General features: G+C 49.4%; 2 long non-coding RNA genes across 6 annotated transcripts; one reads left to right on the forward strand and one right to left on the reverse strand.

The window, feature by feature from the left end:
• Positions 1–77693: 77693 nt before the first annotated feature.
• Positions 77694–104418, forward strand: LOC134428972 (uncharacterized). Of its 5 annotated transcripts, none has more exons than XR_010030513.1 (8): positions 77694–79521; positions 80210–80361; positions 80843–80942; positions 81418–83482; positions 84171–84322; positions 84804–84903; positions 96816–97022; positions 102055–104418. It is a non-coding gene; the product is annotated as an uncharacterized LOC134428972 (long non-coding RNA). The 5 variants fall into 5 exon arrangements; XR_010030515.1 differs by lacking the exons at positions 96816–97022; positions 102055–104418 and adding exons at positions 85379–85547; positions 85756–96782; XR_010030512.1 differs by lacking the exons at positions 96816–97022; positions 102055–104418 and adding an exon at positions 85040–96782.
• A 5840-nt stretch (positions 104419–110258) lies between these two features.
• LOC134428885 (uncharacterized) lies at positions 110259–112017 on the reverse strand. The gene is made up of 4 exons (XR_010030494.1): positions 111504–112017; positions 111108–111151; positions 110986–111026; positions 110259–110904 (listed from the first exon to the last, which is right to left on the reverse strand). It is a non-coding gene; the product is annotated as an uncharacterized LOC134428885 (long non-coding RNA).
• Between the last annotated feature and the right edge of the window lie 31741 nt (positions 112018–143758).

Genomic DNA, 143758 nt, shown 5'->3' on the forward strand with positions numbered 1-143758 from the left:
CTGTAAATCATTCCAGTCCGGATTCTGAGTCTTTATTATCATTTTAACCACCCTTGCCACCCTTTCAGGATCCTCCCGATAACTCCCCGCTGATTGCTTCCATATTACCAAATCCCTGGGGGAGAAAGGCACCTTTATAAGTATCCTTTCTCCCTAAGTTCCCACACCTTCCCTTAACGGCGCAATTAACTGTGGCCCCTTCTGCCCCTTCCTTCCCTTGTGAGTCCGCCCTGCTAACGGAGTTCTTTTAACACTCTCATTCTTTTCACCATCACCACCATCACTATCACTCTCACTAGATCCCATTTTTATAGCTATATCCGCAGGGGGAGCAGGGGGCACATTAGGAGCAATCGGAACCCTTGGAGGTGCTATACAATAAAACAAATCTTCCTCGATTGAAGGATACAAATTACGCTCCTTTCTTTCTTTACATCCCACACACTCCCTTTCATCATTCACTTCTAAAACCAAAATACCACACTCCTTTTGCCATTCCTCTTTCCGATATAAAACGAAAAACCAAATCCAAATATGGTATTTCATCCCATTTCTCATTTTTCCTTAAAAATTGCATCAAAGATTCCATTATCCCCAATTCCAGTGTACCATTCACCGGTCATCCCGCTTCCCCAATCTCATATTCAGGCCACCAATGATTACAATAATCTATCATTTTACTTTTATCCAATTCTTGATTATACCCTTCACTTTTCCACCGTTTCAATATACAACCTAATGGTGTATTTCCAGGTATTTTACCATTGGCTTGCACTAAGGTTTTAAAAGTTTTAAAAGACATCATATTACAACCTTTAATTCCACCCTTAATCCCAATAAACCAATATACCTTAAACCAATATACCTTCTCGCCATCCTTCCCTAAAACAAACAGGAGGCGAGTTCCGGTCCTGCGTCCTTAGACGTCTTATGGCCGGAGCCTAGGCTTTTTTACCAACCACCAAATCCAAATCCAATTATCACCTTTTTCCAATATAAAGAACCTTCGGGCTTACCTTGTCAGTTGTCCAACAGGCGCGGGGGGGTCAGGCACAACCGGTGTCTCCCCGAGAAGTGCTCGGTGCCGGCTTGGAGTGGATCGGGACGCGAACCGCCCCATAACGTTTCGAGTCCTGCCGCAGTCGCCAGAAAACTGTTGCCCAATTGATAGATGACACAAAACTCGGATAAGTTTTGTGGGTGCTTTATTAAGGGCCCGGGGAACTGGGGGACTCACGTCCCAAAGTCCGAGCCCCCAAATTCACATATGGGTGCTTCCCTCTTATACATGCGATTCACAACAAAGTCTCCAAGAAACAGTTCCCCGTTCCCCTTGCCTAGTCACAGACCCCTTGTGATACATTCCTTGGTTCACAAACAAGATCATTAATCCTCTGCTTATCTTATTCTAAGAGCATCGTATGCTGCCTCCAGACAGGTTAGCATTCTTACTGTCCTGCACTAGTCTAATTATTTATTAAATCCCTAAGACTACCTGCTAGGTTACACACAAAACCCAACACACTTTCAACGGCTACAAAACTACTTTTTAACAAACCAGTTAACACACAACTCACTATAATTAAATATTTTGCTAAATTTCATTTCTTTTCCAACAGAAGGGTTTGGGGGGACCTTGGCATCTATGCTGGGCACAGAAGGTGATTTCCTTTGCTCTGAGACTGTCTGCTGTGGAACGTGAATTCAATATCCAGCAGAGGAATGACTTTTGCATTTGATGGAACTGTGCCTTCCCTTGGCTTTGCTGGCTGACAAAAAATGAATATCCCTCTGTGTCTCAGGCAGCTCCTTCTCTAAGGAAAGCAGGTGGGAGTTGGAGCCAAGGAGCTGAAAGCTGCAGGTGCAGCCTGGGCAGGAGGGAGCTCAGATTTGCACAAGGCTGCTCTGAGGGCCAGGGCTTGGATGGGGGAAATGATGGGGTGGGGGCAGGGACAGAGTCTGATTTATTGTCAGCCATGAAGGGTCTTGATTTTCATGTCTATTCAAACTGCATGAGGAGGTTCTTGGATTCAATGTCAGTTGGCGATAGCACATATCAATTTATTAACAGGAAACTAAACTAAACTTGACCTAAATAAATATTTTCCGGCTGTCTTTTTAAATATCTTGTATTCAGTTTGAATACACTACTGAGAGCTACTTAACTACAAAACCTTTTGTAACTTAAAACAAATAATTCCTGGAGGCTTGGCTTTTTAAGGTGTTCTGAATGTTAATGAGCCCTGGGACACTGAATTCCTGCACTGAAGAGCTGAAGGCTGAACAAGCCTCTGGAGCAGTAAAATCCAGCAGCAGCCTCCAAGGTGCTGAGGATGTCAGCAGCCCCCACTGAGGCCATCCCTGCCCAGAGACCGTGGGGGAATGGGCAGACAAGGAGAGCATCCCTGGGGCTGGGGCAGCACAACTCAGAAGCACCAGCGGCTCCAGCTGGGAAATGGAGTGTGGAATGTGGCTGGGAAAGCCCTGCCTGGGCTGGGCCAAGCAGGACACACAAGCCCTGCTCCCATCCCCCAAACAACTCTCTCAAGGAGACATTTAAAAGGAATTACAATTGTTTGTGTCCTCTGAGTTGGATGCACTGGAGAAATACCAACAAGAGATTCTCAGGAGCTCAAAACAATAAAGCAGCCTTTACTGGCAAACTGGAAAATTAAGAAAATTTTTGCCAAATGTTTAATATGACAAACAATCAACAGAAACACTTCTCAAGGCATTGCCTTGGCCCATCCAGTTCCACAAATTGTAATCCTGTTCTATTTTATGTTAATTAAAATTTACAAGAGAATGAAATTAGAAGAAGACACAGAAAGAGAGAAAGACCAAAACGATACAGAGAAGCACACACACAGCTACCAACTCCTGGATTCCAATGGTGTTAAAATAAATAGAAATTCTAAGAGGAGGTAGGGTCAAGATGTGTGCTTGCCTTGTGGTCAGCCTTCAATACCCCTTGGTCTTCCTGGGCCCTGCCCCCAGGTGGGCCTTGGGGTCATTTGGTCACTCAGGAGCTGGGCTGGGGGCTCCAGAGGTGGCTGTGGAGCATTGCCTGTGCTGTGCCAGGGACTGGCAGACACTGCTGGGCTGGGATAGAGGCTCTGGGGGGATTGGGGTCACAGGGCAGGGCAGGGCTGGACCTGGCCCTTCCTCCCCCCACCACAACATGTTTCAATCCAACAATCTTCTCCGGCCTGTCACAACAGGCAATGCTGGAGGTGAAATGCCATTCTGGCCATGGGCACCTGGCCTAGAAGGGCAGCTCTTTTCCATAGGAAGGAAAGCACAGAGCCCCAGTGTTTGGAAGGCAGGTGAGAGACTCACTGGGCCAAGGCCAACTAGACTTGTCAGTTAATGGCAGATTTTGTCTGGGACCAGTCTTTGGATATAGGGAATTTTGGAGGTGGAAACCCAATCTCAGCCATGGGCACCTCAAGAAGCAGGACAGTTCTTTCCCATTGGAAGGAAAGCACAGAGCCTTGACAAGTGTTTTGGGGCCAGATGGGAGGTGACCCTTGTGAGACCATTGCCAGCCAGACTTGTCCTGGCAATATTCCTATGGGAACAATCCCTGGATATAAGGAAATTTGGAGGTGAAACTCCAATTCTGGCCAAGCATGCCTGGAGGAGAAGAACAGATCTTTTCCATAGGAAGAAAAGCATGGAGCTCCGTTGTTTCAATAGCAGATGAGACCCTAAATATGTCAAGGTCAGTTGGACCAGTCAGGTGGCTCCTTGGAGGCCAAACCAGACAGATCTGTTCTTTGTTCCCTTGGTTTTATGGTGCCGCATAGTGTCACAACTATGTTGATTACAGGAAGATCTGCAGTTGGATCCAATGGACCCTTGGTTCAATGGAGTCCCACAATGTCACAATGGCCCCTAGGTTCCAGGAAGTCCTGTAGTGTCACAATAGTCCCACTGATTCCATGAGGCCTTGCAGTGTCACAATGGTCTCCATGGTTCCACAGTCCCACAATGTAATATGACTCCTCTATTCCATGAGTCCTGCAATTTCACAATGGACCTTTGGATCCTGGGCATTTGCAGTGTCACAATGATCTCCTTTGGCTCCACAGTGTCACAATGGACCATTGATGACAGGAGGCCCCTCTGTATCACAATGGACCTTTGGTTCCATGCAGCCCTGCAGTGTCACAATGGTCTCCTTTGGCTCTTCAGTGTCACAATGGAGCACTGATGACACGAGGCCCTGCAATGTCATGATGGACCTATGGTGCATGCAGCCCTGCAGTGTCACAAAGGCCTCTTGGTTTCACCAGGCCCCACAGTATCACCATGGTCCTCTTGGTTCTGTGGTGACCCCCAGGGTCACAATGGCTTCACTGGTTCCATGAGACCTCACAGTCTCACAATGCTTTGCTTATTCCTTGGGGCCTCATAGTGTCACAAAGGTCTCCATGATCCCATGAGTCCACTCAGTGTCACAATGGCCCCTTGGTTCCATGGTGCCCCACAGTGTCACAATGGCCCCTTCGGTCCATGAGGCTGTGAAGTGCTTATTGGTCTCTCCATGATTCCACGAGGCCTTGCAATGTCACAATGGACATCTGGCTCCATGGGGTCTCACAGTGTCACAATGGCCCCTTGGTTCCATGATACCCCAAAGTGTCACAATGGTCTTCACAGTTCCATGAGGCCCCGCAGCGTCACAATGGACCCTTGGTTTGATGAGGCCCCACAGTGTCACAATCGTCCCTTGGTCTCACAGGACCCCACAGTGTCACAATGGTCCCTTGGTCTTACAGGGCCCCACAGTGTCACAATGGTCCCTTGGTGTCACAGGGCCCCACAGTGTCACAATGGTCCCTTGGTTCCATGGGCCCTGTGCTGCTACATTCCCCCCTACCCTTCTCAGGCCGCCCTGCCAGCTGAGAAATGCTCCCTGGGCCTCGGCCTTGGCCAACAGCCCCTGGGCTCAGCTCCTCTGCAGCTCATCACAAACACTGTCTGCTCCAGGCACTGCTGCTGCCCAACCAGCTCCTGGTTCCTGTAGGAGCAGCCCTGGGACCTGTTTGTGTTCCCTGAGCAGCACAACATCTCACACTGCCAAAGAAAGCTGTTGATGCCAAGTGTGGCCAGGATGAACCATTGCTGGGACTGAAGTCCCTCTCTTGGGGCCCTGCAAACAGCACTCCAAAAGGAGCCCTTGGAGCTCTCCTGGGCCAGCGACTCCCTCTGAGTGGGGCCTCTCCCAGCCGGGAACTCTCCCGTTTGCTGCACTCGGGGATCCCGAACAACGTTGGAGCCTGGGTCAATGCCCCCACTCCTCCAGGCTCAACCCTTCACCCACTGGGGAGATGCCAAAGGATCCACAGTGAGCATTTCCTGCCCTCAGGGGAATTTCTTACAGGTGCCTTCCACTGATTCTCTGTGTCTGTGTGCACACAGGAGTGCCTATGCTGAGGAAATGTGGCAGAAATGCTGCACTCTGAGGGGCTTGAGTGCCTTGGATAGCTGAGTCAGTCAGGCCTGTAAGTGAGGTTAAGTCATGAGGTCTAAGCTAATTAAATGCTGCTAAGAGTTGTTTTTCTAAATTGTTAAGTTTAATTTAAGTTATTAGCTAAGTTAAATATTTTTGTGTTATTCCTCTTTTAAATTGCTAAGTCAAAGGTTTTAAGTAAGGTTAAATACTGTTAAGCTCTGTTCTTTTGCTAAGTTGTGAAGTTGAAAGTGTCAGTAAAGGTAAAGGTGTAGGTTATGTCCTGTTAAGTTTGAGCTCTGTTAAGCTTTTAGGCTGTATTCCTTTCATCCTTGCTCTCACTGTCCTTGTGTCATACACTGAGAGGGAGAGTTCTCTGATGATTTCTGTATTGATTGCCTGGATTTTGTTTGGTTTTGTAGTTGCTTTATTTCCTTAGTGTGTCTGAAGTATCCAGTCAGGAGCAGAGTGGCTCTTGCTGAGGAACTCTGTGGTGCTGTCACTTAATATTCAATCTGTTTTTTGCTGATCCCTTGCTGGGGATTTTTTAAGTGCTCTCAGGCCCTCACTTGAGAGAAGGAGCCAGAGTGAAGGAGCCCTGGCCCAGGCTCTGGCCCTGGGGGACACGGGCACGCTGCTGGGGGGTCCCTGTCCCCCTGTCCCACCCCCAGGGCCCCGTCCCCGTGTCAGGCTCTGGGGTCAATCTCGTGGAACATCCTCTGGGGGAGGCTGCAGGGCCGGGGGGACCCGGGGGGACAGGGGACCCCGCTGTGCACGAGCAGGGTTGGACTGCTCTGGGGGGAACTGTGAGGGGGGCCAGGGCAGAGTGACCTCCCCAGGGACCTCACACAGCCCCTGTGATGTCATTCTGCCATTGTGATGTCACACAGCTCCTGTGATGTCACACAGTCCCTGTGAGGTCACACTGCCTCCTATGATGTCACAGATCCAACTCTGGGATGTAACCCTGGAATGTCATGCAGCTGAATGTGATGTCACAAAACCATCCTGTGATGTCACTGTCTGTTCTGTGATGTCACAGCCTGCACTATGATGTTACACAGACAATTGGTGATGTCACAACCCACTCTCTGAAGTCACAGAGCCACCCTCTATGATGGCAGGATCTGCTCAATGGCCACACACTCTACCCTATGATGCCACAGACAGCTCTGTGATGTCACAACCCCTCTCAGTGATGCCACAAAACCTTCTCTGTGATGTCACACTGAAACTCTATAATATCACAGCACACACTTTGATCTCAGAGCCCGCTCTATGATGTCATACAGCCATACCATGATGTCACAACCTGCCCTGTGTTGTCACAGAATCCCCTCTATGATGCCGTAGCTGCTCAATGACCTCACATAACAAACTCTGTGATGTCACTCCCCCCTCAGTGTTGTCACACAGCCCACTCTGTGCTGTCACACAGCCCCTTGCTGACATCCCAGCTGCTCTGTGCCTCCATGACACAGCCCCAGAGGTGCTGCTGTGACACAGCCCCCTCGGGGACATGCCACAGCCCCTGCCAGTGCTGAGCCCCTGTGAGCTCTGTCTGTGCCCTGCTGGTGTCCCTGAGGGGCCCTGGCAGCGTCCCAGCCCTGCTGGGCTGTGCACAGGAGCTGCTCCTGGCAAGAGCTGTCTCTCTGCAGCGCTGCCCTTGCCAGGAGCTGCCTCTGGGCCAGGAGCCCGGCCCAGCTCAGCAGCACAGACACAGCACAGGGACTTAATGACCCTCTGGGGCTTTGGTGCTCTTTGCATCAGACCCAGTCCCTCAGAGTGGGCTAAAAGAACTTCTCAAGAGCTCAAAGTGAGATTGAAACACTGAAGTTTCTTGTACTTTAAATAGATCCCTGTGAGGGACAGGACTGAGAAAGTGTCCCCGGGTTCCAGGGAGAGCAGAACACTGGAGGCAGTGATGACAGCTGGGGACAAGCAAGGCAAAGATATCTCTGTGCTGAACACACCTGGATGTGTTTCAGGTATTCAAAGGGCCAAGGCCTGAGCCCCAGCCCCTGGCCAGGCAGATCCTGTCCCGCCCTCCTTGCTCAAGGCTCTTCCCGGGATGGGCACTGGCATGTGGGGCTGTGCTGATGCCAGGGGCAGGAGCATGGGGCGGCCCCTGCCAGGCTGCTGAGCAGGGATGAGGAGTCAATGAGGCCCCAGCCCTGCAAGGGTCACTTGTCCCCTCCTGGCCCCAGGCCCCGCAGCCATGGCCAAAGTGCTGCCCAAGTTGGCTCTGGCAGGGCTGTCTTGCAGCTGCTGCCCATCCCTGTGCCCTGTGCAGCCCAGGCTGTCCCACGGTGTCCCTGCCCTGCGCCTCTGTCCCTGCAGGCTGTCGGCATCCCCCGGCTGCCCCACCTGGCTGGGCCCTTCCTTTGCTGGCAGCTCTGCCTCCTGCCTGCCTCTGCCTGCCCACACAGAGCCTTGGGCTGCTCCAGGCTCCTGCTGGGGACTTGCTGCACCACAGCCCTGCCCTGCCAGGGAAATTCCTTTCTGCTGCTGCCCAGGCTGGGCCTCCCCAGCTGCCCTTGTGCCATTATTTCCTTCTCATGGTTATATCCCCTATGAAGAAAAGCTTCAGCCTCTCAGAAACCACCCTCCAGTGCCTCCCAAGCTACTCCTGTTCTGTCCTCAGTCTCCACATCAGAGCCCAGAGCCATCAGCCTTGCCCTGCTGGTTTTGTGATGAGGCCTCCAAACCCTATCCTGGGAGATTTTTAGGTCCTCTCCAAGGTCTGTGAAAATAGAAAAATAGTGGTCAAAGTTATTTTCTGCTAAATCTTGCAATGACAGAACAAAGGGCAATACCTCTAAACAGAATGAGGGTGGATTTACATTTGTTAGAAGGAGGAAATATTTTACAGTTCTGAGAGTGTCACAAAATTGTAGCTTTTTTTCCAGAGAATTGGACGCCACATCCCAGGAAGTGCCCAAGAGCAGGAGCTTTGTGCAACCTGACCCAGTGAAACCCCATCCCCTCCCCAAGGATGGAATTCCTGTAGTGTGTGTTCTCTGCTGTGCTGGGTGCCCTCACAAGGCTTCTGGCCAGAATGTCTGCTGAGGACAGCCAGGCTGCTGCAGGGGCAGTGGCCTCACAGCCATCACCATGGCAGCCCTGTCCCCTGGGCCTGGCTCTGCCCTTTCCTCTGACCCTGCCTTGGCTCTGCTGCCATGAAGAGTTTTGTCATTATTATCTTGTCCCCAAGGTGCTGAGGCCAATGGCTTCCCAGTCAGGCTCCTGGAGCAGAAGTGGCTTTTCAGAGCCCGGCCAGGAATGAGCCCTGAGGCAAAAGCTCTGCAGTGGTGGCCAGCAGGCCGGGCTGCCAAGGGAGGCTCTGGCCATGGCCTGCAAGCAGCTGCTGCTGCCAAGGTGCCTTTGGTGCCTCAGGCTCTCCCTGGCACAGCTCCCAGCATGGCACTCTGCCCTTGTGCCCGAGCCCTTCCCTGTGCTGGGGCTGGCCTGGGGCTTTTCCTGCAGCGGGACCCGCCCTGCTGATGGCACAGGAAAGGCAGTTCCTGCTGGAGCAGGAGGCTCTGCCTGCAATGGGCTCCAACAACTCCAGCAAGGCCCTGTTTGCAAAGCCCCCAGTGGGAAATGAAGGAGGGGGATCACACTGCTTTAGGGGTGAATAATGCTTAAACCAACCTGACTCCTCCATCCCAAAGTTCAACATCCTCAGAGGGAGCTGAAGCTGTGGCAGAGCTGGAAAAATCCCCAGAGAAAGGAACAACCAAGTGACACCACTGAGAGCTTCTGCAGCGCTGCTGAGCTGGCCCAGCCTGGGCACATCTGACTGACAGGGCAGCACTTCAGACTAGAAAAGCCCCGTCCCAAATTTTAATGGCAGCATCTCCTGACATTTCCCTTCTTGGGAGGTGTGAGTTTCCTTTCTGCAGTGGGAACACCCCTCACGGTCACTGCTCCAGGGTAAGACAAAGGGATTTGCCCATGGTCATTGGTCTGGGGCAGTGACACCAATCTCTCCTTCAAAACAGGTTCTTTTTCTTTATTAAAATTGCTTTGAAATCCCTTCTGAGTGCTTAATATAATGTAATGTAAAGTAAAGTAATGTAAAGTAAAGAATTGTAATATAATGTAATGTAATGTAATGTAATATAATATAATATAATATAATATAATATAATATAATATAATATAATATAATATAATATAATATGTTACAGCTCTTACACCTTAGACTAAATATTTCTGATTGGGATAATTTTGTCTAATTGTTACCATAATCAACAATAGAAATTTATATAAATATATATGCTTTTTCATCCTTAATCTTGTAGGACTAATGCCATAAAGGTTTATTTCCACCTTGATAATTGTTGCATAAAAACTTGAAAAGTCTGAGGCTGGGATTGGAACCAGCTGCTCCAAGGCTCCTCTCACAGAAGGAGTTTAGAAAGCATGAGGTCCATGGGGATTTTTTGGGGTCTATGGGGGCTATTGGGGCTCCGTTCTGCACCTTGTGACCCAACAGGAACTTCTGTAATAAACTTGGCCTGAAGCTCCCACTGTGCCCATGACAGGAACCCCTGTGAGTGTCTGGGACATCCCGGCTCTTTGGCAGCCTGGGGACTCCTGGGATGTCACCGTGGAGCCCCCGTGAGTGCCTGTGACAGATCGGTGCCTTTGCAGCCCAAGGTCCCCTGGGATGTCACCATGGAATGGCTGTGACTGCCTCTGACCACAGGGCTCTTTACCATCCCAGAAAGCCCTGGGAGGTCTCCATGGAGCCCCTGTCTCTGCCTGTGACAATCCAGCCCTGGAACAGCCTGGAGACTCTTGGAAAGTCCCCATGGAACCTCTCTGAGGGCCTTTGACAAATCTGACCCTTAGCAGGCAACGATCACCAGAACCCTGTTGCTATGGTCAGTTTCCATGGCAACCATCACCACCTACCCTGTTGCTATGGTCGGTTTCCATGGCAACCATCACCACCTACCCTGTTGCTATGGTCGGTTTCCATGGCAACCATCACCCGCCCCTGTTGCTATGGTCAGTCCCTTGGCAGCTCCATGGAGACCCCTTTCCAGGGGTGGTTGCCATGGACACCAGCTCAGGCCTGCAGCCACAGCCCGTTGCCATGGCAACCATTGGCAGTCCCATCCCCGGGCTCATGGGATCCCAGAACCACAGAATTGGCTGAGCTGGGAGGGACCCATCAGGATCCCCCAGTCCAACTCCTGGCCCTGCACAGGACACCCCAGCAATGCCAGCCTGGGCCTGGCAGTGCTGTCCAAACGCTGCTGGAGCTCAGAGAGCCCTAGAGCTGGGACCCTTCTCTGGGGAGCCTGTGCAGGGCCCCAGCAGCCTCTGGGCAAAAACCTTTTCCTGACATCCAACCTGAGCCTGCCCCGACTCAGCTGCAGCCGTTTCCTCCACTCCTGTCCCTGGGCACCAGAGGGAAGAGGTTCCCACAGCCCCAGCCAGGGTCCCGCTCCCAAGGCTGTTGCCATGGCCACCAGGGCTGGCACCAGCTGGGATGCTCGGTTTCCATGGGCCGGGGTTCAGGAATGGGATTCCCCAATTTCCTGCCCCCACTAAAACCGCGCAGCCCTCGCTGCCCTCCCACCTCTTGTGGAAAGCACAAAAGGCAAAGATTCCAGTCTGGGATAAGAACAATTTATTGGGAACAGCAACGAGATAAGGAACAAACAACAACAGAAATAATACTGGTAACAGAAGGGATAAAATAAAGGGAAAACTACAACACAACTGCCTGGCTCTTCCCGGCCACATATTCACTCCTGCCTGGAAAGGACACCCTCCTCGTCAGGGGAGAGAGAGAGAGAGAGAGAGAGTCCCTTTCCTGCCCCTGGCAATGTCCGGAGGTGGGAGAGAATGTAATGACACAGCCATGCCGAGACCCTCATGTGGTTCAGAGCCACATCATGTCCATTGGCAGGGGCAGGAAAAGGTACAAATGTTTTCCTGGCATGGATCGCGGGGAACATGGATCACCAGGGGTCTGCTTAACGTGGGTCCTCCATGGGGATTGAAGCTGGAGCAGTGCACGAAGCTCCTCCTGCAGTTGGGGCATTGGCAGGGCCTCCTTTGGTGTCTGGTCAAGTGAGAGCTCCAGGCAAAGCTCTTCCCACACTGGGGACACTCATAGGGCCTTTCCCCAGTGTGGATGCGCCAGCGCCTGATGAGGTGGGAGCTGCGCTTGAAGCCCTTCCTGCAGTCGGGGCAGAGGAAGGGCCTCTCCTCTGAGTGAATCTGCTGGTGGTGGAGGAGATTGGAGCTGGTGTGAAACGTCATCCCACACACAGGACACTCGTGGGGCCTCTCCCCAGTGTGGATGCGCAGGTGGGTGACGAGGGCAGAGCTGCAGCTGAAGCTCTTCCCACATTCCCCACCCTCAAAGGGCCATTTCCCCTTGTGGATCATCTGGTGGCTGTCCAGGCTGCTGCTCTGCCTGAAGGTCTTCCTACACTCCAGGCACTTGTGGGGCTTCTCCCCAGCATGAAGCTGCTCCTGTGCCATCAGCTCCAAGCTCTGGCTGAAGCTCTGTCCACCTTCCTGGCTCAAGTTGGGTCTTTCCTCCTCACCCTGGGCACCCTGGGCTGGGTTTGACCCTCCTCCTGCAGGATCTCTTGGGATTTTCCTCCCCATTAAAAATCTGCACCATGGAGTCACTCGAAACGGCCTCTTCCATGAGGTTCTGCCAAGGAGATTTTCCTCCCTGGTCTCCATCCTCAGCTTTTTGTCTGGGGGAGGAAGGACAAGGACATGATGGGATTTGCCTCCATTCCAGAGGGAAGGGGAATGAGATCCCCCTAGTGCATCCCTGTCAGGATGGCACTGACACTGGGGTTTTCCTGCAGCCAGGGGCCATGCTGGCTGGGAGATGGAACAGGAGAGAGGGGGAAAGGGGCACTGACTTCCTCCTCACCTGCCTGGGTATCCCAGGGCTCCTTCCTCTTCCTCGCAGCCTCCTTCTCCATCTGGCAAAGGTTTTGGAATGGGAAATCCTGTTCTGGGAAAAAAACAAAGGGTACACACGTTGAATTTTTTACTGGTTTGAAGGCAAACCAGGGGAAGAGTCTAAGTCAGAATTACAATTTATTAAGAAAATTAAGATCAAGGCAATGATACAGAAATACTGCCTTAAACTGACAGAGTCAGGGTATAACCTGACACCCTGTTGGTCAGGGTGGTGCCAGCAGTCCCATTAAATGGTGGCTGCAGTCCTGTTGGAGTGATGAACGTGATTCTGTCCAAGCAGTGATTCAGTAGAAGGGTCTGGTCTTCCTTTGGATGTCCAGCGGTGGTTATGGAGTTCTTGTCCTCTGGGAATCCAGTAGGCAAGGTGCTCCTGGTCTTGCCAGCCTCAGTTTATATCCAGGTAGGAATGCTTGGGTCCTCCCCCTGAGCGGAGCATCCCACAATGGGATGATGGAATTTTATCAGTCCTGCAGTGACACTCAATGGCCCATTCACAGAAGATATCTCCCCTGGAGGGCATTATCAGGGGTGAGTCATGGAAGAGATAAAGAACACTGCCCCACCTGTTTATAGCAGTTTATGGAGATGGTGATTGAAAACATTCTTTTGGTTACATCTTGCATTGCAACCTGAAACAGTGGGGTAATCCCTGCTCCCCTTACCCAAACTGGCTCAGGTGTAAAACCCCCACCCTGGGAAGGTCACACACACAGGGGACAATGTCACACTTGGCCCTGCTCCAGGGGAGGTCTCTGTCCCTGTCACTCCCTTGCTGTGCCCCCTTTTCTCTTTCTTTCCATCTCTCTCTCTACCTCACATTTATTGTTCAATGAAATCCATACTGAATTTGGTCTCGTTAGCACCTTAACTGGGGCAGAGGCATCTCTCTAACAATTTTCTTAACTGGATTGCAAAATTATTTTGGCACAGTGAGCTCAGGGCACTGTTGTCTTACCCCAAGTGCCTTTGACAACAGCATGGTTCCCTTCTCTGAGGAGGTTGTGGTTCTCCCTGGAGGAACTCTCGGAAACTTGGATGCAGCTTCCTCTGAGTGACTTATGGGAGAACTGATGAGGAAAACAGCTGTTGTGGATGGCAAGTGTAAAGAAAATATTTTGTTGTCTTTCCTTGAAAAGTTTGTTAAAATCACTGGAGGAAAGGGAGCAAATATTACCAGCAACACTGACAAGGTTCATTGACTCCAAGGTGAGGAACACTAGCCTGCTAAAAGTATCAGAAGAAGCCCAGCTTAAGTAGCTGAATTCCAGAATAACTCTGGAATTCCCAGGCTTGGGTTCTTTGCCAAATGTGAGAACCATTATTCTCTTCATCCCTGTCACCTTTGTGACAGCTACACAGAGCTTTCCCTTCCTTTTAATAATATCTGTATGGGGACAAATTTGCAATTTTCTTTTATCAGAAACTGCCAGCAGCTGAGCTGGAGCAGGGGCTGATGAAATGTGGAATTGCTACAGAATTGCTTCTATTGTCAGTTTATTCATGTTTGGGATTTGTTTGCAGTTTCATCACATATGACTTGTGGGAAAATTAAATATTCATCAAAGTGATTTATGCAGAGTTAAGTTTGATTTCTGCCAAGTTTATTTTGTCCAGTGCCCAGGGGATGCTCAGGGGGTCTCTGTGCCTCTTGCCCTGGGGAATGCTTCAGAGGGGCTTGGGAGGGTTGTCCCTGTCCCTGTCACTGCAGGCCATTCCCCACGGGGTGTCTCTGCCCCTCTTTCCCCAGGCCATTCCCCAGGGATGTCCCTGTCCCTGTCACCACAGGCCATTCCCCAGGGGGTGTCCCTGTCCCTGTCACCCCAGGCCATTCCCCGGGTGTTTGTCCCTGTCCCTGTCACCCCAGGCCATTCCTCAGGGGGTCTCCATCATTCTCACCCCAGGGAATGCCTGGGGGATCTCCCTCCCTCTCACCCCTGTGCCAGGGGGTGCTCAGGGCAGTCTCTGTCCCTCTCAGCCCAGGGGATGCTCAGGGGCTCTCTCTCCCCTCACCCTGGGGGATGCTCGGGGGGTCTCCATCCGTCTGGCCTCAGGCAATGCCTGTGCAGGGCTGGGGACCAGGGGCTCTGTGTCCCTCTCACCGCTGAGGGTGCTCGGGGCTGGGGGGGCTCTCTGACCTTCTCACACCTGGGGAGGCCGGGGGGGTCTCTGTCCCTCTCAGCCCTGCTGTGATCCCACCCAAACATCATCGGGGTCAGAGGGACAGAGACACCCCCAAACCCCCAGAAGGGCTGAACCTGGGTTTTGGTTTGGGGCTGAGGATTAAGGAAGGGGTTGGAATTTGGGCTGGGATTGTATTTGGGGCTGAGATTTGGATTCGAGCTGGGACTGGGGTAAAGACTAGACATGGGATTGGCTTTAGAGCTGGGGGTGGGATTGGGTCTGGAGCTAGACAAGTCGGGGACTGGGATGAGAATAAATACAGAACTGTGAGCTAGCCACATGTGGGAAGAGGTTCACCAGCAGCTCTGATTTGACCAGAAACCAACGGAGGCACAGGTAAGGGAAGCTGGAAATGCCCCAACTGCAGGAGAAGCTTCGTACACTGCTCCAGCTTCATCCCCCATGAGAAAACCATGTTGGGAAGAGCCTGGGTGATCCATGTTCCCTGCGATCCATGCTGGGAAGACTCCTGTCCCTATTCCTTCCCCTGTCAATGACATGGTGTGGAACTGAAGAACATGAGGGTCTGGCCATGGCCCTGTCATTACATTCACTCCCACCTCAGGTCATTGCCAGGGCAGGAAAGGGACTCTCTCCCTGAGGAGAAGGGTGTCCTTTCCAGGTGGGGGAAATTGTGACCAGGCAGTTGCGTTGTAGTTTTACCTGTAAACAGTTTTAATTATCCCTCCTGTTATCAATATTGTTTCTTTTCCATTTGTTCCTTATCTCGTTGCTGTTCCCAATAAATTGTTCTTATCCCAGACTGGAATCTTTGCCTTTTGTGCTTTCCATGGGAGGCGGGAGGGCAGCGAGGGCAGCGTGGTTTTAGCAGGAGCAGGAATTTGAGGAATCCCATTCCTGAACCCCAGCCCGTGGAAACTGAGCACCCCAGCTGGTGCCAGCCCTGGTGGCCATGGCAACAGCCTTGGGAGCGGGACCCTGGCTGGGGCTGTGGGAACCTCTTCCCTCTGGTGCCCAGGGACAGGAGTGGAGGGAACGGCTGCAGCTGAGTCGGGGCAGGCTCAGGTTGGATGTCAGGAAAAGGTTTTTGCCCAGAGGCTGCTGGGGCCCTGCCCAGGCTCCCCAGGGAAGGGTCCCAGCTCCAGGGCTCTCTGAGCTCCAGCAGCGTTTGGACAGCACTGCCAGGCCCAGGCTGGCATTGTTGGGGTGTCCTGTGCAGGGCCAGCAGTTGGACTGGGGGATCCTGATGGGTCCCTCCCAGCTCAGCCAATTCTGTGGTTCTGGGATCCCATGAGCCTGGGGATGGGGCTGCCAATGGTTGCCATGGCAACGGGCTATGGCTGCAGGCCTGAGCTGGTGTCCATGGCAACCACGCCTGGCAAGGGGTCTCCATGGAGCTGCCGAGGGACTGAGCATAGCAACAGGGATCTGGTGATGGTTGCCATGGTGTTGCATGGCTTTGCAAGGGTTCCTCAGGGTGAGAGAGATAGAAGAGAATCTTGGCTTCATGATCAGAAGGCTGGATTTATTAATTTAGGGTATATAATACATTATGACTATACTAATAAGAATAGAGAGAAAAGTTCAGAGGCTGCTAAGCTAAGAATAGAATAGGAAATGAATAACAAAGTTCTGTGTCGAGCCAGAAAGCAAGGACAACTCTCCCATGAGTGGTCAGCAAATCCAAACACTCACAGAAGACCAATCACAGCTGCACCTGCTGCATTCCACAGCAGCAGAGAACAATTGTTTACATTCTTCTTCTGGGGCATCAGCTTCCCAGAAGGGGAAAAAATCCTAAAGAAAGGATTTTTATGAAAAGATGTCGGTGACACCATGGAAACTGACCATAGCAACAGGGTCCTGGTGATCATTGCCTCCTAAGGATCAGATTTGTCACAGGCCCTCCGAGGGGTTGCAGGGGGACTTTCCAAGAGTCTCCAGGCTGTTCCAGGGCTGGAATGTCACAGGCAGGGACAGGGGCTCCATGGACACCTCCCAGGGCTTTCTGGGATGGTAAAGAGCCCTGTGGTCAGAGGCAGTCACAGCCATTCCATGGTGACATCCCAGGGCACCATGGGCTGCAAAGGCACCGATCTGTCACAGGCACTCACGGGGGCTCCACAGTGACATCCCAGGAGTCCCCAGGCTGCCAAAGAGCCGGGATGTCCCAGACACTCACAGGGGTTCCTGTCATGGGCACAGTGGGAGCTTCAGGCCAAATTTATTAGAGAAGCTCCTGTTGGGTCTCGAGGTTCCGAAAGGAGCCCCAATAGCCCCCATAGATCCCCAAATGTCACCATTCAATCAGAGATGACACAGACTCCAATCATAAGTCTTAGGGCTCAAAGCCACCCTTTTTTCAATCCTCTTCTTTTATACCTTAGTTTCCTAGAGGTGGACCTCATTGGTCATTTAATCAACACATTTCACATGATTGGCTAATTAAGACAACACTCTTCATTAAACAACTTTATGGAAAAAACAACGTATTATAAATATTGTCATGGTGCAAGTTATTGATGTTTGTTTTATGCTGAGCCTTTCTGTGGGCTCTCTGGATGTGAGAAACCCTCCTGTAGCAGTTCTGTGCCAGGTAAAAGGAGATGCACTGGACTTTTTTGGTCTTCGGCTTCTTGTTTATTGTTATCTTCTCTAAAATTTTGCATGCTGTGCATACCAGGCTCAGCACGCTGGACAAACACCTCAAAATGGCTCTAAAATGTATGGTTTCAAGGTCTTTTAAAGTTGTCTCATCCAATTAACTCTTAAAACGTACATTATTTCTACTTATCCACCAATAACTCATCCCTTTACTGTCCACCTAACCACTGCACTGTGCTTTCCTTGACCAATCACCCATGCCACCAACACTGCAGAAAATGGAGTAGATGAAGAAGAAGACAGGGACTACATCCAAATTCCACCATCTTGCTTCCTATCTACATCATATTAAAAATCCCAAGACATAAATTTCTCACCCAAGGGACATGCTATACTACCCTCTAATCTATTTCAGATTTTGGTAAATTGTAATCTGTCTCAAAGTCCTGGAAGTCTTCTCCATGGGGGAAGGTTAAAGGCAGTGTTTCTGTGGGGGTCAGGACCCCTCAGAGCAGACAGAGAAATATTTCCTGTGCCCTGGATTCCCACACATTTAACCTAAAAACCTTTAACCCTTAACATGTGAAGTTACCAAAAATGTTCCAAGTAAGTAGGATTAGAAGGAGAAGAAATAGAGAGCAACAGAAAGACAGAAGATCCATCGAAAGACAAGCCCATAGGTATCAGCTACTGCGGTTCCAGCGTCGCTAACAGAGAAACCCCAGGAGAAGGCAGGATCCAGATCATGGGCTGGCCTCGTGCTCCGGCTTTTAACCCCCTGGGCTTTCATGGGTCCACCCCTGCGGTGGGATTGCCAGTTGCTTGTCCAATCAGAGCCAGGGTAGCACCAGCTGCTAGTGTGTGATTGATTGACAGCTCAGCCAATCAGAGTGGGGTTAGCACAGCGTTTGCTATGTGATTGACAGCTCTGCCAGGCCAGGGCTGGGGGACGGGCTCTGTCCCACCACAAACCTGACCCGGCCCTGGCCCCACATGGGCATTCCGAGCATCCCAAGGTGTCTCGGGACATCGATCTCATCCAGCCTCTGACAGCGACCACAGTGACACTGCGGAACCTCATGGAACCATGGGTCAGTTGTGACAATGCGGGTCGAAGGAAACTATGGTGAGACTGTGGAATACAGGAATCAGGGAATCAAGGAGATCATTGTGCAAATCATGGGCCCTATGGAAGCAAGGATCAATGATCGAACTGTGGTTTGATTGTGATTGATTTAAAATAGGAACAAGGAGCCATTGTTTCACTGTGGGGCTGAGTGGGGCCAATGGACCCTTGTGACTCTGTTGGGGCTCATGAAACCAAGAAGTCATTGTGACATTGCCAGAGCTCATGGAATCAAGGAGACCATTGTGACAGTGTTAGGACCCATTAAGTCAATGGAACATGGAACAGGTCTGCCTGGTTTGGACTCCTCTGCCTGGAGGCTGTCAGACAGGTCCTGCTGAATTTGACATGTCAAGGGCCACTTCCCATCTGACCGTGAAGCACTGGGGCTCTGTGCTTTTATTCCTATGGGAAAGAACTGTCTTTCTTGTCTAGGCGCCCATGGCCAAAATTGGGATTCTGCGTCTAAAATGCTCTATATCCAAGGGTTACTCCCAGACAAAATCTGCCCATACGAGTCAAGTCTGGCTAGACTTGGCCTCTGGTGACTGCCTCTCATCTGCCCCTGCAGCACTGGGGCTCACTTGTTTCCTTCCTATGGAGATCATTGTGATACTGCAGGGCGTTGTGGACCCAAAGGGCCATGGTGACACTGTAGGAACTTGTGCAACCAAGGGAATCATTGTGATACTGAGTACCATGGATCCAAGGGGCCACTGTGACATTGTGGGGTCTTGAGGAACCATAGCGACCACTGTGACACTTTGGGGTCTTCTGAAATGCAGGGAGCATTGTGAGTACCATGGATCCAAGGGACCATTTTGACACTGTGGGACCTCATGAAACCAAGGACATCTTTGTGGCTCTGTTGGGCCACATGGTCCCAAAAGGCCAGTGTGAACCAGCAGGGCTTTGTGGAGCCAAGAGGCCATTGCTGCATTTCAGGGCCTTGTGGAGCCAAAGGGCCGTTTTGATCCTGCAGGGCACTGTGGATCCATGGAGAGCACTGTGGCATTGCAAGGCCCCATGGAATCATGGAGACCATTGTGACCCTGCAGGGCCTCATGGAAGGAAGGGGCCATTGTGACACTATGGGAACTTGTGGAACCAAGGGAATCATTGTTGCACTACTGGGTCCCAATGGAACCAAGGCGCCATTGGACACAGTGAGGCTTCATGGAACCAATAGACCACTAGGACACTCTGGGACCTTGTGGAAACATGGACACCAATAAGATCCTTAAAGACTTGTGTTATCAAGGGGCCATTATGACACCTGAAGACATCATGGAAGCAAGAGAACCACTGCAAGGCCTCATGGAAGCAAGGAGCCATTGTGGCACTGCAGGGCCCTGTGGAACCAAGGGAACATGAAGTAAGTGTGGCTGCCTTGGCCTCCCAGGGGTCACCTGACTGACCTTGGAATGTGGAAGGCCACTCCCATCTGCCCCTGAAACCCTGGGGCTCTGGGCTCTTCTTTTTATGGAAAAGAACCGTCCATTTTGTCCAGGCATTGATGGCCAAAATTAGGATTCCACCTCCCAATGTTTGTGTATCCAAGGGTTGCTCCCAGACAGAAGTTGCCAGGACAGACAAGTCTGGCTGGAGGGGCAGTACTCACCCGTTTTCCAAACACTGGAAAGGGCTCTCTGGTTTTCTTTTTATGAAAAAAAAAAAAAAAAAACCATCCCTCTCCTCCAGGCACCAATGATTTAAATTAGAACTACGCATTCATAATTTCTAATATCCAAGGGTTGCTCCAAGCAAACCTGCCAGGACAGACAGGTCAGGCTTGCCTTGGCCTCTAGTGGTTGATGTTCATCAGCTCCTAAAACAGGGGGCTCTGTGGTTTCCTTGTTTTGGAGACCAATGTGACATTTGGCAGTCCTGTGGGAGGAAGGGGCCATTGTGACACTGCAGAGCACCATGGATCCAAGGGACCATTGTGACACTGTAGAGCCTTGTGGAACCAAGGACATCATTGTGGCTCTGTTGGGCCACATGATCCCAAGGGGCCAGTGCAAAGCATCTGTGTGGGAGTAAGCCCAGCTGTAACTCCAAGTCAGTCAGATTTTACCCTGGAAGAACTGGGCGCGAGTTTCAAGCCCTGGGAATCATTTGTTTAACTTAGAGAGAGCTTGAGAAATCCCCCATAAGCCTTTAGTGTTGTTATGCTAAGTTGTTCAAGTTCCATTCCCCTATTGGTTTCTTGTTTCCCCTATATGGTTATTCTTAGAGAGTGTTCTACCCCCAAGTGTACATGTTGTTGCTTCCCCTTTGTCTCAGGTCTTTGGATCCTGCCCCTTGTACTGCACTCGACTTCTCCATGTTTATTGTTTTTCACCCTGTTATTAAAAGTTCCTTTTAAACAACTGCATTGATCCTGCTTCTTTTCATTTTCACCACCCTCACCCTGAAGTCAGGGAACCGGTGAGGTTTGTCACCGCCACCTTCATTGTGACATTTGGTACCCGAACAGGGACCATGACATTCAGGGCTCCCTGTGTCAGTCACGTCACCTGGGGTTAGCTGATGGATAGGCCAGTGCTTCCTGGGATTTTGGATTGTTCCGGGCCCAGGGGATTCATCATTTCTTCAAGGGACCTTGCCCAGGATCAGCAGGGACAACAATGGTTTCACCTGTATAGGATTGCAGGTGGGTTTGGGGAAATGCAAGACATTTATTTCCCATTTTGCACTGTGTTTTTACAATACACACCCATGTCCCAAAATTGATTTGGGGTGTTTTGGTGGCTCTTCCCCATAAGGCAGAGAAAGAAAAGTGGGCAGCCAGATGTCCACAGTAGAAAGGTGCATAGAAGGATGCTTTAAATTAACTTTCACTGATCATGACAGAATATTTTCAAAGAACGAATTAAAATATATCATGAGGTGGATCATTAAAAATTTTACAGACACCTCTGCTGTCGAAATCCATACCACTGAATTTGGACACTAAGTGGAAGTTAAATTGTACAACCTTTTGATCAAAAGGGACCCCATTGCACCCCACATGCTCCCCATCTTCCACGCCATCCTTGAGACCCTTCACCAGCAAGCAACGTGCTGAAAACTCAATCCGTTGGTCACTCCTAACTCGGGACCTCCTGCCTTTCTCAGCCCTTCCACTATGCTCCAAGATGGCAATGGCCATGCTGTCTTGGAGCATCATGCCCTGGAGACTCAAGATGGAAGGAGTCCTAATGTGGCTCGTGATCTTAACCATCCTCCCTCCGTCTTGGCTCCTCCACTTCCTGCTACCATAACCTTCTCTTCCACTCTGAATGAAACTCCAGACTCCACCCCAAAAACTGCAGGTCATGCCCCCACTGTCAATCATCCTCTCCACCCTGGGCCATGCCTCCAGTGAAGGAAGGAGACTGGCAAATAATCTCAAAACTCCTCGTTGCCCCCATATGAAAGAAGGGGGCAGAATCCCAGCCATTGGTTTACAAGGAAATCAAGGATATGTGTAGGGCATCTAAAGACTACAGGTAGGACTTACCTTGTTTTAATGGCCTAATGAGGGCCATTTTTACAGCACATGTCTTAACTCCCTATGATTTAAAATATATTATGACCATGTTGTTGTCACCTACAGAATACACCCTGTGGGAAGGGGGATGGAAGTATTTACTTAATGAATTAATAGCAGACTATGCTGATAATGAGGCAAGGGCAGAATTGACAATCAGTCATCCAGCTGGAGAAGGACAACACAGTCTACCAAATGATCAAGCAGCAGGTATCCCCAGAGAAGTATTGGATGATATCAAAGAGATGGCTTTGAAAGCTTCAATCCAGGTATTGGATGGTAGCACCCCCAATTTGGACTACCTTGGGTGGCTGCAGCTAAAGCTTTAGGACAATCAGACCATCTTGGATGCCTGTTAAGTAAGCAAACCAGTGCTACCTCCCTTGCATTGAGTGGCCTGCTCTCAGACATAGAGACCATCAGACATGCCACCTTGCAGAACAATAATAGAGTTTTTACTCTGGGCACATGGGCATGGCTGTGTAGACTCTGAGGGCATGTGTTGCATGAACCTGTCCAGCCACAGTGAGTCAATCCACAAGAGCATCCAGGTTCTGAAGGAAGGGTTCAAGAAGCTTCAAGTGGAAAACAAAGACTGGTTCACTAAACTCTTCCAATCCAAGGGACAAAAGGGTTGGATGAGGTCTAGCTAAAACAGGACTATTAATTCTCTAAGTGGTTGTTGTTGCATTGTTAATTGTCCCCTGTTTGTTTGGATGCTTTTAGAAAGTCTTACAAAATTCTTTCAGTTCTATCTTTGTTGTAAAACAGGAAGGGGGAAGATACCCAACACAGGGTCTTCATGAACACCTTGGAGGAGAGAACTGGAGGCCAGGATGGCACAAAAACCTCTCAGAGACTAAGTGTGGGAAGGCAAATCCTTAAAAGTACCTAAAAGTATTCTTAAATCCATAAAGTACCTTAAAAACCTTGAGTATCTCAAAGTATTAATGAGCCCCACTGAGTGCCAATGCAAAGCTCTCAAGGGACTCATTAAAGCAGATAATTGGGGCCATGATGGCACAAACCTCTCAGAGACTCCAAGGCAAAAACCAAACCCAAAGTCCTTTGAAAAACCTGCAGTCCCTGGGAGCATTAAGGAGCCCCCAGGGCCATTGCTGAGCAAGGCTCCCCAGGGACTCCTTACAGCAGATCCTTGAGGCCACTGGGATGTGGGCTAGGGGATAATGCTGAGGGCAGGACAAGGGGCTGACAGTGCCCAGCCTGGCTGGGGCGGTGCCAGGAGGCCCCAGTGCCTCAGGACAAGGTGTCTCCTCCCAACCCTTGGTGGCACAGACCCTTCTGTGCCCCAGGGCACCAAGACTTGGCTTCTCTTTGTCCCCACCTGTCAGCACTGCCTCCAGTTCTCTGCTCTGCCTGGGGCCTGGGGACACTTTCCCAGGCGTGAACCTCAGTGGGACCCATTAAAAGTCCAAGAAACTTTGGAGTTGGATTCTGACTGGAGTTCTGGAGAGGTTTCTTCAGCTCCCTCTCAGGGACTGATGTTCAGGGCCAGAGCACAAAGCCCCAGAGGTTCATTAAAGTCCTTGTGCTGTGTCTGCGCTGCTGAGCTGGGCTGGGCTCCTGGCACAGAGACAGCTCCTGGTAACCAAGCAAAGCTTCAAAAGCACATTTCTCTTGATGAGCAGCTCTTCTGCCAGCCCAGCAGGGCTGGGACACTGCCTGCAGCCAGCCCGGGCACAGCACAGAGGCACAGAGAGCTTCAATCAGTCAGGGCTGGGAAGGTGCTGAGAAGTGTCTGGGGCAGAATCACTGCCAGCCCTTGGCACAGGAACCTCTGGCTGCAGGACAATGCAGCTGCAGCTCCTGGAGCGATCTCCTAAAGCTGGAACATGCCTATGCCTGCAGACTCTGTGAGTACAACTCTGAGTATATCTGGTGTGGTGTAGATGAAATGCTCATGGAGCTCTGACATGCTGAGGGGTTCGGTTAGTCACAGAATATTTCCAAGTCAAGGATTTTGATAAAAATGAGGAAATTTCCTAAGACTTTTTATTCAGTTTCCTACTATTGGAGAGTGATGGGAAGAGAGGGTTAAATATTCAAGGTAGTATGAATTATTAGTTATGAATTTTGTCAAGTGCCTAAGACATCTGAAGTATTACTTTTAGTGATCAATAGGTTCACAGCAGATCCCTAATGTGCTTTCAGCCACTCTGCCCATGGACAGGACCAGCCTCACCTTTGCTGGAGCCATCAGGCTCAGGCTGAGCTCTCCTTTCTCCAAGCTGCAAACAGAACCTGCCCCAGCCAGTGCCCTGCAAACAGGTGGGGTTCTGTCAGACCAAGGAGAGTGCACAGAGATTTGGGGTCTGTGATTGCTGGCATGGAGAGATCAGGCATAGGGAAACACCTGCAGGAGGAAAATCTCCAGGAAGCATAGAGAAGATCAGGCAATGAGAGAAAACAAAACCCAGAATTGCTGTGGCAGGGAGAGTTTAGAGATGTCCACAGGATCCCCTCCAATGCAGCCCCTCCCTCTTAAAAAGCCCCCTCCCTCCTGTGCCCCAGCCAAGCCTCTGCCCTCAGGGCCGGGGCTCCAAGGCGTGCAGCCCCTCCTGTGCAGGCAGAGCTGCAGCAGAGCTGCAGCAGAGCCGTGGGGCAGCTCTGCAGCCCCGGGCCCAGTTCTGCACTGGGCTGCAATGCTGTCAGTGCAGCCAGGGAAGGAGCTACATCTCCCTTCATCCAGTGCCATCATAAGGACACTTGGAAGTCTCCCTGAGATTTTAGTCCAAACTAGGAGCCTCAATCCAGGGTGCAAACCTGCCCTAGAGTATCTGTGAGTTATAAGATTGATGGGGAAAGGCAGTGGTGTTGTGACACTGAAAATGCAGCTGGGTGGGTGAAGTAAGCAATGTGAGTCCTTGGCTAAAAATGTGGAGCTGGGCTGTGGTGGATCCATCTGCTCTCAGCAATACCTGATGACATTTTTGAGGAAAACATGGGAAGTTTATTGAAATCCACCTGAGCAAGGTTAAAGCCCACAGAAAATCTGAACAGGTCAGCATGCCAGACCACCTCCCCTCACTCTCCTCTTGTCACTTGGCCTCACAGAACTGGCTGTTCTTCCTGATTGCAGAAAGAATGTTGAGGGTTTCTAATATCCAAGAATACCAGGAGAGACATGGGGGGAGCTCAAAAAGAAAACCTCAGAACACTTAAACACAGAAGCAAGTCTGTGTGTGTTAACAGAGGATGGTATATCGGGAAATGGCTTGGATTTTGGTTACAGGTATCTCCTGTAACTCTTCCCTGTCCTTTATGCATGAACAGATACCCATGGCCAGAGACAGTAAATGTCCAACAGCAGCTCCATCAGCCACTTCCTCCTGCTGGCATTGGCAGACACGCGGCAGCTGCAGCTCCTGCACTTCTGCCTCTTGCTGGGCATCTCCCTGGCTGCCCTCCTGGGCAACGGCCTCATCATCAGCGCCATAGCCTGCGGCCACCACCTGCACACGCCCATGTTCTTCTTCCTGCTCAACCTGGCCCTCAGCGACCTGGGCTCCATCTACACCACTGTCCCCAAAGCCATGCACAATTCCCTCTGGGACATCAGGAACATCTCCTACACAGGATGTGCTGCTCAGCTATTTCTACTCATCTTCTTCCTTGGATCAGAGTATTCCCTCCTGACCATCATGTGCTATGACCGCTATGTGTCCATCTGCAAACCCCTGCACTACGGGACCCTCCTGGGCAGCAGAGCTTGTGTCCACATGGCAGCAGCTGCCTGGGCCAGTGCCTTTCTCAATGCTCTGCTGCACACAGCCAATACATTTTCCCTGCCCCTGTGCCATGGCAATACCCTGGGCCAGTTCTTCTGTGAAATCCCCGCGATCCTCAAGCTCTCCTGTTCACACTCCAACCTCAGGGAATTTGGGCTCCTTGTGTTTTCCATCTCTTTACTATTTGGATGTTTTGTGTTCATTGTTTTCTCCTATGTGCAGATCTTCAGGGCTGTGCTGAGAATCCCCTCTGAGCAGGGACGGCACAAAGCCTTCTCCACCTGCCTTCCTCACCTGGCTGCGGTCTCCTTGTTCCTCAGCACTGTCATGCTTGCCTACCTGAAGCCCTCCTCCATGTCCTCCCCATCCCTGGATTTGGCCCTGTCAGTTCTGTACTCGGTGGTGCCCCCAGCCCTGAACCCCCTCATCTACAGCCTGAGGAACCAGGAGCTCAAGGCTGCAGTGTGGAGACTGATGACTGGATGATTTCACAAACATTAAACTGCTGGCCATTTCCTGCAAACCACTTGTAATAAAAGTAATCTTTGATATTTCTTGTTGGTTTGGTTGTGGTGGCATTTTTTGCTTCATTTTAGGTATTCATATTGTCCATAAAACCATGTCATTGTTTGTACCGATTCTCATTTTGTTTCTCTCCACCTTCCATGTGGTCACAGACTGTGTCAATGAGGGGCTGTGCTCCTGGTGACTTTAAAGGAACTAGAGGATCTCCTGGCAGAGTTTTGTGCAGAGATGCCCTTTTGTTGCTTCTCTGGAGCTGCAGCAGCAATGTCTGTGTGCAGAGCTGGGGGGCAGATCAGGGCTGGCCCAGCAGCTGTACCCAGCAGCAGCAGCAGCACTTGGTGTTGCCAGTGCTGCTGCCGTGGCCCTGCCCTGCTGCCCTGGTGGCCCTGGTGTTGCTGCAGGACCTGAGTGCTCTCGGGGCCGAGCACAGCCCTGGAGGTGGCAGTGCCGGGGCTGCAGCAGGGACAGGCCATGGGCACTGCTGGGGCAGCGCTGACGCCTCAGGCCAGGCCCTGGGGGCTCCAGGCTCCTTGCCCAGGCTCTCTCAAGAACACGCCCAGGCCAATGCTGAGCAGAGAAAATCCCCGTGAGCAGCCCCAGGCTGGCCGTGGGCAGGCTGGGGGCAAACAGCATGGCTGGGGCTCTGCAAGGGCCCTGGGGCAGATGGGAAGGAGCAGCAGAGCAGGGGCTGATCCATCCCCAGTGCGCTGCACAGCCCAGGGCAGCTTCCCAGAGTGTCCTCATGGAGCTGCCAACAACATCCCCCCTCTGCAGCCCTGGCCTCTCCCCCAGCTCACACAGGTGCCCCATCCTTGCAGGCACAGACACGGCAGCACTGGCTCAGCAGCCCCTGTTTGCATTGCACAGAGCAGGGGGAGGACCCCCATGCTGTTGGTGTGGGGACATGAACTTGAGGGAGCACAAATGCCATCAGCCCCTGGGGCCAGCAAGGGCTGGGGGACACCAGGGAAACCACTCAGCTTTGTCCTGGCCTCTGACATCAGCCAGAAAGTTTGTTCCCATCAGTTGGGAGTTTCCTGTCCCACTGCAGGTGCTGTTGCTCAGGGCCAGGGCTGCCTGGCAGCCACCCCCAAACTGCCCTGAGCATTTCCTTGGCTTCACCTTTGCTTTCTTTACTCTTCCTGCTACAAACTTCTTCCTCTTGCCCAGCCCTGTTCCCTCCCCTGCAAACAGCCCATCCCTGTTTGCTCTTTCCTCTCTGGCCCCACTCCCCATTGCAGTTCCTGACTTGGCACCATGGGAACGTCCCTTGGGCACCAGGATCATCCTACAAGTGCTGCAGGAATTGTCTGCAGGCTCCTGCAGTGCCTCCTGCTGCTCCCTTGCCAGAGGTGCTCCAGGCCAGGGGGGGCCATCTGGGCTGCTGTGTCTGGCTCTGGGGCTCCCTGTTCTGGACAATGAATAGGAGCTGCAGAGGCTCTGCAGGACTGACAGGATGGGCTTTGGGGCTGTCAGGAGAAGCTGAGGGACCTGGGCTGCTGGAGCTCCTGAAGAGGAAGCCCAGGGCTCAGCAACTGCTCCAAGGGTGGTTTCAGAGAAACACAGAATCAGCAAGGCTGGAAAAAGACCTTGGAGATCATCAAGTCCAACCTGTGCCATGACACTGCTTTGTCTGTCATGGACCTCCTCTTCTCCAAAATAAACAACCCCAGCTCCCTCAGCCACTCCTCACAGGACTTGTGCTCCAGACTCCTCTCCAGCCTTGTTGCCCTTCTCTGGACATGCTCCAACCCCTCCATTTCCTTCCTAAATTGGAGGTCCAGAACTGCAAACAGCACTCGAGGTGCTGCCCAACCAGTGCCGAGCACAGGGGAAGAATCCCTGCCCTGCTCCTGCTGGCCACACCATTCCTGATCCATAGGAGTGCCAGGGGCTGTATGAGGGAAATGGTCGGGAGCAGGTAGGGACAAAGTGTTATTGATTGTCAGTCGTGAAGGGTCTTTTTTTTCATATCTGTTCAGACTGCATTAGAAGGTGCTGAGGGTCAGTAACAATTGGATATTGCTGATACCAAATATAAAGAGGAGATGTGTACTGGACAAAACAGTTCTCTCTGCTTTTTTTTTTTCAATATAGCAGATTCACTTTGAAGGCACTTCTGAAATATGTCTGATTAACCACAGAAGAACTGAAAACTTAGATTACTCCCTGGGCCTTTTTTTGTTCAGGTGTTTTGAATAAATGTTTATGAGCTTTTCTCACTGAATTCCTTAACTGAAGAGCTCAAGAAAGAAGAGGCCTCTTGAGGATTAAAATTCATCAGTAACCTCCCCGTGGCTGAGGATCCATCCCCATCAGAGCCTCAATGAACAGAAATGGGCACAGCTTTGTGGCTGCCCCAGCTTTGGCATGGGCCCTGGGCCTGGAGCAGGAGCAGCTCTTGAGGGCCCCAAGGCCGGGGCTCTTGTGCTGCCCTGGGCAGATGGGATGGCAGCAGGGGCTGCAGAGCTCTCAGCACCTCAGCCCAAGGGGAGCAGGGCAGCCAGGCAGCCTCCTTTGGTCTTGGCTTATAAAGCCTCTTCTCTGGCCTTATTATCAAGCAGTGCAAGTTAGCCTGGGAGCTCAGTCCCCAAGGGGACAGGGTGCCCAAAGCCAGGCTAGCTCGAGGCCGATGCTGCGGGCCAACCCCCATAGCAAGCTTGGTGATTATCAGCTCTTATAGTGATTGCAGGCTCTCTTAGGATTTCAGCTCTTGCTTGCTAGGTAGGTTACCCTTGGCTGAGGCTGCAGCAGACAGCGAGAGAGGAGAAGGAGAGGCGCTGGCGGTTCCACAGAGGTGGCTTTATTGGGAGAGTCTGTGAAGGGTCCCAGCGACAGCTCTTCTTCTGTCGAATGGGCTAAAGTATGCCCCTTTTATAGGGTTGAGGAGAATCCAGATTTGACCAATGGTAAGGATTAAGTGACATAGCTTATAGGGTTACAGGGATAAGCTATGGGGCGAGGGGCCAGGGAGACAGGAACTTCTGTTACTGTCTCAGCAATTCCTGTTGTTCCACTCTCCACCGGGCTTTGCCTAGGTCCCTGTGGTTTACTACACAGCACGACTGGCCAGTTTGCCCAGCTGAGGATTTCCCAGATGGAAGCTGGACTGCAGGCAGCAGATTACTGAGAGGACAAGAGAACTGCAGCTGCAGCCCAGCCCCAGCCACGGCTCTGGGAGCGCCCACATGCACAGCAGGGCTCACACAGCAGCAGCAGCTGCAGCCCAGCCCTTGCTTTGCCTTGGCCTTCCCACCCAAAAGAGGCACAGCCCACATCTGCTGCAGCTGCAACAGAGGCACCTCTGGCATGCCCCTCCCTGCACGGGACACTTGGCCTTCAGTGTCAGTTCTCCAAACACTCTTCTCTTCTTTCCCATCAAACAAAGCCTCTTAGAACCTACAAAGCTTCCATTTCCCCACCACAAATGGCCCTGCAGGAGGAATTCTTCCCAGGAAAACAAGCACCCAAACTTGGCCAACACAGGCTCACACCTTTTCATCCCTACCAGGGATGACATTTTCATTCCCTATTTTTTAGGAAGTCTTGTTTTACCAAGCAAAGCCTTCCCTGTCCATTCACAGCTGAACTCAAGAAGCTTTTCCTTCTCAGCCATGCAACAACATTCACAAGCTCTCAGCCCAGCCTCTTTCTTCCCTGCCCAATGCAGTTATCTGAGCAGAGGGAGAAAACATCTCCTCCAGTGTCTCAAGCACCATGTCCAGATCCAGGGGTGGAAATTCCTCTTTCCCAGGAGTATTCCACAGCCAGCTGGGGGCTGTCCATGCTGCAGAACCTGCACTGCCAGCTGGAGTGCTGGGGGCTGAAGTGTCTGGGGTGGCTGCAAGAATACAAACACATTGGTCAGGCTCCACAGTGTGTCTTTGGGACGCAGAGCTCTAGTGCTGCCTTGGATCAAACATCACAGGAAGCACACAGCAACCTCAGGTCCAGAAATGTATTCAGACTTCCCAGGGGATTGGAGGAGTGAGTTCTTCCTCTTAAAAATATTTATCTGAATTGACATGTACATAGATTAAAGCATGGACTGGAAATCTGATATAGACACACACAGAGACACAGACACACACAAACACCCTATAATCACAGCCTTTTGCATCTTCCCAGCAGCTTTGGGATATGGCTACATTTGGTTTCTCATCACAAAAGACCACAGAAAATGGATTCACCCAGGAAGAGCCAAGACCTGCAAACATGCATGCTAAACTTGTACTGAGTTTATTCTAAAAACAACTTTGTGGGTGAGGCCATATTCTGCAGCCGTAGCTGTTGTGGGGTACACAGAGCTCATTTCAATGGCACGGCTTGATTTGCAGGGCAGGCAGTCTTAAACATCTGCAATATTCTATCAGAGTCCTAGTTTGGCTTCATTCAAAGAAAGAGGAGAGTGCACCTGACACTGACCACTTGTTAGGCAATATCTTCCACCTTGCCCTTGTACCCCTACAGAGAGGCTGTCTGCAAAATGCCCAGAACACCATCCAAATCTGCAGCAAGGACAGGAAAAGCAGGCAGAGAATCTTTCTGTTTTCAAGGTCCCCCTTCCTAGGCGACTTGACCCTTTCTACCTGATTCTCACTTGAGATCTACCCATGATAGAGCACTGCAGGCAAACACTTTAAAGGGTCATTAATCAGGACCTGCTTGGAAAGCAAGGATAGAAACCCTTTCCCTCCTTGATGGGTTGTGGGCTGGCAACTGCTGCTCTGAAGATGTGCAGCTGCTCCTCTCTGGAGAGGCCATGGAAGGGCTGTGATGGTCTGTGGGAACCAGAGGAATGATGAGCTCAGGTTGGCATTTAAGATTCATGGGAACAAGCAGAAGGAAGAGCTCACAGTGGAGATGAAATTTGCCTGTGCCTGGCTCCTCCAATGAAACCCCAAGAAGTCCAGATGAAGCAAACACCTTCTCCCAAGAAGCTAGGAAAACTTCGGAGTCCTGAGCACCTGCACTTAGCCTGGAAAGGCCGGGAGGCAGCTCTAAATCCTCAGGTGAGGCAGCACTGAGGTCCTGGTATGAGAGTGCTGTGTAGCAGGGTGTTGGGAATTTAGCTGACTAGAGACTGGAAAAGTACAAGGCCGTGGCTAATTCCAAGTCCTGCACCTGCGAGGTAGCGTGTCCTTGGGCCTAGCTGGGTATGATAACAAGTAGACAGAGAGAAGTGGGAAAGAGGGAATGTAAGCCCAAAAGAATGAAGAAGAGTTGATGGTATAGTTTAACCAATAGATTGCTTGGCTTACAGAATATTCATAAGCTTATTACTTGCTGTATAAATATCTGATGCTCTCTTCAATAAAGGGAACTTGCTGTTAACTCATATTGAGCCCCGAGTTTCCCTGCACCCGACAAAGGGCTCATCCCCGACAAACAGATCATTCTGCAACACTCCTGGCAGTGGGGGGGTTACAGCTTGAGGCGTGTGAACAGACTCTGTTGGTGTATAGGGTTTGATCTGTCTCTTAGGGACCCATCCGACACCTGAGGGCATGGATATGCAGGCATATCCACAACCCCAAGTGATAAGCTGGAATGGACCCTGGATCTCTCCAGAGTCTGGGTCCCTAATAAGGACAGGCGGCTTTTCTTTGAATCTATCATGTTGTTGTTTGTCGCAGACATTTCTCCACAGAAATCCTTTCTTTCGGATTTCTGTGTCTTCTGGAGGCCAGAGGCCTCAGAAGACAAGGTAAACAATTATTATCAGCTGCTGGGGAATGCAACAAGGACACCTTGATTGGCTCATTTCCTATGTTTATAATTAAGGGCCAATCACCAGTGCAAGCTAGGGGACTGAGTCCTTGGCCACAACTTTGTTATAGATTCTTTCTATCTATTCCTAGCCTAGCCTAGCTGCTCTGCAAACCTCTCTCCTTATTCTATTTAGTATAGTCATAATGTATTATATATAATATCTTAATAAATCAAGCCTTCTGATTCAAGAAACAAGATTCACCATCTCTCTCTCACCAGCTGCGACCCACTCAGGCGCGGTAATAGTTGTTGGTGGAAATGTCTCAGGACTGGTGGCTCCGGTCTGTTGAAAGAACAGTTCAGAAAGTTGATAGTAAAGAGCGCTTTACAAAGTCTGAGATGTGGGGACAGAGCTTGGACATCTCCTCGTTGGCAGGCGAGGACTTGCTTTAAAGTTTGATGAGTGCGTTCTATTACAGCCTGGCCAGTGGGGAGTGTGGAATTCCCATCCAATGTTGTACCCTCCATTCCTGCAAAAACTCACCAAACGCCTTGGAGGTATAAGCTGGGCCATTATCTGTTTTTATGGTACCTGGGATCCCCAAAACGGCAAAGGCATGCATCAGATGTTTTTTGTGCATCTGCTGCTTTTTCCCCGGTGTGGGCTGAGGCAAAGACTGCCCCCAAGAAGGTGTCCACAGATACATGGGCATATTTGAACTGCCCAAATTCTGACACCTGGGTAACATCTGTTTGCCAGACTTCACAGCTGCGGAGTCCTCTAGGGTTAACCCCGGAACCCAATGATGGTAAAGCCGCCTTCTGGCCATTTGGGCAGGTGGCCACAATCGCATTGGCTTGGTCTCACCACAGATGAAATTGGCGGACCAGTCCTGGGGCATTCTGATGAAATTGATGATGGCTTAATTTGGCCTGCTGGAAGATGTTAGATAGGCCAGCCAGCTGCAGGGATACAGCTAGGGCATCTGCCCTGTGATTTCCCTCAGCAATAAACCCAGGGAGGTCAGTGTGTGATCTTACATGCATTACGAAGAAGGGTTGCTCTCGGTGGGAAACCAGGTGTATTAAATGCGAGAGCAAGTGATAGATGACAGGATTGGAAACTTCCTTGAGCACTGCATGTTCTGCCCAGGATACTACGTCTGCTACATAGGCCGAATCGGTTACCAAATTAAAAGGTTATGGAAACTTCTCAAAGGCCCTGACGACTGCATCTAACTCAGCAACTTGTGGAGAACCCTCCACAATCTGAACATCGGCTTCCCACTGCTAAGTCTGAGGGTCTTTCCAAGTAATGACTGACTTGTGGGATCCTCCAGCTGTGTCTGTAAAAACTGTCAGGGCTTTGAGTGGGCAGTGACTTTGAACCTCTTTTGGAACCAAATTAAACTCAACATTAAACAATTTGTGGCCTAGATGGTCGACTGAAATTTGGCCTGTGTAGCTGTCTAGGGCGAACTGCAAATTCTCATTAGACCGGTATAAATTTTCCACAGTGCCCAAAGATATCCTCCCCATGGATGTCTGGATAGGGAGGTGAATGCATGCAAAATCACACCCAGTCAACACACGCAGGTGAGCCCTAGCCCTAGCCCTTGTGATCAGCTGAGCCATCAGCTCTTGTGGCTTGGTGATGTTTTTGGAGAGTTGGTGACCCAGGAACAGCTACTCTATAATTAAGAGGGGGTCCTTTTGGTCTGTGTCCCATTGGAAAATCAGCCCATACAGATGCGGTAGCTTACCCAGGATTATGAAGTTGAAGGGCAGGTCCTCACCACACTGGTGGGCGTGGCTGATGGCAGAATTTTGGGGGTCCCAATGTGGGTGGCGGCAGAGCCCCGGCACTGGGCGGGGGGGGGGGTGTGGGACCCTCCCTGGGGGAAATGGGCTGCCCAGGGCAGGCACTGCATCATCAGCCCAGAGCCACGTGGGAATCAGCCAGGACCAGCAGGCTGGGGCTGGGAGAGCGGAGAGGGCGGCACCGGAGCTGGGGGAGCCTCTGCAGCCTGCGGGGTTGGACTCCCCTTCCCAATAAGGGGAACCTTGGGAGCCCAGAACGTGGAGCCCGGATAGGGGGAACCCCGGCAGCCTGGAGATGTTGGGACCAAGGACAAGGGAGATCCTTGGCTACGCGGGGCCCGAAATGGGGACCCCGCACAGGCGGCACCCCTTGAGCCAGAGGGAGCAGGGGGTGCCTGTGCAGGATGAGGGGAGCAGGGGGGTCTCGAAGCCGTCAATGGCGGTTCAGGGTCCCGGTGCCGGGGGTCCCATGCCCCCCTGGCCCCCCAGGAGCGCCCCCAGCCCTCTCTGCGTCCCCGTGTGGGTGGCGGCAGAGCCCCGGTGGGGGCGGGGGGATGCGTTCCCCCCACGGGGGAGTTTGGGCTTTCCAGCCAGGCCCTCCGAGCTCTGCCGGGGCCTCCGAGCTCTGTGGGGACTGCGTGGGAGTGGCGGCACTGGCGGGGGGACACTGGTTCTGGGGAGCCCCGGGAGAGCCGCGGCTTCCCCGAGCGGGAGCCCCGGGAGAGGAGAGCCCCAGAAGGGCAAAGTGGGGACCCCGAGAGGGGGGACCCCTGGGATTGCCAGGACCCCGGCAATGGGGGGTGCTGGGGCTGGAGGGGCGGCATGGCCGGGAAAAAGGGGCTCGGGGGTGCCGGTGCCGGCAGTGACTGCTCCCAGTATGAGCCCAGTCCCTCCAAGTGATTCCCTATGATGATGCAATTTGCTCCCAGCACGGGCCCAAGTGCTTCCAGTTCCTCCTACTTTCATCCAGTGTGTTCCCAGTTCTCCTAGTTGCCCCTAGCACAGTCCTCGTCACTCCTGGTATGATCCTGTGAAATACAAAGTTGTGTTTTGTGTCAGGTACAAACAGGCAATGCATGTAATTGTGAAATGTGTAGACCTCGACAATGAGAGAGCTGTGAATTCTAACAATAACTGAGGAGAATAAAGCATGGAAAAAAGCCTTTGAACCTATCTTTTGTTTGCAAATGAACTCTAGTTGATTTAAGAGCATTAGAATTAAAGTGTTAAAGATGTTGCTTTTTGTTTGCATTTAATCCACAAAGAGTTCTGCAATAATAACCTTTTGAAGTATAATTTTAGAATATTACTTGTATCTTTGAAACTACAGCTTTAGAATATATATAAAAGAAATATGCTTATCTCATGCCTTATTGAAGCAGAGAAAAACAGCTTGAGAAAAGAAGATGAATATCACCTCAAGGGTTTATATATTCAACCAAAAGGAAACCGGACCACCACCATCTGGGATCCTCCTTTTGAGATACATCCTGAGAAACTAAGATTACAATAGTGTATAGAATCATGATGTAATAATGTAGAATAAAAAATTGCTGATAAGTAAAAAAATTAAAAATAGAAACTGCGGAAAAAGCTGATGAGTACCCCTATAAATACCTGTAACCCTCAATTATCGGTGTGCAGTTGGAGAGAAAACTTCCCCCACTGTACCCAGCGCTGTATTGCTCATACTTTACCATATTAAATAACAAATAATTGCCGCTTAGAATATTAGCCTAATCAAGCTTCTTATTCATAACAATCCCAATCTCTCCCAGTATGAGCCTGGTAACTTCCCCTCACTCCCTGAAGGATCCCTGTCGCTCCCAGTAAGATCCCAGTCTCTCTTACTTGCCCCCGGCGTGTTCCCAGTTCCCCCAGCACATTCCTCGTCCCTCCCAGTGTGGTCCCAGTCACCACACCTATGGTCTCAGACACTCCCAGTATATCCCAGTTGCCCTGAACATTCTGGCAGTCATTGCCAGGCACTCCCAGTTCCCTCAGTGTGTTTCAATTGCCACCAGTTTTACCCCAGTTGCTCCCAGTTCCTTTAATTATGTGCCCAGTTGGCTCCCAGCATGGGCCCAGTAGCTCCCAGTAACCCCAAGTCAGGGTCCAGTCACACCCACTCTCATCCCAGTATGATTCTAGCCACTCCAAGACACTCCCAGTCTAATGCCAGTGCCCCCAGTGTGATCCCAATGACTCCCTGTCTCTCCCAGTATTTCCCAGTCACCCCCAGCATGCTCTCAGTCTCTTCTACTTCCCCCCAGTTGCTTTCAGCACAATTCCAGTTGCTCACAGCCACTCCTAGTCAATCCCAGTATGATTCCAGCACCCTCAGTGTGATCACATTCTGACCTAGCATGGACTCAGCTGCTTCCACTGTGATCCCAGTATGATCCCAGTTGCCCCCAGCAAAGTTCCAGCTGTTCCCAGTTCCTCCCATTACGATCCCAGTTGCCCCTAGAATTGTCCCAGTCCCTCTCAGTAGTGTCCCAGTCATGCCCAGCTGCCCCCAGCATAGGTTCAGCTGCCAGAAGCAGGGTCCCAGTTGACCCCAGCATGATCCCAGTGTGGTTCCAGTCATGACCCGTATTGTCTCAGACACTCCCAGTATATCCCAGTCGCTGCAGGGAAGTTCTAGATACCTCGGAATGATCCCTGTCTTTCCCAGTTACTTGCAGTTGCCACCAGCACAATCTCAGTTCCTGGGATTTGGCAGTTGCCCAAATTATGGTCCCAGTTGCTCCCAGTATGATCCCAGATGCCCCAGCTGTAGTCTCAGTCCTCTCAGCATGGTTCCAGTACCTTCCAGCTGATCTCAATTGCTCCTGGTATGTCCACATTTTTCTCCCAGCATGGGTCCATTAGCTCCCAGTAACCCCCAGTCAGGTTCCATTCACTCCCAGTATAATCCCAGTATGAGTGTAGCCACTCCCAGTATGATCCCAGTCACTTGCAGACTAATCCCAGGTGCTCCCAGTCACTCCCAGTCTGATGCCAGTGCCCCCAGAGTGATCCCAGTTGCTCCCAGCATGGGCCCAGCTGTTCCCAGTGTGCTTCTATCACTCCCCTATGGTTACAGACACTCCCAGTATGGTCCCAGTTGAACCCAGTTGCCCCTGCTCTAGTCCCAGTCCCTCCCCATATGATCCCAGTCCCTCCCAGCATGGTCCCACTCACTCCCAGTTGCCCCCAGTGTGGTCCCAGTTGTTCCCAGTGTGGTTCCTGTCACTCCAGTATGGTTACAGACACTCCCAGTATATCCCAGTTGCCCCCCAGCATGTCTGTAGTCATTTCCAGGCACCGCCAGTAGCCCCAGTGAGGTGTTGGTTCTCCCAGTATGATTCCACAGTCATGCCCAGTATATCCCAGTTGCCTCTAGCAGGCATCCAGTCCTTCCCAGTTGCTCCAGTTTGCTTGCAGTATCATCCCAGTTTCCCACAGTTGTTCCCAGTAGCCCAAAGTGTGATCCCAGTCGCTCCCTTTCAACCCCAATATGATCCCAGTAAGCTCCAGTTTGATCCCAGTCACCTGCCAGCCCTCCCAGTGTGATCCCAGTATGATCCCAGTTGCTTCCAATCTCTCCCAGTGTGGTCCCAGCTGCCTCCAAGCATGGTTACAGGTGCTTCCTAGATCAGACCAGTCAGTCCCAGTATGATGCCATTTGCTGCCAGTGTGCTCCCAGTTGCTCCCAGTCAGGCCCAGTATGGGGGATGATGTGCCGGGTGTGTTCCCAGTCGCTCTCAGATACCCCCAGTAGTAGTCCAGTCCCTCCCAGTATGATCCCAAGATGAGCCCAGTGTGCTCCCAGTCCCTGCCAGTATGAACCAGTTGTGCTCCACATGGTTCCAGTTGCTCTCTTTCACCTTCACTTTTGTTCCAGTCACTCCCAGTATCTCCCAGTGTAGCCCAGTTCCCTCCAGCATGTTCCCAGTCACTCCCAGTCACTCCCAGTTGGGTTTTTGGGGGGATGTTTGGAGAATGAAGAAGTCCAAGGCTGAGCGGAAAAGGCCCCTCGGGGGGGACATCGGGGGGTGCCGGTGGCGGCTGCTGGCAGAGGCAGCCTGGAGGAGCAGAGCCCTGTGTCCCCCAGGAGCCCAAAGTGGGGAGCCCAGAGAGGGGGGAGCACCGCCATTGGCAGGAACCTCAAGAGCCTGGAGAGGGGCAGGGGGGACTCCTTGGAGCCGCTGCAGCCCCGAGCAGAGAATGAGGGGAGAAGGGAGCCCGGGAGCCCAAACAGCCCCGGCATCCCGGAATAGGGAGAGCAAAGAGGGGGAAGCGTTTGGGATTGCTGGGACTGCCGGCAGCCTGGGCAGGGCGGGCACCGAGGAGAAGGGGGACCCCCAATCCAAGCGTGACCCCAGCAGCTGGGACAGGGGGGAGCCCCCGAACACCAGAGGGGAGGGACCAGGGATGGGGAACTCCTGGGAGGCTTTTCCAGGGCTGAATCTTGGTGTTTGGGAGGTTTTTATCGAGCCCAGATGGCCGGTGACTTGTAGAGATGGACTCTGGCAGAGAGACCTTCAAACTCAACGTGCTCATCCCTTGTTTTCCCCAAACCAGTATTTCCCATTGCCAACCCCAGGAGGCTGTGAGAAAGAGAAAGATGCTTCAGGGCACTGAAGCAGATGTGGAGGAAGTCAGTATCTCTGGAATGCTTAAAATCACAGGGTTTTGGGAAAGCTGCAAAAGACAAGCCTCAGAGACAGTAGAACTGTGATTAGAGCTTTGCAGCAGCCATAAGATTGGTAAGCGGAAAAATTATATAAGAGGTAGAAAGTAAGGAGAAATAGAACAATGGTCTGTGCATTAACGCTTATCTAGAATAACTCCCTAACCTGCAGAAAAGTATATCTAGCAAGATATTAGAAAGTTCCAAGCTTAATAATTGAGCCCTGTGCATCGTGTTTCAAGGCTTACAAGCAGGTATTTTATCTGAAATAAGCAAGCATTGTTTTAACCGAAGGTACATTTGCTTGGATGGAACTACTGTGAATATGCTTTTGCTTTGTGTGATTGGTCAAAAATCCTTTAAAGTAAGTTTTAACATTAGGTTCTTTGTCCGCTACCTGGCATGTGAGCTGCTGGCATCTTCCCATTGTCATAACCATGTAATGAGACTGATGCTGGAAAATAAAACAGGTCAAGACACGTTCCTAGCAGTCCAGTCCTGTTTGTGATTTGTGCACAGCCCCGAGCTGGTGATGAGTTCCCCTTTCCCCACTCTGTGCTGCTCCATCTCCCAGCCCAGCACGGCCCCAGCTGCAGCACAGCCCTGGGGGGATCTCCTTGCCCTTGCCTGTGGTACAGAGGCAAATCCCATCCTGTCCTTGTCCTTCCTTCCCCAGAGCAGGAGCTGAGCATGGAGAGCAGGGAGGACAAATGCCCGCGGCAGAACCTGATGGAAGAGGCCGTTTTGAGCGACTCCACGGCGCAGGAAGCCAACGGGGAGGAAAAGCCCCGGAGATGCCACATGAGGAGGGGCTGCAAACGCAGCTGGCGGGGATCTGAGGGGGAAAGAGCCAGCCTGGGCTGGGAAGGCGGCCGGAGATGGAGCCAGAGCTCGGAGCTGGTGCTCCATGAGCAGCTCCATGATGGGGAGAAGCCCCACACGTGCGTGGAGTGTGGGAAGAGCTTCAGGTGGAGCTGTGACCTGATCAAGCACCAGAGGACCCACACTGGGGAACAGCCCTATGAGTGTTCCGAGTGTGGGAAGAGGTTTCAGACCAGCTCCTGTCTCCTCCGGCACTATGAGAGTCACACAGAGGAGAGGCCCTTCCAGTGCCTTGACTGCAGGAAGGGATTCAAGCACAACTCCACCCTCGTCAAGCACCGGCGCATCCACACTGGGGAGAGGCCCTACAAGTGTGATAAATGCAGGAAAAGGTTTCTGACCAGCTCTGATCTCCTCAAGCACTATCGGATTCACACAGAGGAAAGGCCCTTCCAATGCCCTGACTGTGGGAAGGGATTCAGGCAGAACTCCCACCTTATCACCCACAGGCGAATCCACACTGGGGAGAGGCCCTACGAGTGTCCCCAGTGTGGGAAGAGCTTCTCCAGGAGCTGTACCTTGACCCAACACCAACAGAGGCACCGGTAAGGGAAGCCCTGAGAGTGCCCCGAGTGTAGGAAGAGCTTCGTGCGCTGCTCCAGCTCCATCCCCCACTGGAGGAGGCACTTTGGGCATGGCCCTGGTCACTCATATTCCCTGTGATCCATGTTGGGAACACACCTGGATACTTCTCCTTTTGGTTCGACCTTAATGTTTCTCTCTTCTCCATCTCTTTGCACTCCAAAAGCCAAGAGGGATGGATCTGTCACTGTTGCCCGATTGATAAATGACACAAAAATCGGATAAGTTTTGTGGGTGCTTTATTAAGGGCCCGGGGAACTGGGGGACCCACGTCCCAAAGTCCAAGCCCCCAAATTCACGTATGGGTGCTTCCCTCTTATACATGCGATTCACAACAAAGTCTCCAAGAAACAGTTTCCCCGTTCCCCTTGCCTGGTCACAGACCCCTAGTGATACATTCCTTGGTTCACAAACAAGATCATTAATCCTCTGCTTATCTTATTCTAAGAGCATTGTATGCTGCCTCCAGACAGGTTAGCATTCTTACTTTCCTGCACTAGTTTAATTATTTATTAAATCCCTAAGACTACCTGCTAGGTTACACACAAACCCAACACACACTTTCAACGGCTACAAAACTACTTTTTAACAAACCAGTTCACACACAACTCACTATAATTAAATATTTTGCTAAATTTCATTTCTTTTCCAACATTTCCCCCCTTTTGAGCATCCTTCAGTCCTGCTGCAAGGATGCTCAATCAACAGTAACATCTTCATAATGAGGTGGGGAGTGTTCTTCATTCTGCCGCCCGCGGGTCATCGCCTTCAGCAACCGGAGAGATCGCCTCTTTTCCTTTTCGATCACACCTAAGAGGCATCTATATACAATCCATATAGTCACTAAAAATACTAAAAACATTAGTACATACTGTATAGCAGACGTAATCCAGCCAGACAGGTGAAGCCCCAAAGAATCAAATACTGCTCCTATCCAATTATGTTGTGCTTCCTTTTCAATTTCCTTGGTTTTTGTTTCCACTTCTGCCAGTTGAGAAATATCTTTCTCAACTTCAAGTGTAACATTTGGAATGTGTACACAGCAATGATCTATTCTCCTACTCAGGTAACCACAAACTCCATGTTCCTTTAACAGTAGCAAATCCAATGCCATTCTGTTTTGTAGGGTCATTCTTGATGTAGCTTGCAATTGCAAATTTAGATCTTTAAATCCCTTCTTAGTAGCTGCTGCCAACCTTTCTGTCTGTCCTAACAAATTGTTGAGCATTTCCCTGTTTCGATATGTCGCTACCGGAGGGAATAATGACTCTAATATCCATCCAAATTGCACTCCTGAGCCAGGTTCATGCCACTGCTCCTCTAGGGATTCTTCCCTCTTTCTGAGTCCTTTCCTTTGGATCAATCTATTCTGTTTCCAGTATGGACACAATGTGGGAACCCCTAGGGTGATTTGTGTTACTGATCCATCTAGAGGTAAATGTGTGGTCCACTGTCCGTGTCCCAACACCCAGACTAGATTTCCAGGGCTATGCACAGTAGTATATCTGCAATCTATAGGCCCATCCATGGACTCTCTGCTAACTGTGTGATCATACCCCCTACACTCGCATCCCCACTTTAATGCCATTTTCACTGGTACCAATCCAATTCGGTCTTCCGGTGTAATCACATGTAAAAACCTCAGTACAATTCCAATCCTCTTCCTGCGGTCTGAACTCTCGGGAAGGTGTAGACGTGATAAGGGCCCTATAATGTGACTGATTCTTTACTCCTGACCATTGGATGCACCATTGTAGTTCCCCAAGGTAATTATAGTGTTCCAAAACACTAGGTCCCCATAATGTCTTCCAACTATTCCAGGTGTCAAAATTCTGTGTGACATTCTGACAACTCATCTCATTTTGTTGGGATTTCGTTCTTATTCGTACTGTATTGCATGGCTCATCTATTGGGGTTGCAATTAAACACCTCCTGGTATTTTGAATCCAACCATAATGATTGGATTTCTTTTCACATTCCTCTCTAGTCATAGCCCGAATGGTCATAAACAAATCCCTCCATACATCTACTGGTTTGGGAACTGACTGGCAGGACCATGAAACATTCTTGAATGTTTCAGGCATTTTGGTTACCGGTATTATTCCCCAGGGAATTGGTTCACCTGCAGCCTGTGGTAATGGCAGGCAAGCTGTTATTTTAGTCACATTCTGCATGATCCCAAAATCTCTGATTAATCCTACCACTAAGTTTTCCGGCTTGGTATTTCGTTCTATTGTATCATTAACCTCCCGTCTACTCCTTCTACCATGTATCTGTAAGGATAACATCATTCTGTCATGCCTCTACCATGCATTTCCTATTCTAGGATTAGTGACACTCGACCACTCACAACCTTTGCCTTCCTTCTCTCACCAACTGGTCCCGTCCTCTATTCTGTCCCAGGTCAGTTCCCTATTTTGCTTCCACCATTTGACCCAAAGGCTCCTTTGATATCTTGATCTTACTAGGAAGGAACAATTTATTCTGAGAGGTGGCCCATCCCACATGTCCACTGCCATTGATACTGGATTAACCTTTATGTTTTCAGCACGATCCCCTGTCCATGGCAAAACCCTCATACTCACTCTTTTGTAATCAAAACTATCCCGTATTTTGACCATACATGTATATTCTCCCGTATCGTTTGTGGTTACCTTGGTAAGATTCAGTACCGTGTTTCCTTGTTGTTTATCCTGATCCCAACCGACTCCTATCTTGCCTCGGCTTCTTTCAGCCCCCCGTTGCCATATTGCAGTAACTTCACTGGCCTCAACTTTCTGGCTGTCAAAGATAACACAAGTTAGTTGAACATCCATCCCTTCCATGACTGTAACCTTTGTTTCTTCAACCTGTACTAGAGTAGCCCCTTGAACGGGTAATAGTCTCATGATCACTAGCAGTAATATAATTAAGAGGGCGGCTTTGCGCGGAAGATCATCCGGGTTGGAGACACTATCTGGGTTTCCCACTGGAACGGTGCCTTCTTTACCCTGGTGTAATGGATCCAAGCATCCATCCCCTGGACCTTCACCGCCGTGTAGGTCGTCATCATCACCTGGTGGGGTCCGCTCCATGATTCCCGTAGCGGATCCGTGATCCACTTCTTGACATACACCTGGTCCCCAGGCTGGATGTCGTGGACAGAATTCTCCAGCGTGAGTGGTCTATTCCACTGTAACGTATTTCTTAAAGAATTCAAGATCTTATTAAGTGACATAACATACTCTGCAATCGCCTGGTCCCCACTCACATGTACCTCCCCTTTTAATACAGTTGCATGATATGGTTTGCCATATAATATCTCATATGGACTTACGCCTACCTTTTCCCTTGGTTTAATTCGAATCCTGAGTAGGGCCAAAGGCAAAGCTTGAGGCCAGTGCATTTTAGCTTCCTGGCAAATCTTTTTGATTTGTCCTTTCAGGGTTTGATTCATCCTTTCCACCTGCCCACTAGACTGAGGTCTCCAGGGGGTATGCAAATTCCAGGTTATATCTAACATTCGTGCTAATTCCTGCACTACGCCGGCTATAAAATGCGAACCCCTATCTGATGACAATCCTAAAGGTACTCCAAATCTTGGTATTATTTCTTTTAACAAGGTTTTTACCACCTCCTTAGCCTGATTAGTTCTACATGGAAAAGCTTCTGGCCACCCTGAGAATGTACATACGTACACTAACAAGTATCTGTATCCCTGTGCCCTAGGCAATTCAGAAAAATCAACTTGCCAGTAATCTCCTGGTTGTGGCCCGACTTGCAACTTTCCCATTTGTATTTGTCTCCTAACTACTGGATTATTTTTCAAACATACTGGGCACATTGCATTAACTCTTTTTGCCATTGTTAACATCTGATTAGAGATTATCTCATTCTTCAAAAATTTTACCAATACTTCTGCCCCCCAATGACATTTATTATGTTCTGATTCCAAAATAAATTTCATTATGCGGGTAGGTACCACTATTTGTCCCATTGGTGTAACGTACCACCCAAGTTGATTCTTCTGTGCCCCTAGCAAGTTTATTAGTTTTCCATCTTCTATTGAATATTTGGGCTCCTGATTCAGGTATGGGGTAGCCGGATTTGTTCTTACCGGTACCAATGCCATTTGAGTCCATATTTCCCGTGCCACTTGCCGTGCTGTAACATCAGCAAATCGATTTCCTCTGTAAACGTCTCCTTCCGCAGTCTGATGTCCACTAACATGCATTACTGCAACTGCTTTGGGACTGTGTACCGCATCCAGTAGCTGTAGCACTTCTTCCCGGTGCTTGATGTTGGTTCCCTGTGAATTCAAAAGCCCTTTTTCCTTCCATAACGCCCCATGTACATGAACCACACCAAAGGCATATTTAGAATCTGTCCAGATATTAACCCTTTTGTCCTTGCTCAAATACAGGGCTCTGGTGAGTCCAATCACCTCTGCCTTCTTGGCCGAAGTTCCAGGTAACAAAGCCTTTGCCTCTATTACCTGATCCAATGTTACCACTGCATACCTGGCATAGCGAGTCCCATTCTCGACAAAACTGGATCCATCAGTGTATAGTTCCCATTCAGGTTCTTCCAATGGTTCATCCTTTAGGTCGGGTCTGCTGGCATATACTTGTTCAATTACCTCTACACAATCGTGCACCAGTTCCCCAGCTTCCTGGTCACTGCGTAAAAACTCTGCTGGATTAACATGATTAGTAGTCCTTATTTCAATATCATCCTGTTCTCTCAGGATGGCCTGGTATTGCAACATTCGACTGGATGATAGCCAGTGACCCCCCTTTTGCTCCAAAACGGCCATGACCATATAGGGAACAAACACTTTCATTTTTGCCCCCAAAGTCAATTTCCGGGCCTCTTGAATAAGAATTATTTTTGCCGCCACGGCTCGTAAACATGAGGGCCGCCCGGAACTTACCGAATCCAGTTGTTTAAAGAAGTATCCCACTGGCCTCTTCCAGGATCCCACCTTCTGGGTGAGGACCCCCAATGCCAGTTTTTGCCTCTCATTCACGTACAACTGGAATTCCTTGGTCACGTCAGGGAGTCCTAGGGCTGGGGCCTCCTTTAGTGCCTGCTTCAATTCCTGGAAGGCCTTCTTTTGCTGTGTCGTCCACTCCAACCGATGCTGCTTCAAGGCCTCATATAGTGGCTTGGCTAGGAGACCGAAATTCATGATCCACAGTCGACACCATCCCACCATTCCTAGAAAAGATCTCAATTCCTGATGGTTACGAGGCAAAGGAATAGCACATATTGCCTCTATTCGGTTTACTCCCAAACGTCTCTGCCCTTGTGTGATCTCACAACCGAGGTAAATAATGCTATTTTTGACCAATTGAGCTTTTTCCTTAGAAACCCGATACCCTGCTTGGCCAAGCATATTGAGTAATTTAATTGTAAATTCCACGCACATTTCCCTTTCCTTAGTAGCCAGAAAAATGTTGTCCACGTACTGCAGGACTACATACAAGGATGGGGATATTGTTACCTGGGTTATCTTCCATTCCTCCAGCTCCTTGGCCAGTTGGTTTCCAAAAATAGTAGGGAAGTTTCTAAATCCCTGTGGGAGTCTCGTCCACGTAAGCTGCTTCTTTCTCCCAAAATCAGGACTCTCCCACTCGAAGGCAAAATATTTCCTACTCTCTACTGCCAGTGGGATGCAGAAGAAGGCATCTTTAAGGTCAATCACTGAGAACCATTTAAACTCCTCTGATACAGATGTTAACAAGGTATAAGGATTAGCAACAACTGGATGTATGTCTTTCACTATTTCATTAATAGCCCTCAAGTCCTGTACCAAATGGTACTTACCATTAGGTTTCTTTACTGGAAAAATTGGAGTATTATACTCCGATTCACATTCCTGTAATATTCCTTGAACCAAAAATTGTTTAATTAACGGGGCTACTCCCCTCCTTGCCTCAAGCTTCAAGGGGTATTGCTTTACCCTCACTGGTTGGGCCCCTTCCTTTAGTTCCACCTTTACTGGCTGCGCAGCTTTAGATTTTCCGGGGACCCCTAACTCCCATACCCAGGGTACTACAGCCTGCTCAATTTCTTCTGGAATAGGAGAGGCATCCACTTCCTTGATCACAAAAATGCCTGCTATTTGTTCCTCAGGTATTTCCAATTTCACCCTTCCCCCTTCAAATATTATTTTCACATTAAGTCAGGACAACAGGTCTCTGCCAAGAAGGGGTGTGGGGCAGTTTGGCATATACAAAAATTGGTGATCTAATTCCTTCCCCCCAAACCTAAGATTTAAAGGTTGTAAAAATGGTTGTTCCTCTAGCTTCCCTGTTGCCCCCACCACCTGTACCGTTGTGTCACTCAAAGGTCCCAATCGTCTATTGAGTACAGAATAAGTAGCTCCAGTGTCTACCATAAATTCTTGATCCTTTCCATCTATTTCTAAAACTACCCTTAAATCCTTTTCTAGTCAGCTTTGATTCTGATAGTTTCCCAAAACTAGTGCTTGTGCAACTTCTGCTGGTCCTCCCGTGAATTTTCCCACAGGGGCATTCCCCATTGGACCTGTCCTTAATCCCATGTTTCCCATGCCCATACCTCCTCTAACCGGGCATTCATTTTTCCAGTGTCCCAATTGTCGGCAAAACGCACACTGGTTTGGATCCAACCTCCCCATGTTAGGTGCAAACCCAAATCCTCCCCGACCTCTTGGCAACCCCCTTTGTCCGCGATTAGCTCCTCCCCGACCTCGACCCTTAATGGGTCTTCCTCCTGCCCCTGTCTGTTGCATTAAAGCCAGAATACTAGCTTGTTGTCTTTTTGCAGTTTCTTTCTCCCTGTTGTTGTATACCTTCCACGCTACCTCCAGCCTTTTCTCTAGTGGCTCTAATAACCATTTCCTTTTTCGTGGAATCCATTATAGTATCTAATAATACCTGCAAATCATTCCAGTCCGGATCCTGAGTCTTTATTATCATTTTAACCACCTTTGCCACCCTGTCAGGAACCTCCCGATAACTCCCCGCTGATTGCTTCCATATTACCAAATCCCCAGGGGAGAAAGGCACCTTTATAAGTATCCTTTCTCCCTGTGGTCCCACAGCTTCCCTCAACGGCGCAATTAACTGTGGCCCCTTCTGCCCCTTCCTTCCCTTGCGAGTCCGCCCTGCTAACGGAGTTCTTTTAACACTCTCATTCTTTTCACCATCACCACCATCACTATCACTCTCACTAGATCCCGTTTTTATAGCTATATCCGCAGGGGGAGCAGGGGGCACATTAGGAGCAACCGGAACCCTTGGAGGTGCTATACAATAAAACAAATCTTCCTCGATTGAAGGATACAAATTACGCTCCTTTCTTTCTTTACATCCCACACACTCCCTTTCATCATTCACTTCTAAAACCAAAATACCACACTCCTTTTGCCATTCCTCTTTCCACTATAAAATGAAAAACAAATCCAAATATGGTATTTCATCCCATTTCTCATTTCTCCTTAAAAATTGCATCAAAGATTCCATTATCCCCAATTCCAGTGTACCATTCACCGGTCATCCCGCTTCCCCAATCTCATATTCAGGCCACCAATGATTACAATAATCTATCATTTTACTTTTATCCAATGCTTGATAATACCCCTCACTTTTCCACCGTTTCAATATACAACCTAATGGTGTATTTCCAGGTATTTTACCATTGGCTTGCACTAAGGTTTTAAAAGTTTTAAAAGACATCACATTACAACCTTTAATTTAACTATTAATCCCAATAAACCAATATACCTTAAACCAATATACCTTCTCGCCGTCCTTCCCTAAAACAAACAGGAGGCGAGTTCTGGTCCTGCGTCCTTAGACGTCTCATGGCCGGAGCCTAGGCTTTTTTTACCAACCACCAAATCCAAATCCAATTATCACCTTTTTCCAATATAAAGCACCTTCGGGCTTACCTTGGCAGTCGTCCAACAGGCGCGGGGTGTCGGTCACGACCGATTACTCCCCGAGAAGTGCTCGGTGCCGGCTTGGAGTGGATCGGGACGCGAACCGCCCCAGCAGCCCTTGGAGTCCTGCCGCGGTCGCCAGAAAACTGTTGCCCGATTGATAAATGACACAAAAATCGGATAAGTTTTGTGGGTGCTTTATTAAGGGCCCGGGGAACTGGGGGACTCACGTCCCAAAGTCCAAGCCCCCAAATTCACGTATGGGTGCTTCCCTCTTATACATGCGATTCACAACAAAGTCTCCAAGAAACAGTTTCCCCGTTCCCCTTGCCTGGTCACAGACCCCTAGTGATACATTCCTTGGTTCACAAACAAGATCATTAATCCTCTGCTTATCTTATTCTAAGAGCATTGTATGCTGCCTCCAGACAGGTTAGCATTCTTACTTTCCTGCACTAGTTTAATTATTTATTAAATCCCTAAGACTACCTGCTAGGTTACACACAAACCCAACACACACTTTCAACAGCTACAAAACTACTTTTTAACAAACCAGTTCACACACAACTCACTATAATTAAATATTTTGCTAAATTTCATTTCTTTTCCAACATCACTTCAAAAGCACCCAAATCCCAGTGAAAACAGCTCAATCATACCCCAAAAGGGCTCAGTCCCACCTCAAAACAACTCAATGTCATACCAAACTCACTTGATTCCTCAGCCATCTGAGTAAGATGGGGCTGGGAGGAGACTGGGAGAAGTGGGATCTCAATTAGAGCGGTGGGATGGGGATTGTGTGGGGCTGGGTGTGTGGAATGTATTTGATAGCAAATAAAACTCTCAGACTTACTGATTTCTCTCCATTCATGCTCAGTCCGTTGCAGTTCCGTTTGCAGAGTGCTACCTCCCAGAGTGTCCCCTCACAGTTGCCGCCTTTTCCCTGCCCCCTTTCCCCTCATGGTTCCCGCCCTTTTCCTGCCCCCCTTTCCCCTCATGGTTCCCATCCTTTCCCTGCCCCCTTTCCCTTCACAGTTCCCACCCTTTCCCTTCCCCCTTTCCCCTCACGGTTCCCGCCCTTTCCCTGCCCCCTTTCCCCTCATGGTTCCCACCCTTTCCCTGCCCCCTTTGCCTTAACGGTTTGGCCTTCGGGAACGGGGGAGGAGGAGGAGGAGGGAGGGAGGCAGAGGCCGAGCGGCCACAGCACAAGAGGAGAGGGAGAATCTCGTGCCTCGGGCGCTCCCCGGAGTTGCTGCAGCCCCGGGAACATCGCCCCCCGTTTTGCAGGTGCCTGGGGAGGAGGAGCGCGGCCCAAATATCCCAGGGGTTGCCTGGGGGGGTTTGGGGGGATGTTTGGAGCTGGCAGGGCTCCAAAGCCGAGACGCAGATGGCCCTCGGAGGTCACCGGGAGGTGTTTTTGGGGGTCCCGGGGCCGGCAGTATAAGCCCAGTTGGTCCTGCCGTGTGCTTCCAGTTTCCCCGCCACTCCCATTATGAGCCTGGTCACTTCCCCTCACTCCCTGCAGGATCCTGTTCGCTCCCATTGTGAGCCCAGTCCCTCCCAGTGATTCCTATGATGATGCAATTTGATCCCAGCATGGTCCCAGTTCTCCCCAATTTCATCCAGTGTGTTCCCAGTTCTCCCAGTTGGCCCTAGCAGGCCAGCTAGGGAGTCCCAGGGCACTCCCAGTATGATCCCATTCTCTCCCAGCAGGGCCCCAGTCCGTCCCACTTGCCCCCAGCGTGTTCCCAGTTCCCCCAGCACACTTCCAGTTGCTCCCAGTGTGGTCCCAGTCACCACACCTATGGTCTCAGACACTCCCAGTATATCCCAGTTGCCCTGAACGTTCTCGTAGTCATTGCCAGGCACTCCCAGCTCCCTCAGTGTGGTTCACTTGTCCCCAGTTTTACCCCAGTTGCTCCCAGTTCCTTTAATTATGTCCCCAGTTGGCTCCCAACATGGGCCTGGCAGCTCCCAGTACCCCTAGTCAGGGTCCAATCACACCCACTCTCGTCCCAGTATGAGTGTAGCCACTCCCAGTCTAATCCCAGTCACTTGCAGTCTAATCCCAGTTGCCCCCAGACACTCCCAGTATGATTCCAGTGCCCCCAGTGTAATCCCAGTTGCTCCCTGTAAGTGCCAGCATGACCCCAGTAGCCTCCAGTATGATCCCAGTGACTCTCTGTCTCTCCTAGTTTATCCCAGTTGCTTCCAGCTTGTTCCCAGTCACTTCTACTTCTTCCCTGTTGCTTTCAGTGTCATTCCAGTTACTCCCAGTCAATTCCAGCATGATTCCAGTCAGCCTCAGTGATCCCAGTTGGTCCCAGCATGGGTCCAGCTGTTCCCAGTGTGCTTCCATCACTCCCCTATGGTTACAGTCACTCCCAGTATGGTCCCAGTTGAACCCAGTTGTCCCTGCAGGGGACAGTCCCAGTCACTCCCCATATGATCCCAGTCCCTCCCAGCATGGTCTCACTCACTCCCAGTTACCCCCAGTGTGGTCCCAGTTATCCCCATCATGGTCCCAGTTGTTCCCTGTGTGGTTCCAGTCATCTCAGTATGGTTACAAGTTGAGAGTTTTTTGCAGATTGAGGAGTTCTTGCTAGACAAGGGCGATATTCAGCCGATGCACAATCCAGCCTGCTCTGGCACCAATCGTGTCCCACGCGTGCTGTTTAGGGCTGGCCCAGCAATGACTGTGGGTGCTGGGGAGATGCTCCAGGCTGGCTGGGGCAGCTGAGGCTGCGGGGCCATGTCCAGGCCGAGGCCGCCTGTGTGGCTTCCTGGGGCCCCGCGCAGGGAGCAGCCGCCATCGGCCGGCCCGGGCTGGGCAGGGCCATGGGCGCTGGTCCTGCAGCTGCCGCGCCAGGCAGGGCCAGCAGAGCAGTGCCCACAGTGCCCGCAGCGCCCGCCTGAGGCGGCCGGGCCGTTTGCTCGGGGCAGCCGCTGCTGCCTGCAGGCCTGCGCTCCCGGCTGGCCAGCTGAGGCGCCGCCAGGGCTCTGCAGCTGGCCCACGGAGCCTTTGCTGCACAGGGAGGGAAGCGAGGCACACAGGGACTCTGCTGACTGCCCCTCAACCCAGCCCTCCTGAGGGATGGGCAGTGGCAGCCCATCTGCCACAAGATCTGCCAGCTTTTGGGCCCTGCCTTCTCCTTCGGACAGCTCCTGGACATAGACTTCATCCCAGTTTTCAGCCTCCTCCTCCTCCCACAGCAAGGGAGTGGGCCTGAAGCTGAAGATGCTGTTACCTGCACAGCAGTCCTGTGGCAGGTCTGTGCTGCTGCTGTCTTCTTCCGTGGAATCATCTCAGAGTTCTCTGAGCTCTGTTTTGCTGCAGTCTTCCCAGCTGGAGAGGTCTTGGGAGCTGCTGAACTCTCCTTGGGACAGCTCTGGCTCTGCCTCACCTTGGCACTCTTGGCAAAGCTCAGTCTGGCTGTAGGATTCCCAGTCTTCATTGCTGCCAGCTGAGGTGCCCTCCTCACTCTCCTTCTCTGCCAGCACTGAGCCCTGCTCTGCCTCTTCCCGCTGCTCCCTGGGGGTTTGGGCTCCCAGTGGGCTGGGTGAAGGGCTGGGGGGCAGCAGGGGCTGTCTGGAGCAGGCACTGGGCTCCGTCCCTGCTGATGGCACCTCCTCCCTGGGGGCAGGACAATGTGCCTGCTTCTCTCGGCTGTTCACACTTCCTTCCCCTTGCTGGCTCAGCTTTGGCTCAGTCCCCTCCTTTTCCATTGGGGGCAGCTCCTGGACTGTTGCCCTTTGTTGCCCCTGGTAGGGCTGTTGCTGTGCCCCCTCTCCCCACAGCACCCTCACAGCCACCTTCCACTGGTGCAGCTCGTGGGCACTCCTTGCTCTGCATGGGGACGCTTCCTTGGCTGCCATTGCTGGCACCGACTGGGAGAATTCACAGCTTGTCACCTCTTCCCTCAGGCCAAGCTCTCGGGCCCCAACATCTCCCCACTTGTTATCTCTGCCAGGTTTCTTTTCTTCTTCCATGATGACAAAGGGTGTCTCCTCCTCCTCCTCAGTGTCTGACCATGGCCAGGCTGAGGCACCCACTGCCCCCATCAAGTGCCCGCTGAGGGCCTGGTCTTGCCCCCAGCTGGGCAGGGGGCTGGGTGACTGGAAGGAGTTGAGCTTTGTCTTGCAAAGGGAATTTTGGGGCATCAAGGGTGGCTTTGGTGTTACAAACTGAATGTAAAAATCCCCTGAGCAGTCACTGGCAGGTCAGGTCTGTGAGCACTGTGTGGTTTATGTGCAGGAACACGGGGCAGAGGCAGCAATGAAACAAGGCACAGCAACCACACCTGGATTACCTGACCTCTTACCTGCCTCAAAACTGCACAGGCTCAGCTCCAAGCACCTCATTTTGAGAGTGATGTGTAGTTTTCACAGACCTCAGCCTAAGAACTCATGGGCAAAATTCTACTTATGCCCTACACAACTTCTAATTAAAACAGCAGGTACAAATCAACATGAAATTGAATCCTTTAATGGATGCTTTTCCCTTTTCTCTTCCATTTAAAATCGCCCTAACAAGCCTGATTCAATGTGCAAGCGGAATGTATCCTCCAGTGAAAATTCAAATTTAAGTCACTGCAATTTTACATGTGAATATTTTTTCTTCTAGCCCCTATACAGCATGAAGCTGGAAGTGCCAGCTGCAGAGGACACTGACTTCCAGTGACACGCAGGAAAAAAAAAACCCAAACCCCTAACATTTAATTATCCTGTCCTTTACCAGGTGCTGAACCTCATCTCCAACACCTGGAAAATTTAGTATTTTCCTTTTTATCCCAAATCCACCTTCTTCTCCCACAGCTGTCAGGGCCCTGACTGCACTAATTGTGTGACCAGTCTCAGCTGTGGCTTCCACTCACACTCTTGGACAGAGACTTTATCTAGTCTTGGGGTTTAAATAGAACCATAGAATGGTTTGGGTTTGCAGGGACCTTAAGTTCATCCAGTTTTAACTCTCTGCCATGGTCAGGGACACCTTCCTGCTCCAAGCCCCATCCAGCCTGACCTTGGATGCTTCCAGGGATCCAGGGGCAGCCACAGCTTCTCTGGGCACCCTTTGCCAGGGCCTCACCACTCTCACAGGAAAGAATTAATTCTCAATATCCAGTCTAAATCTGCCCTTTTTTAGTTTGAAGCCATTCCCCTGTGTCCTGTCACTGCAAGCCCTTGTCCAAAGTCCCTCTCCAGCTCTCTCTTGGAGCTCCTTTAAGCACTGGAAGGAATAATAAGGTGTCCCTGGAGCCTCCTCTTCTCCGGCTGAACACTGATCTCTCCCAGCCTGTCTGCCCAGCAGAGATGTTCCAGCCCCTGAGCCTCTTTGTGGCCCTCCTCTGAACCTACCTGACCATGTCCTTCTCCTGCTGGGATGACAGAGGTGACTCGTGGGTGTCTTTGCTGCTAATTCTGTTCCTGAACTGCTGTTTGGGTTTCCTGGGCTGACGTTGTGTCCATGTCTTTGCCGGATGGTCACTGGACCATGTCCTGTTGGTGAGCTCTTTACCTGGCTGGTGTTGTGGCCACCCTCAGCTCCCAAATTCCTTTTCCTGAGGGACAACAGCAAGAGCTGGATGAGGCTGGGCAGAGCCACTAAGTCCCTGTGCACTCAGGACACCAGTAATGTTTTGTTCTACAGCATTTTCCCCCCCAGACAGTGTCTGCTGTCAGCACTATTTGCTTTAATCAAAAAATAAATACATTTCAGCGTGGCTCATGATGCTAAATGAAAACAACAGGGGGCTAATGAGCATTGTGAACAAGGCATTAACATGGCAGTCAGAGGTTTCCACAAGAAGCTGCATCCTTCTTCCAACACCATGTATACACAACTGTGTATACAGTTGGGACCTCATCTGTTGACTTTAATTCAGGGAATAAATAGATTTAGATGTCTAACTTTGGTTTATCTTTGTAGCAAATTATGCATTGTGTTACACTTACTAATAAGGAACAAAACTGCCAGCTCTGTTTGTGCAACTGTTCAGGGGTCATTCTTACTCTTCAGTGAACACATTTACCACATCTAATATTCAAAACTGTTAGCACATTTAATATTCATGATTTTGGGGTAAAAGTTAAAGTGTAACTCTCCCAGTAAGTGTTGTGGGAGGCTTGGGCCAGTGTCAATCTGTAAAAGGAGGGTGGCTGTGGCCCTGCTCTGGCAATGGCACTTCTGAACACACCCACACAGGCCGTCCGTGAGTTATGTGTGTCCCCAAGGCTGAAATAACACGTGCAGGCCAAAACTTTCCGAATCCCTTTTCCAAATTTATTTTTTACCTCTTCTCCTTGAAAATCTAAAAACCTGGAACAGTCTTGGCTACCCCGTGGGCTCGTTAGAGCGGCTACCATCGCTGCTGGTGCGGTACCGTGAGGGAGAACCCCACGGCCCAGTGGCACCAGCCCCGCCGAAACGGGCGGACGGGAAAGACCCATGAAGAGGAAGCAACGTAGGGGACAGGGAGGCACAAGGAAAGACAGGGAGGGAAGGAGGCGTTCCCGCCCGCCCCGTCTCTCCCCTCAGCCCGGCCGCCATTTCGGGAGCTCTGCGCGGGCGCGCGGCGCCCCCTGGCGGCCCCACAGCCGTCCCGTCCCGGCGGCCATGCAGTCTGTGTTCGTCACCGTGGGCACCACCAGCTTCGATGAGCTGATCGCCACGGCCCGCTCCCCGCCCGCGCTGCAGGTCAGCCGGCCGAGACACCGACACCGGCCTGCCCTCCCGGGGCTGGCGCCTGTGCGCCGCGGGCTGCCCCGCCCTCCCTGCCGCGTGACGCGGTGCCGGGGTGCCTGAGGGCGTCGGAGCGGTTCGTGGGTGCCCGGCGGAGAAGCATGAAGTGTTGCTGGAGGAAGGGGAGGGACGGCCTGTGGGACGGGGAGGGGGCAGTGATACCGGGGCCGTCGGGAGCTGGGCAGAGCCCTCACACAGCCTCTCTATCCCCGCCTCATCCCCGTCGTTCCACCTCCGTCATCCCCCCCTTCTTCTCCATCTCTCTCTCCATCCCCCCTCCCCACCATCTTCTCCGCCCCCGTTATTGTCTCCATTCCCCGGTGCCGTGCCCGCAGGCGCTGCAGAGCCGCGGGGACCAGAAGCTGGTGCTGTAGGCGGGCCGGGGCTCGCTGCCGCAGCCCAGCAGCAGCCCGGCCGTGGCGGTGGAAGCGTTCCGGTTCAAGGACTCGCTGGCTGAGGAGCTGCAGAGCGCAGACCTGGTCATCAGCCACGCAGGTACAGCCCGGCTGCTTGCTGCTTCTGGGGCTGCGGGAGCTCCATGGGATGAGGTGTCTCCATCCCGGGGTGAGCTGGCTGGGAGTGCTGAGCTCCACAGCTGGGTTGTTCAAGAGGCTCCCCTCTTTCAGCAGTGAGTAGGCGGATATTTGATCTCTCACCATGTTTTCTGTTCCTCTCGTAGGTGCTGGTAGCTGCCTGGAGACTCTAGAGAAAGGAAAACCACTAATAGTAGTAATAAATGACAAGCTGATGAACAACCATCAGCTTGAGCTGGCCAAACAGCTGCACAGAGATGGCTGTGTCCTCTACTGTAACTGCAGGTATGGAGCTGCTGGGGCTGTTCCTGCTGGGCAACAGTGTTCAGCATTCACGGCAGCACCTGGGGACTTCTCCCCCCAAAAAAAAAATTCTGGATCAAAGGGACCCCACAAAAAAATCCCGGTTCAAAAAAAGTCCCAGATGCGCCCCAAAAATTCGTAAAAAATCAAAAAAGCCCTAAATCCCCCCAAAATTAATGGGGAAAAAGTGGGACCCCAAAAATTGGGGAGGGGGCAGCAGCACCTGGGGACCCCCCTCACCTGCCCCAGGTGAGCTTTACCTGCCCCAGGTGTGTCTCACCTGCCCCAGATGAGCTTTACCTGCCCAGGTGAGCTTTACCTGCCCCAGCTGAGCTTTACCTGCCCAGGTGAGCTCACCTCTTCGACGAGCGCCGCCATCCTCTGCTTAGCCTTGCTCAGCCGCTCCCTGAGGGCTCCCTCTGGGCTCAGGCTCTCGCTGCACTCGGCCATGGCGGCCCCGTGCTCGGCCTGGGGACACTGGGGAGAGCGAGAAAAAATGGGAGAAAATTCGGGAAAACCAGTGGAAAATTTGGGAAAAAACTGGGAAAAAAAATTGGGTGAAAAATGGTGAAAAAACGGGGAAAGAATGGTGGAAAAGTGGGAAAAAATGGGATTGGGGGCATTGGGGACAGTCAGGGGGATTGAGGACATTGGGCATAGTGAGAAATAATGGGAAACATTGGGAAAAAATGGGTGGAAAAATGGAAAAAATTGGATTGCGGACATTGGGCAGAAATGGGAGAAAAAAGGGGAAAAAATGGAAGACAAAAGGGGGGAAAATGGGAGAAAAATGTGGGGAAATGGTGAAAAATTGGGAAAAAATGGGATTGGGGACATTGGGCAAAAATGGTGAAGAAAGGGAAAAAATGGTGGAAATTTGGGAAAAAATAGAATTGGGGACATTGGGGCCATTTTGGGGCAATTGAGGCCATTTTTGGGCCATTTTGGAGCCATTTGGGGACATTGAGGCTATTTTAGGACATTGGGGACCTTGGGGACATCGGGAAAAAATGGGATCGGGGTCATTGGGGACACTGACAGGATTGGGGACATTGAGGCCCCTGTTATTCCCGCATTATTCCCGCATTGTTTCTCAGTTCTTTCCCTGTTGTTCCCCCTATATTCCCCCATTACTCCCCTGTTATTCCCCCATTATTTCCCCATTTCTCATCCCCATTGTCCCCCTGTTATTCCCCCGTTATTCCCCCATTATCCCTCCATTATTCCCCTGTTATTTCCCCCATTATCCCCCCGTTATTCCCCCATATTCCCCCTATTATTTCCCCCATTATTCCCCATTTATCCCCCATTATTTCCCCCATTATTCCCTCATTATTCTCCATTATTCCCGTTATTCCCCATTATTTCCCCCATTATCCCCCCGTTATTTCCCCCATTATTCCCCTATTATTCCCCCATTATTCCCTCACTATTCCCCTGTTATTTCCCCCCTTATTCCCCCATTATCCCCCTGTTATTTCCATTATTCCCCTGTTATTTCCCTCTTTATTCTCCCCATTATTCACCTGTTATTCTGCCATTATTACCCCAATCTTTCCCTGTTTTTTCCCCTATATTACCCCATTATTTCCCTGTTATTCCTCCATTATTTCCCCCATCATTTCCCATTTCCTCTCCCCATCATTCCCCGGTTACTCCCGGTTAATCCCAGTGCCGTTCCAGTACCTGGAGTCCACTTTATTCTATTTTATTGTATTTTCTTGTATTTTACTTAATTTAATTTAATTTTATTGTATTTTACTTATATAAATATATTTATTTATCCTTTTTATTTATATAAGTATAAATATAAATGTAAATATACGGATTTTATACATAAATATAAAAATATGCCTATAAATGCACCTATAAAATAGAAATATAAGTATGCCTATAAATATAAATTTATACTTGATTAATATAGAACAGTACTTAAAAATATTTATATGAAAATCCCAATAATAAAAAACAAAAATAAATCTCAATTTCCATTTTTTTATCCATCAACTTCCCTCTTTACGCTTTGATTTCTTAACCTTTATTTACTCTTTTTATCTCTAAATTTGCTTGCTTTTTATCTGTAAACTTTGATTTCTGAGATTTATTTTTCAACTTCATTTTATGGTTTTTATCTCTAAATTTGATTTTTGGTCTAGATTTGTAAACTTTGATTTATTCCTTTTACCTCTAAACTTTGAATTATTCTTCTAACTTTAATTTATTCCTTTTATCCCTAAATTTTGATTTACAGACATTGTCGTTAATTTTAATTTATTAATTTTATCTCTAAATTTGATTTCTGATTTTTTTTCTCCAATCTTTGACTTTTACATTTTATTTTTCAACTTTGATTTTGGAATTTTATCTCTCAACTTTAATTTACAGATTTATTTTTTCCTCCAACCTTTGATTTATTCTTTTTATCTTTGATTTATTCTTTTTATCATTAACCTTTGATGTATTATTTTTATTTCTGAACTCTGACTTTTTTATTTCATATTTATCCTTTGATTTCTGGATTTGATTTCTGCTTTTTTCTCCTTCCCTTTTCTACTCAAAGTCCCAGGAATTTTTTCCCTCCCCCATAAAATTTCTGGGATTGACTTCTCTGAATATTCCCTGAAAACTCCCTGAAATTTCCATAATTTTTCAACCCTGAAATCCCTGAACTTCCCCCAAATCTCAGCCCAAAAATCATCAGAAAATTCCCCAAAACCCAACCCCAACATTCTCTGAAAATTCCCAGAAATTCCCCCAAATTTCCAGCCCCAAAATTCCCGGGATTTCCCAGAAATTCCCAACCCCAAAATTCTGTGAATTTCCCCCAAATCCTTGTCCTGGAATTCCCTGAAATTCCCATAATTTTGAACCCTTAAATTCTATCAATTTCCAGCCCTGAAATTCCCCCAAATCCCAACCCAGAAATTCCCTGAAATTCCTTGGAATTCCTCAGACTCTCAGCCCTGAAATTTTCTAAAATTTCCTGGAATTCTCAACCATGGAACTTCCTGAAATTCCCCAAAATTCCCCCAATTCCCAGCCCTGAAATTCTCCCAATGCCCAACTCCAAAATTCCCTGGAATTCCCCCAAATCCCAGCCCTAAAATTCCCTGGATTTCCCAGAAATTCCCAACTCTAAAATTATCTGAATTTCCCCCAAATCCTTGTCCTGGAATTTCCTGGAATTCCCTGAAATTCCCCCAAATCCCAGCCCTAAAATTCCCTGGATTTCCCAGAAATTCCCAACTCTAAAATTATCTGAATTTCCCCCAAATCCTTGTCCTGGAATTTCCTGGAATTTCCTGGAATTCCCTGAAATTCCCCCAAGCCCCAATCCCAAAATTCCCAGTCCTGAAATTCCCTAAAACCCTGAAATACCCATAATTTTGAACCCTGAAATTCCCCCAAATCTCAGCTCTAAAATTTCCTGAAATTTCCCCAATTCCAAGCCTGGAAATCCCTGAAAATTCCTGAAATTCCCTGGAAATCCCAGCCCTGAAATTCCTCTAATTCCCAACCCTGAAATTCCCCAAAATTCCCCCATATCCCAGTCCTGACATTCCCTGGAATTCCCCCAGATCCCAACGCAAAAATTCCCAGCCCAGAAATTCCCCCAAATCCCAGCCCTGAAATTCCCCGAAATTCCCCAAAATTCCCCCAATTCCCAACGCTGAAATTCCCTGAAATTTCCCCAAATCACAACCCCAAAATACCCTGAAAATTCCCTGGAATTCCTCTAATTTCCAACCCTGAAATCCCTGAAGAATCCCCGAAAAATCCCCCAAATCCCAACCCTGAAATTCCGCAAAATTCCTCACATTTCCCCACCCTGGAATGCCCTGGAATTTCCCCAAATCCCAGCCTTGAAATTCCCTGGAATTTCCCCAATTCCCTGCCCTGAAATCCCCAGAAATTCCTGCAAATCCCAGCCCTGGAATTTCCCAAAATTCCTGGAAAATCCCAGCCCTGAAATTCTTTGGAATTCCCTGGAATTTCCCCAAATCCCAATCCCAAATTTCCCCAAACTTCCCCCAAATTCCCCCATATCCCACCCCTGGCTCCCTAAAATTCCATGAAAATCCCTGAAATTCCCATCATTTCCAGTCCTGAAATTCCCAAAAAATTCCAGCCCTAAAATCACTCAAAATCCCCTAAATCTCACCTAGAAAATTCCCCTCAGTTCCCCAATTGTCAACTCCAAATCCCCCAAATCCCAACCCAAAAATTCCCCCAAATCCCCTCAATTTCCAGTCCCAAATCCCCCAATTCCCACTTCCAAAATTCCCTGAAATTCCCCCAAAATCCCACAAATCCCCCAAATTCCACCCCCAAAATTCCCAAATCCCGGCGCCAAAATCTCCCAAATTCCCCCCAATTCCCACCCTCAAAATTCTCTGAAATCCCCCCAAATCCCAGCCCTAAAATTCCCGCAAATTTCCCCCAAATCCTCCCGAATTTCCCCAAATTCCCCCCAAAATTCCCAAAAAATGACCCTATTTTCCCCAGTTCTTGACCGCAAAATCCTCCCAAATGTCTCCCAAAATCCCCTCACAAATTCCCTTAAAAATTCAACTAAAATCCCCCCAAATTCTCCCCTTGATTCACCTAAAAATTCCCCCCAAAATTCACAAAATGCCCCCAATTCCCGATTCCCAGATTTCCCTAAATTCCCCCCAAAATTCTGCTAAAAATTCCCCCCCAAAATCCCCTGTGCCCCATAGATCATCCCCATGCCCCATAGATCCTGAATCCCTGCACAGCCTGGGCGTGATCCACAGGTGTGACCCATAGATCTGCCCTATAGATCCCCATTTTTCCCCAAAATCCCCATTTTCTTCCCCAATTTTTTCCCCAAATCTCCATTTTGTTTGCCCGGGATTTTTCCCCAAAATCCCAATTTTTTCCCCCAGTTTTTCCTAAAATCCCCTTTCCCCTCCTCATTCTTCCCTCATTTCCCCCCATTTCTTCCCCAAACCCCCATTTTTTTCCCCCAGGCTTTTTACCCAAACCCCCCAGGGTTTTTCTCCCAAATCCCCATTTTCCCAAAATCCCATTTTTTTCCTCATTCCCTCCCATTTTGTCTCCATTTTGTCCCCATTTTTTCCCAAATCCGATGTTTTCCCCCATTTTCCCCCCATTTTTTTCCCAAATCCCCAGGATTTTTTCCTCAATCCCTATTTTGCCCAAAATCCCCGGTTTTGCCCCATTTTTGCCTCATTTTGCCCAAAATCCCCGGTTTTGCCCCATTTTTGCCCCATTGTTGCCCCCTGAACGTTTTCCCGCGTTCCCAGAATTCCCAGCGGCGCCGCGGCCCCGCCCAGCAGGGACAGCGCCCCCACCGCCACCTCGCGGCGGCGGCAGGAACTGCAGGGGGAGAATCGGGGGGAGAATCCTCGACGGCATTTTGGGAAAAATAATCGGGATTTTGTGGGGGAAAATGGGATTTGGGGAAAAATAATCGGGATTTTGGAACAAATAATGAAGATTAGGGCCTAATTGGGGAATTATTTGATTTATTAAGGATTTATTAGGGATTTATTAGGGATTAATTGGGGAATTATTGAGGATTTTTTGGGGGTTTATTGAGGAATTATTGGGGATTACTGACTAATTATTAGGGAATTATTGAGGATTTAGTGGGAATTTATTAGGAATTTATTGGGGGATTATTGGGAAAATATTGGGGATTTATTGAGGAGTATTACAGATTTGTAAGAAATTATTGGAGAATTACTGGATTTATTAAGGATTTTTTAAGGATTTATTAGGGATTTATTGGGAAATTATTGAGAATTTATTGGGAATTTATAAGGGATTTATTGGGAAAATATTGGGGATTTATAGGGGATTTATAAAAATTATTGGGGATTTATTGGGGATCATTGGGGAATTTTTGGGGATCTATTGATGAATTATTGGGGGATTTATTGGGGAATTATTTGAAAATTATTGGGAATTTATCTGGGTATTATTCGGGATTTATTGGGAATTATTGGGGAACTATTTGATTTATTAGAGATTTATTAGGGGTTTATTAGGCATTAATTGGGGAATTATTGAGGACTTTTGGGGATTTATTGGGGAATTATTGGGGATTATTGGGAATTTATAAGGAATTATTGGGGAATTATTGGGGATTTTTTTGGGAATTATTTGATTTATTAAGGATTTTTTAGGGATTTATTAGGGATTTATTGATGATTTATTGTGGAATTATTGATCAATTATTAGGGAAATATTGGGGAATTATTGGGGATTTATTAAGGAATTATTGGGGAATTATTGGGGGGTTATTGGGGAATTATTGGGGATTTATTGGGGAATTATTGGGACCCCTAAACTGGGATTTAGGAGCCCAAAACTGGGATTTAGGAGCCCCAAACTGGGATTGGGACCCCAAACTGGGATCTGGGATTTTTGGAGTTTATTTGGGGGTATGGAAAGAAAAGGGGAAAGGCGAGAACCCAGGGGGAATTTTGGGATCTCAGGGTGGATTTTCGGGATGGATTTTGAGGGTTCCAGGTTGGGGGTTCCAATTGAACCCCGGGACCCCTCCCCAATTAAACACGGGGACCCCAATTAAAAATCGGGACCCCCCAATTAAGCCCTGGGACCCCTTAATTAAGCACAGAGACGACAATTAAGCCCTGGGAACCCCCAGTTAAGTCCCGGACCCCAATTAAGCCCCGGCGCCCCTCCCCAGTTAAACCCCGGGACCCCTCCGCCCTTTCCCGGCCCGGAGTGGCCGTGGCCAATAGGTGGAGTGGGCGTGACCGGACTCTCAAGCCCCGCCCACGGGGCCGCGTGGGGAGGGGCCGGGGGCGGCGCGTGCGCGGAGTCATCGAAGGTGCCTGAAGGAGGCGGGTGGCGGAGCCGGTGAGGGGTCCCGGGAAGCCCTTGGGGGGAGTTAGGGACAGGGGGGACCCCGGGAAGGGCGAGCCGTGAGGGGAAAGGCGGCCCTGAGGGGCGGGGAGGGGGCTCGGGGAGGGGTTCTGAGGGGTTTGTGAGGGCAAACACCCCCCTGAGAGGAATCTCTAAGGGGATCTGAGGGGTTCTGAGGGGTTTGTGAGGGGAAACAGCCCCTGAAGGTCTTTAGGAGGGATCCGTGAGGGGAAAGTGCCCTTGAGGCGGATCTGAGAGGGGTTTGTGAGGGGATCCGAAGAGTTCTGAGGGGATCTAAGGGTGTTTGTGAGGGGGAAACCTCTAGTGAGGGAGTTCTGAGGGGATTTACTAGGGGAAATAGTCCTTGAGGGGCAACTGGGAGGGGTTTGTGAGGGGATAAAACCCCTAAGAGGGTTGTGAGGGGTTTGTGAGGGGAAGCGCTTCCTGAGGGGGACCTGTGAGGGGATCCGGGGGGTTCTGAGGAGATCTGAGGAGGTTTGTGAGGGGAAACTGCTCCTGAGGGGGCTCTGGGAGGGGTTTTGGGGGATTTGTGAGGGAAAACGGTCCTGAGAGGGCTCTAGGTGGTTTTTTGAGGGAGTTTGTGAGGGGAAGCGGCCCCTGAGGGAGCTTTAGGAGGGGTTCTGAGGGAGTTCATGACGGTAAACAGCCCTGAGAGGTTTTGAGGTGATCTGGGAGTGTTCTGAGGGGATCCGTGAGGGGAAACAGCCCCTAAGGAGGATCTGGAAAGGGTTTGTGAGGGGAAACAGCCCTTGAAGGGGATCTGAGAGGGGATCCGGAGAGTTCTGAGGGGTTTATGAGGGGAAACCTCCACCGAGGGCGTTCTGAGGTGGTCTGAGAGGGTTCTGAGGGGTTTGTGAGGGGAAACTGCCCCTGAGGGGACCCTGAGGGGCTTTTTGGGGTGTCCCGTAGGAGTTTTGAGGGGTTCCTGAGGAGTTTTAGGGTGTCTCTGAGGGATTTTGGGGAGTCCCTGAGGAACTTTGGGGGTCTCTATAGTTTTTTGGGGGTTTCCTGAGGAGTTTTTGGGACCTTCACTAAGGACCCCCCCCCCCAAATATCTTTGAGTGTCTGTCACTTCATGGACACCCCAAAACCATCCCCTCCTCCTATTCGTCCTCCACTTTTACCTCAATTTTTCCATTTTTCACCGATTTTACCATGAAAACGGTGGGGAGGTGACACCACCCAGAACAGGGACTGTCCCCTCACACCCTGGTGCCACCAGGTCACTGTCACCCCCCCATCCTCCATGTCCCCTGTACCCCAGGTGCCACCAGGTCATTGTCACCTGTGTCCCCTCAACCCCAGGTTGCCACCACCTCCCTGTCACTGTCACCCCTCACACTCCCCCCTGTCCTCCAGATGCCACCAGGTCACTGTCACCCCTCTCCCCCAGGTGCCACCACCCCCTGTCACCGTGACCTCTGTGTGTGCCACACCCCCTTTGTGTCACCCCCGTGTGCCCCAGCACCACCTGCTCAGGTGTGTCACCTTAAAGAGACCCAGGCCAGGTGAGTGACAGGGCTGGGTGTCACCTCTGTCACCTTCCTGTGTCCCCTCTGTGTCCCTCTGTGTCACCTTAAAGCTCCTGTGGCTTGGCCACTGTCACCTCCCTGTGTCCCTCTGTGTCCCCCAGCATGACCTGCTGCTCTGTGTCACCCTAAAGTGGTCAAAGCCGCATCGGTGTCACCTCCCTGAGGTGGCCATGCCTCCTTCAGTGTCCCTGTGTCATCCTAAATTTCCCTGTCACCTTCCTGTGGTGGTCACACCTCCTCTGTGTCCTTCTGTGTCAGCCTAAAGTGGCCAAAGTCACATCGGTGTCACCTCCCTGTGTGGCCGCACCCCCTCTGTGTCCCTTTGTGTCACCCCAAGGCTGCTGTGTCCCCTCAGTGCCACCTCCTTGTCATCCCCTGTCCCCCCAAAGCTGCTGTCCCCTGCTTGGTGCCACCTCCCTGTCCCCACCGTGTCCTCCCCCCTTGTCACCCCCTTGTTGTCACCCGTGTCCCCCCCTGCTCTGGCCACCCTCCTATGTCCCCTTTCCTGTCCCTGTAGTGTCCCTAAAGCCACCCCAATGTCACCAGAATGTCCCCCAGTGTCACCTTGATGAGCTCTGGGCTCTGACAGATGTCAAACCCCAGTGTCCCCCCAGTGTCCCCTTGTCCCCAAGCACTGACAGCTGTTCTCTCTGTCCCCAGTGTCCCCTGAGTGTGTTCCCTGTGTCCCCTCTGTCCCCCCAGCACTGACAGCTGTCCCCTCTGTCCCCACAGTGTCACCTGAGCGTGTCCCGTGTGTCCCCTCTGTGTCTGTCCCCCCAGCACTGACAGCTGTACCTCTGTCCCCAGTTTCCCCTGAGCGTCCCCCCTGTGTCCCTTCCCTGGGGAGCACCTGTGTCACCTCAGTGTCCCTCTGTCCCCCCAGCACTCACAGCTGTCTCTCTCTCTGTCCCTACTGTGTCACCTGAGCGTCCCCACTGTGTCCCTGCCCTGGGGGGGGGGCGCCTGCCCGAGCCCCGCCCAGCCCCGCCCTGAGCACTGGGACACAGGTGAGAACCTTGGGGACACTTTGGGGCACTTTGGAGTCACTTTGAGGCATTTTGGGGGCACTTTGAGGGGCTGGGGGGCACTTTGAGTCACTTTGGGTCACCTTGGAGTCACCTTGGGCACTTTGGGGTCACTTGGGTCACTTTGGGGCAGTTTGGGTCAGTTTTGGGTGACTTTTGAGAACCTTGAGTTCATTTTGGGGCACTTTGGTGTCACTTTGGGATCACTTGGGGTGACTGGATCAGTTTGGGGTTACTTTGGGGACACTTTGGGGCAGTTTGGGGTCTCTGAGGCATTTTGGGGCACTTTGGGGTCAGCTTGGGTCATTTTGGATCAGTTTGGGGTCACTTTGGGGGGCTGGGGGTCACTTTGAGTCATTTTTGGGGTCACTTTGGGCATTTGGGGAGCTGGGGGTCACTTTGGGGTCAATTTTGGGCACTTTGGGGTCATTTTGGGGTCACTCTGTGTCCCCTCAAGCTCCAGCTCAGGGAGGCAGAAACGTAGTTCTTGAAATTCCCGGCGGCCACGGGGGCCCCTCCCCAACTGAGAGCCCCCGGCCGGGGTCACCTGTGGTACAGACTGGGATGGACTGGGATATACTGGGAGGGACTGGGACAAACTGGGAGGGGACTGGGATGGACTGGGGAGGGACTGGGAGCACTGGGAGTCTCTCCCAGAGAGAACTCGGAGGGACAGGGATAAACTGGGAGAACTGGGGAGGGACAAACAGGGAACACTGGGAGGGACAAATTGGGACTGTCCCAGTATGGAACTGGGAGCACTGGAGGGACAAACTGGGACTGTCCCATTATGGAATTGGGAGCACTGGGAGGGAGAAACTGGGACAGGACAAGTATGGAACTGGGAGCACTGGGAGGGTCAAACTGGGAATGTCCCAGTATGGAACTGGGAGCACTGGGAGGGACAGAAAGCAGTATGGGACTGGGAGGGACAAACAGGGAGCATTGGGAGGGACAAACTGGGAATGTCCCAGTATGGAACTGGGAGCACTGGGATGTAAACAGGAAGTGGGAGGGCTGAGTGCCCCAGCCCAGGAACTGGGAGAACTGGGCAAACTGGGAGAACTGGGAATTCCCTGTGAGGTCACTGGGAGCACTGGGATGCCCAGTCCAGTGCTGGAACTGGGCAAACTGGGAGAACTGGGAGGGACAGACTGGGCAAACTGGGAGAACTGGGAGGGACAGACTGGGCAAACTGGAGGGACAAACTGGGAGAACTGGACCTGCTGTGACGATTCTGGGGCTTGTGGGACAGTGAGGCACTGGGCAAACTGGGTTATACTGGGAGCTCTAGGAGTGCTGAACTGGGTTATACTGGGAGCACTGGGAATGCCAATTCTATAGGATCAGTATAGGGTTACTGGTTTATACTGGGAGCATTGGGAATGCCAGTTCTGTAGGACCAGTATAGGGTTTATACTGGGAGAACTGGGAATACCAATTCTATAGGACCAGTATAGGGTTCCTGGTTTATACTGGGAGCACTGGGAATGCCAATTCTATAGGACCAGTATAGGGTTACTGGTTTATACTGGGAACGCTGGGAATGGCAGTTCTATAGGACCAGTATAGGGTTTATACTGGTTCATACTGGGAGAACTGGGAATGCCAGTTCTACAGGACCAGTATAGGGTTACTGGGTTATACTGGGGCCATGTCCCAGTATGGATATTGGGTATACTGGGGGAACTGGACCTGGCCTTTCCCCCTGCCTGCCTTACTGGCCCTTACTGGTTCTTACTGGTGTGTGCTCATCTGTATTGGTTTTCAAAGGTCCTGACTGGTTTATACTGGTTTATACTGGTTTCCAGATATCTGATTGCGTATCCGAGCATCAGCGGGCATGGCCTTGAGCCGGCCCTTACTGGTTTATGCTGGTTCTGACTGGTTTATACTGGTTCTTACGGGTTTTCACACATCCGTCTCTGTCTGAACCGAGCACTGTGAGCATGAGCACTCTGAATTATACTGGGCTATACTGGCTTATACTGGGTTATAGTGCTCTGTACTGGTTCTGACTGGTTTATACTGGTTTATTATCCTGGTTTATACTGGTTCACAGATCTCTCTGTCTGCACCAAGCACTGCAAGCATGAGCACGCTCTGGGTTATACTGGGTTAGATTGGATTGTACTGGGTTAGACTGGGCTATACTGTTCCATACTGGTCCATACTGGTTCTAACTGGTTTATACTGGTTCCAGACATCCGTCTCCGAGTCCGAGCCAAGTACTGCAAGCATGCGTGCTTTGGGTTATACTGGGATATACTGGGTTGTAATGGTCTGTACTGACCCATACTGGTCCATACTGGTTCTAACTGGTTTATACCGGTTCCAGATGTCCACCTGCGAGTCCAAGCCGAGTACTGTGAGCATGAGCGCTCTGGGTTATACTGGGATATATAGGAATATATGGGGGTTATAATAGTCCATATTGGTCCGTACTGGTCTACACTGGTTTTTACTGGTTCCAGACATCCGTATCTGAGTCCGAGCGAAGTACTGTGTGCATGAGTGCTCTGGGTTATACTGGGATATACTGGGTTTATACTGGGTTATAATGGTCTATACTGACCCATACTGGTTTCTAACTGGTCTATACTGGTTTATACCGGTTCCAGACATCCATGTCCATGCCGAGCACTGCGAGCATGAGCACTCTGGGTTATACTGGGATATACTGGGATAAGACTGGGTTATACTGATCTATAGTGATGTATACTGGTCTATACTGGTTTCTGACTGGTCTGTACTGATTTTTACCCGCCCAGACATCCTCCTGCCAATCCAAGCCAAGCACTGCGAGCACGAGTGCTCTGTTACACTGGGTTCCATGGGGTTATAGCGTTCCATAGTGACCCATACTGACTCTAATTGGTCTATACTGGTCCATACTGGTTCCAGAGCGCACCCTCTGCCGGGCCGTGGCCTTGAACCACCCTCGGGGCCTGGGCCGTGCCCTGGCCATGTTGGGCCAGGCCAGCGGGTGGTGAAATCCCGGGATTTGGGTTCCATCCTGTGCGATAGCAAATTCTCTGAGCTGTCGTACTGGGCTTGGGGCACACTGGGGCATGCTGGGCTAGTCTGGGTTTTTATACTGGTTTAGACTGGTTTAGGCTGATTTATACTGGTTTATAGACATCTGTCTCTGTGTCCGAGCCGATTACTATGAACATGAGTGTGCTCTGAGTTATACTGGGATATATGGGATTTAATGGGGTATAGTGATTTATACTGGTCTGTACTGGTTCTAACTGGTCCTTACTGGGTCCAGACATCTGTCTTTGTGTCTGAGCTGAGTACTGCGAGCACGATCGCGTTCTGGGCTATACTGGGCTATATTGGGTTATAGTGGTCTGTACTGATCCGTACTGGTTCTGACTGGTTTATACTTGTTCTCAGTGGTTTATTACACTGGTTTATACTGGTTTAAAGTGGTTTATAGACATCTCTCTCTGTGTCTGAGCCAAGCACTACAAGCACAAGTGCTCTGGGTTCTATGGGGTTCTGTGGGGTTATACTGGGTTATAGTGTTCCATAGTGACCCCTACTGGTCTGTACTGGTTCTAACTGGTCTATACTGGTTTCAGACATCCACCGTGTGTCCAAGCCAAGTACTGCGAACACGAGCGCTCTGGGTTCTATGGAGTTTTTTTGGGATTCTGTGGGGTTATAGTGTTCCATAGTGACCCATACTGGTCTGTACTGGCTCTAACTGGTCTATACTGGTTCCAGACATCTGTCTCCGTGTCTGAGCCGAGTACTGCAAGCATGAGCGCTCTGGGTTACACGGGGTTCTATGGGGTTCTTTGGAGTTCTATGGGGTTATAGTGTTCCATAGTGACCCATACTGGCTCTAACTGGTCTATACTGGTTCCAGACATCCGTCTCTGAGTTTGAGCCGAGTACTGCGAGCACAAGTGCTCTGGGTTACACTTGGTTCTGTGGGGTTATAGTGGCCCATACTGACTCTAACTGGTCTATACAGGTTTCCAGACATCCGTCTCTGAGTCTGAGCCGAGTACTGTGAGCTCAAGCGTGCCCTCCGCCAGGCTGTGGCCCAGATCCGCCCTTCGGTCCTGGGCTGTGCTTTGGACATGTTCAGCCAGGCCAGCCTCGTTTTGCAATCCCGCGAGCTGGGTTCCATCATGTGCCGTATGAAATTCTCGGAGCTGTCGTACCTGGAGGCATTCTGGCACAATTACACGAGCAGGGCACTGCTGGAGGTGCTGCAGAGCGCTTTCCTCACCGAGTGGGGGCACGAGGCCCTGGGTGGGGAGGATGTGCAGCTGTTCACCAGCGTGGAGCAGGATGAGTACGAGGCGGGCAGGAGGCTGCTGAAGGAGGTGGGGCAAGGGGGAGGGGCAGGGAGGGTGTGAGATACGGGGAGGAGGGGGGGGATGTGAGATATAGGGGGATGTGAGATATGAAGGGGAAGGGGGGTGTGAGATATGGGCGGAAGGAGGGGTGTGAGATATGGGGGTTGTGAGATACTGGGGGGGTGTGAGATATGGGGGGAATGTGAGATACGGGGCAGGGGGAGGGGGAAAAAATCGGAGGTGTAAAATTGTCAAAGTTTCGTGGTAAAGGGGGGGTAAAAATGTAAAATTGTAAAAATTTTGGGTGGTAAAGGGCGGGATAAAAATGTAAAATGGTAAAAATTTGGGTGGTAAAGGGGGGCGTGAAAATGTAAAATCGGAAAAATTTGGGGTGCTGAAGAAGGGGAGTTGTGAAAGGACAGGGGTGGGAAAGAGAGGAGATGAAAATGTAAAATTGTGAAAGTTGGGTCTGGAAGAAAGAGGGGGAGTCTTAAAATGGGGGGGTGAAAAATGGGAAATTGTAAAAATTTGGGGCGGTAAAGAAATGGGGGGGTGAAAAATGGGGAGGTAAAAATGTAAAATTGTAAAAATTGGGGGTTTAAAGAAAGGGGGTGTGAAAGAAGGCGGGGGATAAAAATGGGGGTTTGGAAAAGAGGGGTCCTGAAAATGGGGGTCTGAAAGAAAGGGGGGTCCCAAAAAAAGGTGGGGGGTCCGGAAAATAGGGAGAGACCCCTAAAAAAGGGGTGTCTTGAAAAAGGGGGTCCTAAAAGGAAGGGGTCCTAAAAAGGGGGCTTGAAAAGGAGGAGTCCCAAAAATGGGGGGAGAGACATCAAAATGGGGGTCCCAAAAATGGGGATCCTAAAAGAAAGGGGGTTCCCAAAAATAGAGGTCCTAAAAATGGGGATTTGAATAAGAGAGGTCCCAAAAATGGGGGTCTTAAAATAAAATGGGGAGTCCTAAAAGAAATAGGGGTTCCCAAAAATGGGGGTCCATAAAGAAAGAGGGATCCCAAAAATGGGGGTTCTTAAAGAAAGAGGGGTCCCAAAAAGAAGAGGGGTCTGAAAGAAAGGGGAGGCCTAAAAATGGGAGAGTGAGAAATGTAAAATTGTAAAAATTTGGGGTGTGGAAGAAAGGAGAGGCCTAAAAATGGGGGTCCTGAAAAAGGAGGCTGGAAAAAGAGGGGTCGCAAAAAAGGGGAGAGACACCTCAAAAAGGAGGATCCTAAAAGAAAGGAGGTCTCAGAAATAGGGGGGTCCCAAAGGAAAAAGGGGGTTCTGAAAATGGGGGCTTGAAAAAGAGGAGTCCCAAAACTGGGGGTCCCAAAAAGAATAGTGTCCTAAAAAGAAGAGGGGTCTGAAAGAAAGGGGGGTCCCAAAAATGGGGTTCTCGAAGAAAGGGGGTCCCAAAAGAGGGAGTTCTAAAGAGAAGGGGGGGTCCCTAAAGAAAGGGGGTGCTTAAAGAACAGGGGTCTAAAAGAAAAATGGGGATCCCAAAAATGGAGTTTTGGAAAGGGGGGTCCTAAAAATGCGAGTCTTAAGAAAAATGGGGGGTCATAAAAGAAATGGGGGTCCTGAAAAATGGGGGGAGACCCCTGAAAACCGGAGGTCCCAAAAATGGGGATCTCAAAAAAAGAGGGTCCCAAAAAAGAGGGGTCCCAAAAAATGGGGGGAAGTCCTAAAAGAAATGGGGGCCCTAAAAGAAAGGGAGATCCTAAAATAAATGGGGGTCCCAAAAGAAATGGGGGGCCTAAAAATGGGGGGGTGTAAAAAATTATAAAAATTTGTAAATTAGTAAAATTATAAAAATTTGGAGTTTGGAAGAAAGGGGGTTGTGAAAGAAAGGGGGGATTAAAAATGGGGCTTTGGAAATGGGGGTTTGAAGGAAAGGGGCGTCCCAAAAGAAGCAGAAGTCCCAAAAGTAGAGAGAGACCCCTAAAAAAGGGGTGTCTTGAAAACAGAGGGATCCTAAAGGAAAGGAGGTCCTGAAAAAAAAGCGTTTGAAAAACAGGGGTCCCAGAAATGGGGGTCCCTAAAGAAATGGGGGACCCAAAAAAGGGGGGACCTTTAAAAAAAGGGAGGGGTCCCAAAAATTGGGGCCTTAAAGAAAGGGGGTGCTAAAAAAGGGGGGAAAGCCCTGAAAAAGAGGGAAGGTCTCAAAAAAAGGGAGTTCCTGAAAAAGGGGGATCCCAAAAAAGGGGGTCCCGAAAGAAAGGGGGGTCCCAAAGATGGGAATGTCAAATAAAGGGGGATCCCTAAAAAAGGGGGGTTCTAAACAAAGGAGCTCCCCAAAAAGGGGGTAACCCTTAAAAAAGGGCAAGTCCTAAAAGAGCGGGGGTTTTAGCTCAAAAAAAAGGGGGAGACACCCCAAAAAAGGGGGTTCCAGAAAGGGGGTCCCCAAACAGGGAGGGGGTCTGAAAATGGGGGAAAATCCTTGAAAAAGGGGAGAGGTCCTAAAAAAGGGGGGTTCCCAAAAATAGATGAGACCCCCAGGAAAAGGGGGGAATTCCAAAAAAGGGAAGAGGGGACCCTAAAAATGAGGAGGGGGAATTCTGAAAATGAGGAGAGGATCCTAAAAAGAAAATTTGGGACCCCGAAAATGGGGATGGGACCCCAAAAATAGAATTTGGGATCCCAGAAATTGAAAGGGGGGAGCCCAGAATTGAGGAGGAGGAACCCTAAAAATGGGGAAAGAACCCCAAAAATTGGAAGAGGACCCCAAAAAAAGGAGGGGACCAAAAATTGGGGAAGGGACCCAAAAATAAGGAAAGAACCCCCAAAAAAGGGAGGGGATCCCAAAAAAGGAAGGGGACCCCAAAAAGCTAATTTGAGACCCCAAAGAAGGAAGGGATTCCAAGATGAGTTGAGGGGACCCCAAAAATGAGGAGAGGATCCTAAAAAGAAAATTTCGGACCCAAAAAATTAGGAGAGGGATCCCAAAAATGGGGAGAAAACTCCAGAAATTGGGAGGGGGGACCCCAAAAATGAGGAGGGGACCCCAGAAGGAGAATTTGAGATCCTAAAAATGGGGAGAATACCCTAAAATATAGGAGGGGACCCCAGAAATGGGGAAGGAACCCCAAAAAATGAATTTAGGACCGGGACCCCTCCCCTTCAGGGCCCCCCCAATTATGGCCCTTCCCCCCCATTTCTGCAGGTGACCCCTCTCTGGGGGGGGGGGGGGGGGGGGGGGGGTGAGGCTGTAAATATGTAAATGCAGCATTCAAATGAGGGGGCGGGGCTGAGGCCTGGCTGGTGTTGGGGTGGTGATGTCACTGGGAGGGTGCGGGGTCGCATCCCCAAAGTGCTGCGCATGCGCCGATGCAGGCGCGGGGTGGGCGAGCGCGTGAAACTCCGGTGTGCGTGCGGTGCGCTGGCAGCGCCTCCTGCCACGGCAGCTCAGCCCGGGCCCCTTAGCCGCAGATCGGGGTGCCGCAGGAGCCTGGGGTGCCCTGGGCAGTATGAGAGTCTGTCGGTGCTGCCCTGGGCAGTGTGAGAGTCTGTCCATGGCGTCCTGGGCAGTGTGAGAGTCTGTCCGTGCTGCCCTGGGCGGTGTTAGAGTCTGTCAGTGCTGCCTTGGGTGGTGTGAGAGTCTGTCAGTGCTGCCTTGGGCGGTTTGAGAGTCTGTCCGTGCACCCGTGGTGCCCTGGGCAGTGTGAGAATCTGTCCGTGCGCTGGCTCCGGGCACTCCTCTCTCTGCAGCGGGAGCCTGGCAGCGGCGGTGCGCCCCGAGGCGCTGCCCATCCCCACGGCCGCCTCTGTGCTGCGGATAGAGGCCGCCTTTGGCAGCGCGTGCAAATCATCCCGGAGGCGCAGCCGGTGACAGCGTCCCTGAGCGCTGAGATGGCCACAGAGATGGCCACTGGGCTGGCCACAGAACTGACCACAGAACTGACCACTGAGCTGGCCACACCACTGTCCACACCACTGACCAAAGAGCTGAGCAAAGTACTGACCACTGAGCTGTCCACACCACTGACCCCATCCCTGACCACTGAACTGTCCCCACCGTTGTCCACACCACTGACCATGGAGATGACCACAGAACTGACTGCCCTACTGACCACAGAGATGACCAGAGAACTGACCACGGAGGTGCCCACGGACTGCCCCAGCAGCGGGCACAGCCACGAGCAGTGCCAGCCACTGCGCCGGGCGCCCACCCTGCTCAAGGAGAAGCACCTGGAGGAGGATGAGGGGGAAGCAGAGGATGAAGGAGCCCCAAGGAAGGCGCCATGGCCCCGCTGTCCCTGCCGTGTTTTGGAGCCGCCCTGGGAGGCGCCCGGGGGGACGGGGTCGAGTTTGGGGGCCCCCTCGGCAGTGGTGCTGCCCTGATGGGCAGGGCTGGGGGGGGTGGGGGTCTCATGGCCCCCCCAGTGCCCCACAGAGTCCCCTGAGCCAGGCACGCCCCCCCCGTACCTGTGTGGGCACTGCCAGCAGAGCTGCAGCTCCCTTGAGAACTGCAGTGAGCACGTCATCATCCTCTCAGGTGAGCGCACCTGGGGACAGGTACAGACAAACCTGGGGACACACCTGGGGTTCCCGTGGGCATGCATGGGTCATGGGGACGCACCTCGGGGTGGTAGGGCCCTGACCCACACTGACCAGTACTGACCCACACTGACAAGTGACTGACCGGTACTGACCCACACTGATGAGTACTGACCAGTACTGACCCACATTGACCAGTACTGACCCACACTTACCCACACTGACCAGTACTGACCCACACTTACCCACACTGACCAGTACTGACCCGCACTGACCCACACTTATCCACACTGACCAGTAGAGACCCACATTGAGCAGTACTGACCAGTACTGACCCACGCAGACCAGTACTGACCAGTACTCACCATTATCGTGGGTGGGCAACACGAAGAACCAGGCAGATGTGCTGAACGACCAGCAGTCTTGGCTCTCTTAAAATTGCTCAGCCGCTGGCCGTCCGACTCTGGCGCCATGATCATGGACAGGCGCCAAGATGACCCAGGCTGTTGTGCCGAAGGACAAGCACTCCTGGCCCCCTTCAAGTTCCACAGCTGCCGGACGTCCGACTCCAGGGCCATGATCGTGGGTGGGCGACACAAAGAGCCGGGCTGTTGTGCTGAAGGACAAGCAGATCAGGCCCCTTAGAGTTCTGCAGCTGCCGGCCGTCAGACTCCGCCGCCGTGATCATGGATGGGCACCAAGAAGACCCGGGCTGTTGTGCTATTCTGCTGAAGGAAAAGCATGTCCTGCCTCCCTTCAAGTTCCACAGTCGTCGGCCTTCTGATTTTGGCGCCGTGATCATGAGTGGGCGCCAAGAAGACCCGAGCTGTTGTGCTGAACGACAAGCAGTCCTGGCCGTCTTCAAATTCTGCAGCCGCCGGCCGTCCGACTGTGGCACCAAGGTTGTGGCCGGGCGCCAAGAAGACCTGGGCTGTTTTGCTGAGGGACAAGCAGTCATGGCCCCCTTCAAGATCCGCAGCTGCCGGCCGTCCGACTCCGGCACTGTAATTGTGGGTGGGCGCTAAGAAGACCCGTGCTGTTGTGCTGAGGGACAAGCAGTCATGGCCCCCTTCAAGTTCTGTAACCGCCGGCCGTTCGACTCTGGCGCCGTGATTGTTGGCGGGTGCCAAGATGACCCAGGATGTTCTGCTGAAGGACATTCCATTGTGGCCCCGTTCAAGATCCGCAGTCACAACAGTCTCTTTTGCAGCCTTTTCCCCTTTTGTGGACAGGTACAAGGCCCAGAACTGTCCTGGCAAGTCAGAGACTATAACCATCCTCAGCAACTCGCCCATGGATGTAGAGGTCCAATTCTCCTTTGAGAATGCAGAGCAAGCAGAGACATTCCTTTTGCACCCTTGCCGCATGACCCTGAAACCAAAGGAGAAGAAGGTTGGAGAAGGGCAGGTAGAGCGGGCACCGTTGAAGTGCCCAGGGGCTGCTCCTCCTGCTCACACTCAGAGCTCCTTTGATTTCTTCAGTGGGGCCATGTCCAGGAGCTGACCATTTGGGCACACCCCACCTCCCCTGACTTCCTGGAAGACAAACTCATCTGCAGCATTGAGAAGAACCCGGAACCAGTGGTCTTCAGCCTGTGCTGCCATGAGGTGGACATGAAGCTGGACGTCAGCCCCCTGCAGCTGTCTTTTGACAAGCTGCTTCTTCACAGGCCAGTCATCCCACAAGCACTCCAAGACTGGTGACAAAGAGAAAACATTTGACTCTGGTTTCCGGGGCATAGATGGAGCTGCCCCAAGTTCCATTCAGTGGTGAGGCTGGTGTACTCATCCAGCAGCTGATGCCAAGTGCCTTCCTGTCTCTGCAGGACTGATAGCAAGACCTTGGTCGTGAAAACCAACACCCTACTGCCCATGGCCTGGCAGCTCAGTGGGCTGGATGACCTTGTTGAGCACTTCTCCTTGTCACAAGATAATGGCGTCCTTGATCCCCGCTCAGAGTTTGAAGTGACACTGCATTTCAAGGCTGAGCACATTGGCAGCATTGAGAAGATTCTCTAAGTAGAGGTGAGAGGGACTGTGCTCTGCCTGTCAGAGCAGGGCACAGTAAGCGGCCATGTGCTCCTAGGGACAGGAAGAGCTGCACCTGAGAGAGACAAGGGTGCTGTGACCCCAACTTCTGCCTCTACACAGCATTTGCCAAAACGTGCAGTGCATCCACATCCCCCCAGATAAGCGGACACTGCATCCTGAGCCTGTACCACAACTACCTTGTCCCTGTGAATGGTTGAAGGTTGTTGTTTGGTGGTACGGACTGCAGCATGATCTCTACATTCGTCCTGGACTTTGAAGCTCTTGCATAGTGCAACAAACTCTCCCCCTGGGATTTTGTTCCCCATGGTTTAGGGGCTGCATTTCAGACAGGGTGCCAGGTGATTGGAGAGGGTTGTCAATGCCACCTGCTCTGAGACACCTCACACTTCTTGTGGTTGTTCTTACACCCCTGTGCCTCTCAAGGATGCTTTAGCAGCAGCATTCCCTGCTGCAGGAGTGCCGAGTTGGGCTGCTAGGGTTTTTTACTGCAGCAGAATCCCACTGGGACAGCCCATGAGAGGAACAGGTTAGCAAAGCTTGGGAGTCCACCAATGCTTGTGAAGCCAGGGAGGTCATAGGGGAAGCAGCCAGCAGGGACAAGGACTTTCAGGCTGTCTACCAAAAGAATAATCTTAACAGTGTTTGTTTCTTGCTGCCTCAGGTTTCAGATACAGAAAACATCCTGGGGCATGTTCAGGCTAAAACCATCGAAATCTCTGCAGAGGTCTATGTTTCTCTGAGCATTGACATGCCTGAAGGTTAGTGGATGCCTCCCAAACAAAGCAGTCCAGGTGCACTGCATTACCTTGGGAGGTGAGCAACCAAAGCGCTTGATGGGATGGGATGGGACAGCATACAAGGAAGACATGGATACATAAAGCACATACTCTGCAAGCTGCGTGGAATAAAGCATTGTCAGGGCTCTGACAGCCTTAAGTCTCTCCCCTCTGAACTTTGAAGTGTGCAGTTTCATGTGCAGATTAGATTTGGGGGCTTTGAAACGACAGTGACATAAACAGGCAGTTGGCAATGCCCACAGGCTCAGCACAGCATATAAAGTAATTGGATTTGTGCTTGGGAGTGAGGAAGTGGAAAGCGAGCTCTTTAGCTACTAAGCCTGCAGATATTTTGAGTAAGAAGAGAAAGGGCAGACAAGTAGCTGGAAAACACTTTCAAGAATGGGATCTTGCTGAGAAGGGTTTTGTGCTGAGACCTCCATGTTGATTGTGACTTGGTGTATTCTGCAGCAGCTCACAAATACGGTGTTTGACCTCACTCTGTGGGTTTTCTGCAGGTGCAGATGGAAGCTTGGAATTTGGAACCATTAATGTCCTGGATAAAGTGAAGAAAGTCCTGAGTCTACAGAACAAAGGAATATACAACACTGAGTACAGGTGAGTCCAGCTGCCTGGTAGTGAGCATTTCCCAAACCTTCATTCTCCCTCTGTCAATGGCTAGAGCCTGTTTCCATGCTGGCTACCTCACGGTAAATACAAAACTTGGGCTCTCTGATCTCAATTATTTTACCAGAGAATTCAGCCACAAACCAGCAGTTCTTCACAGCTCAGCTGGAGCCCAAAGGAGAGCCCCAGAAATTTCAGCCACTGAAATGCTGAGACTCATTGCCTTTTTTTGGTGGTCACCTCTTTTCTCTTTCTGAGACTCTGTAAAGGAGTGAATGAAAAATTCCAGTCTCAAGGTTTCTTTGCAGTAATCTTGTGAATGTCTGCACTCTCTGTCAAGATCCAGGATTGCCTAAGCAGAACTGGACTCCCCCTTTTTTTCCTGGTCCTATGCAAAGTCCTGGCTGTGTTGGTGGCACCTGTACTTTTAACTGCAGAGATCTGCATTCCTTCCCTTTCTCCCCAGTTTCACGCAGAAGGGTGCAGGTCCTGTGATGCAAGACTTGGCATCCCACTTCACTGTTGAGCCTCAGTCAGGCATGCTGATTGCCTCCCAGCCTGATGAGAATGTTGAGATGCTCTTCCACCCTGCAAGTGAAATGGTCCTCAAGAACAAACCCAGCCTGTACTGCCAGGTGAGCCGCCTGGGCCAGGCTGCATTATCACATGGTGTTTTGGGAGCATAAACAAGATAGATGTCTAATGGAAGGAGAGCTTTAACTGGAGAATCCTCTCTCCTGCATAAACAAACAAAGCCTTTCAACACCATTTGCGAGGCTTCTTAAGAGGAGCTGGGAATCTGGCTGGCCTCTATTGTTTACCAACCCCTTCCTGTGGACACAGGTGGCAGATGCCAGCTCAGGTCGAGCAGGCCAGGCTTTTGCCAACATCCCAGTGAGGGTGTCGGCCGAAGCAGAGAACAGCAAGTAGAGGATTGTGCCTGCCTCACCCACTGACTTCAGAGCCGTCCGACTTTGGCGCTGTGATGGAGGGCACCAAGAAGACCCGGGCTGTTGTGCTGAGGGACAAGCAGTCCAGGCCCCCTTCAAGTTCCGCAGCCGCTGGTCATCCGACTCCGGGGCCATGATCGAGGGCGGGCGCCACGAAGACCCGGGCTGTTGGGCTGTTGTGCTGAATGACAAGCAATGCTAGACCTCTTCAAGTTCAGCAGCTGCCGGCCATCCGACTCTGGCACCGTGACCATGCATGGGCGCCAAGAAGACCCGGGCTGTTTTGCTGAGGGACAAGCAGTCCTGGCTGTCTTCAGCTTTCACAGACACCGGCCGTCCGACTCTGGCACCGTGATCGTGGGCAGGCGCCAAGAAGACCTGGGCTGTTGTGCTGAGGGACAAGCAGTCCTGGCCGTCTTCAAATTCTGCAGCCGCCGGCCGTCCGACTGTGGCACCAAGGTTGTGGCCGGGCGCCAAGAAGACCTGGGCTGTTTTGCTGAGGGACAAGCAGTCATGGCCCCCTTCAAGATCCGCAGCTGCCGGCCGTCCGACTCCGGCACTGTAATTGTGGGTGGGCGCTAAGAAGACCCGTGCTGTTGTGCTGAGGGACAAGCAGTCATGGCCCCCTTCAAGTTCTGTAACCGCCGGCCGTTCGACTCTGGCGCCGTGATTGTTGGCGGGTGCCAAGATGACCCAGGATGTTCTGCTGAAGGACATTCCATTGTGGCCCCGTTCAAGATCCGCAGTCACAACAGTCTCTTTTGCAGCCTTTTCCCCTTTTGTGGACAGGTACAAGGCCCAGAACTGTCCTGGCAAGTCAGAGACTATAACCATCCTCAGCAACTCGCCCATGGATGTAGAGGTCCAATTCTCCTTTGAGAATGCAGAGCAAGCAGAGACATTCCTTTTGCACCCTTGCCGCATGACCCTGAAACCAAAGGAGAAGAAGGTTGGAGAAGGGCAGGTAGAGCGGGCACCGTTGAAGTGCCCAGGGGCTGCTCCTCCTGCTCACACTCAGAGCTCCTTTGATTTCTTCAGTGGGGCCATGTCCAGGAGCTGACCATTTGGGCACACCCCACCTCCCCTGACTTCCTGGAAGACAAACTCATCTGCAGCATTGAGAAGAACCCGGAACCAGTGGTCTTCAGCCTGTGCTGCCATGAGGTGGACATGAAGCTGGACGTCAGCCCCCTGCAGCTCTCTTTTGACAAGCTGCTTCTTCACAGGCCAGTCATCCCACAAGCACTCCAAGACTGGTGACAAAGAGAAAACATTTGACTCTGGTTTCCGGGGCATAGATGGAGCTGCCCCAAGTTCCATTCAGTGGTGAGGCTGGTGTACTCATCCAGCAGCTGATGCCAAGTGCCTTCCTGTCTCTGCAGGACTGATAGCAAGACCTTGGTCGTGAAAACCAACACCCTACTGCCCATGGCCTGGCAGCTCAGTGGGCTGGATGACCTTGTTGAGCACTTCTCCTTGTCACAAGATAATGGCGTCCTTGATCCCCGCTCAGAGTTTGAAGTGACACTGCATTTCAAGGCTGAGCACATTGGCAGCATTGAGAAGATTCTCTAAGTAGAGGTGAGAGGGACTGTGCTCTGCCTGTCAGAGCAGGGCACAGTAAGCGGCCATGTGCTCCTAGGGACAGGAAGAGCTGCACCTGAGAGAGACAAGGGTGCTGTGACCCCAACTTCTGCCTCTACACAGCATTTGCCAAAACGTGCAGTGCATCCACATCCCCCCAGATAAGCGGACACTGCATCCTGAGCCTGTACCACAACTACCTTGTCCCTGTGAATGGTTGAAGGTTGTTGTTTGGTGGTACGGACTGCAGCATGATCTCTACATTCGTCCTGGACTTTGAAGCTCTTGCATAGTGCAACAAACTCTCCCCCTGGGATTTTGTTCCCCATGGTTTAGGGGCTGCATTTCAGACAGGGTGCCAGGTGATTGGAGAGGGTTGTCAATGCCACCTGCTCTGAGACACCTCACACTTCTTGTGGTTGTTCTTACACCCCTGTGCCTCTCAAGGATGCTTTAGCAGCAGCATTCCCTGCTGCAGGAGTGCCGAGTTGGGCTGCTAGGGTTTTTTACTGCAGCAGAATCCCACTGGGACAGCCCATGAGAGGAACAGGTTAGCAAAGCTTGGGAGTCCACCAATGCTTGTGAAGCCAGGGAGGTCATAGGGGAAGCAGCCAGCAGGGACAAGGACTTTCAGGCTGTCTACCAAAAGAATAATCTTAACAGTGTTTGTTTCTTGCTGCCTCAGGTTTCAGATACAGAAAACATCCTGGGGCATGTTCAGGCTAAAACCATCGAAATCTCTGCAGAGGTCTATGTTTCTCTGAGCATTGACATGCCTGAAGGTTAGTGGATGCCTCCCAAACAAAGCAGTCCAGGTGCACTGCATTACCTTGGGAGGTGAGCAACCAAAGCGCTTGATGGGATGGGATGGGACAGCATACAAGGAAGACATGGATACATAAAGCACATACTCTGCAAGCTGCGTGGAATAAAGCATTGTCAGGGCTCTGACAGCCTTAAGTCTCTCCCCTCTGAACTTTGAAGTGTGCAGTTTCATGTGCAGATTAGATTTGGGGGCTTTGAAACGACAGTGGCATAAACAGGCAGTTGGCAATGCCCACAGGCTCAGCACAGCATATAAAGTAATTGGATTTGTGCTTGGGAGTGAGGAAGTGGAAAGCGAGCTCTTTAGCTACTAAGCCTGCAGATATTTTGAGTAAGAAGAGAAAGGGCAGACAAGTAGCTGGAAAACACTTTCAAGAATGGGATCTTGCTGAGAAGGGTTTTGTGCTGAGACCTCCATGTTGATTGTGACTTGGTGTATTCTGCAGCAGCTCACAAATACGGTGTTTGACCTCACTCTGTGGGTTTTCTGCAGGTGCAGATGGAAGCTTGGAATTTGGAACCATTAATGTCCTGGATAAAGTGAAGAAAGTCCTGAGTCTACAGAACAAAGGAATATACAACACTGAGTACAGGTGAGTCCAGCTGCCTGGTAGTGAGCATTTCCCAAACCTTCATTCTCCCTCTGTCAATGGCTAGAGCCTGTTTCCATGCTGGCTACCTCACGGTAAATACAAAACTTGGGCTCTCTGATCTCAATTATTTTACCAGAGAATTCAGCCACAAACCAGCAGTTCTTCACAGCTCAGCTGGAGCCCAAAGGAGAGCCCCAGAAATTTCAGCCACTGAAATGCTGAGACTCATTGCCTTTTTTTGGTGGTCACCTCTTTTCTCTTTCTGAGACTCTGTAAAGGAGTGAATGAAAAATTCCAGTCTCAAGGTTTCTTTGCAGTAATCTTGTGAATGTCTGCACTCTCTGTCAAGATCCAGGATTGCCTAAGCAGAACTGGACTCCCCCTTTTTTTCCTGGTCCTATGCAAAGTCCTGGCTGTGTTGGTGGCACCTGTACTTTTAACTGCAGAGATCTGCATTCCTTCCCTTTCTCCCCAGTTTCACGCAGAAGGGTGCAGGTCCTGTGATGCAAGACTTGGCATCCCACTTCACTGTTGAGCCTCAGTCAGGCATGCTGATTGCCTCCCAGCCTGATGAGAATGTTGAGATGCTCTTCCACCCTGCAAGTGAAATGGTCCTCAAGAACAAACCCAGCCTGTACTGCCAGGTGAGCCGCCTGGGCCAGGCTGCATTATCACATGGTGTTTTGGGAGCATAAACAAGATAGATGTCTAATGGAAGGAGAGCTTTAACTGGAGAATCCTCTCTCCTGCATAAACAAACAAAGCCTTTCAACACCATTTGCGAGGCTTCTTAAGAGGAGCTGGGAATCTGGCTGGCCTCTATTGTTTACCAACCCCTTCCTGTGGACACAGGTGGCAGATGCCAGCTCAGGTCGAGCAGGCCAGGCTTTTGCCAACATCCCAGTGAGGGTGTCGGCCGAAGCAGAGAACAGCAAGTAGAGGATTGTGCCTGCCTCACCCACTGACTTCAGAGCCGTCCGACTTTGGCGCTGTGATGGAGGGCACCAAGAAGACCCGGGCTGTTGTGCTGAGGGACAAGCAGTCCAGGCCCCCTTCAAGTTCCGCAGCCGCTGGTCATCCGACTCCGGGGCCATGATCGAGGGCGGGCGCCACGAAGACCCGGGCTGTTGGGCTGTTGTGCTGAATGACAAGCAATGCTAGACCTCTTCAAGTTCAGCAGCTGCCGGCCATCCGACTCTGGCACCGTGACCATGCATGGGCGCCAAGAAGACCCGGGCTGTTTTGCTGAGGGACAAGCAGTCCTGGCTGTCTTCAGCTTTCACAGACACCGGCCGTCCGACTCTGGCACCGTGATCGTGGGCAGGCGCCAAGAAGACCTGGGCTGTTGTGCTGAGGGACAAGCAGTCCTGGCCGTCTTCAAATTCTGCAGCCGCCGGCCGTCCGACTGTGGCACCAAGGTTGTGGCCGGGCGCCAAGAAGACCTGGGCTGTTTTGCTGAGGGACAAGCAGTCATGGCCCCCTTCAAGATCCGCAGCTGCCGGCCGTCCGACTCCGGCACTGTAATTGTGGGTGGGCGCTAAGAAGACCCGTGCTGTTGTGCTGAGGGACAAGCAGTCATGGCCCCCTTCAAGTTCTGTAACCGCCGGCCGTTCGACTCTGGCGCCGTGATTGTTGGCGGGTGCCAAGATGACCCAGGATGTTCTGCTGAAGGACATTCCATTGTGGCCCCGTTCAAGATCCGCAGTCACAACAGTCTCTTTTGCAGCCTTTTCCCCTTTTGTGGACAGGTACAAGGCCCAGAACTGTCCTGGCAAGTCAGAGACTATAACCATCCTCAGCAACTCGCCCATGGATGTAGAGGTCCAATTCTCCTTTGAGAATGCAGAGCAAGCAGAGACATTCCTTTTGCACCCTTGCCGCATGACCCTGAAACCAAAGGAGAAGAAGGTTGGAGAAGGGCAGGTAGAGCGGGCACCGTTGAAGTGCCCAGGGGCTGCTCCTCCTGCTCACACTCAGAGCTCCTTTGATTTCTTCAGTGGGGCCATGTCCAGGAGCTGACCATTTGGGCACACCCCACCTCCCCTGACTTCCTGGAAGACAAACTCATCTGCAGCATTGAGAAGAACCCGGAACCAGTGGTCTTCAGCCTGTGCTGCCATGAGGTGGACATGAAGCTGGACGTCAGCCCCCTGCAGCTCTCTTTTGACAAGCTGCTTCTTCACAGGCCAGTCATCCCACAAGCACTCCAAGACTGGTGACAAAGAGAAAACATTTGACTCTGGTTTCCGGGGCATAGATGGAGCTGCCCCAAGTTCCATTCAGTGGTGAGGCTGGTGTACTCATCCAGCAGCTGATGCCAAGTGCCTTCCTGTCTCTGCAGGACTGATAGCAAGACCTTGGTCGTGAAAACCAACACCCTACTGCCCATGGCCTGGCAGCTCAGTGGGCTGGATGACCTTGTTGAGCACTTCTCCTTGTCACAAGATAATGGCGTCCTTGATCCCCGCTCAGAGTTTGAAGTGACACTGCATTTCAAGGCTGAGCACATTGGCAGCATTGAGAAGATTCTCTAAGTAGAGGTGAGAGGGACTGTGCTCTGCCTGTCAGAGCAGGGCACAGTAAGCGGCCATGTGCTCCTAGGGACAGGAAGAGCTGCACCTGAGAGAGACAAGGGTGCTGTGACCCCAACTTCTGCCTCTACACAGCATTTGCCAAAACGTGCAGTGCATCCACATCCCCCCAGATAAGCGGACACTGCATCCTGAGCCTGTACCACAACTACCTTGTCCCTGTGAATGGTTGAAGGTTGTTGTTTGGTGGTACGGACTGCAGCATGATCTCTACATTCGTCCTGGACTTTGAAGCTCTTGCATAGTGCAACAAACTCTCCCCCTGGGATTTTGTTCCCCATGGTTTAGGGGCTGCATTTCAGACAGGGTGCCAGGTGATTGGAGAGGGTTGTCAATGCCACCTGCTCTGAGACACCTCACACTTCTTGTGGTTGTTCTTACACCCCTGTGCCTCTCAAGGATGCTTTAGCAGCAGCATTCCCTGCTGCAGGAGTGCCGAGTTGGGCTGCTAGGGTTTTTTACTGCAGCAGAATCCCACTGGGACAGCCCATGAGAGGAACAGGTTAGCAAAGCTTGGGAGTCCACCAATGCTTGTGAAGCCAGGGAGGTCATAGGGGAAGCAGCCAGCAGGGACAAGGACTTTCAGGCTGTCTACCAAAAGAATAATCTTAACAGTGTTTGTTTCTTGCTGCCTCAGGTTTCAGATACAGAAAACATCCTGGGGCATGTTCAGGCTAAAACCATCGAAATCTCTGCAGAGGTCTATGTTTCTCTGAGCATTGACATGCCTGAAGGTTAGTGGATGCCTCCCAAACAAAGCAGTCCAGGTGCACTGCATTACCTTGGGAGGTGAGCAACCAAAGCGCTTGATGGGATGGGATGGGACAGCATACAAGGAAGACATGGATACATAAAGCACATACTCTGCAAGCTGCGTGGAATAAAGCATTGTCAGGGCTCTGACAGCCTTAAGTCTCTCCCCTCTGAACTTTGAAGTGTGCAGTTTCATGTGCAGATTAGATTTGGGGGCTTTGAAACGACAGTGACATAAACAGGCAGTTGGCAATGCCCACAGGCTCAGCACAGCATATAAAGTAATTGGATTTGTGCTTGGGAGTGAGGAAGTGGAAAGCGAGCTCTTTAGCTACTAAGCCTGCAGATATTTTGAGTAAGAAGAGAAAGGGCAGACAAGTAGCTGGAAAACACTTTCAAGAATGGGATCTTGCTGAGAAGGGTTTTGTGCTGAGACCTCCATGTTGATTGTGACTTGGTGTATTCTGCAGCAGCTCACAAATACGGTGTTTGACCTCACTCTGTGGGTTTTCTGCAGGTGCAGATGGAAGCTTGGAATTTGGAACCATTAATGTCCTGGATAAAGTGAAGAAAGTCCTGAGTCTACAGAACAAAGGAATATACAACACTGAGTACAGGTGAGTCCAGCTGCCTGGTAGTGAGCATTTCCCAAACCTTCATTCTCCCTCTGTCAATGGCTAGAGCCTGTTTCCATGCTGGCTACCTCACGGTAAATACAAAACTTGGGCTCTCTGATCTCAATTATTTTACCAGAGAATTCAGCCACAAACCAGCAGTTCTTCACAGCTCAGCTGGAGCCCAAAGGAGAGCCCCAGAAATTTCAGCCACTGAAATGCTGAGACTCATTGCCTTTTTTTGGTGGTCACCTCTTTTCTCTTTCTGAGACTCTGTAAAGGAGTGAATGAAAAATTCCAGTCTCAAGGTTTCTTTGCAGTAATCTTGTGAATGTCTGCACTCTCTGTCAAGATCCAGGATTGCCTAAGCAGAACTGGACTCCCCCTTTTTTTCCTGGTCCTATGCAAAGTCCTGGCTGTGTTGGTGGCACCTGTACTTTTAACTGCAGAGATCTGCATTCCTTCCCTTTCTCCCCAGTTTCACGCAGAAGGGTGCAGGTCCTGTGATGCAAGACTTGGCATCCCACTTCACTGTTGAGCCTCAGTCAGGCATGCTGATTGCCTCCCAGCCTGATGAGAATGTTGAGATGCTCTTCCACCCTGCAAGTGAAATGGTCCTCAAGAACAAACCCAGCCTGTACTGCCAGGTGAGCCGCCTGGGCCAGGCTGCATTATCACATGGTGTTTTGGGAGCATAAACAAGATAGATGTCTAATGGAAGGAGAGCTTTAACTGGAGAATCCTCTCTCCTGCATAAACAAACAAAGCCTTTCAACACCATTTGCGAGGCTTCTTAAGAGGAGCTGGGAATCTGGCTGGCCTCTATTGTTTACCAACCCCTTCCTGTGGACACAGGTGGCAGATGCCAGCTCAGGTCGAGCAGGCCAGGCTTTTGCCAACATCCCAGTGAGGGTGTCGGCCGAAGCAGAGAACAGCAAGTAGAGGATTGTGCCTGCCTCACCCACTGACTTCAGAGCCGTCCGACTTTGGCGCTGTGATGGAGGGCACCAAGAAGACCCGGGCTGTTGTGCTGAGGGACAAGCAGTCCAGGCCCCCTTCAAGTTCCGCAGCCGCTGGTCATCCGACTCCGGGGCCATGATCGAGGGCGGGCGCCACGAAGACCCGGGCTGTTGGGCTGTTGTGCTGAATGACAAGCAATGCTAGACCTCTTCAAGTTCAGCAGCTGCCGGCCATCCGACTCTGGCACCGTGACCATGCATGGGCGCCAAGAAGACCCGGGCTGTTTTGCTGAGGGACAAGCAGTCCTGGCTGTCTTCAGCTTTCACAGACACCGGCCGTCCGACTCTGGCACCGTGATCGTGGGCAGGCGCCAAGAAGACCTGGGCTGTTGTGCTGAGGGACAAGCAGTCGTGGCCCCCTTAAAGTTCCGCAGCCACTGGCCGTCCGACTCCGGCACCGTGATCACAAGTGGGTGCCAAGAAGACCTGGTCTGTTGTGCTATTGTGCTGAACGACATGCAGTCATGGCCCTTTCAAGTTCCGCAGTCGCAGCTGTCTCCTCTGCAGCATATTCCCCTTTTGTGGACAGGTACAAGGCCAAGAACTGTCCCACCGACTCAGAGACTATAACCATTCTCAACAACTCTCCCATGTGGATGTAGAGGTCCAATTCTCCTTTGAGAATGCAGGGCAAGCAGAGACATTCCTTTTGCACCCTCGCCACATGACCCTGAAACCAAAGGAGAAGAAGGTTGGAGAAGGGCAGGTAGAGTGGGCACCGTTGAAGTGCCCAGGGGCTGCTCCTCCTGCTCATACACAGTGCTCCTTTGATTTCTTCAGTGGGGCCATGTCCAGGAGCTGACCGTTTGGGCATACCCCACCTCCCCTGACTTCCTGGAAGACAAACTCATCTGCAGCATTGAGAAGAACCTGGAACCAGTGGTCTTCAGCCTGTGCTGCCATGAGGTAGACATGGCAATCTGTATGGACTCTTTATTGTTTACCAACCCCTTCCTGTGGACACAGGTGGCAGATGCCGGCTCTGGTCGAGCAGGCCAGCCTTTTGCCAGCATCCCAGTGAGGGTGTCAGCCAAAGCAGAGTACAGTGAGTAGAGGATTGTGCCTGCCTCACCCACCGACTTTGGAGACGTCCGACTTTGGCGCTGTGATGGTGGGTGCCAAGAACGCGCGAGATATTGTACTGAAGGACGAGCAGTCCAGGCCCCTTCAAGTTCTACAGCCGCCGGCCGTCCGACTTTGGTGCCGTGATCGTGGGCGGGTGCCAAGATGACCCAGAATGTTCTGCTGAAGGACATGCAGTCATGGCCCTGTCCATATCCGCAGTCACAACAGTCTCTTTTGCAGCCTTTTCCCCTTTTGTGGACAGGTACAAGGCCCAGAACTGTCCCGGCAACTCAGAGACTATACCTATCCTCAGCAACTCGCCCACGGATGTAGAGGTCCAATTCTCCTTTGAGAATGCAGGGCAAGCAGAGACATTCCTTTTGCACCCTTGCCGCATGACCCTGAAACCAAAGGAGAAGAAGGTTGGAGAAGGGCAGGTAGAGCGGGCACCGTTGAAGTGCCCAGGGGCTGCTTCTCCTGCTCACACTCAGAGCTCCTTTGATTTCTTCAGTGGGGCCATGTCCAGGAGCTGACCGTTTGTGCATACCCCACCTCCCCTGACTTCCTGGAAGACAAACTCATCTGCAGCATTGAGAAGAACCTGGAACCAGTGGTCTTCAGCCTGTGCTGCCATGAGGTAGACATGGCAATCTGTATGGACTCTTTATTGTTTACCAACCCCTTCCTGTGGACACAGGTGGCAGATGCCAGCACAGCTCAAGGAGGCCAGCCTTTTGCCGACATCCCAGTGAGGGTGTCAGCCGAAGCAAAGTACAGCAAGTAGAGGATTGTGCCTGCCTCACCCACCTACTTCGAAGCCGACTGACTTTGGCGCTGTGATGGTGGGCGCCATGAAACCCCAGGCTGTTGTTCTGAAGGACAAGCAGTCCAGGCCCCCTTCAATTTCTAGAGCCGCTGGCTGTCCGACTGTGGCGCCGTGATCGTGGGTGGGCGCTAAGAAGACCCAGGCTGTTGTGCTATTGTGGTGAAAAATAAGCTGTCCAGGCCCCCTTCAAGTTCTGCAGTTGCTGGCCGTCCGGCTCTGGCATGCTGATCATAGGCAGGCGCCAAGAAAACCCAGGCAGTTGTGCTGTTGTGCTGAACAACAAGCAGCCCTGGCCCCCTTCAAGTTCCGGAGCCACCGGCCGTCTGACTGTTGCGCCGTGATTGTGGGCGGGTGCTAAGAAAACCAGGGCTGTTGTGCTGTGGGACAAACAGTCGTGGCACCCTAAGAGTTCCGCAGCCGCGGCCTGTCCGACCGTGGTGCCGTGACTGTGGGCTGGTAACACCAAGACCCGGCCTGTTGTGCTGAGGGACAAGCAGTCCTGGCCCTCTTAAAATTCTGCAGTCTCCGGCCTTCCGACTTGGTCGCCGTGATTGCGAGTGGGTGCCTAGAAGACCTCAGCTGTTATGCTGAACGACAAGTAGTCCTGGCCCTCTTAAAATTCCACAACCGCTGGCCGTCTGACTCCGGCAGCAGGATCGTGGGCGGGCGCCAAGAAGACCTGGACTGTTTTGCTGAGGGACAAGCAGTCATGGCCCCCTTCAAGATCCGCAGCTGCCGGCCGTCCGACTCCAGCACTGTAATTGTGGGTGGGCGCTAAGAAGACCCGTGCTGTTGTGCTGAGGGACAAGCAGTCATGGCCCCCTTCAAGTTCTGTAACCGCCGGCCGTTCGACTCTGGCGCCGTGATTGTTGGCGGGTGCCAAGATGACCCAGGATGTTCTGCTGAAGGACATTCCATCGTGGCCCCGTTCAAGATCCACAGTCACAACAGTCTCTTTTGCAGCCTTTTCCCCTTTTGTGGACAGGTACAAGGCCCAGAACTGTCCTGGCAAGTCAGAGACTATAACCATCCTCAGCAACTCGCCCATGGATGTAGAGGTCCAATTCTCCTTTGAGAATGCAGAGCAAGCAGAGACATTCCTTTTGCACCCTTGCCGCATGACCCTGAAACCAAAGGAGAAGAAGGTTGGAGAAGGGCAGGTAGAGCGGGCACCGTTGAAGTGCCCAGGGGCTGCTCCTCCTGCTCACACTCAGAGCTCCTTTGATTTCTTCAGTGGGGCCATGTCCAGGAGCTGACCATTTGGGCACACCCCACCTCCCCTGACTTCCTGGAAGACAAACTCATCTGCAGCATTGAGAAGAACCTGGAACCAGTGGTCTTCAGCCTGTGCTGCCATGAGGTAGACATGGCAATCTGTCTGGCCTCTTTATTGTTTACCAACCCCTTCCTGTGGACACAGGTGGTAGATGCCATCTCAGGTTGAGGAGGCCAGGATTTTGCCGACATCCCAGTGAGGGTGTCAGCCGAAGCAAAGTACAGCAAGTAGAGGATTGTGCCTGCCTCATCCACCTACTTCGAAGCCGACTGACTTTGGCGCTGTGATGGTGGGCGCCATGAAACCCCAGGCTGTTGTTCTGAAGGACAAGCAGTCCAGGCCCCCTTCAATTTCTAGAGCCGCTGGCTGTCCGACTGTGGCGCCGTGATCGTGGGCGGGCGCTAAGAAGACCCAGGCTGTTGTGCTATTGTGGCGAAAAATAAGCTGTCCAGGCCCCCTTCAAGTTCTGCAGTTGCTGGCCGTCCGGCTCTGGCATGCTGATCATAGGCAGGCGCCAAGAAAACCCAGGCAGTTGTGCTGTTGTGCTGAACAACAAGCAGCCCTGGCCCCCTTCAAGTTCCGGAGCCACCGGCCGTCTGACTGTTGCGCCGTGATTGTGGGCGGGTGCTAAGAAAACCAGGGCTGTTGTGCTGTGGGACAAACAGTCGTGGCACCCTAAGAGTTCCGCAGCCGCGGCCTGTCCGACCGTGGTGCCGTGACTGTGGGCTGGTAACACCAAGACCCAGCCTGTTGTGCTGAGGGACAAGCAGTCCTGGCCCTCTTAAAATTCTGCAGTCTCCGGCCTTCCGACTTGGTCGCCGTGATTGCGAGTGGGTGCCTAGAAGACCTCAGCTGTTATGCTGAATGACAAGTAGTCCTGGCCCTCTTAAAATTCCACAACCGCTGGCCGTCTGACTCCGGCAGCAGGATCGTGGGCGGGCGCCAAGAAGACCTGGGCTGTTTTGCTGAGGGACAAGCAGTCATGGCCCCCTTCAAGATCCGCAGCTGCCGGCCGTCCGACTCCAGCACTGTAATTGTGGGTGGGCGCTAAGAAGACCCGTGCTGTTGTGCTGAGGGACAAGCAGTCGTAGCCCCCTTCAAGTTCTGCAACCACCGGCCATCCGACTCTGGCGCTGTGATCGTGGACGGGTGCCAAGATGACCCAGGATGTTCTGCTGAAGGACATTCCATCGTGGCCCCGTTCAAGATCCACAGTCGCAACAGTCTCTTTTGCAGCCTTTTCCCCTTTTGTGGACAGGTACAAGGCCCAGAACTCTCCCGGCAACTCAGAGACTATAACCATCCTCAACAACTCTCCCATGGATGTAGAGGTCCAATTCTCCTTTGAGAATGCAGAGCAAGCAGAGACATTCCTTTTGCTCCCTGGCCGCATGACCCTGAAACCAAAGGAGAAGAAGGTTGGAGAAGGGCAGGTAGAGTGGGCACGGTTGAAGTGCCCAGGGGCTGCTTCTCCTGCTCACACTCAGAGCTCCTTTGATTTCTTCAGTGGGGCCATGTCCAGGAGCTGACCGTTTGTGCATACCCCACCTCCCCTGACTTCCTGGAAGACAAACTCATCTGCAGCATTGAGAAGAACCTGGAACCAGTGGTCTTCAGCCTGTGCTGCCATGAGGTAGACATGGCAATCTGTCTGGCCTCTTTATTGTTTACCAACCCCTTCCTGTGGACACAGGTGGTAGATGCCATCTCAGGTTGAGGAGGCCAGGATTTTGCCAACATCCCAGTGAGGGTGTCAGCCAAATCAGAGAACAGCAAGTAGAGGATTGTGTCTGTGCATAACTCTAAACCTAGACAAGTAAACCAGCCTAGGGTTAGGGATGGTCCCAAGAAAGAAGGGTTGGAGGCAAAGAACTTCTGGCACTTCAGCGCTCCCCTTGGAATGCCTATTGCAGCTGCAGTGTGCCTGGAGTTTAGGGCTTCCTGGTGTAAAAAAACCTAAACCACAGCCCAAACTGGAGGCAGGTAAAGCAACATAGGATTCTGGATCCTCTCAAGGAAAAAGCGGTGGAGGCAGCCATGTTGAGACACTTTTGCACTCCCCTTGTGATGCCTTTTGAAGCTGCAGTGTTCCTGGAGTTTAGGGCTTCCTGGTTTAAAAAAACCCGAACCCTAGTGTCGCAGTCGAGGCGGTCACGACATTAAAGCAGTGACCACAAGCAGTCTCCGTCTCAGTCTCAGTTATCAACCGTTAGCAACCGTTGGCAACAGTTGGCAACACTTTATTAGTGAAAATGGCTCATCTTTTATACACTTTCGAGTTGCTTCCCATTCAGCTGCAGAATACTGTTATCGTTCTTCTCTCGATCTCCTTGGTTTTCAGCTTCTTCTTCTTACTTCTCTCTCCTTTAGCTAACAGGCCCACTGCTAGCCCCTTCCACAATTCCCCCTTTTTTGTTTTTTGACCTGTAAATACAGCTGCTATAGATTTTTGCAGGGCCCTTTGCAAAAACCCAAGCAGAGAGGGGACACACAAAATCACAATCACAACCATCAACAAAATTCCCATTCTTAATGCAATTGTTCCTGTCCTTCATCCATCTTTACGTATTGATATATGGTCTTATATATAGCCAGTGTCATCCGCATGTTCTGCTTCAGTTGCAGAACCATCGATCCTGTCCTTTCCCGCACGCTCTAGGTAAGGTTTGACACAGCGAGCAGGAACCCATCGAGGACCATTATCTGTCAAAACACAAGCATAACCCCTCCCCCAGGTTATCAGTTCCACATGACCAGACCATATACCAGTAATCAAATCCTTGACCCATACCTTGACATTTCTATGGAAATTTGGTTGCTTATAATTCAAAGAAGAAAAATGGCAAAAGATTGGAGATAACTGTGAGTCAGGTAGGGGACGCAAGAAGTTTAACACATAAACAACTTTATCTAATCTCACTTGAGGTGACTCCTGTTGCATTCCCCCTTTTTGTTTTGAACCTGACATTTAAGAAGTCCATGAGCTCTTTCAATAATTGCTTGGCCCTTGGGGACATGTGGAATACCTGTTGAGTGCTCAATGCCCCAGGCATGAAAGAATGCTTGCATTTTTTGTGAAGCATATGCTGGGCCGTTATCTGTTTTTACGTGATACGGAACACCTAAAATAGAAAAGGCATGATAAAAATGATGAATAGCATCTCAAGTTTTTTCTTCTGTGAATGCTGAAGCAACCATTGCATGAGAAAAAGTATCAACTGTAACATGAACATACTTAAAGCGACCAGATTCTGGCATTTTTGTAACATCAGTTTGCCATTCTTCTAACACAGAAAGACCTCTAGTGTTAGTACCATAATACTGAGTGACATGAGTAGGCCACGATTGAGGCCAGCAAAGTCGCAAGAGTATTGTGACATCTGCTCCAGTGTCAATCAAACCTGTTACTGATATAGTTCCTGGATGACATCCACTGGCGGTGAGAGTGCATGTCTTTTCTGGACGGCTCTCTGTTACTTTCTCAGTCCAGAACACTTGAGGTACTCCTGTCAAGCCAGAGCTTCCTGTGCCGTGACTTCAGTCCACTGTATTTGGAACAGAACTCACAAAAGGTATAAATTGAGCAATGCAAGTTCCTTTCTGAATAGTGACAGGAGGATCATCAGTGGATACCATGGCATGAATCTGCCCTAAATAATCAGCATCAATAAGCCCTAGATGCACATGAATACCTCTAAGTATAGTACTTGATCTCCCTATCAAAAATGCACTCAATCTCCGTCCTATCGGACCATAGGCATCAAGGGGTACCTTACATATTTCTTTTGTTAAAACGGTTACTGTGTCAGCTGTGGGTATATCAATCCCTGCGGACCCGCTTGTTGCCCCTGAGTATTGTTCACAAATGGGTAGCTTTGCAGGGCTGGGAAGGCCCGCATTTGCTGTTGTGGTTGTTGGGGTATTTGTTTCCCCACACGCCCCCTCGCGCTCCTCTTTGGGTTTCCCGGCAATAGCTGACCATTTGCATGATATTTACTCCTGCATTGCTTAGCGTAGTGCCCAGATTTAACACAATGATTGCATACGACATCGCTGCTTGCACTTGGCCTAAATGTTGTTTTCTGGACAGTACACTGTGACTTTACGTGCCCTTGTTGTCCACAATTATAACACTTCGATGGAGGTCTTAGCACTGCAGCAAGAGCTGCCATTTTATGCTCAACTGAACCAACTTTCGAGCAAGCAGTAACCATTTCAGACAAGGTGGGTTCCCCAGGTAAAGTGTCAATAATCTTTCAATCTGGGTTTGCATTTTCTTTAGCCAATTGTACGCACAATTTGTCTTGCAAAGTTTCATCATCTACCTGTTTCTCAATAGCGGCAGCAAGTTTTTCTGCAAACTGCAAAAATAGTTCTCTCGTCCCTTGTTGTATAGTGATATATTTCTGTTTTGGAGCTGCCATTTCCATTGTTTTAGTTAAAGCATTCATGCCAATTTGCTGAGCTTGTGCCAAAATCGAAGGATCCCACCTTGCCTGTAAATCTGGATTAGCAAAAGGCCCAGTGCCCAGTAGGACATCAACACCCACAGCATGACGAGGGTCGTGTTGAGGTAACTGCATATTTGTTAAAGCGGTGCGCTCAGCCACTCACCTCCAAGTTTCTTGAAATACACCATATTGTACTGGCTGGAATAGAATTGTAGCAAGATGAGTGATGTCATAAGGTGCAAGCAAATCTGCATTAATTACATGTATTAATTGCATTACCTCTGAGGAATTAATACCATACTGAGCTACTTTCAGTTGGAGGTCTTGCACAACCCTCCAGGCAAAGACGTGATGACTGTCGTTCTGTCCTGTTCCAGGAACTGCTTTGAAAACTGGAAAAGCCATAGGGTTATCACAAGCAACATTTGCATTGGCACTGTTCTCCTGAGGTACTCTTGGAGCACCTAACCTTTCTGTGATGTCCCAATTCTTTTCTTCAACTGCTTTCCTCCTAACAAATTCCCAAAACTCGAGGGTGTCGAGGAAGCACAGTTACTTGACATGGAGGCAAAGTCCATGGGGCAGTAAGGCTAGGGCTCTTAGGAGATGAAGGGGCCAGAGCTCCTTGCCCCAACTCAGGTGTTACTGCGGGTGACTCATCACTTGATTCGCTGTTGCTGTCACTGTCAGGTAAAGGAGGATACAGCCTTGCAGGTTGTTCAAGCCACTCAGAGGGGAGCCGGGGGCTGGACGGCTGGACCAGAGAGGAGGGAAGCGGTGCGGCAGATGGCTGGGTTTCTCTCTCTGCTAAAGACATTTCAGCTAACTGGCGTAGCAGTGTAGGTGTAGTATATACAGGCACCATCGCGAGCTGCTGCGCAGGTGTGAGATAAGGAGGCTTAGGGGTCTGATAAGAGGCAAGGGCAGGTTGCCCAGAAGTTTTGGCAGCTTTCCCAGAAGCCTTGGCAGCTTTCCCAGTAGCTTTGGCAGCTTTCCCAGAAGAGCCCCCTTCTACCTCAGAGGCTCTCCCGTCAGGTTCTGTTATCAGCCCCGACTCTTCATCCGCATCTTGCTCCGTTTCTCTCTCTATTTTCCATTCCTTTAAAGCCTCAAAGAGCGAGTTCCAAGTAACTGCTAGATCAACAACTGTTTTATTTCCCGCTTGAATGACTTGCCAAAGTCTGTCGCCGACCTTTTTCCATGCCTTAACACTAAATGCTGTGTCGGGATCAGTGCCAAAATTCTGTGATTTAGCCCACAGCAATATATTACGAAGTGCGTAGTCTGACATATTAATTCCTTATTTCTTAACAAAACTTTCCATGTAGACAGAACATTTTCATCCTCTTTAGATAAATTTTGTCCCATTATTACTAGTTGGTGGCTCACCTACTTCCAGGTGTGTTGATTGGAGGGAATCAGGTCCGGACCTCCCAGTGGCTTCCACCTGCCACTCTCAGCTGCACCAACGCCGCCTCCCCCACTACGTCCCAGTGGGTCACGGTTGCCAATTGCTAGGACCCCGTATGGGCCCCCACCGACTATGTTCTTATCACGTCGGCGGTCACCAAAATGTCGCAGTCGAGGCGGTCACGACATTAAAGCAGAGACCACAAGCAGTCTCCACGTCAGTCTCAGTTGTCAACCGTTAGCAACCGTTAGCAACCGTTGGCAACAGTTGGCAACACTTTATTAGTGAAAATGGCTGATCTTTTATACACTTTCCAGTTGTTTCCCATTCAGCTGCAGAATGCTGTTATCATTCTTCTCTCAATCTCCTTGGTTTTCAGCTTCTTCTTCTTACTTCTCGCTCCTTTAGCTATCGGGCCCGCTGCTAGCCCCTTCCACACCCTAGCTGTAACTGGTGGCATATAAATCAGATTAGGGTTAAGGATGGTCCCAATGAAAAAGCAGTGGAGGTAGCCATGTTGTGGCAATTTTACACTCCCACTAGCCTTTGGCAGCTGCAGCATTCCTAGAGCTCAGGGCTTCCTGGTTTAAAAAGCCATAACCCTAGCCCTAACTGGAGGCATGTAAACCAACATAGGGTTCTGGATCCTCTCAAGGAAAAAGCGGTGGAGGCAGCCACATTGAGACACTTTTGCGCTCCCCTTGTGATGCCTTTTGCAGCTGCAGTGTGCCTGGATTTAGGGCTTCCTCATTTAAAAAAACCTGAACCGCAGCCCTAAGTGGAGGCATATAAATCAGCCTATGGTTAGGGATGGTTCCTAGTAAAAAGCGGTGGAGGCAGCCATGTTGTGGCACTTTTGCACTCCCCTTGGGATGCCTTTTGCAGCTGCAGTGTGCCTGGATCTCAGGGCTTCCTGGCTTAAAAAACTCTAAGCCTAGGCGTAACCCTAACCCCAACCCTAGGGAGGTAAATCAGCCCAGTTTAACATATGGTCCCAAGGAAAAAGCTGTGAAAGCAGCCAGGTTGTGGCACTATTGCACTTCTCTTGGGATGCCTTTCACAGCTGATGTGTGCCTGGATCTCAGATCTTCCTGTTTTAAAAATCCCTAGCCCTAGGCGAAACCCTGCCCCTGAACTGAGGCAGGTAAATCAGCCTAGTGTTGGGGATGGTCCGAAGGAAAAAGCTGTGGAGGCAGCCATGTTTTGGCACTTTTGCGCTGCCCTTGGGATGCCTTTGGCAGCTGCAGTGTGCCTCAAGCTCAGGGCTTCCTGATTTAAAAAACCCTAATCCTAGGTGTAACCATAACCCTAGGCAGGTAAATCAGCCTATGGTTAGGGATGGTCCCTTGGAAAAAGCTGTGAAAGCAGACATGTTGAGGCACTTCTGCGCTCCCCTCGGGATACCTTTCACAACTGAAACGTTCCTGGAGCTCAGGGCCTTCTCGTTTAAAAAATGCTAACCCTAGGCCTAACTGGAGGCATGTAAATCAGCCTTAGGGATTGTTGTGGAGAGTTTTGTCAAAGAGTGGCTTGAGGAGAGGGGACACAGCCAAATCAATTTGGTAAAGATGTCCTAACTAGGGCAGAGGCCCTTTTGCAGGCAGGGTGTCCTTGTTCACAAAGAAGATGCTGAAGTTATGCAAGGACGGGGTGTGGAATGCAGAAGTTGCTATTCTTGCTAACCACAGGAATGTAGATAAAGGCTAAATTAGGCGGGGTTGACATGTATCTGAATAGCCAGCCCAGAGCTCAGCTTTTGCAATATGTATGAGGCTCATTATGTGCTGTATTTAGGTTGCCGAATCAATCAATAAATTAGACCTGTTGATGACCATCTGATGTCCTGGTCTCCTTGTTTTGACAAAAGGTGGCCCCGACGTTTGCCCCCGCGTCTCGCTGAAAAAGAAAACGGGGGGGGGACATGCCACGGTCGAGGGGAGTTGGAGTTGGGTCCTGATCACAGCCAGGACGGTGCCGGAATTTTGAAGCACCCTCAAGGTTCACATCGGTGACTCGAGCCATACGTGTCTGCCGGAGCCTGGAAAGCTGCAACAGCGCTGACGTATACGAATAGGTATGGATAGGCAAGCAGCATATGATCTTTTCGCCGTGTATTTAGAAAGGCGAGGAGTAAAGGGGATAGATCTAAAAAAGGAGCTACCAGGGTTGTTAGCCTATGGCTATGCTAAGGGGGTTTTCCTTAACCCAAATACGGTCCATGAGCTTGCGGAATGGAAAAAATTTGGGGATATACTGTGGGAAACGGTGTTAGAAGATGGTAAGATAGCAAAGAAAGGGCAAGCCATGGCGGGTGGTGCACAATACACTGCTTTAGCATCTCTGAGTGCAAGGCAGCAGAAAGGGTGACAGAAGCTTGTAAGAGGAATATAGGGTATGGTCGTGAGGACGATCCTCTTGTGCCTTCGGTAAACAAGGTGTTAATACCAAAGGGTTCACAACAGTGTGGTATGCAGGATCTTGTTACAGGCGCGGGGGGGGGCCATCTGCACCTCCTCTGTCGGAGGAGGAGGACGAGTTGGAGGACGGCAGAGAGAGCAAGCTAAGCCTGCCGCCCCCCCACAGAGTGCAAGCCAAGCCTGCCGCCTCCCCGCAGAGAGGGCAAGCCGAGCCTGCTGCCTCCCCCACCCAAATGGCCTGCGCAGAAGCGCCAACAGCGCAGAACTCTCGGAGAGTCAGATCCTATCCCAGGGGCATTCAGTGACTTGTGGGAGGAGATGGCTAAACAGAGGAGGGAGGCTTGGGCTACTCTGGCAAAAGAGGCAATGCAAACGGGAGATGGTGAGGCTATGGAGGCTGCTTCTGCTCTTGCCTGTCTGGTTACATACACACCACAGTATGATGCTCAGGGGAATCACACACAGGATCTGGCGGAGTACACCCCTTTAGACTGGAAGTTGTTATCTCAGTTGCGGTCCACAGTCAGTTCGGTGTAAAAAGCGAACCTGTTAGGCAGATGCTGGATTATCTCTTTAATACGCAGATTTTGTGCCCAAATGATTTGAAGGGAATAGTACAGTTAATATTTACTCAGCATCAGCAGTTGTTGTTTAATGTGCATTGGCAAGCCTTGGTTAATGAGTCGGTTGCGACCCAGCGAGCTCAGGGGGACCCACTGCATGGAGTGACGATAGATGAGCTCATGGGTTTAGGGGCATATTTGTGCACGGAGGCACAGTTGATATCAGGAGCAGATAAGCTTAGAGAAGCCATGCGGTTGGTACGTGCTGCCATAGACAGGGTTAAAGAGCCAGGAGGGCTGCCGGCGTACATGGGCATAAAAAAAGGTAGAGAGGAATCGTTTGGGAGTTTTATTGACAAAGCAGCTGTGGCCATAGACCGGGCGGGAGTCGCAGAATATATGAAGGGGGCACTATTAAAGCAGTGCACCTTACAAAATAGCAATCCGGCAACACAAAGGGTGCTAGCCACTCTGGGAGCAAATTGGACCATTGAGGAAGCGCTAGAGCGAATGGCATTACAGCCAACAGCCTCACAGGCATTTTTAGTAGATGCCTTAAAGGAATTAGGATTAGGGCTGCAAAAGCAAGCAGAGTCCACTCCAAATCAGGTGTTAGCTGCTCTTGCTCCTCTCCAAAACAGCTTAATGGCAGTCACGCAGGGAGGCTCGAGATCACATCTCAAGTGCTACCGATGCGGCAATGGGGGACACATGCGCCAAGAATGCAGAGCGACTGGCGTATGGTGCCAAAGCTGCCAGTCTAGCTCCCACAACACCACGGCTTGTCGGCGCCTATGGGGAAACGGACAGAGGAGCACGATCAGTGGCCACGTCCAGACACAAGTTGCCGCCGTGACATCAGCGCCACCTCCTGTCTGCAGCCAGCAACAGCAGGGAGCCTCGGCTTGGACATATCAGCAGCAGTAGACGTCACATTAATGACGAACCGGCCTGAAAGGATACCATCTGGAGTAAATGGTCCTCTCACGCTACAAGGACAAAAATGTGGAGCATTATTACTAGGACGCTCCTCGACATCCATGCTGGGACTATTTGTATTGCCTGGGGTCATAGATGCGGACTATACAGGAGAAATACAAACCATAGCTTACACCCCTTATCCCCCGATAAAGATAACAAAAGGTCAGCGTGTTGCGCAATTGGTACCGTTACCGCAGATGACATCGGGTATTCCATCGCTCACTGGACAGAAGTGTGATGGAAAGGGTTTTGGCTCCACCGGCATTACACTCCTGACTGTAGATCTACAGGAGAGGCCAAAACAGAGAGTTGAGATCACCCATGGACATCAGAGTATAACCCTTTATGGACTATTAGATACGGGAGCAGACATCAGCGTTATATCTCCGGAAGCATGGCCACAGCATTGGCCCTTGCTCCCATCAACAAATATGCTCACAGGAGTAGGAGGACTTACCTTGGCAAGCAGAGCACTGCCTCTGTCGGTGCGCATTGATGGGCAACAAGTGTCTGTTGTGTTTTTAGTCATTCAGTTGCCTCCTACGGTCTCTTGCCTGATAGACAGGGACATTTTAACACAGCTGGGGGTGGTGTTGACCAGTCACCACCCTTTGGGGTAATTGCCATTGCTTGGACTTTCCCCATTCCACTCACCTGGAAAACAGATACACCGGTGATGGTTAAGCAATGGCCCTTGAAAGGGGAGAATCTTATGCATGCCCATGAATTGGTGAAGGAACAATACTCGCAAGGACATTTACGACTCTCAACGAGTCCTTGGAACACGCCCATTTTTGTGCTTAAGAAGAAATCAGGAAAATACCGCCTGGTACACGATCTACGAGCTGTGAATGACCAGATGGAACCGATGGGGGCCTTGCAACCTGGTCTTCCGAATCCAGCCATGATCCCACAAGATTGGCCACTTCTAATCATCGACTTAAAGGATTGTTTTTTCACTATTGGGCTGCATCCCGATGACATGAAGAGGTTCGCCTTTACCCTACCAGCAATAAATCGTGGAGAACCAGAAAAAATATTTGAATGGACGTCATTACCGCAGGGGATGCGCAATTCCCCTGTATTGTGCCAGATTTATGTTGATGCTGCATTACAGCCATTGCGTCAGCAGTGGCCAGCTACCATAATATATCATTATATGGATGATATCTTGTTTGCGCAGAAACAACCATTTTCCCCTTTGCAGGTTGACAGCATCAGAGACACTCTTGCAGCATATTCACTTGTTTTTGCCACAGAGAAAATTCAGACCACGAAACCATGGAAGTATTTGGGATGGACTTTAATGGACCAAACAGTGGTGCTCCAAAAATTAGAACTGCACTTGGACATTAAGACTTTGCATGATGCTCAAAAGTTGCTAGGAGACTTACAGTGGCTAAAACCCATTGTGGGAATACCAAATCATTTGTTAGAAACTTTACGACCCTTGTTAAAGGGCACTGATCCCACTACCCCTGTGTGCCTCACGAAGGAACGCCATCTTGTCTTGCAGCAAATCAGTAACTGTGCAACAAGGATATGTGTCTCATCGACAAGTAGATTGCCCTATTGACCTCACCATTTGGAATAGCCCTTGTCACCTGCTTGGCACTGTCTCCCAATGAGAGAACAAAACGGGGGAGTACGGGTATTGGAATGGCTGTCACCACCACTACAACATAAAAGAACAATATTCTCAAAAATCAAACAATTGGCTGCGTTGATCAGAAAAGGCCATCTCAGAATTACTGAAGTGGATGGTCGAGAACCTGCCACCATTAGGCTACTCATGGAAAAAGAAACGCTGGACTGGTACCTGGTTAATTCAACGGACCTACAGGAAGTATTATTGACATCATCTGCAAAAGTGGAGACAAGCAAGTTAGTGCCCAGGGTCCTGCAATGGATGACAGAATGGGACTGGATCACTCGGCCACTGAGAAGAGAGCGTCCCATAGAAGGAGCCACCGTAGCCTTCACAGACGCAGGGAAAAAATCAAGATATGCTGCTGTCACCTGGCAAGAAAAAGGACAATGGAAGCATCAACTTCTTACAGCAGACCCTGCAGACAGCCTACAAACCTTAGAATTGTTAGCAGTAGTATGGGCAATGTCCAACCTGCATGAGCCTTTGAATGTGGTCACAGACTCTATGTATGTCCCTGGAGTAGCCATACGTATAGAAGGAGCAGCAATTAAGGAAGTGAATAACAAACAACTGTATGAGTTACTGGTTCAATTAAGGAAAGCTCTCCGGGATAGAAGTGCAGTGTACTCTGTAATCCATATCAGAAGTCATAAGTGGTCTGAAGGTCTAGGAGAAGGGAATGAGCGTGCAGATAAATTGGTTACTTTACCCATTGATAACTCTTGTCCTGTTGATAAGCATACATTGGCAAGAGAAGCCCATAGTAGATATCATCAAAATGTGAAAGGGCTGGCGAGGAACTTTTATCTGGGCTTATCAGAAGCTAAGGCCATTGTCAGGGCATGTCCAATACGCAGTTATCATAATGGGGGAATAGGTCTGGGCTGCGGAGTTAATCCTCGAGGTTTAGAAATGAATGAGAAATGGCAAATGGATGTCACGCATGTAGCTAGGTTTGGTAGGCTTAAGTATGTGCATGTTACTATAGATACATATAGCCATTATATATGGGCTACAGCTCAGGGAGGAGAGAAAGCGATGCATGTAACCAGGCATTTATTGAGCTGCTTTGCTGTCATGGGAGTCCCAAAAGGTATCAAAGCAGATAATGATCCAGCTTACACAAGTGCTAGGGTCCGAAATTTTTGGACCAATGGTCTGTCAAGCATGTGACAGGTATTCCGCACTCCCCCACAGGACAGGCGATAGTAGAAAGAGCAAATGGTACCCTCAAACAATATATCGACAAACACCAGGATTTAAAGGACCCACAAGCATGCCTGGCTAAGGTTTTGTATGTGATCAATCATTTATGTATTTTTGGGGAGGACGATGCCCCCCCTGCAGTTAAACATCACCTGAGATCAAGTCAGGAAACTGTTAGGGAAACAGAGGTGTGGGTGAAGTATAAGAACCCAAGCACAGGGATATGAGAAAAGCCGGCAAAAGTGCTATATTGGGGTCGGGGATATCTTTGTGTTTCTTCACCAACAGGCCTTTGTGGGTGCCTGCCAAGTGGACTAAACCTGTCTTTGATGCAGCATCTAGTGGACAATCTTATGGAGGGGGATAAGGAGCATCTGAAGAAGAAGCTGCCGCTGATCTTACGACCCTTATTGCTGCAACTGAGGGGACACTCGAAAGCGGTGGACAGAGCAGTGACATGCCGCTACCGGACGGCCAAAGAGCTGATTGACACTGTTGAAGCACTATCAACCTTCCACATAAAAGGACCAGCAAGGGAGCGTTGCCTTGAGTGTCGCAGCCCCTGTTGTGCTGCGTGGGTAGCTCTATATTGTGGGGGCTGTGGTAAAACCTTTTGGTTAGAACAGTCCGGGATCTGGGGTTTATGGTGTAATACCTGCAAGCATGACTACACCTGGGGGGAAGACTGGCAGAGGGAACTAAGGAGACAGACGGGGCTAGGTACGGCTCTGGATTTAAATCTTTACGAGTCTCCTGAGCAGAAAATCTTTGCCTACTACTGGTGGGAGGTACAGTGTATTGTGAAAAGAGTTAAAGCTCAAAGTAAGTCATACATAGCTTCTGCTAGGTGTAGACAATTGGTGCCTTTAACACAGCATTCAGTTGTAGGACCCATCAAAGGAGATCCCGATCAGGCATTGGACTCCTGCATCGAGGCCCTACAGAGATGGAGATTGCAAGAGTTAGGATCGATGAGGTTAAAGACAGATAAGAAAAGGAAAGCAAGAAAGAAAACAGAAAAATGAGGCTTATTTTTGTTATACTACTCAGTGCTGTGACGGATGGGGCAGTAGGAGTAACACACTTTAATCAGCCAAGAGATAATATATGGATAATGCTTGCTAATCAAACTAACCAATCATCACTTTGTCTTAGGGGGTTACTAACCCATTTTGAACATGCTTGGTGGGACTCCCAGTGTGGTCTCCTTGGGAATTTTGCAGTCTGATTGATAACCACACTCTATGCATGTACAATATGACAAACATTAGGTTACCCACGCAACAAGGGTACACTACAATTTAAAGTGACAGTTACCACCAATGCTTAATAATCTTATCACTTAATATTACCTTGTACTCTCCTCCAGAGGAGTTGGATCTCTTCAGAAGTGCAAACGCCAGCATGACTAACACCTCAAATGGCGGATGGTTCAGTTTCGATCCCTTAGATCCCCAGAATTTAAATCAGCATAGAGGAACATGGGCTACCCTAGATTCATCCCTGAATTTGGGTACAGTGTCTCAGCAGCTTTACAGCCAATGTAATGGCACTAGCATCACGGCACCGATGAAATTACCCACAGGGATATTTTTAATTTGTGGAGACAGAGCTTGGAATGGTATACCAGCCAGGCCACAGGATGGACCTTGCTATTTGCGAAAACTGTCATTGTTTCATCCCAATGTGTCTTTATTTATGCAATTGAGTCAAAATTCAAGCAGAAAGAGACACAGCCTGCATGACTTAGACTGCAGCCAGATAGGACATCCACATTTTGGAGTGAGTTAAAACAAGTGATAGTTTCAACTGTCTTGCCAGGAGGAGCTTCTAATAAAGCTATGAACTTAGCAAAGCAGTTGGGATGCTGGGCCAAGGATGAGTTAAGCAAGACGTCATCAATTTTAGATATGATAACCGCAGATGTGCAAAGTGTTAATCATGCTGTTTTGCAAAATAGAGCCGCTATAGATTTTTGCTTTTAGCACAAGGGCATGGATGTGAAGAGTTTGAGGGAATGTGCTGCATGAATTTGTCCAATCACTCTGTATCTATTCATGCGAAGATAAAAGAATTACAGCAGGGACTTCACAATCTTAAAGAAGAAGAGGGTTTAGGAATCAACGAATGGCTTAAAAGCTTAGGACTTTGACCATGTCTGAGAAACCTTGTGACATATGCTATAGGGATACTGGGTGTGATTTTGATGCTTTTGCATATTTTGCCTTGTATCTTTAATTGTATTCAAAATATGGTCAGCTGAATGATAGAAAAGAACCTGGCAGACTAGCCTCCTTGCCCAAGAACAAAATGGGGGAAGTGGAGAGTTTTGTCAAAGAGTGGCTTGAGGAGAGGGGACACAGCCAAATCAATTTGGTAAAGATGTCATATCTAGGGCAGAGGCCCTTTCGCAGGCAGGGTGTCCTTGTTCATAAAGAAGATGCTGAAGTTATACAAGGACGGGGTGTGGAATGCAGAAGTTGCTATTCTTGCTAACCACACGAATGTAGATAAAGGCTAAATTAGGCGGGGTTGACATGTATCTGAATAGCCAGCCCAGAGCTCAGTTTTGCAATATGTATGAGGCTCATTATGTGCTGTATTTAGGTTGCCAAATCAATCAATAAATTAGACCTGTTGATGACCATCTGATGTCCTGGTCTCCTTCTTTCGACAGATTGTCCCAAGGAGAAAGTGGTGGAAGCAGCCATATTGTGGCACTTTTGCGCTCCCGTTTGGATGCCTTTCACAGCTGCTGTGTGCCTGGAGCTCAGGGCTTCCTTGTTTAAAAATCCTAGCCCTAGGATTATCCCTAACTGGAGGCAGGTAAATCAGCCTAGGTTTAGGGATGGTCCCAAGGAAAAAGCGGTGGAGGCAGCCATGTTGTGGCACTTTTGCATTCCCCTTGGGCTGCATTTCGCAGCTGCAGTGAGCCTGGATGTCAGGGCTTCCTGGTTTAAAAAATTCTAACCCTAGCCCTAACAGGAGGCATGTAAATCAGCCTCGGGTTAGGGATGGTTCTAAGGAAAAAACTGTAGCGGTAGCCATGTTGTGGAACTTTTGCGCTCCCCTTGGGATGCCTGTTGCAGGTGCAGTGTGCCTGGAGCTCAGGGCTTCCTGGTTTAAAAAACCCTAGCCCTATGCATAACTCTGAACCTAGACAGGTAAATCAGCCTAGGGTTCGGGATGGTCCCAAGGAAACAGCAGTGAATGCAGCCATATTGTGGCACTTTAGCGCTCCCCTTTGGATGCCTTTCGCAGCTGCAGTGTTCCTAGAGCTCAGGGCTTCCTGGTTTGAAAAACCCTAAGCATAGACTTAACCCTACCCCTAAACTTAGGCAGGTAAAACTACATAGGGTTGGGTATGGTCCCTAGGAAAATGATGTGGAGGCAGCCATGTTGTGGCACGTTTGCTCTCCCCTTGAGATGCCTTTCGCAGCAGCAGTGTTCCTAGAGCTCAGGGCTTCCTGGTTTGAAAAACCCTAACTCTGGCCCTAACTGGAGGAAGGTAAATCAGCATAGGGTTTGTAATTGTCCCAAGGAAAAAGCTGTGAAAGCAGCCACGTTGTGGCACTTTTGTGCTCCCCTTGGGATGCCTTTGGCAGCTGCAGTGTGCCTGGATCTCAGGGCATCCTGGTTTAAAAAACCCTAGCTTTAGTCTTAACTGTAACCCTAACCTCGGCTGGTAAATCAGTGTAGGTTTAGGCTTGGTCCCAAGGAAAAAGCGCTGGACTCAGGCATGTTTTGGCATGTTTGCTCTCCCCTTGGGATGCCTTTTTCAGCAGCAGTGTTCCTAGCGTTTAAGGCTTCCTTGTTTAAAAAACCCTAGCAATAACACTAATGCTAGGCAGGTAAATCAGCCTAGGGTTAGTGATGGTCCCAAGGAAAAGGCTGTGAAAGCGGCCATGTTGTGGTACTTTTGCGCTCCCCTTGGGATGTGTTTCGCAGTTCAAGTTTTTAAACCAGGAGTTTAGGGCTTCCTGGTTTAAAAACCCTAACCCCATCCCAAACCGGGGGCATGTAAATCAGCCTAGGGTTTGGGATGGACTGAATGAAAAAGACCTTGAGGCAGCCATGGTGTGGCGCCCTTGCGGTCCCCTTGGGATGCCTTTCACAGCTTCTGTGTGCTTGGAGCTCAGGGGTTCCTGGTTTAAAAAACCCTAGCCTGAGGCTTAACCATAATCCTAACCCTAGGCCGATAAATCAGCCTAGGGTTAGTGATTGTCCCAAGGAGAAAGCGTTGGATGCAGCAATGTTGTGGCACATTTGCGCTCCCTTTGGGCTGCTTTTCGCAGCTGCAGTGTGCCTGGGGTTTAGGGCTTCCTGGTTTACAAACCTGTAACCCTAGCCATAACTGGAGGCAGGTAAATCAGTGTAAGCTTAGGCATGGTGCCAAGGAAAAAGTGGTGGAGGCAGCCATGTTGTGGAACTTTTGCACTCCCCTTGGGAAGGCTTTCACAGCTGCAGTGTGCTGGCAGATAAGGGCTTCCTGGTTTACAAAATCGTAACCCTAGCCCTAACTGTAACCCTAAACCCTGGCCCTAACCCTAGACCTATCCCAACCCTAACCCTAACTCTAACCCAAAAACTAACCCCAAATCCCAACCCTAACCCTAATCCTAACCCATAAAGTAACTCCTAAAACTAACTCTAACCCTAACTGGAACCTGACCTTTAAAACTAATCCTAACCCTAAAACTAACCCTTAAAACTAGCTCTTAAAAGTAACTCCTAAAACTAACTCTAATGCAAGAACTAACCCTAAAAACTAACCCTAATCCAAGATGGTGGCCCCCATGTGGTCACGTGGTTCTTTTTCAAGATGGTGGTGGTCACATGGTCGGTGCTCAGGTTGTCACGTGGTTCGGGGGCAAGATGGCGGCACCCAGGAGTCACGTGATGCAGGAGAAAGATGGCGGTATCTAGGTGGTCACGTAATGGGGGGACCAAGATGGCCGTCTCTATGATGTCATGTGATGCGGGCCAAATACAGCAGCACCCATGGCGGTCAGGTGACATTGGGGAAAATGGCGTCGCCTTAGGGCATACCTGGTACGGGGCAAGATGGCGGAGCTCGGGGGGGGTCACGTGGTATGGGGTAGAGCGTGGCCCCCAGGGGGGGGTCACGTTGGGCGTGGCAAGATGTCGGCACTTGGGGGATCATGCGATTTCCAGAAAAATGGCAGCTTTTGGGACTGTGGTTTTTTTTCTCGGTTTTTGGTGGATTTTGCACCTTTTTGTGGGTCCTTGGTGGCTGGAATGCTGTTTTGGTTCATTTCTGGCTGGCGGCATCACGGGGAGGGGCTTCTGGGGCACTGGGTAGGTGTCGGTGTTTCAATCAGGCAGCTGGCAGGACGCCTATGCCCTGGGGTCCTTCCTGGATCGTGTCACTGTGTGACGTCACCCGGGGGCACTGTGCATGCAGTGCGTCGCAGCAGACGGCAGGCAGCGCTGTACGTGCAGTACGCCGGGACTGACGCCAGGGGGTGCTATATCTGCAGAGTGCTGAGGAGGACAGCAGGGGATGCTGTAGCTCCAGTGTGCTGGGTAGGTGGTGCTATGCTGGATGGCAGGGGAGGGGTCTGGCGTGGGAGGGCAGCAGGGGAGGGGTCTGTGTGTGGGTAGGGTATGGATGGTGGATACTGATCAGGGTTGATTGGTGGCAGCTGGGGGGGGGTACTGATTAGGGGTATATCCTATATTGTATATCCTATATAGTAAAAAGAAGAAATCTATATGTCTGGTGCAGCAGTAGAAACTTTCAGGCTCCCGGGGAGTAAATGGTTTGTTTTGGGTTTTTTTTAATTTTTTTCCTTTACTCCCTGGGAGCCTGAAAGTTTCTACTGCTGCTTTTTTAAACTAAAGCTAGAAAGGAAAACAAAGTTAGAAAGAGATAGAGGGAAAAGAGAGAGAGAGAGAAAAGAGAGAGAAGGAGAGAGAGAAAAGAGAAAGAGAGAAAAGAGAGCGAAAAGAGAGAGCGAGAGAGAAAAGAGAGAGAAGTAAGGGTTGAAAAAATGGAAAGAGGGAGAGAAGGAAAAAGAGTGAAAAGAAGATGGAGACAGAGAGAGAAAGCAAGACAGAGAAAAAGCAAGACAGTGAGAAAAGAAAAGGAGGGTGGGAAAACTGAAGGACAGGAGTTAGAGGGAAAAGGAAGTGGTTAGGATTAGAGTTAAAGTGAAAACTCAGGGGTAGAGTGAAAAAGGAAAAGACTAAGAGTAAAAAAGATGAACCAAGGAAAAGGAGAACACAGACAAAAAGCAAGAAGAGAAAGGGTGAAAGTTATAAAGAAAAAGAAATAAGGTGCAAAGTATAGACATAAGAGAGAAAAATAAATACAGTCAGACAGAAATAGTGAAATAGACAAATAAAAAATTGAAGCAGATGGAATCAGAGTTACAGAAGCAGAGACAGTGTCAGAAAGAGTGAGAAACAGAAACAAAGGGTTAGAGACAGATGGAAGTTAAGTTAGAAACAGAAAAGTAAATTGAGGAGCAAAAGGAAGAGATACAGTGGAAAGAAATGACAAAACCACGCCAAAAAAAGACAGGAGCCACAGTGGGGGTAGGTAGGGCAGGGGCTATCTTTATTAAGGGTGATTCAACTTTATTAAGTGAATGTTTTTATTTATACATCAGGAAAATACATGAAAACAGTGTATACAAATGCAAGTGCAGATACAATCCATAGACACACTGGTAAAAGTCTAATTTTCATGTAGAGCAATACAGGGAAATGCAATACAGAGCAATACAGAGCAATACAGAGTAATACAACACAAAACACATATTAACACAAGATGATAACCTTTTCTATTTTCATGTTGATTTATTGTTACAGGAAACCCAAAACAACAAAAGCACACAGAAAACAACACTCATCTACCCTTAACACCCCCTTCAGATTACGCACGAACTCACCATCGCTCTCATCACAACTGCTAAATTACACCCCAGCAATCATTGGTCCTCGGGAACGTGGTTCCTGGGAGCCTCCAAAAAATCGTCCTGCCTGACGAAAACCCCGGTCCCTGGATGATCTGCACCTAAACTTTGGTGATGAACGTCGCCTCGCAGACTGACTGGGACCGAGGAAAAGAAAACCCAGCCAAGGGGGGAACCTCCCCCCGGCTGGGGATTTTTTATTCTAAATTTAAAAATGAGTTGAAAAACCTGAAAGGCAAAAATTCATACAAGGTTAGAACCCTAGAAACCTTCAGCACATACACAGTTCCTTCAGTTTACACACAAACTCACACTCACTCACACCACAACTGCTCTGCTAACCCCTAGCACACATTCACGCCGCTCCTCGGGAATGTGGTTCCCGGGAACCTCCAAAAAATCCTCCTGCCTGACGAAAACCCCGATCCCTGGAGGGTCCACGCCCAAACTTTGGCGATGAACGTCGCCTCGCAGACCGACCGGGACTGAGGGAAAAAAACCCAGCCAGGGGGGAAAAAAAACCAAACCCCTGGCTGGGGATTTTTTATTCTAAATTTAAAAATGAACTGAGAAGCCTGAAAGGCAAAAACCACATACACAAGGTTAAATCCAGTCACAATGCACTCACATGTGCAGAGACAAGTGGACACAGACAGACACAGTCATGTGCTCTCACACACGCTCACACACTCTTCCCACTTACACACTCACTGCAGCCCTTACTTGAGATGCTGAAGAATGTGCTTCGACACATCTTCTGGCTGCCGCTCCTTGACGGCAAATGGCAGATCCTGGGGAAATCGGCAGCCACGGGAACCTGTGAGACAACAGGAAGCAGTCAACAAGTGGCTATTTGACAGCTAGGACTTGTCCCCACTCTGGACCCATACATTTTCTACCCAAAATACTATAAAAGACAAATGAACAGTAAAATTTATATAACTGTTCTGCCTAACTGTGACTACGTGCCAGGGCAGGACAGCTCCGATTGTAAGTGGTACAACGTAAGTACACACAATATATGCTGACACACAATGCAAGTTTACATAGAGTGTAAATACACACAATATAAGGCGACACACTTACAGTGTAAGTATATACAATATAAGCCAACACAGATACATACAATATAGGTATATACAGTGTAAGCCAACACAGGTACATATAATACAAGCCAGGACTTCAGATAACTCTCTGGAAGATTAATTCTTGAGCCCTATACCCTTTGAGAAGATGGAACCTACAGAACTACTGCAGTCACCTGAGGGGGGAGTAAGACACTCCCTCTAGAAGTCCAAGAGAATGGCATGAAAAAAAAGACACTACCAAAGCTGGTAGTGAGAAGGAAGATGGATGAGAACACCTTGTGCAATCCTTCCTATCTCCAAGAGTAAAAATGTAAAGATGCCGGAATAAGCAATATCCGGGAAGGAATGTAAGTAAAATGCAGCCTATATGGCACAGAATAGTGCCGATAAAGCATTGAGATGTAACAAAGGCCTATGACACAGAAGACAATGGACACAGACGACATAGCACAAACACGGACAACATAACATAGACACAGATGGCATAACACAGAGACAAGTGTAAACTGCCTGGCGCTTTCAACTGATGGACCCAAGATTCCTACTGCAAGATGAGCCAGAGGCCAATGATGCCAAAGGAAAGGAAGTCCCAGGACAATAGCACAGGATGATGAAATGTAACTCCTTAAAGGAAGTTAGTACCAAAGCAGTTAAGAGGATGCTCGAGAGGCTCAGCAAGCCTAGAGAAGGAAGCAGACTGCCGGGTGACCGTGGCTATAGCTCCAGACCTGAAGGCGATCTCCCTGGGGGAAAGATCCGTGACGATGTCGAGTCGAAGAAGGCTGACAACGCAAAGTTCACGAGAATGTGGAGATGGGTCGGAACTGCCCTGCCTGGCAAAGGCTCTGGTGAGGCTGAGGAGAAACCCTCTCCCTTTACTTCCAGAGAGCCTGTCCCACTATAGACCTCTCCACTAAGCTGACATCAAATTGTCCCCCTGTGATAGTAAAGGTTTTTCCCCTTCTCCCAACCACTGGCCCCAACACTTAGCTTTTGGAAGACGAGCAGACAAAAAGCCATCCTCGGTTGGATGTGGACGTTGAGATGTTCTCCATGTGTGCTTCGGTGCTGCCGTTCCCAAGCTTTCGCTACAAGCCTTCTCAGGGGACCTAAGACAAAACAGAAAAGGTAACTATTGCCCTCAAAAACGGTAATCCCTGGGACTGCTCCACACCACTGCCCCAACTCACCTCAAATCTTGATTTGACTCCGGAAGCTGCCCAGAAGATACCTGCAAAAAGAAAAGGTACATGCTTAGCATGATGCTGCATAACACTCACCAATGAGTCAGCCTGCCTAAACACTGACTCACCTGCCCTCCTCTGTTCCTGGGCATGCCTAGGCCAGTGACAGCACCTGCAAGGACACAAAGCAGAAAAGCATGCTGAGATACTGTGAAAACACAACCTTCCTAATCTGACAAGTATGCCACACCGATATCTTCAGCTTGCACCTATCTGGCATGGGCATGCTCAGCCAGGATAGACTGGACCACCTAAAATAAAAAAAACAAGAGGAGATGCTTAGAGCTGCAGCAGAAACTGAGACCTCAGCAGTACCAATTGCTTCTGTAAACTACTCAGTGCTCACCTTGCCCACTCAGCCTTGACTGCTGCTCTCTTCCTTGACTTCATAAAAAGAGAGACAAAGAACAGTGCTGTAACATCTACCATTTATGCTTCCTCTGCAGAGACAAACAGTGACTGACCTGCTCAGGGGAATCCCCTCACCCGGGATGGGGTGCGCTGCCCTGGATTTTATCCTTCTGCATCTGAAAGAAAGTTAGGATGAAAGTCAAAGGACTGCAGGATAACTTAAGAGCTCCAGATATCTTGTGTCCGTCTACAAATCCCATCTAGAGTCCAACTACACCCCACACTAAAAATCCCAAGTCCCCGAGACTTCTATGCAATCAGGAAGAAGGTGATCAATCTCCTATTGCACCGGGCTATGCGGCAGAGCAGAGCAGCTCCGGCACAAATGTGTGCTGACCCCAGTGACACAGGACCGGACTTGACAGACAATGGGGACACAACAGGAACAGAAATCTCTTGGCAAGGAGAATGGCTGCAAGGACTGAGAGAATGCAAAAGGAGATGACAGAGGTGAAACTGATGGTGGGCTGAGGAGGCTCGGAGAAACCTGGAGGAAGAAGATGCTAACTGAATGATTTATTCAAGAACTGCAAAGATGGATACCTGAGAATCTTAGGGTCAGAATCTTCTAACTCTCCTCACATTCTTACAAGTCCTAGTCCACCATAATGGATCCTGGTGGGGCATAGCTGTCCATACAGCTGAGAACAAGACCTGAAAAGACATCTGACTGGATGCTTCCAAAGAGAGAAGAGAGTCTGATGCCTGTCTGTGCTTCTGAGTCAAAAGATGCATGGCCTGGGTGCCAGGCTGTGGAGAGCTTTGTGGACAATTGGTCAGCGGAGAAAGGTCATGTCGACATAATGCCGCTGGTTAAGCTAGAAGGGGACAAGTATAGGAGTCAGTAGTCAGTGTCCAATAACAGGCTAGGACATTGTGCCCTTGGTGCAACAACAGGATAGGGGAGAACATCTTTGGCAGAAATATGAAGAATAGTTTCAATAAAATATCCACAAGAATGCAGAAGTAGGCGCAGTTGGCTGGTAAGTAACTAACCAATAGTGAGCTCGCTTTTGCAATATGTATGAGCCTCATTAACACCGATATAAAGATGTGTGCCTATCAATAAAGTTTGAGATTTGCTGATCACTCATATTGCATGCCACATTTCTCCTGCCAATCCCAACAACATGGTGACCCCAACGACGTCATACCGGTAATGGCGACCACGGGGGATTGGTGAGGGAGTTTGGGTCGTGCTGCAGCAAGGACGGTGAAAAAGCACCGCTGAAAACAGGGGAGGTGCCGCGCCCTGGGTGACTTCAAAGGATGGCCCGGCTGATACGTGCTGCTGAGACCTTGTGGAGCTGCAACAGTGCTGACGTTTAAAATGGAAAGGCAAGCAGCATATGATTTATTCACTTGCTTTTTAAAAAAGCGACAGGTTAAGGGCATATGTTTGCAGAAAGAGCTTCATGGGTTATTAGCTTACGGGTATGCACAGGGATTCTTCCAAAATCCTTATACAGTCCATTAATTGAGTGGCGTAAGTTTGGGGATAAGCTGTGGGAGGCAGTTCTAGATGATGATAAAACTGCAAAGAAGTTAGGGAAGTTATGGCGAGTGGTGCATAATGAGTTAGTACAATATCAGGTAGAAAAGAAGGCTGCACAGCAAGCTACTGTGGCTCATGGTAAGAATAAAAGTTATGGAGATTGGTCAGACTGCCCATTACCCCCGGCCACATCTACAGTTATCTTGCCACCAACATCAGCCCCTGATTCAAGCAGCAACTCACCCCCCATAACAGCACCATCTGCACCGCCTGTGCCCTGGCCAGACCCTCCATCTCCTCCTCCTAGCAATGAGCCGATCTCTGGGTCAGAGAGTGACCTAGCGGGGGCCATTGCACAAGAGCAGAGGAAGACATGGGCAGCAGTAGCAAAAGAGATCATGGTTTCGGGGGATAGTGAGGCTATGGCAGCAGCTATAGAAGTGGCTTGCCCGGTGGTGTATACTCCTCTGGACGGGGGTGGATTACAGGCAGCAATTACTGCACTAGATTGGAAACTGTTGTCTTAGTTATGGTCCACAGTTAGTCAGTTTGGGGTGACCGGTGAGCCCACAAAGCAAATGCTTGACTATATTTGGGGGACCCAGGTGTTATTGCCAGCCAATTGTAGAAGAATTGCGAAGCTTATTTTTACTCAACATCAACAGCTTCTGTTAAATGCACATTGGCAAGCACTCTGCCAGGAGTGCGTAGCAGTGGTATGGCAACCAGGTGACCCTTTACATGGGGTAACCTTAGATGAATTATTGGGTATAGGGGCTTTTGCTCAAACAGAAGCATAAGCGTTAATCAGTCCTGATAAATGTCGAGAGGCTATGCAACTGGTGAGGCTGGCTATAGACAGGATAAAAGAATCAGGTGGGGTTCCCTCATACATGGGTATAAAGCAAGGAAGAGATGAATTGTTTGGATCTTTTATAGATAAGGCGACCGCTGCTATCAAGTGAGCAGGGGTACCTGATTATACAAAAGGGGTCTTGCTGAAGCTCTTCAAAATAGCAACCAGGCTACAAAAAATGTTAAACACCCTAGGAGCTAATTGGACTATAGAAAAAGCTTTAGAACGTATGGCAAATGTGCCCATAGGGAGTCAGGCAATGTTAGTATAAGCTAGGGAGAGCTAGGGACAGGATTGAAGGAGCAGGCAGCAGCATCGCAGAGTCAAGTATTGGCTGCTCTTGCACCCCTGCAAGCAGCGGCAACAAATAGTCCACGATCTCCATCTACTGGCCGATTTAAATGTTACCGGTGTGGAGGCATGGGACATACCCGACGAGCCTGCCAAGCAGCTACCGTCGGGTGTCACAGCTGTCGCTCAGATACCCAGAACACCGGAGCCTACCGACGCCGCTCAGGAAACGGGAGGCCCAGTGCGCCCAACAGTCGCCACGCCCAGACACAAGTAGCAGCTGTCAACACCTCAGCCCAGCCCCCCTTCAACCAGCCACCGCCGGGAGCCTCAGGCTGGATGTGGTAGCCTCAGTAGCGGTAACATTGATGACCACCCAACTGGAAAAGGTCCCGACTGGAATAAAGGGACCAATCATCATTGATGGACAACCTATGTGAGCTTTGCTTCTGGGACAATCATCAGCCACCATGATGGGATTATTTGTTTTAACTGGGGTAATAGACGCTGATTTTACTGGGGAAATTTGTGTTATAGTACATACTCCTTTTCCACCGATACAAATCGAGAAAGGACAGAGGATAGCTCAATTAGTTCCATTAGAACACATGACTAAAACATTGCCCCCTCATCAATCACAGTCTAGGGGAGAACGGGGCTTTGGCTCCCCTGGAGGACTTACTCTATTGACAATGAATTTAAATGATTGGCCAAAATGTGCTGTATTTATAGAGTATCAGGGTGACAGGCAAACCTTGGAAGGTTTATTAGATACCGGCGCAGACTCCAGCATTATCAGCCCGGATTGCTGGCCCCACAAGTGGCCGTTACAGCCAACCACAGTAGCAGTTACCGGGGTTGCAGGCCTAACACTTGCACAAAAATCACCCATGTTATCAGTAACTATCGACGGAAAAATTTTACAGTGTGTTTTCTCAGTTGTGCCTTTGCCCCCTACTGTGCAGTGCCTCATTTGTTGGGACATTTTGGCTCAAATGGGGGTAGTGCTGACAAATGAGTACCCTTTGAGCTAATGGCCATTGCGTGGACTTTCCCAATCCCACTCATTTGGACCACGGACACACCAGTGTGGGTTAAGCAATGGCCATTAAAAAGGGAAAGTCTGGAACAAGCACATGTACTAGTACAAGAACAATATGAGCAGGATCATTTACAGTTGTCAGCAAGGCCATGGAATACCCCTATTTTTGTTATTAAAAAGAAGTCGGGAAAGTATAATTTGCTACAAGATTTACAGACTGTAAATGAACAAATGGAGCCTATGGGAGCCTTACAACCAGGTTTGCCTAACCCAGCCATGTTGCCAAAGGACTGGCCACTGTTAATTGTGGATCTTAAGGACTGCTTTTTACTATTGCTCTTCACCCTCAAGACACAAGGTTTGCATTTACCTTCCGGCTTTAAATAGGGAAGAACCAGACAAGAGAGTTTAATGGTTTACTCTCCCACAGGGAATGCACAACAGCGCCCCCTTGTGTCAGCTGTATGTTGACAATGCTTTACAGCCTTTGCGACAAGCCTGGGCCAAAACAACCATTTATCATTACATGGATGATCTTTTATTTGCGCAGCCGCAACCTTCTACAGGTCAACAAAATCAAGAAATGCATAAGGCCCTGGAACTACATGGCTTGGTTGTAGCTCCTGAAAAAATTCAATTATCCACACCCTGGAAATATTTAGGATGGACACTTACTGATCAGGTTGTTACCCCCAAAAAATTGCAATTGAATATTAAAATACATACATTGTATGATGCTCAAAAGTTACTTGGCAATCTGCAATGGCTGTGCCCTACTGTAGGCATCCCAAATGAGTTGTGAGATGAACTTCGACCTTTACTAAAAGGGACTGACCCAGCACAACCTGTCCATATAACCTCTGAGCAGGTTAAGACATTTCAGCAGATATTGGACTGTGTGACACAGGGCAGTGTCCAGAGATGAGATCTTGACCTCCCCATACAGCTGACAGTTTGGTGTGGAACTAAATTTTTACTGGGTGCACTTATTCAGCAAAACAGAAAAACGGGGGAGGTGTGGGCCTTAGAATGGATATCTCCTCCACTTCAACAGCATAAAACCCTTCTTCAAAAAATTTTGGCTGACTTGCTTAAGAAGAGTCATGAACAGGCATTACAGATTACGGGAAAGGAGCCTGATCAGATACAGATACCAATGAAGAAAGATACATTGACCTGGCACTTGATAAACAGTATGGAATTACAAGAGGCGCTGCTGGGAGCTGGAAGCGTGATTGCCACTGATGATATTCCCAATATACCATTGAACTGGATAGGGCAGTGGGGTTGGATTCAATGCCCAAAAAGATCACAGAAGCCCCTGTTGGATGCTACAACAGCCTACATGGATGCAGGAAGAAAATCAAGAACTGCTGCAGTGACCTGGCAGGAAAAGGGACAATGGCACCATCAAATTCTCCAGGCTTCCGAGTCGGATACCTTACAAACGATGGAGCTATTGGCTGTTCTATGGGCCATGTGCATTTTTCGGGGCCCCTCAACGTAGTGACAGTTTCTTTGTATGTTGCAGGAGTGTGTGAGCGAATAGAGGATGCCTCTATAAAAGACGTTCAAAACAAGAGGTTACATGAGCTGTTTATTCAGTTACAAAGGGCGATTAAGCTGAGAAAACATCCCTTTTCTGTTATCCATATCAGAAGTCACAAATGGGATATTGGTCTGGGAGAGGGTAATGCATGAGCAGATAAGCTAGTCTCAATTACACAAATGATTCCAATTCCCAGGCAGACTATGGCCAGAGAGGCACATTCCATGTTTCACCAAAATGCAAAGGGCCTCCATAGAGAATTTCAGATATCTATGGAAGAGGCGTGGGCAATAGTCAAAGCCTGTCCCATATGTAGTCATCATAATGGGGGCTGCAGGTTAGGTCTGGGAGTTAACCCAAGAGGGTTGAATACAAATGAGACCTGGCAAATGGATGTCACACGTTGCTGAGTTTGGTAGGATGAAGTATGTGCATCTTACTATAGACACCTATAATCATTTTATATGGGCCGCAGCACAGACTGGTGACAAAGCCAGGCAAGTGGAGAAGCACCTCAGCAGCTACTTTGCAGTAATGGGAGTGCCACGGTGTATTAAGACAGATAACAGACCTGCCTACTGCAGCAAAAGAATAAAGCAGTTCATGCAAATGTGGGGGATAGAACATGTGACAGGCATTCCTAATTCCCCGACAGGGCAAGCAATCATAGAAAGAGCTAATGGTACCTTGAAAAGATATCTAGGTAAATACAAAGATATTAGAGAGCTGCAAGAAAGATTGTTAAGGTGTTTGTTTTAAATCACTTGTGTGTTTTTGGGGAAAGCAAAGTTCCTGCTGTAATTCGCCACTATGTACAGGAGAAAGAAAGTGTAAAGCAGGACGTATGGGTAAAATACAGAGATCCCAAAACAGGACAATGGCAAGGTCCTGCTAAGGTGTTATATTGGAGTCGCGGATATCTTTGTGTCTCTACCCCTACAGGATCCTTATGGTTACCTGCTGAATGGACCCGAGCAGCTGTGTTAGATGGAACCACCAGAACTCCATCAACTGAGCACAGAAGACTGTCAGCGAATAGAGACGAAGCTGTTGATCATCCTTTGACCAATACTTCTTAAGCTGAAAGGACAGTGTAGTTTGGCTATCGACCGAGCGGTTGATCGGTGCAAATCCTTAGATAATATACTAAGCCTGCTTCCAGCGCTTTCTACGTTTGAATTTAGAGGGCTTAGGAACCTAGCTTGTATTGATTGTCAAAATAGACAGTGTGCTGCATGGGTATTGTTTTTTTGTGGGGTTGTCAGCAAACTAAGTGGGTACATCAGACCCAATGATCTGAGTTGTGATGCAGGAGCTGTGAATTTTATTGGCAGTTGGGCTCCTGGCAAGCAGAACTTCAGGCCTTTATTGGCCTGAAGTTCTGCTTGCCAGGATTACCTGGCCACCAAGGATTGCAGTTGTATGAATCCCCAGAACAGAAAATTCTCACGTGGTTTAGGTGGGAAACCCAGCATTTAGTTAAACGTGCTTTGGGACAATCCAAGTCGCATATCTTACAGTCTAAGTGTGGTTGGGGTATTCCCCTTTCACAGTCAAGTGTAATAGGTCCAATTTCGGGAGATCAAGATCCCAACCAAGTGTGGGACAATTGTCTGAGAGACCTAAAGAGGTTAAATCTGGGCAAATCAAGGAGATAAAAAGGGGAAAGGAAAGAAGACACATTCTTAATGACTTGTGAGAAACATGTTTATCTCCCAAATGTCTGGGTGGTTCAAAGCAGCGCCTGGGAAGATCAGGGTGATGTGGCAAATTTATGCTGTTGCCTTACTAATCTTCACCCTCTTAGCAGACAGTGCAGATGCTGCCGGAGAAGTGAAAACTCATCATGCATGGGCCCCACCTCAGCCTAAGACTAACATTTGGGTCACCCTGGCAAACTTAACTAGCCAGGAGGCTATTTGCCTGTCATTATCTTCTCCCGGTAATCCATTTACAACTTGCTTGGTTGGGCTACCAGCAGATCCCTGGCCATGTCCCTCAGGTGTACCCACCTGCAACACTGACAATCCTAAGACAAGTGTAGATAATTGGGAACAATGGGTTTCTCACTTCCTCATAGCACCACAGGAACCCCAAGAATTGGAGCTGTTAGGTTCAGTGATGGCAGATGCATGCCTTAATTTTAACCGTAAAAGCCAGCTTTCAGCCAAGAACCATTCCACTATTGTAACTTCCAGCATGGCTGTGTATCGTAATGCAACAGCTTGGTGCAATTATACCACAGGGAGAGTGTCAATCTCATCAAATGGCCCTATTCAATTGCCAGCAGGTTACTTCTTAATATGTGGGCAATTGACACCAGTGCTTGGCCCGGTGTCTCATCGATGCTGCACGGGGGGCCATGTACAATTGGACGGCTGTCTCTGCTTACACCCAATACATCCATGATATTAAACATGAGCCACCGCCATCATCGACATAAGAGAATGATCCATGCATTTACTGCTGACTGTAAAGACGATGTAAAATTTTGGTCCCCAGGGGCCATAATTGCAGCATCCTTTCTGACTCAAGGGGTGGTAGCTGCAGGTGACCATGGTGCCCTAAATAAGTTGGGATGCTGGCTTGCAAAGCAAACCAATGCCACGTCTTTGGCACTTTCCAGCCTTTTGCTTGATGTTGATTCTATTTGCCATGCAACGCTTCAAAACAGAGCTGCGATTGACTTTCTTTTACTTGCACAAGGCCATGGCTGTGAAGAATTTGAGGGCATGTGTTGCATGAACCTTTCTCACCATTCACAGTCCATCCATGCCCAGCTCGCAGAATTGCGAAGGTTAACTGGAAACTTACAAGGTAGAATCAGGTTTCGGTACTGATGGATGGCTCTCATCGTTAGGCCTGGGATCATGGTTACGTTCGGTTGTTAAAGTTAGCATTATAGTGGGCATTATAGCTCTGTTAGTAGTGTTAATTTTGCCATGTTTTTGCATGTGCTTACAGAACATGGTGCAAAGAATGACATCCGCTGCATTTAATCAGACTATGCTTGTTCAACAGAAAAATGGGAGAAGTGTGAAGAGCTTTGTGGACAGTTGGTTAACTGAGACAGGTCATGTCGACATAATGCTGCTGGTTAAGCTTGAAGGGGACAAGTATAGGAGTCAGTAGTCAGTGTCCAATGACAGGCAAGGACATTGTGCCCTTGGTGCAGCAACAGGATAGGGGAGAACATCTTTGGCAGAAATATGAAGAATAGTTTCAATAAAATATCCACAAGAATGCAGAAGTAGGCGTAGTTGGCTGATAAGTAACTAACCAATAGTGAGCTCGCCTTTGCAATATGTATGAGCCTCATTAACACCGATATAAAGATGTGTGCCTATCAATAAAGTTTGAGATTTGCTGATCACTCATATTGCGTGCCACATTTCTCCTGCCGATCCCAAGACTAGGCCAAGGAATGCAGAGATCACAGATGCTAAGAATGATGCCAGGGTTTCTGATAGGCCCCTCAAAGGGCTAAGGTAAAGGACATGACATACCCAAACACACAGAATGCACGATAGATAAATGACACGATACACACCGGGACTGCTCTGCCCTGCACACCTCAGCCCTGTGACCAAAAGTGAGACTTTGCTTTTATGGGGCCTAAGGGGTTGCTTCATGGACACCCCCATCTCCGAAGGGGACTCAAAAACCCCTCCCGGTGGGTCCCTACCCTGCGCCCCAATTTCATCCCCTCTGAGGATCATAGCCCTCTACTTATCTCTCAGACATCTGGGGATGCCAGTCCGTGTCAGGTGCAAAGGAAGGCTGCCTCGACATCTGGGAAGTTCCTGCTGGCACTGTTGTTCAACAACTTCCTGTTGTTTCTTAGTCAGCTACAGTAAAGAAAACCAAATATCAATGCATGACCTCTGCAGCACACTGGCCAAAACCCAACAATTCTGCTACTCACTGTTCTCCTAAGAATGCCTGGCTCCTGGGGCCGCACGCTTTGGCTGTGCTCCGAGGCTGATGCTGTTGTCATGGGGTACAACTGGGATAAGAGGAGAGGAGATGATGTGCCATTGCTGAAACCTGAGCAGACCCTCACTCCTCCTCCCTACTCCTTGGCCGTTGCTGAAGGCCACCCTGGTGACACCTTTAAATAGAAAAGGCAGAGGCTTCATTGCCGAGTCCCGTGACCCTTCCGCAGGGCTCGGGAGAGTGGCAAATCCGGTGCCTCGGCCGGTTGGTGACTGGGACTTGGCGTACTCCAAGTGGATTGCCTAAAGCACAGAAACAGATGCTTAGAGTTGCACCAGAAAGTGAGACTTGAGCAATAACAACTGCTTCTGTACGCTACTCAATGCTCACCTTGCCCACTCACCTTGACTGCTGATATCCAGCTTTACTTCCTAAAAAGAAAAAGAACAGTGCTGTAACAGAGTCACACTTTACACTCCCCCTGCAGAAACAAACAGTGACTGACCTGCTCGGGGGAACGTCCTCACCCAGGATGGGTGGATGGATTTTGCCCTGGATTTTATTCTCTGTGTCTGAAAGAAAACGAGGGCAAAAGTCAAAGGGCTGGAGGATAACTTCACAGCTCCAAACATGTTGTGTCTATCTAGGAATATCATCTAGAGTTCGGCAACACCCCACAAACTGCAAGTCCCCGGGACTTGTCTTATTGCAGCAGGCTATGTGGCAGGGCAGAGCAGCTCCAGCATAAATATGTGCAGACACCCGTGACACAGAATGTGACAAACGGGGACAATAAACACGACACACTATGCTTGTGGTGAGGGCCTCAAGGGGAAAAGGCAGTGATTATCTGACCAAAGGGACCCCCAGGACACACCAGGTAACACGGTACACTGGACAACACGACGTGGACCGGAACTGTTCTGCACTGCCCGCCTGAAAGCTGCCATGAAAAGTAGAGCCTCTCCCTTTAGCCATCCTAAGAGGCCCCTTGGAGAAGATTGGTTTTCCCTCTGCTAATTTTTAAATCTGTCCCAAGAACTCCCAACCCACTACTCTCCCATCATCCCATCTCCGGGATGATGGGATGACTTATCTTTTGGATGATCGGTGATGGGAATCCACGTTGCACCTGAAATGAGTCTGCCTCGGAGGGCCCTGTGATGGCCTGTTAGCCTCTCGGTCAGCTACAATAAAGAAAACCAAATCCAATGTCTGAGTCCAGAGTTATATGGGCCAAATCCCAGCAAGTCATCTACTTTCCTTCTCCTGAGTGTGCCTGGCTCCTTCAGGCTCCAGCTTCATCCTGATTCCAAGGCTGTGGCTTTTATTATTAGTGGCTCCTAGGTTAGAGAAAGGCAAAGTTAAATGGCATTCTTGTGAGTGCATTAGATGACCTTGTGTGCTGTAAGAAATGGGAATGCCTCTGCTATGCTTCTGAGAATCCTTGTATCTCAAATAGACACAATTCGCTGCCTTCAAACCTCCCCCCGCCCAATAACCCCTGACTGGATACCTGCTCACCCTCCCCTCCTAGTCACAATCCTCAATTCATCTGAAGCCTCAATCTCAAGCATCATCCTTGACACTGGATAGATCCCATTTGTGACATGACAAATCTGCTGAAAGAAGTGTTATACTTGATACAAGCTGGAATTTTAGGGAGTTGCACTCCTCAAAAAAAAACCCAAAAAAACCACCAACCCCCCCCCCCCACAAAAAAAAAACCCTAAATAAATCCACACAAAAAAAACCCCCCACAAAAACAATAACAAAAAAAAAAAAAAAGCCAAAAAAAAACAAACAAGAAAACCAAACAACCAAAAAAATAAAACCAAACCAACAAAACAAGGGCAAAACCAGAAGTTACAAAAGCACCTTACCACTCCGGAACACGCAAATCTAAAAATCACGAACTTAAATTCTCCCTGTTTTCAATGCTGTTTTCTTCGCAGTATCTTTGAAGGCTTTGTTGCTTTAGATGCCCAGAAACACGTGCTGAAAACAAGCTGAGATAAGTTGAAGGAGCCTCCTCTTTGAAATGAGAGGAGAGCTCTCACCCCAGCACATCTCAGAGAGGGAATGAAACCCCTTAGCCAAGGCTGGGGTTAATATACCCCTGATGGTGCCCGCCTCTCGTTCCCATGGCACCAGGAAAAGGGAGGGGGCAAATCCCACCGGGTATAAAGGCCCTCAGAACAGCTGCAGCTGTTTGGCTCCTCTGACTCGAATTCAAGGGGAGTAAAGGGCTTGTTACAGGGGAAAAATATTCAGGGAAATAACAGCACTTTCTTTTTTGCTGCAACTATGTGGTGCAAAAGGGCAGAAAACTGGTAAGAAATAAAACTTTCTGTTTAGGCAGCATAGCTAGATAAATTGGGTAATTTGCTGTTAACTTACATAATTTTTCCTTAGTGGTTACTAAGTAGTACTTCATGTGTGACTAAGCCAGGTGGAGAAGAATACTAATTATATGAATAGTCTAAGTCTCCTTGGGACCTCTAATTTAGGCTATCTACATGATAAGTGAAAATAAGGGAAATAAAAGCCTCCCAGGCAGTGTAAGGGTTAAGTGCATGCCAGGTTCACCCTTCTCTGAGATATATGTTCCTACAGCCCAGAAAGAAGTGCCCCGAAATGTAGTTTTAAACCCTTAAAATGCTGAAAAAGGCAGAGCTTCCTTCCAGTGCACCCCTTAAAAAGAGGAAATGGGGCAGTTACCTCTACTGAAACTAATACACTGTCAAATAAATAGCTTCTGCCCTTTAATTTACTCTCCTTAAGTATTGGGAAAAGAGGGGCTTTCCTCACTTTAAATCTCTCCAGTGATGAAAAAAGAGGGATTTTTCCCTCAGTTCAAACCCTTAATATGGAGGGATAGCTGGCCTTCTCCCTCAGTTTAGGCCTCAGGACAACAAAAAGGGGGAGGCTACCCTTAATTCAAACCCATAAGAAACATTGTCAAGGTTTTTCCCTTCTATTTAAACTGGAAAATAATAGAAAATGGGGACTCCCTATCAATTAACACCCCTAACAGCATAGAAAAGGCAGGGTTTCTTTCAACTGAGACCATTAAAATTGCAGGGGAAGCAGAGTCCCTCCCAGTTTGAACACAAAAAATAATGGAAAAGGAAGCTTTTTCCCTTTTTTCTAAACCCTTTTTCTCCTAATAATCCCTCTCCTTTCTGGCGACTCTGGGGAGGGACTGACACAGTAAAAGCGAAAAAGTTGAAAGCCCTCTCCTGGAACCCCACATGCTGCCTGGCCTGTTCAGATGCTGCCCCTTGGCAAAAGGGCTCTTCCCTTGGCATTTTCTCAAAGTGATGCTCTGTGCCCGGGTGGGTCCGGCTGCTCCCTAGTCTGTGCTGGATGCTCCGACCATGGTTCCTGGAGGGACGCTTGAGATACCCCTGTTAGCCCCTCTGGCCTAGCAGCTCCCTGTGCAGGTGTGCCCGGGTAACCCTCTGAAAGCAGCTGGTCACACGGGGCGCTGCTAGACCTTGGCATGGGGGCTGAGGTGAAGAAAGGTCCTGTGAGGAGCTCCCTTCCCTACACGGCCCTTTGTCTGCCCCTTAAACCATGGGGTGCCAGACTTCCTTTTCTAAGGAAATTAATGGTCTTTCCTCTCTGTGTGCCCATGGGCGAAACTGCAATTTGGCCTCCAAAATTGCAGGTAGCAAACGATTTCTCACAGACCGCAGCTACCAACAACAAAAACACTTGCTGTCCTTGGACTGCCAAATGCCTCCTGTGAACTGACATCAACACACTGGTGGGGTCAGTTTGGTTTTACAAGGAAAAGGGCCTGTGTCCTGCCCAGGGGCCTGTTTCCCTGAGTGGGCTGCCGCATCCTAAAATTCCAAACAGCAGAGGATGTCTCCCAGACCCAAGCTGCCACCACTTCCAACTCAGGCTGCCTGGCAGTGCCAAGCATCTCCTGCAAACTGACATCAGAAAACTGGGGTGAGTTTTGTTTCCTGTGGAAAAGAGCTGGCATTCATGCCCTGTTTAGCTGGAGAGGACAGCTGAAAGCAATGCTCTGATGTTCTGTTTGGATGATGAGCAACCTGGTCTCAAATTTGTGATAACTTGGAGGCCCCATTGTTGCCTTGGCTCTGCACTCCAGGGTCAGCAGTGTTGAGCAGGGGGTTTTCAACCCACTTAGGAGAGTCAAGCTTTTGAGTTGCACTTGCGGCAAACACCTGATTTATTGCTTAGTTCAAAAAATTACTTCCCACAGTGTCTGGTGGGGCTGTGTGCTGATGAGGTTAGTGAGTCAAATCCAGGGTCTGGATTTGAAATAGCTTGGTAAAGAGTAAGATTCATAACTGTTGTAATTACACAGAGTAGCAGTGGGGTAATTAAGTTCTTCATCTTGGAAACAGAGCCAACCTGTTAGTGTCCAGACAGCCCTGCAGTAGCTGGGAGGTTGATGATTGCTGAAATGGTGGTTCACTTTGCTAATGATTTTTGGAAAGCTGGTCCATCAGCTGAGGTTATTTGCATCTGCAGATCAGCACAATCAGTTTGGTGGTGGTAATGGATTGTTATTCCTATTTGATTGCTATGCTGAACGTATCAACCTGATCTCAGGGAGTGCAGGGAAAGGAAAAAAGGGGATGTGAGAATACTCAAAGCATGCTCACGGACGCAAACATGCAGATAGCCCATGCAGTCCATGATGTGAATGTGAGTATATGTTGACTAAGGGATGATTGAAATTCCAGCTAGTGGGATAACCGCAGAGATCAGCCGTGCCTAGGAAAGTCTGCCATCTCCCGTTGCACCTTGAAGTAGCTTCTGTACCCACCATAACCCTGATTTTCTTTTCCCGATGTCCCTTGGACAGGTGCACTCACTGCAGGCAGCTAGAGCACTGCTGCTGTGTACAGCCTGACGTGTTTTTGCAGCATGGGCTGTTGGATGCTATTTTGAACCCTACCGATGTGTTAGGATTTTAGCTTTTTTATTTTTCTTATATTTGTAATCCTGCAGCCTGGCAGCTGCAGAGGTGTGAAATGCTGACACACCAGCTGCCAGCACCATTTACATCATCAAGATTGGTCTCTTAGGACAATAATGGATGTAGGACAAATGATGATGGTGAGCTGAAAGTGCTATTACTCATTATTGAAACTTTGGATTGCTCTCTGGCCAGTGCTAAAACTATAAAGCCAGCAGCCCGTGGACAAGCCCTCGGTAACCTCTGCCACTGAACTAAAAGCTTTTGGAAGGGAACAGAAGTGCTATAAATCTTGTGGGTGACGTTTAACATTTGTCAGAGAAACACTTTGGACTTATTTTAATCTCTTCAGTTTGGAAAGTTCATAATAACAAATAATGGGTGCCTTGAACCCAGGCAGTGAATCCCCCGCCTCTCCCGGCTCCAAATGGAAACTCAAAGTGACCCCTTAATAGAAAGGGCAGCTCTGTTCATCACTGCTTCTCGTGCACTGTGTGGTCTCCCAGTCACTGCTAAATGGATACAATCTTCACAGTGTTTACACTTGCTGCCTGTTACTGCAATGACACTGGAGCTTGCACATGTTTTTACTTGATTTTTTTTTCCCAAAAAAGCTGTCCATTAATCTTCCTCAGTGCTCAGAAGAAAAGTAAATTATTTACCATGCGGATGTTATAGGGGATTGTTTCTGCATTAACATTTCATTTGGGAGTGTTAAAACTGTCTCTCATGCTAAGTTATGCATTGGGTTTATCAGGTGATTCGTCCAGGGATGAATCCTATCCAAACACACATCTACTAGCGCCTCTTCTTCTGCCCAGATGCTTCCCTACGATGAGTGTCCCATGCTCCAAGTGAAACAAATGCTGGGCCAAGGTGAGTAACCTTATAAAGTGTACTTAAAAGCTAAATTTTGCTACTCACCTAAATGGGAAGCGGTCTCAGCTGGACAAAGAAAAAGGGATTTTGTGCCATGCCATTAGTATGTCTGCTGTTTTCAGCTGGGCTTATTCAGGCCATGCTGATCTCCTTGATGAGAGGCTTTACTGGTAGGTAGATCAGTCACTACTGCACTAGAACAGATTCACAAAGAGTTGCTAAACCTAATTTAAAATTAGTATGTCAGGAAAAAAGTGACTTTTTAATTGTCCCAGTGGTATCCAAATAGAAGATGCAGGGACAATTTCATGACAGGACAAGAGGACACAGTCACAAGCTGTGCCAGGGGAGGTTCAGGTTGCGCATTGGGAAGAATTTCTTCACTGAAAGGGTTGTTAAGCATTGCACTGGACTGCCTGGGGAGGTGGTGGAGTCCCCATCCCTGGGGTTCCTGGAAGTGTCCAAGGAATGACTGGAGGTGGCACTCAGTTCTGTGGTCTGGTTAACAGAGTGAGAATCGGTCACTTTGAGCAGTGATTTTCCCCCTCTCTCACCCACAATTAACCTTCTGTGAGTGCACAACAGAGCAGGTTCCAAAGTGCTCTGAGAGCATCTGCTGAAAAGCATTGGATAAACACACTGTTGAAAGAGCACAAACTTAAACCTTGACCACCACCACTTCCCTGCTCCATGTTAATGCATAACTGGGGGAAGTGCATGTATAAATAAAAGCCAAACTGTGATATTGAGGTGCCTGCAGCGTGTTCTCCAGAGAAGAAATGTTTGAACAGTGGCTTGGAAAGAAGAGGTTGAGAGCCTGCAGTGCATTTGACCAGAGGAATGAGTCTGTTACTGGAAATACTGAGGTTCAGTGTTGCCAACCAACCTGCACATACAGTACCAGTTTTATTGATACATGCATAAGACTAACCATGACACCTGTGTCAAACGAATCGCTGGGTACCATTTAATTAACGCTTAAAGCAGCCGCTTTTAAAAGATTGCTTTTGGGCATAGCCCACCCAGGCAGAACAATATCATCTTAAGCACTCTCCAAGTTGCTGTATAATTATATTGCCTTGTAGCAATATAATTATACAATACTAGTGGAAGTCAAACAAGAGGGCATTCAGCACCTGATTGTGCTCTCTGGCTCTGTCTTGCCTTCACTGGTTTTGCTGATACCTCCATGTACAATCGTGTCTCTGGGCATTTGGTCTCCTTGAGTGCCTGAGGTGCTGGCTTCAGATTTGGTTGCTGGTGTGCAAGCAGAATTAACTGTGAATCAAGATTTTGGGTTACTCTGCAATCTTCTGTATTACCGTTTAAATAAAAGTTGATCACCTTTTTATAGAATGTTCTTATTATGACAACAGGAGATGCATTAATATAATTTCTCACTGGAAGTGATAGAGTGAATTAAGGATTTGTATTCCTGTTCAATAATGAGCAAGTGATTAAGTTTTGTGTGAGTGCAAGAAACTTCGTCCCATACTGAGGATACAGTCAATTTTCTTTTTTTCTGACTTCTCCTCATGTTTCTGCTTTCTACTTGTTAGTCAGCACACAGGAACAAGTGCCAGCAGGGAGTAATAGGAGAAAATGTAGATTTCTTTTTGACAAGGATATTTTTACAAGGATCTGTACCAGATCTCATCTAGAATAGGGCAACATGCTTCAACCCTCACTGCTCCATAGCTGACTGAGGGTAAGATGGGTAGGGGACAGAGACATTTACTGTCCAGTGCATAGCTGCCCTGTCACACAGCTGGGTGGCTGGAGACTGCTGTGTGTGCTGACCACAGGGACCAGCTGCTTGGGTCTCCATTTCTGAGCTTTGTGCATCCCTGTAACTGGAGGATATGGGAGAAGCAGGGAGAGAGTATCTAGCCACCTCTCTCTTCCAGAAGTGACCTGTTAAATTAATAACCCGTTTCATCTCTATACATCCAATGCCTATCCCTCCATCTAATCTCTCCACCTCTTTGGGTAAATCATCCTTCTGTTAGAACTGCAGCATTCTTCCTAGGAAAAGGGTGAGCAGTGATGAGTGGTAAACTGAAAGCAGAAAATAGATCACTCATGATATGGCTATTAGTACATTTGCTATTAAGTCAGATATTCCTTAGAAGTCCCTTAAACTTTATCTCCTGACATTACAAGCTTGATAGCGATTCAGGGTGTTTATGGTTCCTATTAAATGAATCTGCTTCTCAATACTAATTTTGAGCTAATGGAAGGTCATCCATATGATGGAAATTCTACTGTCTTAGACCCTGATTCCTCAACATGATCTCACTAGAAGATCAGGGCTTACCCTGCAGGAGATTTATATCTAAAGCACCTGGAGCTTTAGGAGCATAAATCCTGTTGACCAATCAGCAGAAACTCCACAATGTGCTAACACCTTCAGCAGGAAACAACAACCTTCCCCACATCTGCAGGCAGAGAGTTCATTATGAAGGAGCTTGTGGCAATAAATCCTCTAAATACTTTTGAAAATCTTTTCCAGAACAGACAAAACAGGTTTGTGGGCTGCAGGGACCAGATGTATCCTGTGCACATCATATATATATTGCTGCATCATGACTTCACAAAACTCCTTGAGCAGGCAGCTCTTCCCCCTTTTCTGACATGGTTGCAGCTTAATGTTGAACTACTAGAGTAAAAGACACAACAGAGCCAAGGATATATAGCTTTATAATTGCTTTCTCCCCGTTGCCTTCTCTGCAAGCTCCCATCTTTTATCCTCCACTTGCTCCTCTTGCTCTCCTGCTGCAGCTGGTGAGAATGGGGCCAGGTTTATGAAGACATCACCTGCTCATGTCAAAAGTGACACAGCCCAATGCAATCTAGAGCTCCCCGTGTTGTGAGCCTCTGATAACTATATTTATAATCCAATCATGCTGAAAAACACAAACATAACTTCTGTCTGACCTTCTCTATTAAACCACGAAGACTTTTTTTCCACTGGGATTTCTAATACCTTGACATATGCAGTGTCTGGTGGCATTTCCCGTGCTGTCCTAACATTATTTCTGTGGCCAGGCTATGCATTGCAAATCTCTCAGCTTCAGCATGGTGTAAGAGCACCTTTCAAAGGTGCCTGCTGGTAGCCCTGGGTGGGATCTGTGCAGGAAGGGCAAGGGCAATGACTTGCAAGTGATGCCGGAATAGTCTCTGAAGAATGAGTGTAATGATTGCTTTATAATATGTTGTTAAGGTAGAGGTAATGAGAAAATCTCTTGCTAGCTCTCAAGCCTTTCACCCTTGCAGTCTCTGAGCACCTTCAGGCTATGACCTCATCATCAGGATCCCAGTTTATAGGATACAGAGGTTAAAGCATCTGCTCCAGATCCTTCTGAAAGGCAACAAAAAGGCCAGGAATGAGGTCCAGGTTTCATGACTCTCCCTGTGCCCCAGAAGCCTAATTCCTGCTCTTACCTTTTGCTTCTAAAATCAGGCACTTCCCACAAACTGTTTCTCTGTTTATGGAACTGTGTTCAATGTTATCAGCAGAAACCCTTCAAAACACACTCACACGAGCCAAAGTGTCTTTTGATCAGGTTTGATCAAAAGATCCACATCCACATAAATGACTGGTGGCAGAGGGTGGTGGAGAGCCCACCCTTGTTGGTTTCTCGGCTGTTTAGGTGACCTGGAAAGGCCCGGGGTGGCCTTGGACAGCCCGCACTTCAAAGGACGAGAAGAGGCTTCAGATCTTTTCTCGGTCTTGGTGTTTATTAATTGTTTATCTAAAAGATTTTCTCTCGGCCCGACAGAGGTCTGCACAGCAAGCCAGCCATGAGCACACTGAGAGCCCCCGGGGCGGTCACCTATCTTTATACTCAAAATTACGGATACAATATTTATAATTTTTTGTCGGTTTCTCGGCTGTTTAGGTGGCCTGGAAAGGCCCAGGGTGGCCTTGGGCAGCCCGCGCTTCAAAGGACGAGGAGAGACTTCTGATCTTGTTTCGGTCTCAGTGTTTATTAATTGTTTATCTAAAAGATTTTCTTTCAGCCCGACAGAGGTCTGCACAGCAAGTCAGCCATGGGCACACTCCCGCAGCCCCTGGGGCGGTCACTTATCTTTATACCCAAAGTTATGTGTACAATATTTATAATTTTTCTCCAATACCTTCTACTCTTATTAACCGGTGCACTTCTAGTAAAGACCAATCCCAAAGTGCCACCATCACCACAGAAGATGGAGGCCAAGAAGAAGAAGAAGAAGGACAGGACACGCCCCAATTCCTCCATCTTACTTCTCTAGACCCCCCTGTACAGAAATCCTAAACCCTGTGTTCTACACCTTAATTAACTTATCCCTTCACCGTTCACCCCAGTGAAATCCTCCCAGTCCTCATACAGGTGTCATCTCCTGTGTAGGATCAAAGTCCTGCCACCAGACACTTCTGGCAACATTCCAGGACTCCCGAGCCCCCCAAGGGTGGTCTCGGTCACTCTGCACCCTCATCCTGAGGTGCTGAGATCCCACAATTTTTCCCCAATACCTTTTACCCTTATTAACCAGTGCACTTTTAGTAATAACCAATCCCAAAGTGCCAACATCACCACAGAAGATGGAGGCCAAGAAGAAGAAGAAGAAGGACAGGACACGCCCCGATTCCTCCATCTTACTTCTTTAGACCCCCCTGTACAGAAATCCTAAACCCTGTGTTTCACACTCTAACTAACTTATCCCTTCACCATTTACCCCAGTGAAATCCTCCCATCCTCATACAGGTGTCGTCTCCTGTGTAGGATCAAAGTCCAGCCACCAGACACTTCTGGCAACATTCCAGGACTCCCGAGCCCCCCAAGGGTGGTCTCGGTCACTCTGCACCTCAGTCCTGAGGTGCTGAGATCCCACACACCCTGACCCTCCTCTTTCTTGCACTGATGTGCGTTTGAAAACTGGTGTGGGTACATGCTGCTCTGTTAGTGCCAGTCATACCTCTGTCTTCTTTTCAGGACTACTAAAGACCTCTTGATGTTGTTGTGGTATAGATCAGACTAGATGTCAGCCTCTTCCTTGGTACAGCTGTCCACCCTCTGGGGCCCAAGGCTGCACAGACATGCAATGTTAATGAAGACTTCTGTCTACATGAATAATTGCCATGCAAATGAGGCCTTGACCTGGTTTTCTTTGGACTAGAAGAAATCTCAACTTGAAAGTTTATCAGCTTTGCCCAATATCTGAGTAGGAGGAAGCCAGCCTTTGCCTGAGAGATCACTTCTGGATTTGGAGATTCCCATCCTGCACTGGCCTGGGCAGTCTCGTGTGAACTATGTTGTTTATTGTTTCTTTTAATTAGTCCCATTTTTGAAGCTGGTGAAGTCATCAGCTTCAATTTGAATGTGTTCTGTCCTGGTTCAGACAAACTCTTTTAGAAGCTATGCATAATTTATGGGCTGGCTATACCCACTTCCAAAGCACAAATGAATGAATGGAATTCCTTTGTAAGCTGGCTCAGACATACACTAGCACCTCTAGCAGAGTAGGAGTCATGAAACCTTCTCCTGGTAGAAACGGCTGTGTCCAAGTTTGGCTGAGAAGCTATATATGACCTTACAGGTTATGCTGTCATATGATGAAACTGTGCAAATCAGGTAGGTAGTAGTGTTGCAGTGTTTTCTTGTGTCTGAGCTACCACATTCAGCTACCACTAAACCTTATAAATAAGCCTGGCCTAGATTGCTGGTGCTGTTATGTCAGCAAAGAGCATGGAGCACCAGTCTTACCTAAGAGTGCTGTGCTGGCAGGGCTCCTGGTGCAGAGGAGGGAATCTAGCTCAACTCTGTGCTGGGAACTCTGATTAGTGTATGCCTTGTCTGCTTCAATAACAAGAAAATTGCATTTGCTCAAACCTTTTATTAAACACTTAAATCAGACTTTGGTAGGTTTGTTGCTTTTGCCTGTTTTGCTGAGGCAGGGAGAAGGAGTATGTTGTTACAGCTTGGGACTGCACTTGAGAAAAGTTAACTTCTAAACCAGCCCAAACTGAGCATTTTTCCCCATCTGATGTTGCTTGGCTGCTGTCAGACTCTGCAGTGCCCCAGAAGAGCCACAGCTGTATGGGATGGGCTTCTCTACCCCATATATACCTTCACATCACAAGATAATTGGGATGGCAGTTGCTTTTTTGCACAGACCATCTTTTTTCACAGCCTATAGGAAAAGAGAATCCTTGCCTGGTGTCTCACTGGTGGTCTCCCAAAGCCCTTTAGAAATTCATTCCTCCCAGGGTCTCTACAGGCTCTGTGGATTTCTGCATGGCCACTGCCCTTGTCAAGGTCCATTCAAGGAGTGTTTCACTGCTCTGGAACCCTGTGCCATAGCCCTATAACTCGAGTATCCCTCACGCATTTAAAATATCCTTTATGGCTGTAAGGAAAGAGAAAATTAAAGAGAATGGCACTTACAGGACATCAATGATACAAAGGACCTCTTTATCCAAGAGGCATCTCGGCATTTGGGGCAGTATTTTACCTGTTTAAATGGCTTCTTCTAGAGCTCTTAAGTACACTGTTGTGCCAGCTAAGTATGGATTTTTAATGAAGCCCCCTCCTTCCTCCCCTCTTTTGCGCATAACTATAATTTTAGACGTTAAGAAATCCCCTTAATATCTAGCGAGAGGTTTAATGCTATATGATCTTTAAAGAGCCCCCCCTACCACTGTGCTGTATTAATAGCTCTGAGATGATAATTTTTACAGTCTTCTAGGACTGATGTCTGGTGTTAACATTTCATGATTTTGTCAAAGGAGCAGGGGGGATGGGAGCTATACCTGTCAGCTGATATTTTAACATGTGGCTTTAATCTTTTTAATTAACACAACTTCATGGAAAAAAAACCTGCAAAACAAAATCCAACAGACAAAACCCAATATGTAAGCCTTTTTACCTGGGGAGGGTGAGTGGCTCCCACTGCTGCAGTGTGGGTGTTCCCCATTCACAGCAAATGGAGCATCACTGCAGAGCCCCATGTTAGGCTGTGGTCATGGGGGCACACAGATGCCTTGGTGACAGATGAATATGCAGGAGAGGATGACTTCAGATCTTTCTGTTTGCATAATTCATACATCAAGTAAACATCTAAGTAAGGTTTCTCTGGTATCAGGGTTGCATATCATCCTGGCCATGTGTGCATTTAGAAAAACACACAAAAACTTGCAAAGTACCAGGTTTTGACAAACAAGACTGAAGACAGAGTCCTGCTCTTGGTGTGGATCATGTTTTGTGTCTAAGAGCACCATTGCTAGCTGTGCTTATGACCCTTGAGAGATGGTTCTGCCATCTCTCAAGGTGTCATGTCTCAAGGTGATCAAGTGTCAGACTGGATCACCTCCTGCAGTGATGGGTGGTAGAAGGGTGGTAGAATGTTTAAGAATAATAGAAGGGAGAGGGCATGTGTGTGGTGCTGCTTCAGAAGCACTCTCCCACACACCTTTTCTGCCCAAATCCAAGGCTGTCCTTGAACCTACCCCAGGCATTTCTCGGGCATTGCACTATTTAGGGCCACCTCTTCTCTGCCTGTTGTGACAGCCTGCGGTCAGCGATGAGTCCTTGAATCACGTGTACATTTCATGATCAGTACATTTCACGAGTGGTACATTTTCAAGCTGACTCAGCCAGTCTATAAACTTGGTGCTTAGCTACTGTTCTCCACTTTTCAGTCATCACTATGCAGGTTTTTGCAGCAATGTGCCCTGGCAGCTGCCCTGGGGAGGGCAAGTAGCTCTGGACCTGTGTATTGGTTCTTTCCCTACAGAAATGAAGACTTGTATAAAATATATATTAATGCTGAAAAGCACTAGGGATTTGATTATTTGCCTTCCATTTTACCCCTTAACTCCCTTGTATACAAGGCCTTTGGGGTCTGGAGTTGCACACCCTCATTTTGTGTCCTGCAGAAGTATCCTTGCTTTACTGTTCTCCTCCAGCTGCTCTGAAGTCAACCTGGCTCTGGCTGCTTGTGCTGCAGACACCTCCACTTTGCTTTGTGATTCTCGTGAGAAGCTGGGCTGGGGCTGCAGCCACACAACCCAGCAGCAGTGGCAGCCCCCGCGCCTCACCCCTGTGATCTGCGCTGCCGTTGACAACAGCCTCCGCTTTGAAGGAGCATTCAAAGCCTCTCGGGGCCAGTCGGGAGATGACTTCAGACCTCTCTGGTTTAGCGCATGGCATTTGGTGGGCAAAGATCCTTTCATTAAAACTGATAGATGACACATTTTTGCAATATTTACAATTCAAAGTGTTCTGATCAAAGTGCTGGAAATTAGGATGTTGATATGAGATAAGTACTTTTTTCCCAGCGTTTGCACCAGAAAAGAGCATGCAATCTGCTTTCCCTTTGTGTGCCCCATGTCAGTTGCAAGCATTTCTACATAGCTGATGCCTGTAGATATATTTGCTGACTCCTAATGTCAGCAAATCCCAGTATGATTAGGCCTTGAGGTGACAAAACAAAGCCTTGACTGTTATACGCTAGGTAACTCAGTGCTGAGATAAAACCTAAAAATAAACCCCAGTAGCCTTTTAATGGAACTGAGCACAGCACAAAATAAATTTTTATAAGTTGTTAGGTCCTTGCAGCAAAAGAGAGAACTATAAAATCCTCTTTGATGGCTTTTTAATGGCAGTTGTTTCATTTAAATCTTTTAGTGAAGCAGGTTACATAGCAAAAGCAGAATAATGAACAGTAAGAAAATGTGTGCACCCTGTGCAACAGCCACAATTAAATGCTCAGCAGCAACTTGAGGATATCAGCCCCTGGTTGTCTCCTCAGGTTTCCATCCCCAGCTTTCCAAGGAGTGCAGCTCTCATCTGTAGTCACCCCCCGCTGGTTCTATCTTGACTTTCTCAGAGTCACAGAACAGTGTAGCTTGGAAGAAAAAAATCATCTTGATCCATCACCCTGCCATGAGCAGGTACAACCATTCACTAGACCAAGCCCCACGCAACCTGGCCTTGAACACTACCTGGAATGGGGCAGCCACAGCTTCTCTGGGCAATCTGTGCCGCTGTCCTACCACCCTCATTCTAAAAATACTCTTTCTTTTATCTAATCTAAATCAACTCCCTTTTATTTTAAATCCCTTACCACTTGTTCTGTTATAACTTGTCCTTCACGTTGGACAACTTCATAACTGTTTCCCTGTGCACAGTCTCCAGAGCTGACCTTTTTCTATAGGATATTGCCCTGTTGCAGCACAGTAAAACTGTTTCTCCCTAGTTTCTCTGAATGAAATGAGAGGTGTATGAGGTGGTCTCAGCACGTTGGCCTTCCTGATTCAGGCCTTGCTGTGGACTTTGCAGGTGAAATTCAAGTGTCACCAATAGCTGAACTACTAACAAACCTGCACAAAGGGATTTCCCAGTCTGTGCAACCCTCATGCCCCCAATTTTGTGAACCATGTGCCATGGAAAACATACGAGTTTGGTACATGAGGAGACAGCAGGCAAGCTGGGAACTGTCTCTTGCAGCCCAAGCCCACTCCAGCCAAAATGAAGAGTGAGGAAAGGAGTGGGCTCTGCCCAACAAGCAGTGTTGAGTGGCTGTGTTTAGTGGGTGGAAATCTCCAACACTTGTCAGGGCTTTCTTCCTGTTTGCTGTGTTTTAGGTGCCAGTATGGTGAGGCCAGCTCAGTCTGCTGGGATGGTGCCAGGGAGAGGAACCCTTCTCAGAGGGGGTTTGGAAATACATGTTCCTCTGTGTGTGAGCTGAAGTAGGCTTTTCATCTGGTTTGGAAGAGGAGAGAGGGTTGTGGTGATTCCAGCTCATCTCCCAGCAGAAGCTTACTGTTGAACAGTAATTAATGAATTAATAATGAATAATACTCTTTCACAGGGCCTTTGTTTAGAAATGGACTTATCTTCAAAGCTATCATAACACTGATGCTGGAAATAAAGAATGAGAAAAGTCTGTGAATGCTTCCCTAAAATATTTATAAGCGATATGCTGGAAACCCTACCCACCACTCTGAACTATCCCAGTCCCAGAGGTGTTATAGGCAGGTTCGTCCTGGTGGTCACAGGCCAGCTGACACTGTTGGACATCAGGGGAGGATCTTGGTGCAAAACATTTTCCATACAGTCATCAAGAAATTCCTTCAGCTTGATTATAAATGTTGGACTTAAGCTTTTTGACAGTATGCTTCTAAGAGAAGCCAATAGTCTACCAAAGTCAAATAAAAATTTACTCCGGTTAGTTAATTCCATTGGAAATACTTTCTTCTTTGTCTTTTTCTTTGAAGAAACAGAATATGAGAAGTAAATCCAAGCTCACGTTTTCCAATGATCTCAGATCAGAGGTAAAACAGCTAGAATTTTAATGTCACACTTTACAGTGATGTAATCAAACCAAATTTCTGATATCAATTTCTTCATAACTGACCTTTCCAGATGAATGACATGTTGCTACACTGCTCCATAAGCAATCATTTCCAGTGGAAAGACTAACCATTCAGATCATTTTAATTAATCTTCCTCCATTCTGCTCTCACCCAGTAGACTTACAGCAAAGTTTAGGAGGCGGCAGCTCAGCTGTTGAAAGCCATCACCAAACTGAGGGTCAATGATAAGTACAGGGGAGAAAACTTCTTTCTAGGCAATGCAGAAGAAATATACATGCACAAAGAACTCTTTTGAGTCTACCACTTTCTGTGCTGTCACCCTCTTTTATCATCTGGACACAGCCTCAGGACATAACCATCTGCTGATGGTAGGTGAGTCATTCAGATAGGAATGGATGAGAAGGTGACAAACAGTGCTTGGTGACCTCTTAACATGAGCATGAGGGAAAAATGGATGAGCTGTGAAAAAAAAATGCTGAGTTTATACAAAGCTGATTTTTAATAACTGGCTATGGAGGGCAGTGAGCAGCTGGAAACATATTACTAGGATCCTTACTATATGTAAACACAAACCCATAGAATGGATAAAGAGCAACATCACACTGAATTTTTAGCCAGGAAGCTCCATTTACTCTTTAGAAACTACAGACAGAGACAGTATAGTCAAACAACCATTTGTCTCCTTTGGGCTGGCAGCAGAGGAATCACCAAAGCTTGGGGCAGGCCAGCTGCTTGTCAAATGCAGTAGCAGTTTAGATGTCACTTGACTTTCCTCTGAGATCCCCATAGATCCTGCCAAAAGTCCAATGTAAGTAGTGGTTCAGTAGAAAAGTGCATTGAGATCACCAACCCCCATGAGAAGTCCTATTTCAGTGGACACCTGAAGATCACCACTGTAATTCCTTACTGGTCTTTCATCCTGCTCCAGTAGGTAACTGCATGCACATCAAAGTTCCTGCAGTGCCATCATTCTGAGCAAAACATCAAAGACAACAAAACATCCCTCTGCAGACAGGGCTGAGGTAGACGAGTGTGCTGGGAAGAGCATTGCAAGGTGTTGAAGGTTAGGGCTGACCAAGGATCACCCCTTCACTGATACCTGTCTGGTGTTTTGTACAGTCAGCCTGTGCTTGATGAAACTCAGAAGCCCAGGAAATTACACCCTGAATTAATCAGGCATGATGCCAGGAGAGTAAATAAGTCATAAGATCCACACTTTATGTTACAAGCTGCATTTATTTATTTTTTTTTTAATCCCTCATTACTGCCCAGGTAAGATGTAATGCCTATATCAATCCACCCAAAGGCATAGAAACATAAACCCCTTTGACAGTAATTTCAAAAGAAAGAGAAATACATCTGACAATAAATTAGTGTCATACCAGCCAGGCTGTCTCCCTAGGAGGGAAGCTGAGGGACTTTAAACTGCTGCTTTTGTGTTGTGGCGTTGGTGTTCAGAGGGTCCTTTTTGACATCTCAGCCTCTCATCCCCGAGTGACATGACAAGCAGCTTGTCACCAGCTCTGCCAGATGCCACTGAGAGAAGTCACAGCACACTCCTCCACCTTTGGAAATGCCAATCATGGCCACGTCCTGTGTGGGGACTTGCTTGTCACTCCCCTTCAAAGACACCCATTTCCTCAGGGATGGCTCTGAAAGCTTCTCATTGTGGAGGATGCGAAGGCAAGGGAAAACCAAGGCTGAAGAATCCTGGCTGTTCCTCAGTGTCTTATAGAAAGACACTTTTGCATCCTGCTTGGGGCAAGCTGAAAAGTCCTCTGCAAGCATAGAAATAGCTCCAGGGGAAAGGTGCTTACAGTAAGTTGCGGAACCATCAGGTTGGTCCTCTGTGCATGGTTTCCTCTGAGAAGGCAAAGCAGGTGTCTGCTGAAATTGGTGATGAGCCAGTGGAGAACTGGAGCTATTGGGATTTTTGGAAAGGAAATGTCTCTTTAGGTTCTTAAGAAGGCAGTCTATTCCCTAAAACCCGGGGTAGTCGCTGGAGGAGGAAAGGTGAGAGAAAGGAAAGGTGAGAAAGGAGAGGTCTGATGTTCCTGTGAGGCTGATTACTCTGAGTGAACTCCTTTTTCTTTCCCAGCTCTGGTGCTGTGACAAGAGCTCTGCTTCAGGCAAACCAGGGTTTTACTCCAAGGGTTGAAATTTTGGGGTGTGATGCAGTGCAAGAGGGGCAGGGATTTGAAGCAGCAGAGGGTCCATACAGCTATGTGTGATGCACAGCACATGTGACATAGTGTGTGAAGAAGGAGGGTGTGATGCACAAGGCTTGCCAGATCTCTGAATCCTTTGAAAGAAAATTATAGCAAACAGATGGGGAAGCTCCACTAGGTCCCCTGCAGACAGCACCTCTGGGGAGATCGTCTGTGAAGGGGCAGCTTCAATCCACACCCTGCCAACAGGCCCTTAGTCCCTCTGGTGACTGAAGTGACCTAAGTGACCTCTTCTTTCTCCATGCATACTTTTGAAGTCCTGCTGGGGAATGAAATGTGCTGCTATGCAGAAGGGTTGCACAGTGTGGGGGTGTCTAGGAGCTGCAGTTTGTAAGTGAGATGAACGTTGTCTCTACCCAAAGGTGCTGCTATGGTGAACATCCTTTGGGCTTTGGTGCAGTCATTTTTGCAGGGCCAGCATCTTCAGGTCCCAACCGAGATAGCAGGCCCTGTTGTATTCTCCATCTGAGTGGTATTTTGCTAAATCAAGCCCAGCTGTGAGGATGTGGGGCAGGGAGGTGGAGGGGGAGGCGCAAGGGAAGGATGCACACGATGCATGTAACAGTTTCAGAGCATGGCTGCATGCAGTGGGCATATCCACGTTTGTGTCCTGTTTCTGGGTCCCTGGCTCAGCTGGACTGTAACAGTGTCAGGACAGAAGGGGTACAAAGGCCTTCATATTCCAGGGTCCCAGGGAGATTGTGGTGTGAGCAGTAGGATAAAATGGAGAAGGTGAAATGGGACATGTACCAGTGTTCAGACAGCAGAGAAATGACCACAACTGGGGCAGAACCTGGATGTTCTGTGGTTCCTGTCCCACTCTTGCGCAAATGTGGGGGTTTTTCCCTAACAAATGACTTATATTCATTTTCCACAAAGCAGCCTGGGCTATGTGTACTGACAACTGGCCCAGGAAAATAAACTCCAAATAAGCAGTCACGGATCCCCTTAACCCTGAGAAAAGATCCCTTGACCTTGCTTGGCAAATAAATGTTTAGTCTGGAAGGAGAGGGGTCCCGTCTCCCTTCTGCCAGGTGTGTTTGGGGTGTTTAGTTCTTGGAGCTATGGATGCTCCTTGCAAATATACAGGGTTGAAGCTTTTGGAACGTGATGAGGATTTGGCCTAGCTTATGCAGGTTGACATGTTGGGAAATGGTCAGCTTTCCCAATCTTGCTGCTGGTGGACAGGAGCTCTGTGCTGAAGCTGTGTGCTGGGACTGCCAGGGTCAAGGGTGTGCCTGGCCATGCAGACCAGGGCTGAGGTGTGCGTAGGCATAAGCAGGGCAAGACAGATGGAAATTAGGGAATGGCACAGCAGTGAGGTGTTTGTAGGCACCTATGACTGCAGTCAACAGGCTTGAAATACTGACACTGGTGCTTAGTTGTGACAGAAAAGGGTCAAACAAGTGGTCGTGCATGCAGGTCACCTCTCAATCCCTGTTTGGCTTGGAGCAAAGGAAGCTGGAGGGTCAAGGCGGGCTGAGAGTCACTGCTTGGCATTTGCTGCCACCAGTTAATAACACTGTTTCCAGGCAAAAAATCCCTCTGGCAGGCAGAGTGCCTGGAGGTGCCTCCATGGCTCCCCTCCAATGGACGTGAGCCAGAAAAATAGGCATTGCTCCCAAAATAAGTAAGTTCCTCGGGATACCCACTGCACCTGTGTCAGTGCAAAGGGAAGTTGCTCTCAGTGCAGGAGCACAGAAAGAACAGCAAACGTGAAGGAAAACACAAGAAACAGCCCAAGTTAATGAGACAGAGCACTGGGGATTAGCATAACTATGTTGCTTTAATAAAAACAGTTTAAATGCCAACATCAGTTGCTGAGCATCTCTTCCCTCCCCACTCTTGCATCAAATAAGCTCCCATTTTCCAGCTCAGTGGACATGCTTTGCAAAGACTAGATGAAATGATGGACTTAGGCCTCCTAACTAACCTTAGAGGAGAGTAAAATATAATTTACTGGTATTTAGCAGCAGCTATTTTGACGGTGCATAATAAAGTGATAGGCAAATATAAAAACAATTTATCCCAAGTAGTAACTGTGAGCTGCTATTTTAAGTTCATAAGTTGCATTCGGTGTGCAAAATATGATAGCACACCGAATGCAACTATTTTATGATCTCATAAAAATAGCACTGAGATGTGTTGTCCCACGGTGCACGAGGGCTGCTGGCAGAGCTGTGGGAGCAGGAGTCCGGGCAGGCACCACTGCCCTCAACTGCAGCTTATTCCAAACTCCCTTCCCGTAATTGCAGGGCAGGTTACATGTCATGGCTCGGCACCACATGGCTTCCAGCACCATGGTCAGACAAGGGGGTTGGATTCCCCAGACCTAAACTGGAACCAGCAGTGGCCCTGGACACGTAGTACTAAGGATGAATCTTGGGAGATTGCTGCCAAGGAACATTTTTCTCTTCTCTCTTAAGTTAAAAATACACTGAAGGTAGTGTAACCCTCTGGGTATAGGTAGTAGCAGCAGCAGCAAGAGTCATGCTTGAAGGGCTGGGGGCCTTCCTTAAAACTAACAAACACTTTGGCTTGAGCCTGACCTAGAATTTCAAAATACCTCTCCTCAGTGCTCCCAGCCAGCAGCATCAGCCTCAGCATCATCAGCAGCTGCCACCTGCCTGTACAACTGGAAATTACCCCAGGCTGCCGTGTCTGCAGGCAGTGGTCTGTCAGCTGAGTACCTCCTCCAGAGGCTGGGTCCAGTACAAATACATGCTTTCCTTTCCACATTCAGTTTAGTGTTTAATGTAGTCCCAAATAAAATGCTCATCCTCGTGCTGCTGGGCTTGTGGCTTAATTGTATTTAGACGCAGCTCTGAGCAGGACAGACCTCATTAGAAATATTCCCTACCAGCTGGAAACCCTTGTCTGAGGTAGAACTAGGAGCACTGATGTGCAGCTGGGATGGCTGGGAGCTTTAGGCATTACCTTGCAGTTTGGGAAAGAAAGACATTAAAACCAGCAGCTCTTTCACTGGATGTACCTGGGAGTGATGCAGTATTGTTTTAGGTGCAGTATTATCTTTGCAGCTAACCCTTCCCAAGAACCTGTTCCCCACAGCCCACACTTCAGGATGAAAAGTTTGGCCCAGAGAGAAGTGAGGTCTTGATGGGTGGAGGGGGCTTTGATTCAGCCACAGTCTGGGGCTCTGACCAGATCCCAAAGCTGCTTACACCTCTGGGCAGACCACGGCACCTTCCAGTATGGCTCCAGGATCCACCCATGGGAGAGCAGCTCCTCCAGGAGAGGACATGCTTTTTGCCATAAGGCAAAAAAACCCGAGGACAAGTCCATCAGAAAAAAGCTGCATTACCTCCAGAGATATTTCATCCGAGTCTGTGTGGAGTGAATTTCAGTAAGCATAAGATTAAATAGCACATGAGTTAAATAAATGGGGATCTGGGGATTGCCTGACATTCAGGGGATGCAAACAAGAAGATGAAGCAGTAAATATGTTGTTTGGGAAAATTTCTGAGCCTTTGTCTTGTTGCTGTCCCAATTCCTGAACAAATCCATGAATCATCTATTTAAGAAGCCCTACTGACCAGCTCTAAAGTATCAAGATTAATGTCAACCTTAATTTTCAATTGCCACTTGCAGGGAAATATCATCCCTCCATATTTCATAAATACAGGCTGATTTTTGAAATCCTGGAGAAATGAAAACACTCTCAGCTTTTCATAACATTCAGAAAGGCTCATGAAAAGCAGTAACTTCTCCAGCAGAAGGCAGGATGACCTCCTTCACAACTGGTTTGCTGTCATTTATCCAGCAAAAGCTGTCCCACAGACAGGAAATAAATTGTGCAATAGGCTCTGTTTCTTGACATCCTGACAATGAAAATCTAATTAGTGTGAAAGTGTAGTTTGTTGGATCAGCTGGTTCAACAAACATCTTCCCCTCCAGTTGTACTTGAAACCAGGAGCAGGAGTGAGGATGAGAAACTCTCTCTGCAGCATTTCCCACTACAGCAAGAAAACATACAGCCAGATCTCTGCATTAAGGCTGCTGCTTACAAGATTGCCAGCTCATTTCTGCAAAGTACCTAAACAGCAGCTGCACATCCCAGCTGAGGAGCCAGCTTTAACGTGCTCCAGGATTTTCAGGAGTGGTTGGGACCCGAGGGTTTTGGCCATGTCTATCTCTTGGTCCTGCAGGATCCTCCCATGCCCATGTTCATCGGGATTTTGATTTAAGTCTCCGTATAATGACTTCCAAGTGAGGATGGAAGAAATTACACTCTCCTTTTTAATGAGTGATGGACCTCAAATTAATATTCAGAGTATGAAAAGGAAGGACTCTTGAAAGAGTGTCTCATTATTTTCCATGTCAAATGCTTTACAGGGGAACCCAAGATCACAGAGGATTGGGGGAGAGTGAGTGTGAAGTTGGGTTTGTGGGTCCTTCATCAGTGGTCTGAGTGGGGAGGTGATTAGCTGAGAGTGCACAGTGATCTATCTGGGCTTTGACTAATTTGTTGATGAGCTTATGATAGCCAACACCATGTCTATCTCACATGTCACCCTTGCTATGTGTAATTTATCCCTTGAAATTTAAATCAAGCAGAGATGCATTTTAACATAATTTTGGACTTGGTGTGGCAGCTGTGGAAACAGTTAATTATCACTGAAATTCTGAACTGATTCAAAGTTCAGGATCCTCCTAGAAAACTATAAAAATACTTGAAGCACCATCCTATT

Source organism: Melospiza melodia, chromosome 24 (genome assembly GCF_035770615.1).
Source record: "Melospiza melodia melodia isolate bMelMel2 chromosome 24, bMelMel2.pri, whole genome shotgun sequence".
Classification (NCBI taxonomy): Eukaryota; Metazoa; Chordata; class Aves; order Passeriformes; family Passerellidae; genus Melospiza; species Melospiza melodia.